At 36.0% G+C, this 144,179-nt stretch overlaps 5 protein-coding genes and 3 pseudogenes across 6 annotated transcripts; 2 read left to right on the plus strand and 6 right to left on the minus strand.

The window, feature by feature from the left end:
- Window positions 1–8,909: 8,909 nt before the first annotated feature.
- On the minus strand, window positions 8,910–10,007 carry LOC137942819 (F-box/kelch-repeat protein At1g57790-like). The gene has a single exon (XM_068788554.1). The coding sequence runs from the start codon at window positions 10,005–10,007 to the stop codon at window positions 8,910–8,912; it is 1,098 nt and encodes a 365-aa protein (XP_068644655.1).
- A 9,112-nt stretch (window positions 10,008–19,119) lies between these two features.
- On the plus strand, window positions 19,120–22,932 carry LOC137942774 (uncharacterized). The gene is made up of 3 exons (XM_068788514.1): window positions 19,120–19,352; window positions 19,964–20,077; window positions 22,582–22,932. The coding sequence occupies exons 1-3, from the start codon at window positions 19,338–19,340 to the stop codon at window positions 22,693–22,695; spliced, it is 243 nt and encodes an 80-aa protein (XP_068644615.1). The 5' UTR covers window positions 19,120–19,337; the 3' UTR covers window positions 22,696–22,932.
- Window positions 22,933–25,075: 2,143 nt separating this feature from the next.
- LOC137940682 (serine acetyltransferase 5-like) lies at window positions 25,076–40,500 on the minus strand. The gene is made up of 2 exons (XM_068785827.1): window positions 40,287–40,500; window positions 25,076–26,211 (listed from the first exon to the last, which is right to left on the minus strand). Exon 2 carries the CDS (start codon window positions 26,161–26,163, stop codon window positions 25,288–25,290), a length of 876 nt encoding a protein of 291 aa, XP_068641928.1. The 5' UTR covers window positions 26,164–26,211; window positions 40,287–40,500; the 3' UTR covers window positions 25,076–25,287.
- A 5,547-nt stretch (window positions 40,501–46,047) lies between these two features.
- Window positions 46,048–53,418, plus strand: LOC137940688 (uncharacterized). Its single transcript, XM_068785832.1, has 2 exons — window positions 46,048–47,407; window positions 52,948–53,418. Exons 1-2 carry the CDS (start codon window positions 46,640–46,642, stop codon window positions 53,152–53,154), a joined length of 975 nt encoding a protein of 324 aa, XP_068641933.1. The 5' UTR covers window positions 46,048–46,639; the 3' UTR covers window positions 53,155–53,418.
- Window positions 53,419–58,557: 5,139 nt separating this feature from the next.
- LOC137942820 (UDP-glucose 4-epimerase GEPI48-like) lies at window positions 58,558–62,258 on the minus strand (annotated as a pseudogene).
- LOC137934321 (UDP-glucose 4-epimerase GEPI48-like) lies at window positions 60,323–101,990 on the minus strand (annotated as a pseudogene).
- Window positions 101,991–120,561: 18,571 nt separating this feature from the next.
- Window positions 120,562–124,562, minus strand: LOC137942821 (UDP-glucose 4-epimerase GEPI48-like; annotated as a pseudogene).
- A 10,821-nt stretch (window positions 124,563–135,383) lies between these two features.
- On the minus strand, window positions 135,384–140,693 carry LOC137934330 (transcription initiation factor TFIID subunit 15b). Of its 2 annotated transcripts, XR_011109163.1 has the most exons (7): window positions 140,488–140,693; window positions 140,264–140,393; window positions 138,782–139,634; window positions 137,650–137,800; window positions 137,480–137,555; window positions 136,968–137,206; window positions 135,384–136,838 (listed from the first exon to the last, which is right to left on the minus strand). XR_011109163.1 is itself a non-coding variant. In XM_068778614.1 (6 exons), exons 1-6 carry the CDS (start codon window positions 140,567–140,569, stop codon window positions 137,089–137,091), a joined length of 1,410 nt encoding a protein of 469 aa, XP_068634715.1. In that variant the 5' UTR covers window positions 140,570–140,693; the 3' UTR covers window positions 136,858–137,088. The 2 variants fall into 2 exon arrangements, 1 of the variants encoding a protein (XP_068634715.1); XM_068778614.1 differs by lacking the exon at window positions 135,384–136,838 and having other exon boundaries at window positions 136,858–137,206.
- Window positions 140,694–144,179: the final 3,486 nt, after the last annotated feature.

A 144,179-nucleotide genomic window follows, 5' to 3' on the forward strand; every position in this document is an offset into this window, starting at 1 on the left:
ATCTCAGTAAATCTCCCCTCATCTAGCTCCATCATTGTTGACAACTCTCCTCATATAATGTCATCAATGATCTAGTCTAGGTCAACTCCTACTAAAGCTCTACTGTGCAATAGTACTCAAGGTGCCTTGGGAGAGGTGGTTGTCCTTGACATAACCCTTTTATGTAGCTAGATTTGGGACCATGCAACTTGCATTATTGCCATGGGTTGCACCAGGATACTAGTTGCATTCACTTATCCCATAATATCTTGTACCAAAGTCTATTGAACATAGTGCAATAGTTAATATTTAAGCTCTCTAAGATATGTCAAAGTTGTTATTACACTTAAATATGCATCCTCAGATCCAACACCCCATCTGTGTGCAGCCCCATGATAGGTTATCCAAAAGAGATGAATCTCATAATACCCTCACCTGAAAAATTTAGCATACAAGAGTTAGTTTAACAACAACAATTAAAAATAGCTCAAATACACGACATAACAACTCCTCAAGAAAGTGCACACAAAACTTTTATCTAGTAAAATGTCTAAATTATCTGTTTACTAATATCTTTAATATTCTATTGAAAAACTTTCTGTACTTTGGTATGCCACAAATTAGTATCTCTTTATATAACTAAAATTATTGTACTTAAAATCAAAATTTCTTATACTTGAAACTTCTTACTCATGAAGGTATCACAAAACCACTCCTAATCTCCATTGAAACCACATGATTGGTCGTCAACCTTCTTTCACCATGACCTCCAAGTGGGTAATACCTGTATTCACAACATGACGATAAAAAACCCAAGGATACCAATAAAAAGTCTCAATGGACTAAAAAACGCCCACGTATATAAAAGGGACCAACTAAAGCAACGCTCCAAAAGGGTTGGCCAAAGGGGTAAATGAGAGTCAAATAAAGGATGGGAGGAGAAAGGTTGCCAAATAATAAGAGGGAAATGAGAATCAAAGGAAGATAAGATGTTGGGGCCACCATGTGCTTTATATTCCAAAGTAATTCAAATTTTCATCATATGAACCAATGCCGAAAACAGTCAACAAATAATGAACCCAAGGCGAATAACCGAGGAGTTCTTCTTCAATAAATATCTCAATAAAAGAGACAATAGCAGTTGCAATAGTGAGCCAGTGCCTAAATAACACATACCAAATATGTTGTTATATAGCAGCGGATAACTTGTAAATGGTAAAAGTTCTTTACAATAATAAGGGCACATGAGATCATTTGTAGCAAGTCCATCTTTATATAAGGAAGATGTGCATGAAATAATAAATTGGAATTGAGTAATAACCTGCCAATAAGTTGAACCAAGTGTTGTTAGTCTTCTAAAAATGAATAACTGAATTGAGTGATGATGGTTCCTAGAGCAGCAGCAATCTCTTCTAAAAAACAGAGAAGGGTTAATAAAATAGAAATGGATGATGCTTCCCCACTTACTGCATCAGTAATTAATTTAGACACCAAACCAAGAGCAGTTATAAATTGAAAGGATTTCACTGAGTGATAGGCTGAGCTAGGCTACTCATTTCACGAGGGGATAAGTACACTGAGTCTTGCTCCATCATGTTGTTAATATGCCATAAGGATTTCTCATAACAAGAGAAGAAACACATGTTTTGACTCTGATCCTAGATTAGAATCTTCTTACATAGATACTTCTTCTATTTGACAAATAAATCAAGGAAAGTTTCTAAAACAAGATGATCTTCTAAAGATCTTTCTAGATATTATCAGTTAATAAACATAAACTTTCCAAGAGTAATCATGAGATACTTTTCTGATATTGTGGATCAATAATAGCAACTCAAAAATTAAAGCAAAAAATTCAGCTTAAATTCGGATCTTCGTATGCAACAGGATACTAGCATGACATTTGATTCTTCTAATGTGAATGTCTCCTTAAACATAGATCAGATTGACATAAAATTTTCTCCTTCTGAAACTAGACTTAAATACCTTTAATCCAAGTATAACTTCTTGTCATAAAACATATTTATTTTGAGATAAATAATTAGGTAGATTTTGGACTCTCTAATCTGGCCGAACTGAGTACTCTTTCTTCTTTGGCTAGGATGACCATTGACTCAAATTGAGATTTGTTGAATAGGTAAGAAAATAGATTTACAGATATTTGTTTTCATATATAATTCTCCATATAAAGTCTCATTCTTGATGGCGTAAAATGGCTTGAAAGTTGAAGCTTTCTGCTGTTGTATGAGACTTTTCTACTGCTTGACCTTTGCTGTTTCAGATGTCGATTTCTCTTTCTAGAAAAATCTGAATTCGAAAATTCTTTTATGACCTAGAAACTAGAGTCAAATATATTTCCAATGGTATATATTTGATATATGAAAAATTCGATAAAATATTTAAAAAACCAATGATAAAAATGAATTGGGAAAGAAGACTAAAGAAAAAATAAGAAACTGCTCTTGTTTCTTTTTCTTTTTCTTCTTCTTCATCCCCTTCTTCTCAATCTTCTTATCCTTTTCCATCTCAGAGGTTTCTCTGCTCTAATACCATGTTACAACTTAGGATTCCATGATATATAATCAAAGTAGAAGAGGATTAAAGGGTGAGAAGAAGAAGGTGAGTTGTCGAGAGAAGGTTTAGGAAGAGAAGAAGAAGAGTGACAAATTTGGAGAAGGAGAAAGAGGCTAGAGAATTAGGGTTGTGGAATTGTTCCTAGTCTTCCCCCTTAAGCGCTATTTATAGATCATAAAAGTATAATATTACAATTATACCTTTCACCCTAATAAAAGTGAAGAAGAGACAAGAAACATAAACTAATTACATCAATGACACTTTAATTATATCATATCTTCAAACAATTATCCCCGTCCTTTACCTTCTATTCTTCTTCCTTGTCTTTGTCCTCTGCCTCTTCATTTTCTTCCTCATCTTCATACTCTACCTGTTCTTCTCTTACCTCAACTTTGTCTTGTACCTTGTACATTCAAAAGGAACTCCCGACCTATCCAATTCCCAACATTGTCTTCCCCTTGGACAATGTCAATATTTTTAGTAGACAACTCATGTTGGTAGGCTTCTATTTCTACAATGGTTGTTATTTTTTGCGATCATAACCACCTTTTGTACGACCCCACAAAACACCATATTAGGGTCATTAATATAAAAAAAACATGCTTTGCTTGAAAGGTTAACATGAAGGGATCGTCATTATACCATGTGTGAGACATGTTGATGCACATGGACCATTGATCTATCTTGATAATTTGCCTTTTATTACTTACATTAAACCACTTGCACTTGAGCACATAAATAGAATTATCTCCCAAGTATTATTATTCTTACATTCAACTACTTGCACTTGAGCACATAAATAGAATTATCTCCCAAGTATCATTATTCAATTATCTCCATCAACATCCTATAATAACAAGAGCGTTGATTGAGTACTATGTAGTGCCTCGAGCTACACTATGTGGATTCACATGCTATTTATAATACAACTCAAGCAGTAGTTAGTTGACATGAGGCCAATACCAATGCTATATATCTCATAGTACATAACAATATGGCAATGGTTCATTAAGTTTGAACTTGTAATAGACAAGAAAACATCAAGCAACTGGCATACCCTAATGAACCCAAAATCCTCAATGAACACAACTAACTTTATATTTAAACTGATGGACAAACTCTTCTTCATATTGTTGGTTTAGATTTTTTGAATTTATGGAAAAGAGAAATCTTTCATTTACTTATTATAATTAGAGTACATGAACCTCTATTTATAATAGAGGAAGGTCGTAGAGTCCAACTACAATAAAACTACCTTTGTCCCAATCACACACAAACTCTAACACTTAAATATAAGTCCAAGCATAATTAAATAACTCAATATAAATAGAAGACAAACATAACTCAAACTAGAACTCTTCTTTGAGGACATGACCATAAGATAAAGATGTTAGCTCGTGGCTATCTTTGTGGATCTCACTTGATCTTCTAACCAGCTCGTGGCTATCTTTGTGAGACCTTCTTGATCTTCCAACCGGCTTGTGGTTATCTTTGTGAGTCATTGATCTTCCAACTTATGTGATAAGGATGCCAGCTTGTGGTAATCATAGTCGATCCTACTTCTTATGTGCATGGGCCCATCTTACAATACTCTTAGATATGTGGGTCTTCCTTTGTCATGTGGCCCATCTTACAATACTCTTACAAATGTGGGCCTTCCTAGGTCATGTGGCCCATCTTACAATACTATTAAATATGTGGGCCTTCCTTGGTCGTGTGACCCATCTTACAATACTCTTAGATATATGGGCTCTTCCAACACTCCCCCTCAATTTGAGGGTGAGAGAATATCATGAACTCCCAGCTTGTTGCAAATAATGTATAAGATCTTTTTGTACAAAATGGTAGTCCTCCATATCTTCCAACACTCCCCCTCACGCTAGTGGTTTTTCCACTCCATCATTGGTTTTTCCATGAGGCTCAGCTGACATAAGATAAGTGAGAGTAAAATCACTCCAAGCTGTATGACAGTGCTCTAGGCACACTCCTATCTTCTGTAGGTAGTCGGTCTATACGCAATGCTCATAAGTGTAATAAAACTCCTCCATCACCGTGTCCCACCACAAGACAACGACTCTCATGTGGTAGGAGTAATAAATGCCAATTCAGGGGGGTATAACATAGATGTAGTAATAAGCTTTTCCATCACGTTGATGTAACATAGATGTAGTAATAAACTCGTTCATCACGGTGTCCCAACCCGGGCACCGACTCTCACGGGTAGTAGATGTAGTAATAAACTCCTCCATCACGGTGATGCAACATAGATATTGATGCCACCTCTTCTTCAGTAATAATGTCTCATCCAAAGAGACACAATAGTTGTGGCTGAAATGGGTTTAGTCCCATATAACACGACCATCTTCCAACACATATAACATGAACCAAAATAATAAACCTTGTAAAAGGACCCATGACATAATCCTATATAAAAATTTCTTCTTAGCTGCAAAATCTTAATTTGTGCACCCCCTTTCTTTAATATTTTGGTCACATAAAACATATCCACAACATATAGAATAAAATACCACTTTCTTGTACTTCTTCTACTTCTCCCCCTCAAGCTGGGAGATAATGGCAGTAATCTCAGCTTGAACCAAATATCATAGATGTAGAAATACGCCTAAATAACATAGATGTGGTAATAAGCCCTTAAACCAGGGAAAAGTGAGATATTTTCCTGATATAGCAATTCAAAAAGTGACGCAAAATAATTTTCTTAAATTCAGAATTTTCAATGCAACAGGATACCAACGTGACCTTTGATTCCTCCAATGCAAATATATCCATAAATATAGATCAGATTGACATGAAATTTTCTCCTTATGAAACTAGACTTAAATAATCTGATAGATTTTGGTCTCTATAATCTGGCCGAACTAAGTATTGTCTCCTTTTTGCCAGCAGGACCATTGACTCTTACAAGATCAATATCTCCTTATAAAAAACTCATATCGAGAATTGGTTGAATAGGTAAGAAAATATACTTATAGATATTTCTTTTGATATATAATACTCCATATAAAGTCTCTTTATTGATAGCATAAAATACCTCGAAAGTTGAAGCTTTCTACTACTGTTCGAACCTCTTTTGCAATCTGACCTTCGTTGTTTCAAATATCGATTTTTCTTTGTAGATAACTCGGATCAAGAATTGGTTAAATAGGTAAGAAAATAAACTTATAGATATTTTTTTGATATATAAATATCCATATAAAGTCTCATTCTTGATAGCATAAAATACCTCGAAAGTTAAAGATTTCTGCTACTACTCAAACCTCTTTTTGCAATTTGACCTTTGTTGCTTCAAATATCGATTTCTCTTTGTAGATAACTCCGATTGGAAAAAAATAGGTTTTCCTTGGAAAGTAGACTCAAATATCTTTCTATAAATATATAATTTTCAATATGAAAAGCTCAGTATAGAGGTAAAAAATATAAAGCAACTAACCTGTGTAGGGACAGAAAAAAAGATAAATACAAAACCTACTCTACTTGAAATAATATATCAGAAAAGATCACATGACCTCTGTGGGTTGAGCTAGTCAACTCACAAAACCTGCTCTGATACCATGTTGAATTTATGGAAAAGATAAATACTTCATTGACTTATTATAATCAGAGTAGATGAACCTCTATTTATAATAGAGGAAGGTAGTAGAGTCCAATTACAACAAAACTACCTTTGTCCCAATTACACCCAAACTCTAACACTTAAAGATAACTCCTAGCATAATTAAAAAACTCAATATAAATAGAAGATAAACATAACTCAAACTAGAACTCTTCTTTGAAGACATGACCATAGATAAAGATGCTAGCTCGTGGCTATCTTTGTGGGTCCGACTTGATCTTTTATCCAGCTCGTGGTTATCTTTGTGAGTCTTCCTTGATCTTCCAACTGGCTTGTCGTTATATTTGTGAGTCATTCTTGATATTTCAACTTTTGTGATAAGGATGTCAGCTCGTGATAATCATGGTGGGTCCTACTTCTTATGTGCTTAGGCCCATCTTACAATACTCTTAAATATGTGGGTCTTCCTTGGTCGTGTGGCCCATCTTACAATACTCTTAGAAATGTGGGTCTTCCTTGGTCGTGTGGCCCATCTTACAATACTCTTAAATATGTGGGTCTTCCTTGGTCGTGTGGCCCATCTTACAATACTCTTAGAAATGTGGGCCTTCCTTGGTCGTGTGGCCCATCGTACAATACTCTTAGAAATGTGGGTCTTCCTTGGTCGTGTGGCCCATCTTACAATACTTTAGATGTATGAGTCTTCCTTAGTCGTGTGGCCCATCTTAAAATACTCTTAGATATGTGGACTCTTCCAACAAGATTGATTGTACCCTCACTTTCAAGAACATCTTTGTATTCACCATTTAATAATATAATTTATTAAAACACAGATTCTTAAATGAAATCTACAACAAGATCTTGATAAATATTTACAAGAGGTATGTTGGATCCTAAACCCATTGCTACGATACCATATTGGATTTAGAATCCCATGATAAAATCATCGACCAAGAGGGTGAGAGAGAGGAGAGGAAGAATAAGAGGAGAAGAACAAGAGAGGAAGAAGGAAGAGAAGAGAAGGGGGAGAGAGAAACGGCTAAGGAGAGGAGAATGAGAGAGACTTTGAGAGAAAAGTCTAATGACGAATTTGAGAGAGAAGTGGGGAGACTTGATGATCTACCCCTTGTCTTGAGCCTCTATTTATAATTTATGAAGGAAGGTTACAATGACTACAATGTCCTTAGGGTTGCAACCTCTCAAAAAGAAAAAAATAAGTAGACATACATCATCTTCTCTAATTTCACCTTTGTGTCATCCTTATGAGAAAATTATTAAATTATACTTTGTGCCACCTCCTTGACGTGGGTAAGGTATTTACCTTAATGCCACTTGAGGTGTCTTCCAACAAAAACATATGGGTAAGAGAGTGAAAAACCAATAAAAAAACATGAAGTGGGAAAGAAAACTGAAAGGAAAAACAGGAAACTCCTTTTTTTTCCTTTTTCTTCCTCCCTTTCTTCTCCATGTTCTTCTCTTTTTTTACCTCAGATATTTGCCTGATCTAGTACCACGTTGATTTCTAGGCCAACATATAAACACAAGAGATCTCAAGTGAAGGAGAGAAGAGAATAACTCTAGCTCTTGGGAAATAGGAGAGAAGAAAACAAAATAGAGAAAGAAGATGAAAAGAGAGAGGGATACAGATGAATTTGAGCTAAGTGGAAGAGGCTTTAATGCACTACCCCATGCCTTGAGGCTGTAATTATAGTTTTAGGAACGTGATTACAGTGACTACACTGCCCTCAAGGCTACTCACTTTAAAAGCTATAAGACATAAGATGACATACATCATCTTGCATAATAACAATTATATCTCATCTTTATGAAAGTTCTCCTTATTTTCTAACCATGCCACGTGGGTGTCTTTTAACAATTTGAAACTTATAATCAATTTTCCAAACCATACAAATTTTTTGAAATAAAGACTACCCACTAAAGTGATGGATTTAAAATTAAGAGGTTGGAAATTATTTCTCATCAATAGTGAATGGTTAGAAAGTAAATTGGGACAAATGCAGCCAATCATCAACCAACTATAATAAGATATTTGAAGATAAAAGTTCCATTTCACTTGGCTCCTATAAATGTAGCTCAATCAAATGATCATAAATTTGTAAAAAATTATTGTTAAGCACACGCATGATTTGGAACCCAAAGGACTCAAGTTCATTACTAAATCATTAGTCCACTTAAAGATTTAAAATGAAAATTCAATTGCACTTAGCTTTTGAAGAACGACTTAATCGCACACTAAATTTTTAAATCTATTCTCAAAGAAACTTGATGGGATATGTAGAATGATTTAACCACCAAGGAATACTACAGCTCAAATTCAAACCAAAGTGATCAATTTTTTTTTTTTAAAAAAAGAGTCGGTGTACTTAACTGTTTAGAGAATTTGGTTGCACTGAAGTTAGATGGGTTTGTTCTTACGCTTTTTTCTACTCTTATAATTAAATTAACGGATATATATTTCTACTCATATTTTATGGGACCAGACGGAAACTATGAAGACAGTAGTGGTTGTAAATATTTCACTGAGAATCTGCCATTGAAGCATTGATTGGATTACCCTGAACATAACTATTAGCTAACAATTTAAAATCTTTTTATAGTTTAAAGGGGCAAAGGGAATTGTTCTCCTTTTCTATTCTTCGGACGAACAGTAGCCATAACATGGACATAATGAGCAAGTGTTAAGATGTCTAGACAGCAGAAACACAAAGGAAACAAAGAAAAAATCTGTGTTCTTTTTTTGTTTTTTTTTTTTTTTTACAATTCAAGATTGGACGAGCTTAGCTAAAGGATCGAACTCCTCTGCCTCAATCCACAGAGGCTTCATCATATCAGAATCAAAATTTCTGCACTCAAACAACTCCCTACTGGGATGATACCTGCATGCATCAAGAGAAAAGGAGACACAACATTTCCTTGTGTATCGTCTCATCCTAGGGAAAAATATTCTATTCACGTTGTGCTCATCCGAATCTGTACCTGCTAAGAAGGATGAATTTGAATGAAGGAACAGCATTCGCTTGCCCAGTTTCTTCATCTCTGTCCACTTCATCTTGGATCTCTCTAGCCAAAACACTCTCACTTTTGCACCAGCCTCGCACGCTACAAAGAGCTCTCCACGAGATTGAATCAAATACTTAACTTCAGATTTCTTGAAATCGGTGTCTGCTCTTGGGCTACTTATCGTCCAAATGAGATCTCTGGGGTTAAACACTCCAAGTTTCCCATCCTTCCCCAGGCAGTAGAAATACCCATTGCAGAAAACTGGGTTAGTGGAAGCCTGCTTGAACGGTTTCTCGTTTCTGAAGGTGGCATCTGTCATCTTTTTGCTGTGGACACGATACATTTCAATACGAACGCGGTTAGGATATAAAGATCTGATGAAGAAAACCAAGCAATCCGGAAGAACGGGCTGAGAGGAAAAAGCACAGAGATAACGAGGCACGCGAGAAGGGAACAATTGAATCTTTTCTTTGGTGAAGGGATTCAAGAAAAATGTGAATCCATTGCCGCTTGCCAATAACCAGCCATCCCTAGAGTAAAGCATCTCGGTCTTCATAATTTCTGGAGCATGGATGAAGTGAGTTTTGCGATGCGTAACATCGAATAATTCACAGGTTCCATCGCTGTCTGGAGGGAGAAGAAGAAGCGGTGCCTTTGCCTTGGGTTGCTTGACTAGCGGTGCAACCAGTGCCCACGCCTTGCAGGTCGAACAGAACTGAACTGCGTCATTCTTGTCGAGAAAGAGCGCTATCGATACTAAAATATCGATTGGAAGTTGCGACCAGAGAGATCCGGATTCCTCGTCGTTGATAATATCCGCTAACCTACGTACGCAACCACAAGGAAGAATTTTCATCATCTGTTCGACTGGATCAACCTAAATCCATTAGATCAGATTCCTCATGGAGCGAGTTTTTTTTTTTTTTTTTTCAAGAAAAAGAAAAAAAATCTTTCAACAGATCATATGAAAAAAGAAACAATCTTGACATTGGTGGGAATATATCCGATCAATTCAATGGCTTCAACAGCGATTCATGATCTACAACATGCAATACGTAACTTCCGCATGAACAAACAAGGCAAAACAAACATGAAAAAAAAAAAAACCCTAACAATGGAATTCTAAGTAAAAAAGTCCCAGCAATAAATTGGAATGTTCACTCAAACGTGTAGAAATTACACTGTGAGAACTAGTTCAGCGAAGTAGATGAGACCGGATTGAAAGGAAAAGAACTTACAGTCGCATTCTTCGTTTTCTCTTCCTGGCCATGGAGAACTTGGTAATGGACTCGGAAACGAAAGAGGTCTAATGAAGAAGTAATTTCGTGATCTCCAAAGAGAGCAAGAAATACGAGGCAGAGGGATCGAAGCTAGGGCTTCTTCTTCTTATCCGGATCTTGATCTGGTGTATCAATTAATTGTACGGCTCAGATTTCTAGTGAGGATATATTGATGAGTTGGACCCAATTGAATTCTAATGGAAAGTTGCCAATGGCATCCAAGTCTGTCTACAATTACTCTTAATCCCAAATTATAAGACCAAGGATTTGCTTTCAAAAGCAATGAATTGGGAAGAGTCACTTACCCCGAAAGCAACTAAAACAATTTTAAAAGTCCAAATGACTGAATAAAACTAAAAGAGACTTCATGTCAAAAGTGAACGAGTTTTTCAACTACATGAGAATTGCCAAAATTGCTATAGCAAATCAAGTATATATTTTTCTTGCATAAACCAGCTATTATTGGGCAATCTGCTTAGTGAAAAAATAACAACAAATATGCAAATGAGTGTTATTTTAATGAAGTCATGTAAGCGTTTTGTCATGCTAGATTCATTAGACCCATTTGCATCTTTTTATGAGAAGTTGAACTGAACCACATCTTTGTATTGATTAAGAGTAATATTTACAAAATTTAGAACATAAAGTATAAATACAATCATGGATATCTTATCTCCTAAACCGAAGGAAAAATAAGAAATCTTATATCTTGAACTGAAGGGAAGATAATCCCTTATCATACCCCCTTAAGATAGGCCATGGTTAGAGAGGTCAATCTTGTTTCTTAGCAACTAAAATTGTGAACGTGACAATGGTTTTGTAAGGAGATCAGCAAGTTGCCCTCATGCAAAGATCCATCTCTACTGTTGCCCTTCAAACGGATTGCCCCCCATGCGAAGATCCGGTGTGAGTGATGGTGAGACCAATGTCATCGCCAATCATAACATCATCAGAGTCAGTATAGGACGCATAAAGAGATAAGTTGCTCAAGTGTGTAGTGACATGGTGAAATGCTTCACCAATAAGGATGAGTTTGAGCTAAGAGGGAGAGGCTTGAATTTGGAGAGAGATTTGTAGTGAGGGTTTATGATAGACATGGTTTGGAGCCATTAATGTACCTAATGAGATCATACCCGATAAGGACGAGTTTGAGCCAAGAGGGAGATGCTTGAATTTGGGGAGAGATTTGTTGTGAGGGTTTCCTGTGGACAGGGTTTGGAGTCATCAATGTATCTAAGGAGATTTTTAGTGAGGGTTTTCGATGGACAAGGTATGCAGCCATCAATGTACCTAAGGAGATCATGCCCAATAAGGACGAGTTTGACCTAAGAGGGAGAGACTTGAATTTGGGGAGAGATTTGTAGTGAAGGTTTTAAGTGGATAGGGTTTGGATCCATCAATGTACCCAAGGAGATCATTCCTGATTAGGACAAGGTTGAGCCAAGAGGGAGAGGCATGAATTTTGGGAGAGATTTGTAGTGAGGGTTTTTGGTGGATAGGGATTGGAGCTACCCTAGGAGATCATACCCAATAAAGACGAGTTTGAGTCAAAAGGGAGAGGCTTGAATTTGGGGAGAGATTTTTAGTGAGAGTTTTCGGTGGACAAGGTTTTAAGCCATCAATGTACCCAAGGAGATCATACCCGATAAGGACAAATTTGAGCCAAGAGGGAGAGGCTTGAATTTTGGGAGAGATTTGTAGTGAGGGTTTTTGGTGGACAGGGTTTAGAGCCGTCAATGTACCCAAGGAGATCATACCTGATAAAGACAAGTTTGAGTTAAGAGGGAGAAGCTTGAATTTGGGGAAAAATTTGTAGTGAGGGTTTTCGGTGGACAAGGTTTGGGTTTAGGAGACGAGTAGGGAGAGAGAATAAAGGAGACCAAAGGAGAGTTAGAGTGCACAAGTAGAGAGGGAGAGGAGGTGAAGTGTTTTTTTTTCATGTTATTTTTTCTCACGTACAAGTCCCACATGCGAGTCGTAGGTGCTCATTGAAGAAGAATGTGGCTCCTTCTTTATCTTATGCATTAGGGATATTTATTTATGGACTTAGGGAAATCTTCACAGGATTTCAAGGACAACGCTCTGTCTCTGGGATTTAGCAAGAGGTGACAATAATAAAGAAGACCAAAGGAGAGTTAGAGTGCACAAGTACAGAGGGAGAGGAGCTGAAGTGTTTTGTTTCTTTTTTTCATGTTATTTTTTCACACGTACAAGTCCCACGTGCGAGTCGCCAACGGGAGAGGAGTAGACTGATGTGTGGTGAGGTTGCATCTGTTTGCAACTTCTAACGAGCGATCAATTTTGGGTATGACGAGATCGTCTGTGCAGCGTGGATCAAAGGTGTCGCATGAGTAGAGGCGAAAGGAAAGAGGAAGAGACGGCGGGGATGCAATCCTTCACTAATGATGAGAGTTTCCGCCTGAGAGGGAGTAAAGGGCAGAGAGTATTTAGAACAAAAAAAATTGAAAGAAAGTTGAATTGAACTATATTTTGCATTGATTAAGAGTGATATTTATACAATTTAGAACATAAAGGATAAATATAATTATGGAGATATTATCTCTTAAACCGAAGAAGAAATCTTATCTCCTAAACCGAAGGGAAGATAATCCCAGATCACTTTCAACCGTGATAATTGAACAGGGAAGAATATGAATTCGTATTTTGAAATCTTTGAGCAGTTCCGGAACTGTCTTTTCTACCTCTTTACGGACAGTGATCTGTGACAACCGATATACAAAATATAGCCAGATCAAGCAGCATGGCCAGGGGTTCAAGGTTCATCATTCATAAGTAGATTATGCTTTAAATAAATTTGTTTACACAGCTCCGTCGCAGTCTAGTCGGTTATGATACTCGGCTCTCACCCGATAGACCCGGCAACGGAAGGGTCAAATTTTGGTGAAAGTTCATGTAAAGACACTCTAATACTATATTAAAATAGGATTTCTTTCTATCTTATAATCACATATATATTTATAGACTTTTCTTAATAGATTTTCAGATTAATACCTTCCAAACACATATGAGAGGGAATGAGTTTGCTGCGATCGTGTCACCGAAGAAGCTGCCAGGTTGCTTTAAGGAATCACGATCTGTCACCTACCTCTCACGCCGCTGCTGCGACCTGGATTTGCTGGATATCTTCTCACAACAGATGTCCCTTTATTACTGCCATCTCTCTTTGCTAGCCAGAGCTAGTTGGAAGCTTATGCTGGAGCTATTCACACTGATGGCAGACTAGTGTAATGGTTAAATCTAACTCAATCTCTTCTAGAGGAGAGAAGAAAAAAAGTTAGCAGCAGGTTGGTGTCCTTTGATATGGAGTTTGGGTTTGTAGAAATGTCTAGTTTGTCTTCTTGATGCTGCTACAAAATAGAACTGCTGTAGCTGGTCAGTTATCTGTCTTCTATCTGGTTTTTGTCATTAAGAAAGGAGGAAGTTATTGCCGTATCATCTTGGTGTTGGTCAATAACTTACAGAGAAAGGTTACATCAAGGAAAGCACACCATTAGCTGATTCATCATCATGCATGAAGCTTTAAAGCCACCAAAGTGTTAGCTGGTTTTGACCATGAAGCCTGGAATTGTTTTAAGCTGGTTACCCTCTTGAGATCAGAGGGTCACCATGAATGATTCTGGCATTAGACGAGAGAGTTTCTATTCAAAAGCCTATCTTGGTTGTTGCTCTAATTCGAGGGCTCAATGGCTGCCATCTAATCTTGTTTGTTGTTTTGTTCATTATAGCTAATAGTTTTTCAATAGAGAATTTCACCTAAATAACTATTTAAAATAATTTATTTTGAAAAACAACGACGTCATCAAATTATTTTGAAAAATAGCCAACTTTGACCAGTCCACTACACATGTGTACAATCAAAGGGGACACGTAAGCTTTGACTGCTTACATGTCACAACATCATGAGTGCTGTGAAGTTAGACGAACACGTCATCTGCCACGTCTTCTGCCATGTCAGTTGCCACATCATTAAATGATAAAAAATTGAATATTTTTTTTAAAAAACGTAAAAAAATCAAATACACTTTTTATTACCTTATATCTAAAATAATAAATTATTAAAAAAATCTAATAAACAATGAAAAAATTAACTCTTACTTATTTAACACCATTTAATATCAATAAAAAAATTTATTAATTAAAATTTTTTATCGTTATACTTTTTATTACTTTATATTTTAAAAAATAAAAAATAAAATAAGTATACTAATTAGATTTAAATATTTATAAAATTAAAATATTTAGAATTTTAAAATTTTATAAATTGAAAAAATATACAAAAAATTTATTTTAGAGTTTAAAAATACAATTTATTTGTATAATTTTTATCACATTATTTAAAAAATAATAAATTATTAAAATATATATGATTTAATTAAAAATCTTACAACACCTTTTATTATCAATTAAAAATATTTATTAACTGAAAAAATATGAAAATTTTACTTGAGTTTAAAAATAAATGTACTAGTACACTTTTTATTACCTTATATTTAAAATAATAAGTTATAAAAAATCTTACTCTTACCTATTTAACACCTTTTTATTATCGATTTAAAAAATATTTTAATTAAAATTTTTGAAAATTTTAGTTTTGAGTTTAAAAATCAAATTTATCAATACTTTTTTTTCAAATTTATCGATAGACTTTTTATTACCTTATATTTAAAATAATTAAAAATAAAATAAATATACTAATTAATTAAAAAATCTTACTCTTACTTATTTAACATATTTTATTATTAATTTAAAATATTATTTAATTTTTTAATTGAGAGGGGGGTGTCAAGACCGAGGCCAAGGCCGAGTTGTGGGGAGTAGTGACAACAAGCACTACGAGAGGGGAGAGGAGAGGGGGCGAGAGAAGAGGAGAGGAGAAAGATGAGAGGGGAAATAAAAAGTGAATTTATTTTTTTATTTAAAAAAAATTATTCAATTTTTTTATTTAATAACATGGCAGCTTACATGGCAGATAAAGTGATGAAATAATGATGTGGCAGACGACGTGTTCATCTAACTTCACTGCACTGATGATGTGGCGACATTAAACTATCAAAACTTATGTGTCACCTTTGACTGTACACATGTGCAGTGGATCGGTCAAAATTTGGTATTTTTAAAAATTAAATGGTTATTTGGGTGAAATTCCCTTTTCAATACCTGTCTGGAAGATGGTGAAGGTGATGTTGGTAGCATGAGGTAGACGACGTTGCTATTGTTCATGGCAGATGGAGCTAGGTTTTTTGTTAGATGGCCTTTTTCAAAAGCTCGTTTGCTATCTTCCTGGATTTATTCAGATACTACTACAAAGAAACGTGGTACCAAGATTAATATGAATTGTGCTTGGTATGGTGCTTCTAAATATGAAATACGTGAGATAATTAATATGAACTTTTTTTCATGATTTAGGTGTTGTTCTTGTGTCAAGAGCTATCTCAGGTGGAAGTTGCCTCCTTATTATTTGATGGTCTTCATGATTGTTGGTCACGCCTCCAAGGAGAGCAGTTCATACTTGATGGTTTAATCATCCAACACATCAAGTATGTTAGACTTTCATATAATGACCTTGATATAGGCTCCTTTTTTTGTATGTTATGTTAATCAAATTATTTTTTTGTACAAGGGGAGATCGCACGAGGCTATTTGGCTTAGCGTCTCCTCTCTAGTGTTGACTTGCTTGAATGCATCGATTGAGTCTTTTCTACATCATCTAACTCCAAAAAAAATGGTTACTGCCAATAAATTCCCTTGAGGTTGTACCTAGTTGAAATTTGTTAAGTTATTTTGTTTCTACCATTTCAATCCTTTTTTTATTACCATAGTGGTTATTTTCTCTTTGTTACATTCCCCACATACCTGTTTTTATCGGTTATATTTCACCAACCATCCATTTTTTACTCTCGCATACCCCTTTGAGCCAACCTCTTATGCATTGTTTTGGTTGATTCCTCTTTATATATATGCGTATTTTAAGTCCACTGAGATTTTTTTTATTAGTACCCTTAAGTAGGTCTTTACTGTCATCCTTTGAGTGACAGATATTACCTTATTTTAGTAGTTACTATCACTATTTTGTTCGAAATCCGATGAGGTTGGTTTCAACTTTTTTTTACTGCATACATCACCCAGCTTATTTTTGAGACTTTGTGTCCGATTGAGTTCTTATCCTCGAGACACCTTGATGGATGAGATAATAAATATAGTTATGTTTTTGTTTCAAACTGGGATTATAACGATACCTCTCAGCTTGAGGGGGAGAATAGAAGGAAAAGCATCAAGGATTCTACAAGCTGAATCAAACCTGATCACTTTTCTTACTCTATTGATTTGATAATTATGTTTGAAAGATGAGTATTGCAATGGTTGCACCTCCTTAAAAAATTGAACCATAGGTATTGCTCACTTGAGAAGAAGAAATACAACCGACCATAAAAATTCTACGTGTTGTGGTAATTAAATTTTGTGTGACCAAACTATCTAAGTCAAGGGGGTACAATATAAAGAATTCTTCTTGAAACCAAGAATCTTTTTCATTTCAAACTGAAGTTATAAACTCTAGTTTGAGAGAAGTGTTGAAGAATATGTATAAAAGAGTCTTACATAACTCTCACATGAAGAAACCTCATAGAGTCATAATTAATCTGGTGGAATATAAAAGGAGTCTCATGAGGAGGATGTCTCATAGAAGAGGTTCAATTTAAAGTTGTTTCATTTATGTTAGTATTCTATTTATATTCAGTTGTTTAATTGTGTAAGAATTTATCGTTTAGTGCTTGACTTGGGATGTAGTTAGAACATGGGTAGTTTATTTGTAATATGATTTAAACATGTTTCCTCTATTATAAATAGAAGTTCATTGTACCAATTTATAATAAAGTCAATAAATTATTTCTCTTTTCCAAAAATTAAACACATATACATGTATTGAAGTATAAGAGACCCTTACAAGTTAGGTAAAGCCTTGGCAAGGTAAATCGAGCCTTGTCTCAATTTGATTGAGAGTAACTAGTGTAGTTGTGGAGAAGTTGTTGTAAAACCTTTGTGGATCTAAGTTGTTGTTTAATTTTTTGTTGTATTCTTGAGAGAAAGGTTTTTAATTCATCCTACTACTATTGTTGAGACATAAGACCCTATGTAGTGAGGCAGTGCTAAAAATCTCGTTCTTGGGTCTAGGCCCAATGTGCCTAGTGAGCTATTGCTATAAATTCCCGTTTGGGTTAAGGCAAGTTAACTATTGGAAAATCCTTTTGTAGGTGTAGGTTGGATAACCTAGTTTTTTGTTGTATTCGTAAGTGACAGTGAGCTTTTATAAGTTAGTTGTTGTGGTACAATTGAGTGGTGTAAGTTCCTATGTGGGGAGTACTGAAATTGGCCTTGGTGACTATTTGTTGTAAGTATCATTTAGTAATCCAAACTTACTGAATATTTTAATTCCAAGGCGAAAACCTTGGGAGTGAATTGAGAATCTAAAATATGTTTATGAACCACTACAAAAACCTTATATTCTTTGTGATTTGAATATTTTGTATGCTCATTTGATTGCAAAACTAATTGTCACATTGAATTGCGATTAATATTGTGAACTTACTGAAGATCCCTCCCTCCTCTAGGTTAATTCCTCTCAAAACCTAGCAAAACTTTGGTGGACCTAGGTTAAATGGATTAGCTCCATACGCCTTTTTCATTTGCCTTAATTTTAGGTAAAGCACAAAACGAATGCAAATTGTATTAGGCATTGTAATGACAAGGCTGGTCAAATTTGGCTTACTAAACTAGGTTATGTGAAATAAATATAGTATTAGAAAGAATAATCTTACTCTGGTTTTTATGATAACAATTAATTAAAACTACATGTGTGCTTAAGAAATATTGTGAACAAATCTTCAAATCAATATATAGCCTTAAAAGCACAAGTATTCAAAGGAAGTTCATAATTTGAACAAGAAATGATAGAAGAAGGCATTGAAGACATGCTATTGGAACAAAAGTTGTTGATCAAATAAGAAATGACCCAAGAAGGCTATTGGAAAGAAGATGCTCGAACAAAGTCAGTTGTTTGAACTAGATTGGCTTCAATGGGCTAATGGAGAAGGTTGATTGAACAAAGAGTGTTGATCAATCAAAGAATTGGCAGAAAAATACACCAAAAAGGATCTATCAACCAAACAATATTGATTGATCAAACAATTGGTAGGACAAAGGTAAATGTGAAAGTTTGATTGAACAAGTTGCCTTGACTAAACAAATTTTAAATTCAAAAAGCTATTGGGGTTCAAACAAGATGCTATAGCCGAAGAAGAAAATTTCTTTTGTGAAATTTTTTTGTTATTCAAACGAAGTGTGCTTAGAACATGTAGAGACGGTCCTTCAAAATTCGATCCAGACTCATCAAGTCACCAAATCATGTAAATGACTTACCATTATGATCAATAGCTCTTTTAAGTATTTTCTTATAATTTTTAAGTATTATTTTAACAGTATTGGCTAGTAAGTAGTCTCTCTCTTTCATGCTCAAATGGCTAGTTTTTAGAACATTACAAGGTATCTATTAAATTATGCAGATTTCCCCCTCGTTGGTGTTAGACAAAACATGACACACAAGCCACGGCCATTATCAAAACATTCTTACACACACCACCAAGCCCTTGGTCAGACTTGAACCAAAGACCTCACACCAGAAACGCTCTTTGGAATTGTCAAATCAATTATATTATCCAAAAAGGGAATTTGGCCAAGAGCTTTAAAGTCACATTAATTTGCAATCGCATCAGGGAAACGCTCGATCGCTATTAGACCCTGCTTCTTTTATTCCAGTTAAGATGAGACTTCTGTAATTGTTCCTGTCTAAGATCTTGTTGAGAGAGGCCAGGCAGAATTTGGTGCAGGCGATCATGGAAGATTACGAGGTGGGTTTCTTTTTCCTCCATCTTTCAAATTTTTAGTACCTCACTCTCTATCTGCATCCTGGACAAAATATTCGGTTTTACATTCCGGATAAATTAGCGTTGCAATTAAAAGTTTCTTTTCTTTTCTTGCCTTTTCTCTGACAATAAAACGTAAGAATCACATGATAGGAACCGCCTCTGCATCGAAAGCAACAAAATGGAGACTTTTCCCCCATTGTAGACATAATAACGAAAGAATCGTTTTGGTCATGCATCATTTGAATCTTCTTCTTAGCCTTCTCCTTAAAGCTATTGTCATCAACCGGATATGGTTAATTTTCTCAATGTAGAGGTGTTGGAGTCGAGGAACTGTTTCTCTATTCCCTTGTTCGGTGGCTAGTTACGAACCCATCGTCTACAAAACCTTGGAGGTTCTTTTCCTGCGGTTCCTATCGGGTGATTGTGTAATTCGAAGCAATTCATCACCTTTTGATAAAATTAGTAACAGTTGTTACTTTGTGATTTCATTTGAACTTATGGAGTAGCTCACAGTTGTAATCTGAAAAGAGGTTGCCGGATATTCTATTATCTGCAATCGTAATTTGACCATACAAGGACGTAATCATTTTCAGATTGAAGAGAAGAAGCAAGCTGCTGCTGATGTTTTATTCCATTATTCACAGTTTGTCATGGTTTGCATTGGGGAGGGTGTTCGCCCTTGTGACTTGAGATTGCATCTAATGAAGGTAATCCTTCAATTGCTAAAGTCAGATTTATGACTATTTTGTATGGTTCATGGTTGCATGATATCTTAACACAAATTTAATGTGGACACGGCTGCTGCCAGTCTAGTCATAAATCTTCCCTCTAAGATTAAACTTGGTATCATGAGAGGGTTGATACCTGACATTCTCCATTCATCCATTACACCAGGGTTTCATGCATTCAAGGAAGCTTCAGTGTTAAAGAAACAAAAGCACTGAGGCACCCTGAAATATAGAAACCTTAGCAACAGAGTTATCTTCCATATGGTTGTGGGGAAATATTTGGAAATGTGCTAAAGTGTTTCAACTGACTTGACCTTTTTTATTTATTTGTCCATCTCACCTGTCTTAACGTTTTCGGTCCATCTGCCCAATTTGAATGTGTAAACAAAATACGTAACTTTACATTTCAAGTTACAATAAAGAATTAAGGAAACAAGTATCTCTTTGCCTGTTTAATTTTGTCAAAGAAAATTGGTTGTTTAGCATTCACATGAAAATTATATTCAATTAGAAGATAATAACATCTGCTCTGGCTTTCAGCCCTAGGCAAAAGACTGCCAATCATAATAAAGCTGAAGCTTCTAAATTCAGTAGTTCAGGAGTTCCAAAAATTCAAAATGTGCTCCTTGTGGAGGATGGGATCTTAGCAATGACAAAGAAGTTTGCCCCATTTTTTTATTGGTCTTTTTTCTTCACTCTGCAAATGATAAAAGCTGCTAGTGGACAATCTCTTCACTGTGTGGTGCTAGAAGCATCAGGCCACCCATCATATCCAACTTTCTACACTGGAAAATGGATTTTTCCAATGGCTATCAAATTTATTTAAGTTATGTTGATTACATACACACTCCCCTTACCCCTTGGTGAGACTTGAACCAAGACCTTATACTAGAAACTCTCTATGTGACCATTGAGCCAAAGTTCTAAGTCACAGAATGATTAGTTGAAGTTAAGAGGTTTCTTCACAATAAATAACTGTAGGGTTTCTTCCAAGGCAAAACCAATATGGGACTATTCTTTCATTCATTTAACAACTTACTTGAGACGTGGAGAAAAGAGAATAATATACAGAATTACAAAAGAGGGTAGAGACCAAAGAAAACTAAAGAAAGAAAATCACATAAAATCAGCCTATATCTAGTTGACAGGTCTCACCCACAATAATTTGTTGTAGATAAACTCCTTTCCTAGCAAGAGAATTGGCAATAAAATTTGGACTTCTAACACAATGCTTCTAGACAATGGAACACCATGATACAAATTACAAATCTGATCATGGAAAAAAAATAAGTTCCATAGTAATCTTCATGTGAAGAAAACCAACTATTTGCAACAGTCAAAATCCTCTCAATGAGAGACAAGGAAGACTGCCAATAGAATTGTAATCCATGCAGAAGAGCACAAAGTTCTGCCTTTGTAGAGTCACAAACACCAAAAGATATCAGAATATACATGAATAATCAATACCTGAATGGTCACCAGAGGCTGTCTCAGCTCTGGTGGGGCTTGGATTACGTCTAGAACTCCCTTTAAAGTCTAAATTAAACTCACCCTCTTGAGGAGGGAACCATTGAATAACTGAGACATTTCTTGAAGAAGAATATGATCACACTATGAAAATGCTGAAAGGATGCTTACTAACCCAAACTAAGTGTAATATATCGTATGCTCAATTACCCTATAAATTGATCTAACTTTATTCTAAAAACTCATGCTTTTTCTTCCTTGCTATAGAGCCCTGACTACTTGGACTTAGAAGTGGTATCTGAACCAACTAATGACCAAAACCAGAAAAGAGTTTGGGAGACAAAGGTGAAGGAAAATTTTCTGCAGCATGACATTCTAAACAGAATAAGCCAAAGGGCAGTGAATATATATAGAAAGAATCATCTAACTTATTTGAATTATTGCGAAATTTACAAGCAACTTTTTGGTTAACCTGACCTCTATGAATGTACCGGCCTACTACTAAAAGTTTATTCTTAGAAGCACAGAAGTGGTGATCCTTAGGTGGAACTGGTGAGTTTCACACAGCCATTAAAGCTTAATGACATTGAACTTCTACACTCTAGTTTCGAGTAATGAGAAGAAATTGTGAAATATCTAGAGGAAAAAATATGAATTGGAATTCACAAAAACAATAAATCTATATCAGTTCAAATCTTCATGGTCAAGCAGGCCCTAAGCCTACATGGCATCGTAAGAGAAATTTTACAGTTGTATTCTAGTGGACGCTTTGAAGATTAAAGAAAAAGGTTTACCAATTAAGCAACATTTCCAAAGAATTGAAATTTGACACTTGTATGTGGACGCTTTGAGAAATTTGACATTTTCAAATGAGAGTAATTTGTACACTTGGACCCTTTTAAAGGATTTAATAAGCTAAAGCTAGTTTAAAATTTTTTGTCCATTTTAGGAAGTGATGGGATAACTTCTTGCTTCTGTATTAGCTTAAAAGTTGATTGGAATGCAATTTTGTTCAGGAGCTTTCAGGCATGCCAACTTCTTTGAAGAAAGAGGCAGCTCCCACAACAGCCGAAGGATCCAGCTCAGGCTCCTTGAGAAGAGATAAAACAGACAGCTCTCAGGCACTTTAAAAGAATATGATGGGATAGAATCCAGCAAGGAGGGTCCCCCCACCCCCCCACATCAGGGGACTTTAAGCTGGTCAAACTGGTGGTCGTCCTCACCTTGCCCTCTTCGATCCTTCCTTCAAATTAAACATTGTCAGAACAAAAAAGACTTTATGAAACTAATCGTTGTGTACATTTTTGTTAGCGTCTCTTAATGAATGTGTGGATGCCAAAAGCCGCTTGATTAAATACTTTTTACAAAGTGAAAGCACACTAATTTATTGTACTCAACTAAGTATAATCAATAAGCTTCAAAGAAATGCATATGAATACTTGGGTTTATGAAATTATGCCTTCAAGCTCTAATATTATGCACAAACTCCTTCAAATGCCCAATATGCTGGAATCTATAACAAGATATGAAAATAAATGCTCAAATAAAGGACTATAACTAGTTTTAAGTGGAAGTAAATCAAATATGATTTTAATATTACTTGCCACGCATTCACTAAGCATATATGAAAATATTCAAAGATTTTTTAAAAAAAATCGTTCTGTAATGCTTGGTTTGATGGAGAAAATGAACAAATTTGATCTCCTTTTGAGCTTTGGAAGAGGCATGAATTCTCAAAATTGTGTGAGAGAGCTTACGAGAATTCGAGTTCATTGTGGCAAAAGTTCAAGGTTATTTGGGGTGATTTTGGTTGAAGTAGAAAGCTCTATAACCTTCAAAAATTAGTTGTTATGGTCCGAAAATGCTTTTTTATTATTTAACAAAACTAGGTCCAAATAAGCCTAAACATTCTATAAAAATATACATTAAATCCTATTTTTTATTGATGAGCACAACAATAGACCATTTGCCAATTTTGGAGACCTATAGCTCTCATATTTGAGCCTAAAAGGTTGAAGAGTTCAACTCCTTTCATTGTGTTCAACCCCTTCTGATGTTCTGCCTTAACAATGGTTCGAATCTTTTTACTCCTGAAAATTTTCTCTGTACAATGTTGTCGACTCCTTTTACTCCTAAAGTTTTTCTCCTTTTGCATAATGTTGTCGACTCTTTTACTAATTCAAAACTCATTATTTAAAGGGGTCAATTTCTTTGAGCTTTAACACTTCAAAACCTATATTTTCCTAATGAAGAACTAGACTCCTTTGGTCTTTGGCACTTACGGACTTCCATTTTCTTAATGATGGGGTCGACTTATTTGAACTTTGATACTTTAGACTTCAATTCTTCTACTGAAGTGAAAATAATCGACCCTATGTAGTTGACTCCTCTTGTCCATTTTACTCTTCTTACCTCTTTTTGGTTGGTTGTTTACACAAGATTTTCTCTCTTGTTTGGTTAAAATGTGTTATAAGGCCTTTTGGATGGTGTAATTTCTTACATTAGTTGCTTATTCCCTTGTGTATGAACACCATTCGAGCAGTCTTTGGCCAATTGAATAAATATGCTACTAAAAATTTCCTTTAAAACTTTTTAAGGTGTGAGGCAATCTTACTTCATACCAAATAGTAACTTACATATATTTGTTACTATCAAAACTGGATGGGATGAAATCTTGACAGCATTATCCTTCCAACAGAGGGGGTTGTGAATATGATGCAGAGGGGGCCAAGGCAGTGTGAAGAGGCATTGAGTCCACTTGTTAACTACTATGTAATTATATTTATGACTGAAATTGACAGGGAATTGGTATTTGGATCCTACCATTGAGCTAAAAGGTCTAAGATCATCAATAACAATATGTTACTCATCAAAAGTAACATGTTGTGAAATGTACAAAGGTTTGTGGGAAGTAAGGAAACATCAATATCCCTTTGAAACATTATCATAGCTAACAAAAATGCAAGTCTCTTGCCATACAGTAATTCAGATGGGGAAAGTCTTTCAGATGACAATATATTTAAAGCCTCAATTAACATACTCATAGAAATCTTTTTATTCAACAATAGAATCAAACCCATTTCAATGATAAAAAGGTGTTTGTGTTCAATAACCCTATTTTGTTTGGCACAAATTTTGATGGTGAATGCACTCTCATCACCTAAATAAAATTGAAATTCATCACTCCCTAAAATACTAATGTATGCATTAAAGAATTTTTTTCGTATATAAGTCTAGGAACTGAAATATAATATTGAAAGAAACAAAGACTGTAATTAACAGCTATGAGGATTGAAAGAAACATAGGCATATATGAAAACTCAAATACTCAGATTACGGTTTAAAACATGACTTTTGACTGGATTGTATTGTTTGCAAGATGTAGTGTGAAAGCATGGATATGAGAGGACAAAGTTTGATCATTCTCTTGATGAGAAAGGGATCAAGCATGATATGCTTTAGATCTTTTAGAACTTGACATCAATGTTACAGACTCCAACTCCCATAATGTAAGTACCAAAAGACATCATCAAATATGTCAGTTCATGCAATCACCTAAATTACATAATACTGGGATTCATCAAGTCTACTCGAATTTAAGCCAAAAAATATAAAGAGAACAAACACAATTACCGTTGCATCAGCACTGAGAGGCAAACAGACCATAGACAAACTAGACAATGAAGTTCCATTGTTCACAGTATACACACACTTTTACGTGCTCAAATAATATAATCTGACCACTCTGATATAAATGAGGTATGATCCATAGATTCCCCTGGCACATCCTCATGCCTTGCTGGCTTTTCCTTTCCTCCTACCAACCTCGCTGGATTGCCCACCGCCGTTGTCCTTGGTGGCACATCAATCAACACCACTGATCCTGCCCCAATCTTCGCCCCTTCCCCAATTTTCACATTACCCAAAATTGTTGCTCCAGCTCCAATCAAAACTCCATCTCCAATCTTAGGGTGTCGATCACCTCCGACTTTCCCAGTACCACCAAGGGTGACATGGTGGAGAATTGAGACATTGTTTCCAATAACAGCTGTCTCCCCTACAACAACACCAGTCGCATGATCAAAAAGAATGCCCTTGCCAATCCTAGCAGCGGGATGAATGTCCACAGCAAAAACATCAGCAATGCGTGAATGTAAGGCCAAAGCAAGAGGCCTACGGTTGTGCTGCCAGAGGTTGTGAGCAACACGGTGAGCTTGACATGCAAGGAAGCCCTTGTAGTTGAGGAGACAGTGGGCAAATGAAACACAAGCTGGGTCCCTAAGACGAGCAGCGCGAAGGTCAGCAACAGCAGCAGAGCAAAGGGAAGGGTCCGAAGCAAAGGAATGCAAGAAAAGGTCATAGAGTAGAGTGGAAAGAAGTGTGGAAGAGCAGAGTTTATTCCCTAGGTGGAAAGAAAGGGAGCGTTCCAAGGAGGAGTGTGACAGTATAGTAGAGTAAAGATAGCTTGCTAGTGCTGGCTCAGCTTCTGCATCACGCCTCGCCTCTACCTTTATATGATCCCACAACCAGGCACATTCTTCATTTTCAATGGTCAGCGACAATGCTGGTGTTGTATAAGAAATTTCACTTGCCGGCATCACTAACAAGTTGTGCTACTGAGGTGCTGACAATATTTAAGAGTAGATCTAGGAGCAACATGAATATGAGAAAATAGAGGAACAAAAGTCATTGGATAAAACATCAATAAACATAAAAGGTTAGAATTTCTGAGCCATCAGAAATACTGTATGGAGACCTTGAAAAAACAAAAAATAAAAAGGACAAGTAAAAGAATGTGGAAAACGAAAATGAAGATTTTTTATCCCAAAATATGCTGAAACTCTAGCGAGTTCTGTCAGAAGGAATAAGAGCTTCAGAAATCCAAATATTATGGACAAAACGTCTACATCTAATACAAGCAAACATTTTGCAAAATATCCCCAAAATCACCATGGAGATAAAACTCTCCTCAACTATCCCCATTTACCTCAACTATACAAAAAGTGGGCATTGGTCCTGGAAAAAACGACCATATGTTTTAAACCAACCTTTATACCAGCAAACAATTGTTTTTTTACCATTACTCTTTCTGTTTCATAGTATGAAGGGTCATGTCAAAAGAAAACAAGAAAAAGTAAAGATGAATCATAAACAGGCTTGATGAAAAACAATAACCAGATATGTTCCAAGTAACATCCATTACAAGAAATATTAAATTGAATTGAACTTCTTCACTACATGTTTAAACTGAAAAGATATTGTAAAAAAATCAGTAGAAGATCATTTTGGTCATTTGACCTTAGCTGTAATTTCAGGAGATAATATTATATTGTTCAGCATGTTTAAATTTATTTGTAGTAAAAATTTCATGTAATTTTGGTTAGTCTCTAAATAGGGGTAGTTTTTGTCTAACACTAAGTGAATAAGAAGAAGCAGTGGTCATGCTTGACCCCCCTCCAAAGCAGTTTCTCTCAAACGCTCCTCTCTTTCCTCTCTCTCAATCTCTCCCCAAAACTATCAATTTTCACTCATTTTTCATCATGGTATCAGAGCTTTAGGTTCTGGAATCAAGCCTTCTTGTTCTATTTTCTTCCTCTTTTGAAGCCAGCAAGTTCAGAAAAGGGTTTTTTGAGGTTTGGTCTTGACTGGTTACAAAAAAAAATAATTTTTCTCATCCTTTTCTGCCAAAACCTTACTATTAGGTACAGTCTAATGCTGGAATAGAGTCCTAGAGGATTTTTTTGCTACAGAAAACTCCCACTTTTTTCTGGTGCGCAGCCCAAGTAAGGGTTTTTTTTGCTTGCATCACCCCCTAAGAAGGTGACGTCAGCCCTATTTTCTGCATGATCTACAACAGTTGTAGATTTAAATCATATATTCTGGTTGTTTTTGGACAAATTGGGTGTTTTGTGCAAGTATACCTGTAAACCCTATTTTTTTAAGGAGTGGGGCCCACCTACCCCCTATGCATCTATCTTGTTACTGAAGCTTTATTTGGTTGATTGTGGTTGTTTATATTAGGAATTATACGCCCTAATTCCCAACTAACGAGAGTAATAATAATAAATACAGAAGAAGAGAAGAAAACAAGCACGAAGAACACAAGATTTATACAGGTTCGCCTCAAAGTAAGACTACATCATGTTTTCCACTGTTGCAGTAATCCACTATTAAGATGAAATAGTTTACAAGAAAAAATGCACACACTCGTGTTTTTCTCTAACCTCTCTCAGCCACAACTGATGATCTTACTCCAGGTGATAAAACCCTAACAACGGCACCCCCAAATATAAAGAGGAAATCAGGGCAACCGGACAATAAGTGTGAAATCCCCAAACTACCCTTAATGAAACAGCAGTCAATATATCGTGGATCTAGAGGGGGTTCCGCCCCCTTCCAACCACACGGCGACCTTACCGGGAAGGTCGATCCGCGTATCGACTCAGCGTAAGGCGTTAATTAGGCTCCACAACTTAACGGTTTAGTAACAAATATGGCAGAATATGGTGAAGTTATTACCCCCTCCAGAGAATCTGGTAGTCCCAAGGGAAATGATACAATTATAATTACTTCCGAAAGATTAATTAGTCAAAATTATCTTGCTTGGTCAAAATTTGTTCAAATATTCCTTAAAGCTAAGAAAAGACCAAGTTCATTAGAGATGATCCCCTAGACCCACTGAATGATGACTAAGAAGTTGGGGATAATTAAGTGATGACTTGGTTGCTTAATAGTATTGATTCCAAAATCAGGAATCAAACTATGAATTGTGACACAACCAATAAGATGTGGGTCTCCTTAGAGTCTATTTATGCTCAAGAGAGTAATCTATCAAGGGTATATGAGTTATATGACAAGATGTTCAGCTTCAAGCAAGGTCAACGATCTGTCACAAAGTACTATAGTGAGTTAATTGGCATACTAAAGGAGATTTCTGTTTTTCACCCCTTCACTACTGATACGAGGGAAACTAGAAAGCAACATGGATAAGTACACATTGCCAAGTTTTTGGATGGATTAGGACCAGAATTTGATGTTGTCCGAACACAACTTCTGGCTTTTGAGGATGTCCAGTCTCTCTCTACTGCATATAGCAAAGTTTTGTGCGCAAAATCTGTCGTTGTATCATAGGGGGTAAAAATGTTACAGGTGTTCCTATGTCTACACTAAACACTTTGGGATTCATAGAAGTTTTTAAAGGTAAAGGTAGTGGTACAAGGGGTAGAGGAAGAGACAGTCAAGGCAAAGGTTGAGGTCGTGGTGATAATAGGTAGGATAGAAAATGTACCCATTGTGGATGGACCAACCATTTTTCTGGTAAGTGTTGGACCAAATTTGGCAAACCTACATGGGCAAATTCTCTTAGTCATGAGACTGCAGAGAATCCCATAGTGCACATCGTACTTGGAGCAATCGAATGAGATGCAACAGCTAGTTCAACGTATGGCACAATTGACTATTGCTTCTACTTCAGCATCCGTGGCTCAGACTTCTACTCCTACAGCTACCCTGGTTATCTCAGGCACATCAGCTCTACATGTGCGTCCTTTCTCTACCTGGATTCTTGACTCAGGTGTCACTACTCACATGTCAGGTATGTCTTCATTATTCTCTGAGCTACAAGAGTCTCCTACGATTAAGCATGTCACCTTAGCTGATGGATCCATATCCTCAGTTCAAGAAATGGGTACATTAGTTCCATCATCTTTTTTGACACCCCAATCTGTACTTTTGTTCCCATATTTCCTTTAAACTTATTGTCCATTAGTCAACTCACAAAATCCATATCCTCAGTTCAAGGAATGGGTACATTAGTTCCATCATCTTTTTTGACACCCCAGTGTATACTGTTTGTTTCCAAATTTCCTTTAAACTTTGTCCATTAGTCAACTCACAAAGTCTATAAATTGTCATGTCACTTTTAATCATTCTTATTGTGTTTTTTAGGATCTCACAACGAGGAGGACGATTGGTTCCGCATGTGAGAGAGATAGGTTATACTATTTGGAGAGCCACTCACAACACTCATTATAGGTATTACATTCTAACAACACACCTTTAAAGTGGCATCTACAGCTAGGTCATCCCTCCCCTACGAAGTTGGTTCATCTTTTACTTGCATTTATCATTTCATTTCAATGCGAGTCATGTCAATTGGGCAAGAATCACCGGACACATTTTCCTCTCAGTCAATCTAGAAGCAATCGTTTATTTGACATCGTGCATTCTGATGTTTGGGGTCCTTATCCTATGTCTAGTATTTTTAGTTTTAAGTATTTTTTGTCTTTCATTAATGCCTTTAGTCGATGTTCTTGGGTGTATCTCCTACGAGAGAAATCTGAAGTATTTGATATGTTTCAACTTTTCTTTAATGAGATAAACACACAATTTGATACTTCAACCTAACAATGGTTAGGAATTTATGAACCAGAAATTTGATTTATTCTAGCAGAGTAAAGGGATTGTACATCAATCCTCATGTGTTTTTACTCCACAACAAAATGGAGCAGCCAAGTGTAAGAATAATCATCTATTGGAAGTCGCACCCACGCACTATGATGTTTCACATGAATGTCCTAAAATCTTATTGGGGAGACGCGGTTCTTACTGCCTGCTTCCTCCTAAACAGAATGCCTCCTTCGTTTTGGGAGGAAATACCCCTTTACAGTTACCATCTGACACCTTGTTTTCGTTGTTTCCTCGAGTATTTGGATATGTTTGCTTTGCACATGTTTTTGGTCCTTCTAGGGATAAATTATCTCCCGGTGCAGTAAAATATATTTTCTTGGGATATTCTTGTACTCAAAAGGGGTATAAATGTTTTTGTCCCTCTACTAGAAAGACATTATATCCGCTGATGTCACATTCTTTGAGAACACTCCATTCTATTCGTCCGTCTCTACAGATGAACCTCCATGTCTTACAATTCCAGATATTGTTGTACCTATTATGGAGGAGGATGTTCCTATTCCTCCTAATGCTACTATAGGAAAACAATCACAAGCATATTAGAGACAACTCTTGCCCACACATAAGATCTCAAATCCTCCTCTCACATTGGCTCCTGAATCCTCCTTGCCTGTTGATCCTAAGTTAAGTGACTTGCACCTTCCTATTGCTATCCGAAAATGTGTTCGTAAAGGTAAAATGTATCTATTGTCTCACCTTGTTTCTTTTAATTCCTTATCTGATCGTTACAAACACTTTGTTTTGTCATTGTCCTCTTGCACTACTCCTTCTGTGCAAGATGATAAGTTGTCTCCTCAGTGGAAGAAAGCCATGGATGTTGAGGTGCATGGGTTCTATGTAACTTGTCGTCGAGTACTACAGTGGTTGGATGTCGTTGGATATACAAGGTTAAGTACAAAGGAGATAGCTCCATAGAGAGGTACAAGGCAAGATTGGTTGCAAAGGGGTACACATAGACTTATGTTGTTGACATGTTCGAAACTTTTTCCCCAGTTGCCAGATCGTCCACTGTACAAATTTTAATTTTTGTGGTTGTAAATCAACGATGGTCATTATCCCAGTTAGACATAAAGAATACCTTCTTGCATGGAGACCTACATGAAGAGGTGTATATGGAGCAACCTCTCAGGTATGTTGCTCAGGGGATATGAGTAAATTATGCAAGCTCATGAAGGCCATATATGGTCTAAAACAAAGTCCTAGGGCGTGGTTTGAAAATTTCAGCCAGATAGGTATGTCTATTGGCTTCTCTTGAAGTTACTATGATCATTCTCTTTCCATCATGAAGCGTCAGAGTGAAATTGTGGTCTTGCTTGTATATGTTGATGATATTATCTTGTCTGGTAGTGACGAAAAAGGCATTAAAGAAGTTAAAATGCATTTAGTCAAACATTTTCAAACAATAGACCTAGGAAACCTGAAGTATTTTCTAGGTATTGAAGTGGCTAGAAGCAAAGCTGGTTTGGTACTAACTCAAAAAAAGTATGTCACAGACATGCTGCATGAATATGATTTGTTGGGTGTTAAACCAGCAAAAACTCCTATGGAAGTTGGCCATGATCTCTATAGTGAACAAAGTGAATAACTTAAGGAAAAGACAATTTATCGTCTCTTAGTTGGTAAGCTCATCTATGCTACAATAACACATCTCAATATCTCATTTGCCGTAAGTGTTGTTACCAGTTTATGGAATGCCCACAAAAGGTTCATCTGGAGGCTGCATAAAGAATATTAAGGTACTTAAAAAAGGTCATTTGGTAAAGGATTGTTCTTTAAATCTCAAGATCACCTGAAAATAGAAGCTTTTTCTAATGCTGATTATACGGGTCAAAACTTGATAGAAAATCTACCACAGGCTACTATGTATTCCCGAAAGGTAATCTTGTTAGCTAGAAAAGTAAAAAACAAAATGTTGTAGCCAGGTCAAGCGCTAAAGCTGAGTATAGAGTTATGATTCATACAGTCAATGAATTGATGTGGGTGAGATTTGTGGTCAAGGAGTTTAACCTACAGAAAGATGAACCCATGACCATGTACCACATAACCATGCAGACATATTTATTGCTAGAAGTCTGGTGTTCCATGAAAGAACCAAGCATATTGAAGTTGGACTGTCACTTTATTTAGGATGCGGTGATGAAGAGGGAAGTTGTCACTCCATACGTTAAATCCAATGATCAAGTGGCAGATATATGTACTAAATCTCTTAGAAGACGTGAATTTGAATATTTTTTTTGGGGCAAACTAGGCTCATGGATATATATATGCTCCAGCTTGAGGGGGAGTGTTAAAAAATCAACAGAAAGACATTTTGGTTATTTTACCTTAGCTGTAATTTATGGAGATGATATTATATTGTTTAGCATGTTTAAATTTATTTGAGTACAAATTTCACGTAATTTTGGTAAGTCTATTGGGAGATATAAGGGCTTATGTAAAATGTAACTAAATAGGGGTGGTTTTTTTAATTGTTTAACACTTGAGTGAATAAGAAGAAGCAAGGGTCATGCTTGACCCCCATCTAGAGCAATTTCTCTAAGGCTCTCTTCTCTCTTTCCCTCATTCTCTCTCCAAAACTATCAATTTTCACTCATTTTTTATGAGATATTTTGCCAGATCCAAGACAAAAATATGTCATTACAATTACTATTATGAAAATATCGTAAAAACAAAATCCATTACTACTGCAGAAAATACATATCAGGTATGAATTCTCAAATAGAAAAGGACAAATTTGCATTGCCATTACAATAAAACAAAAAGAAAATCAGGAAAATACAAACTCATCTCCTCTTCCGCTAGAATTATCGGATTCCCTGACCTCATTATAATCCAAAACTAAAGCAAAGAGAAGCCACAAATGCACAATCAATTGCTGCCGTTACTTTTCAGTTTTTTGTTGAGGTCTATCCCGTAGAGGTACTCAAAAGTGATCGATTTCTAGGTTTCGTCGTAAACCTAATTGGTTACTTCCTATTACGTAAATCACTAGTTCAAACCACACTCAAAGGTAGGGCATTTCCCATCGATATAAGAACCTCTGTACCAGAAACAACGGTATCTCCAATTATAGCCCCTCTGGATAAACAGGACAAACTCGCCTCACCATTACAATAAAACAAAGAGGAAATCAGGAAAATACAAACTCATCTCCTCTTTCACTAGAATTATCGGATTCCCTAACCTCATCATAATCCAAAACTATAGTAGAGAGAAGCCACAAATGCCTGAACTGGTTGACCGAATTGAGCCAAGAACAAAATCATTTGGGGTGATAATGTTTAAGGCAGAGACATCAATGCAAATGTTTGGCTCTAGATACACCTTGATGTCTCTGAAAGTAAAGTCTCCTAATAAAGAAGTTTGTGAAAGTGAATTCTCCTAAGCAATAGTCACTTGGAAATCAAAATATCCTACTAGAGCTAATCAATTACTGATTAATGTGAATTATTGATAATTTTCGAGGCAGTAATACATAACTTTTACCAATAACAAAGTTGCAATAACAAAATATTTCAAAAACCAAACGCTAACTACTAGGGATGGCCATGGGTCCATTTAAATGAGGAACCAAGTCAAATTTTGGTGGGGATGGGAGGGTAGGGATAGGGAGAGGAGAAAAACCCTGTGTAGGTTTGGAGTGACAATGGGAAAACCAACCAACAAGGTCTAATTACATAGTTGTTCCTCAAAAAATTTACAAATGATACATGGATTTAATTAAAAAATGACAATTTTTTAAAATGTTAATGGTCCAATTAATTGATTATTGATTTTGTGTAATTTTAATAATTTTATTGTTTTTATTCATTATATAATTGTTTTTATATATATTTGTAAATTTTAAAATTAGTTATATAGTTATGCAAAAGATGGAATGTGCTATGGGCTAAAGCAAGGATTGGTTGGGGATATGAAGACGGGGAGGGACAAGGACGTGATTGAATTTTCAACCCCGCCAGGGGCTTTAAGGGGATGGATTTTTGGGGTCGGGTTCAGCATGCACCGAATTGTTCAGACACCACCTGTGGACAAGGTCAGGGCAATAGCGGACAAGGCCGAGATAGTTCAGGTCGTGGTAGAGGTAGAGGTAAAGGAAGAAGTGACAGAAGGTGCACACATTGTAGGCGTACCAAACACTTTTCAAATAAATGCTGAAAATTTTGGTAAACCAGCATGGGCGAATTCTAGTGTCACTGTACTCGTGTGGGAGACATTGTATATGGTGCTTCTGAATGAGATACAGCAATTACTCTAGAGAATAGAACAATTGACTTCCTCCTCTATGTCCATACCTTCATCCACCTTGTTACCTAAAGTCACTTTGGTAAATTCAGGTGAGTCTGCTTTGCAGGTTGTGTTTAGAGTCTAGATGGGTTATTGATTCCAGTGTGCCATCACATATGTCAAGCATATCCTCGTTATTTTTTAATTTGAGTAAATCCTCACCTTATAAATAAGTCATCCTTGCATATGGCTCCTCCTTTTCTGTTAGTGGAGTAGGCTCCATCCACTTACACCCTCATTCCCATTAGCCTTAGTTATATTAGTCCCTAAATTTTCTGTAAATCTTCTATTTATAAGTCAAATTACAAAACCTTTAAATTGTTCAGTGACCTTTTATCTTACTTATTGTGTTTTTTAGGACCTCCAAATGAAAAAGGACGATTCGTTCAGGGCATGAGAGAGATGGACTTTATCACTTGCAGGGTTTACACAATATACTTTTTCATCACTCCATGTAGATGGTACACTCTTCCAGTGGCATCTTCGGCTAGCTCATCCTTCTCCTAGAAAGATCTCTCAATTATTTTCTGTTTTGCCATCTAGATCTGAGTTTCATTGTGAGTCTTGTAAATTAGGGAAGCACCGAATAGCATCTTTTCCTTCCAATCAAATTTCTAGTAGTAGTCTCTTTGAAATAATTCATTCAGATGTGTGGAGACCATATCCTGTTACTAGTAATTTTGATTACAAGTATTTTCTGTCATTTATTAATGACTTTAGTACGTTTACTTGGGTGTATCTCCTAAGAGAGAAATCTGAAGTTTTCAATGTATTCTTAACATTTTACAATGAAATAAAAACACAATATGGTGCTTCTCTGTATATTCGACGTAGAGATAATGTTGAGTTCATGAATTATAAGTTCATTTCTTTTTGTCAGTCCACCGGTATCATTCATTAGTCTTCTCGTGTATACTCCTTAGCAAAATGAAGTTACAGAAAGAAAAATGTGTGATTTGCTTGAACTTGCACGCACTATTTTGTTTCATATGCATCTTCCTACGACTTATAGAGGTGATTTAGTTCTTTTTGCTTGTTTTCACATTAACAAGATGTCTTTCTCAGTACTTGGAGGAACAGTTCTAGTCCACATTTAAAAGCCTAATATTATATTGTTTCCCATATGCCCTCGTGTTTTTGGATGTGTATACTTGTGCATGTGTTTAGTCTTATAGTTGAAGAAAAATTCTATTTCATAATTTAATGCCTAATATTAAATTATTTCCTATATGTCCTTGTGTTTTGGATGTGTGTGCTTTGTGCATGTGTTTGGTCCTATGGTTGATAAACTTTCACCCAAAGCCATTAAGTGTGTTTTCTTGGGTCACTCGCTCACACAAAAGGGGTACAATGTTATTGTCCATCTACAAGGAACACTTTTGTATTCTCTGATGTTACATTTTTTAAGACACTCTTTTCATCGTTTGTTCCCTTGCTCATTCCTCCACTTCACTCAATTCATGTTGCTCCTAATCCTATGGAGGACGCTCCTAGCCCTATGGCATTAGTTGAAGCATCCAAACCATTACAAGTTTACTAGCACAAAAAATATACTAAGACACCACAAAAGGCTCTCTCTCCACCACCTAAGTTGCCATCCTCTCAATCTGAAGATCCTGAAGAAAGTGACTTACATGTTCCTATTATTGTCGGTAAAGTTGTTCATACATGTACTCATTATCCTATTTTTCAATTTGTTTCATTTGATTTTTTATCTGGGTCTTTTAAAGAGTTCGCTATATCATTGTCTTCGTGTACTATTCTTCCTCAGTACAAAAGGAATTGTTGTTAGTATGGAAAGAGGCTATGGATGCAAAGATGATTGCTCTAATTGATAGAGGAACATGGACATTATGTGATTTGCCCCTTGGTGCTACAATTATGGGTTGTCGTTTGGTATATATGGTGAAGTATAAAGTTGACGAATCAAGTGAAAGTTATAAAACTCGCCTTGTTGCTAAAGGATATACCAAACCTAGGGGGGTGATGTTTTGAGACATTTTCTCTTGTAGCAAAATTGTCTTTTGTTAGGATTCTTGTTTCAATGGTAGTGACTAAGGCATAGCCTCTATTCAATTACACATTAAAAAATACATTCCTATATGGGGACTTGGATGAAAAGGTCTATATGGAGCAACCTCTTGGGTATGTTGCTCAAGGGGATATTAGAAAGTTGTGTAACTTGAAAAAGGTAATTTATGGCCTTAAGCAAAGTCCCAAGGCATGATTTGATAAATTCAACAAAATATTTATGTCTTTGAACTTCTCTAGAAGTTAGTGTGACCATTCATTATTTGTATTAACCAAACATACCAATATTGAGGTGCTACTTGTCTATGTGGACTATATATCTAGGAGTGATAAGCAAGAGATTGAAGAGGTAAAAGCACATCTTGCTAGACACTTCCAAAACCAAGACTTAGGGTCACTGGAGTACTTTTTGGGGATTAGGTAGCCAGAAGTAAAGCAAGAAATTTTTTTACACAAAGGAAATACATGACTGATGTGCTGCAAGAATATGGCTTAAGGTCATACTTCGAACGCCAGGTCTTCATACTTCCAAGTAAGAAGGAGGTGTTTTTAGATCAATAGATGGATAAAAAGTTACCAGGTTTGACTCAAGAAGGAGATAAAAAATAATTCCTTTATAAACATAAAAATTGAGGAAACTTAAAAAAAAAAAAAAAAACTCCAATTAGAAAGTTTTGAGATGAAACATAACAATAGAAATTTTCTAAAAATAGACTTCTTATATGAGGCAATTACTTTTTAATACAACTTGACCAATTTGGAAAAAAAAAATTGATAGAGACGTTTTGGAATAAGGGTTTTTTATCACAATAATATTTAGAATTTAGAATGAGGAAATAACACTTTCTAAATCAAAATTTTCAGACTTTGTCAAAAAGGAAACTAAACTTATATAGAGAAAGACTTCTCTTCAGGAAACTAATGTAATGTGAGATCAATGAAAGGAAAACCTTAAGGAAGGAAAGATATTCAAGTTGGTAAAATTTTGACTAGAAATTGAAAACAAATAAGAAACTTAATCAAGATTAGCAACTCAAAAAGTAAAGAAAAAATTGGCTTAAATTCAGATTTTTGCATGCAACAGGCTATCAACGTGACATTTGATTCTTCCAATGTGGATATCTCTCTCTAGAAAGATTGGATTGAGAAAAGGCTTAGTGAGATAGAAAGTAGACTCCTAGAGCTTTCTTTTGAGATAGAATTCTCTATATAAATTTTTTGTTGGTACAAAGTGTGCAGAAAGTTGAGGCTTTATGTTGCTACTCGAAACTTTTTCTACTGCTTGACCTTTGCTTGACCTTTGTTGCTGTCGATTTCTCTTTGTAAAAAAATTTCGATTGAAAAAATTCTTTTTGCATGGAAAACTAGACTCAAAGATCATTCTGATAGTATATAATTTGCTGTATGAAAAATAATGATAAGAGAGAGTGAAATCCAACGAAAAATAGGAATACGGAAAGAAGTAGACCAAAGGGAAAAACGAAACTCTTCTTTCTATCTTGTCCTTTTTCTTCTTCTTCTTCTTCTTCTTCTTCTTCTTCCTCCCTTCTTTCTTCATCTTCTTCTATTTTTCCATGTCAGATCTTTGCCCGCTCTAATACCATGTTGACTTCTAGGGCCTTCACGGAAGACTTTCAAAAGAAACATTCCTCACCAACTGACTTGAGCGATAGGGGCCTAGCACTATAGTTGTAGAAGCAATCAGCTGGACGAAGATCTCCGGTACATGCTGTCGGCACTGGAATATGAATGTTGGCTTACTTCAACCCCTCTTCAAAGGTAAGTCCTATTGTGAGTAGCAAGACTAGCACATCCACTCATTTTATTGTTCTAAGAGGGGTAAGAGCATAAGCAGAAAGAGATGACCAATCCCCCAAAGTGATTATGTCTTTTGTTATGAGGGTTTCCAGAGACAGTTTATGTGGAACAGCCTACAGGGTCTGAAGGAAATAAGAGGAACTGATATGTGTGTTGACTCAATAAATTAATATACGGGCTGAAACAATTATCTAGATCTTCATTTCAGAAATTTCATGATGTGTTTCAGAAATATGGACATCAGATTGTAGTGTTTCATCATTCTCTATATATCTGTAAACAAGGCAGCATAGTTATTCTCATATTGGTTTATGTAGATGACATAATCATGATATGAAACAACAATAAATTTATCCAACATTTAAAGATGTCACTTAGAGAACATTTCATATGACACACTTGGATCCTCTGCAATACTTCTTGGACATTGAGATCCACAAATAGATTCAGAAATTTGGCTTTCTCAACATATGTACACCATGGCTTTACAACTGCAAACCAGCCTCAACCCCTTGTGCATTGAACTGTAATTTACCAAGTTCTATGGATACACAGTAGGCTTAGTGGAAAACCATCAAACTCTAGCAGGTGCATTACAACAGTTAACCTTGAATCACCAAACATAACCTTTTTCGCCAACCAGGTAGGCCAGTTTAGGCATTCTCCTTGGTGAAAACTCTTCAAAGCCTTGAAGCGTGTATTCTGCTATGTGGAATGGACCAATTGTTATGGGATCATTCTACATATTTGCAGCCCTTCATCTGTGGATTTATAAGACAATTAGTTGGATATTTCCATTTTGATTGGGCAGGTGATATTTGAACTAGACACTTCGTAAGTGGTTATTGCATGTACTTTAGATTTAATCATTTCATAGAAAAATGTAAACAATGCACAATCGCCCTTTCAAGCACAGAAGCTGGCCACAACCACCACCAAGATGATTTGGATACATCAGTTGTGACACCATATTCTTGGGAGCTGCACTCAATCTTTACTTTAAGACCATAATTGAAGACTCTGGGCTTGGCCAGTTAATCCTCTCCACTAAGATCAACCCAAACACATTGAGCTCGATTACCACTTTGTCAAAGAGAGCTAATTCTGGTGAACTACAAACACAACACATTCCTGTGGATGATTAATTTGCTGACATTCTGACCAAGTCATTACCTACACAGAGCCATCATTGCTTGTGCACCAAACTTCAAGAAACACATCCATGTGCAGTTTCAGGAGGCATGTTAGAGATGATTCCGGGAAGGAATTGAACACGGAGACAGAAAGATTAGTAGTTTCCCATCCCCTATTATAACTGTAATTTATTGACATTATAGAAGAAAAACTGGAAATGAGAACCGTTACTCATTCAAGGAGTTTGCTCCTTATGGTGGAGTAGGATTTTGACACAAATTGCATAATTTTGCATATTTGCTAGTTTGTTTATGTGTGTGTGTGTGTGTGTGTGTGTGTGTGTGTTTTTCTTCTCACTAACTATAACAAAAAGAAGGATCGGTAATATTACATGAGACATCAGAACTATCAGATATGAAGTAGACAACAAAAAAACGAAATAGAACATAGTTGAATGTCCTTACTCTGTTCAATAACCTAAGAAGAAAATTCAAATTATTCCAAACAGCAAAAACCTCAATTCTGCAACCTCCTATCCTAAACTCACGAGTCTTATCCCAAAACCATGAAGAAAGGGTTACGGAAAGTGATCAGAAACAAATAAGAGAGAAACATTGAAAGATGACACATGCCTATAAAATAGAAGATGCCAGCACCACACATACAACATCACAAATGGATTGAAAGAACGAGGGGAGGATGAAGAGAAGAGAGCGAGAAAAGGTAGAAATTTGGGATAAGGCTTCTCCATTTTTCAAGATGAAGAATATGAGAGAATCCACAGTACCACCCCTTAGATGGGAATTTTTTTTGGGAGGTCTTGAGTTCAAGTCTCACCAGGGCTGTGCGTGTGAATGCTGAGTACATTCAAAATGAAAAGGTGTGTATGCTAAGCTGAGCAGTTCTAGTTCGAATCAATATAAAGGGAGGAGAAGAAGAGAAAAAAAAAAGCAGAGAAAATATCAATGAAGCAGAATGATACCTCTGACAGTGACAAGTTCGCCTTCCTCAGCATCACTGGAGTTGAGATGGGTATGGGAAGATGACAGGGTTGAGGATGAGTACCGAATCTTGAATGTTGACCAGTGTCTCGACCGTCCATTCTGATTTGTTGCTTTCAGTTGGGTCGACCATCAGATGGCGAATTGCCGGTGTACTCTCTCGAATCTGCTTCGGTGTTAACATCTATTTTCGAAAGTTGTAGCGTGTGCCTACGAAGTTGAGAGATCCTCATAAGTATAGACAACCTCTTAAGACAAATTTAAAACTCACATCAGGCCTTGTTAATACCCCTACCTGAAAATGTTTTTCCTACTTATAAGTTTAAAATCTTATTAAAGCCCTTCTATAAGATTTTCCTAATAGTTATTGAAATCACTTTCAAGGAAATAATAGAAAAAACATGTTTTGTATATTAGTGAATCAATGTGAACTGGGATTTGGGTGATACAAGTTATTAACCCTAGGTCAAGTAAAAAAATATGCTTAACTTGGTTGAGTCAAAAAAATTTAACCATGGTATTTTGACTTGGCAAGTAGACCGATGACTCGACCTAAACGACTCAATTTTGGGAAGGGGGTGTCGAATTGAGTCATAAAGCTCACCTTTCTATTATGGGACTCACCCAAGTTTCAGTTCGATTCAAAATTTTAAAAATCTTCTTTATTGTGCTTCCAATTCACTTATCAATTAATGTAGGTCTAATCAATATATTAAAATTTTTTTTGCTTATTCCCAACATTGGACGAAAATGCCAAGAAGGGAATATTTTAGCGACGAAACTTGAATCTTGTCACTACAAGATACTTTTTGTGATAAAACATGCATTTGTCACTAAAAGATATTATTAGTAATGAAACATGAATCTTTTTTGTTGTTTAATGTTGAAAGGCATCACTATAATTCACCAACAATGTTATATCTTATATCTAACCTTTAGCCACGAAGTTTGAGTCATCACTTAAGTCGATTTTCTTGTGCTCTAACTTACCCACTTATTTAGAATTTGATTATCAAGGATTTGTAGACATTAGAAGGTCTATTCGTGGCTAGATTCATTTTCATGCTCAAAGATGGTGCTATTTATTGGAGAGTAAGAAACATAACTTTGTATAGTAGTTAACCATGGAATTGGAATTTGTTGTACTGAACATTCCTTTAATGGAAGACTTAGTGAAATGTGTGGAGATATTTTATGATACTTCTACTATTACTATCACAAAGGATCCAAAATGTTACTTTCAAGGCTAAATATAATCCAAGAAAATTGTGTAATACTTCAAAGAAATAATAATTTAGTGCTTACCAAATGTCCATTTTGGAAGACATTGCATATCTACTTACCAAATGTTTGCTTGTAACTAGTTTGGTTGCAATGTTGGGAACATGAATTTAGTTTTATGTTGATGTATTGATTGTATATAATGATAATTGAAAGTAGTTATTAAATATTATCGCGAGGTCTAGCTTCCGTATTAGGTAGACATTTACACGTGTACATGTCACAAGAGGGAGTGATGGTTGAATTCTAAATTATTCAAATATATGGAATCGAGAGGGAACAATTTTCTTAGTGGCTAAGACTCACTCATGTGGAGTTTTATCTTGATTTTTTTAGGTTTTGAGACTTCAAGTATGGATAGTGAGTTACATTAATGTCCAATTTGTCTATTCGGTATTCATTTACGTGTTTATCTTGAAGGATCTTAACATGAATAGATATTACATACCTCGATCGATAGCCATGACCAAGCCAAAAGCATAGGACCATCTCTAAAGAAAATTTGGACTCTCAAATCACGATTTTGATCATGATCAATAGTCCAGATTATAACAAATATAAATTAGTCCCACCTTTCAAAAGAAATGACTCACTACATGTTTTGGAAAACCATTTGACTTAACAAGGGGATGCATTTGAGCTATAAGATTCTAATCAATTAATGGCTTAATACTTGGCACTATCCACATGGACTTACCTTTCAACTTGCAGGGACAAGGTTAAGCCCAAAAACATGTATATTGGATTAAGGGAGGGGGGGCAAAATCTTCTTCAAGACATTTTGTCTTGACTGAGTCAAATAATCTTATGATACTGAAATTTCTCCTTGGTTGCAACTTCTTCCCTTGAGACTCCTTTCCATGAGAGTCATGTAAAACTCCTTCATATTTATTTTTAAGAATCCCCTCAAATTCGAGTTTATAACTTTAACTTGCAAAGAAAAAAAGTTTTGGTCTTCAATTTTCTTTTGCCAGAAAAATTCTCCACCAAGGCAAATTCTACATCTTTTGTTCTCCCTCTTCCTTGGAGTATTAACTGTTTGGTCAATAATAACACCTTTGGTTTAGAATAATTTGTAACCAACATTATCATATTCTTCCACTTCTCTAACTCAAATTGGGATCAAAAGTGCACAAAGCCTCAACTTAGATAAAAAAAAAAACAAAAAACAAAAAACAAAAACACATGCATCTCCCTCCAAATGATAAACCACCTCCAAACAAGATAGACAAGAAAATAAATAAAAAACCATGACTCTAAAAAAAGCCCACTTGTAGGGTAAAACTAGGGGTGGCATCGAGTCGAGTCGAGCCTGAACTTGGCTATGTTCTAGCCGAGCTTGATTTAAATATTTTGAACTCAAACTCGAGCTCGAGCAAAGCCTAGGCTCGAGCCTAAAATTGTTATCGAGTTCGAGCCCAATAATTTTAACCGAGTTTGAGCCAAGCTCGAGCTTCGACATTCATTTAAAACATTTCAAAAAATACATGTCTCAAGTTCGAGCTCCAACATACATTTAAAATTTTTCAAAAAATACATGTCAAATAAATTTTATATAAAATTATGCATACATTTTATATAAAATTGGGCATACATTTTACATAAAATTAGGCATGACCTCTACATAAAATTGGGCATGACCTCTACTTAAAATTGGACATAATGGTGGCATCGAATCTAGCTAAGTCCGAACCTTCCTATGTTCGAGTCGAGTTTGATTTAAATATTTCGAACTCGAGCTCGAGCTGACCCTAACCTCAAGCCTAAAATTGTAATCGAGCCCGAGCCTAATAATTTTAACCGAGTTCGAGCTCGAGCTCTAGCCGAGTTCAAGCTTAACCTACATTTAATACTCTAGATAAAATATATGTCAAATAAATTATATATAAAATTATGCAAATATTTTAAAAAAATGATAGGGAGGTTCAGGATTGAATCTCGATAATGGATTAGAATGCACCAATATTAATATTTTTTACCCCAAATGTTGTTTAGCTTATTTTGTAATTTTTGAATCTGGCCATAAATTTACTATGACCTCCTTAGTGCCCTTGGTTGAAATTTTTATTCTAGGAAAAACTAGAAATATTTTTCCTATGATACATATTTCCAAAAAAGTCATTTAAATAAAATCCTATTACTATTAGTGACTTACTAGAAAATTATAAGAAATATTTTAAAATTTTCTTAGGAAAATTAAATGGACCTCTTATTGCTTCTTCTAGGAAAATAAATAAAATTAATAATCAATCTAATATATTACTATACTTATTGATAAAATTTTAATCAAATAAAATGTCAAACACAAAATTTCTATGAAAATTACCTCATGCTAAAAGTATTACAACATCAACTGTCAAATACTTATTCAAAAATTTTCTATACGGTTTTCTAGCCCATCTTGGCAAAAAAATCTTACTTAGAAAATTATATGATTTTTTTAATAAGAATTTTCAATTAGAATTTTTTTTCCAAAAAAATGAGGCACTAATAGTCCCTAGAAACGTATTTCTACTAAAAATGTATTTTCAACATTTTTTGAAAAAACCACTAATAGTCCCTAGAAATATATTTCTACTAAAATTCGCACGTGCGAATTCGTCTTCGCACGCATGGGGGGGGGGGGGGGGGGGGGGGGGGGGGGGGGGGGGGGAGGATTGTTTCCCCCTTTTAACTTAGGTCTCTGGTTTTCTCCACCGATACTACATCGAGGTAAGGGGTCTAGCGGTGCAGGACCTATCGTTGGGGATGACGACGATGAGCTTTCAAACTGATCCATGGTTCGGTCGAGCTCGACTCGTTAATACAAACAAGTTGTATATGGATCTCAAACTCGGTTCAAGATCCAGATAAATCAAATCGAACCGAGCCGAGCTCGAGCCGCTTGTGAACCGGCTTGGTTCGATGCCACCCCAAGGTAAAACCTGAGAAAAGGGCAAACAAGAAAGATGTATGACATATACAATCAAAGTCAACACTAGGACTCTAAAAATAGCTTGAATAGGGTGGGTGCCACTTGCAGCCTCTTAAACAACTTTCAAGTAAGAAAATTCTACTCAAACCAAAGAGTAGCAAACAAGTCACTAAAGGCATAATAAGGTCACTCAAGGAACTCAAATAAAATGGATTGATATACTCAATTCTCAAAACATGTGACAATTTCTCAAGATAGAGTTCGAATTGTAGATGAATACTAACCAATTGAATAAGAAAACGGAGTTCCATAAAAAAATAAGGAGTTTGATATTTAGTGAACAGAGGAGAGTCAAGTTCACAATATAAGTTGTCATAGTATACAAATAAAATATATAATTAAGTATTAAAAAACTTATGGTGAGGTAAAGAGCTAGACAAGAACCATTAACATATACCAGGAACAAATTACTCAAATTTGACCAAGATCTCGTAAATAAGGATTTTGATGTGAAATAAATAAAACACTAACAATTGTTATAAATATCAAAATAGGGAAACTTTCATGAAATAGAAAATAACATAAACTCCAAATTTAGCCAGGAAACTTTGAAAGAAAAAAACTCTTGAATAAATAAACTCATATTGGTAGAGACTTCCATTAGAGTTGTGAAACTAAAAAGGAGACTTTGGCAAAGCAAGAATAGCAACTCAAAAAGAGAAGAAAAAATTAGCTTAAAATTCGAATTTTCACATGCAACAAACTACCGACATGATCTTTGATTCTTTCAATATTGATATCCCTCTCTTAGAGATATAAGATTGAGAAATGACTTGTTGGGTTAGAAAATAGACTCATTAGATTTCTTTCGAGATATAATCATTTGTACAAATTTTATTATTAATGGCACAAAATATCTAAAAAAATGAAGCTTTCTACTTTCACTTTAATCTTTCCTATTGTTTAATTTTTGTTGCTTCAAATGTCGATTTTCTTTGTAGAAAACTTTGATTTTCAAAATTATTTTTGAGTTGAAACTAAACTCAAAGAGCAAAATATATTATGGTGCAAACTCCAAGGAAAAATAGGTATTAGGACAAAGAAACATCAATAAGAAAGAAGACTGCAGGGAAAAGACCAAAACTAAATTAATAGAGATATAGATAAGAAAAAGAACACATAGTCTCTGTGGGTTGACGTAGTCAACTCATAGATTTTTACTTTGATACCATGTTAAATTTTTTATAGAAAGAAAATAATTTATTAATTAATAAGTATTTATTTATAATAAGAGAACAAAAAAATTGAATTAAATTAAAACTACCCATATCCCATATAAGTCTTACTCGCGTCTCATCATAAAAATCTTTTCTTATATGTTCAGATACCTGAGGTGGGCTTGCTTGGATGCGTCTCATTTGCTTCTCTTGGTTAAAAATTTCACAATACAGTGAAGAAATTTTTATGTCTCTAATGCTTCTCACTGTAATAAATCGTTCTCTAGGATATGTAGACGAATTCTTTTTCCTTTATCGTTTCTCCTTCTTCCCTATCTTAGCACCTCCTTTGCCTTACTTCCCACCCTCTTCTCTTTCTCTTTCTTTCTCCTTCCTTCCCTCTTTTGCTCTGTTTTTATCTCCGCGTTCTGCCTTCGGGCGGTCTTTCTCCTTTCGCCCTTTCCCTCACCGGCCAACCATTATAGTTTTTTTGTTTAATTTCTCTTTCACACCCTTACGGCTCTCTCTTATTTTCATCTGTTTTCTTTCTTTCTTTCTTTCTTTTTTTTTTTTTTTTCAAATTTTCGTCCGGGACCAGTTTTAATCTGAAGGAAAGCAGAAGAAGCTTGGAACGGAGGAAAGCTCTTCCTTCCACCATTAAGTATAAACCTTCTCCGCTTCTATTTCGGCCCTTCATATCTCTGTTTGTCAAGACAATCTTTCTACCTCTGGGTTCCGTTGCTTTCCCTCTCTACATGTGACGAAGCGTCTTTTCCCCACCTCCAAAAAATCTCATCCCTTGTAAAATTATTATGAATGGCGATAACCTATTTTTGCCTCTTACGAAAGCGATCTCCAAAACCTAATTCTTCTACTCTTTATTTATTAAGAATCCCCACTTTGCAGTCCGTGGCTTTAAATCATGGCTGACGCCTCTCCCCAATTTCGCAGCAATCCAGATTTCCGCCAGGTCCCTCCGCCGCCGTCGCCTGACTTTGCCAAGGGCCCTACTGCCCATGATGGGCTACAGTTTTGGCAGTTCATGGTCTCCGGCTCCGTTGCAGGCTGCGTCGAGCATACCGCTATGTTTCCGGTTGACACCCTTAAGACCCGAATGCAGGCCTGCCCTGGAGTGCCGCCCCTCGGCCTCCGTCAAGCCATCCGTTCAATACTTATGTCTGAGGGTCCAGGAGCCTTCTACCGCGGTATCCCTGCTATGGCCCTTGGTGCTGCGCCAGCACATGCTGTCTACTTCTCTATCTATGAGTTCTCAAAGCAGCTGTTATCGAATCCTAATTCTAACAATTCTGCCGCCCATGCTGTATCTGGGGTTTTTGCGACTGTTGCCAGTGATGCTGTTTTCACTCCCATGGACGTAGTTAAGCAGAGGCTGCAGCTTCGAGACAGCCCATATAAAGGGCTCGTCCATTGTGTAAAGCAGATCATGCGGGATGAGGGGTTTGGAGCGTTTTACGCGTCGTATCGTACCACAGTCCTCATGAATGCACCCTTTACTGCATTGCATTTTGCGACATACGAGGCGGCCAAGCATGCGCTCATGGAGATTGATCCAGACAGCGCCGACGATGAGCAGTTGGCGGTGCATGCCACTGCAGGGGCTGCAGCGGGGGCTGTGGCTGCCGGAGTTACAACTCCATTGGATGTTGTGAAGACTCAGCTGCAGTGCCAGGTAAGGCTTGATGAAGTTTTCTTTTGCTGTTTATTTTGATTTGTGAAGTCAGTTTTGTCGCTAGAGTTTTTGGCCATGATACAGATTCCAGACTAATGCATCTTGACCTGATTGGCTACGGAAAAAAAAGTGGCAAGTCTACGTTTCTCTATCCAAATAGCCATGAACATTCGTAGAAGTCGGTCACAAAATGGAACACAAGAAAACTAAATAGCTAAAATAAAAATATCTTGCAAATTTTTACTCTGTTCAAAAGCCACTTGTTATGCTTGGGCTATAAATTATTATTATTTTTGAATGTTGATTACACTGGCATGAAGCCCCTTAACCCCAATGACACTTGAATCCAAGACCTCACAGAAAACCCCCAATGTGAGAATTGAGCCTAGGACCAAGTCACCTTTGCCTATAATGAGTGCCAGGTATACATGTTGGTTATTACTCTATGAAATTTTGGCCACATGGGAATATTACTACTGCCAGTGAATACCAGCTCACTCTTGTATAGGCAGTAACCTAGTTTGATATACTAGATTAGTATATTGATATTATTACCTGTAAGTTAGTTATGAGGTTGGACATGTCTTTTATTTTGAGGGTGAGGTATCGTATCTGTTACCCTGTGATGGAAAAAATAGTGGTGTTGTTGCTCTTTGAGCACTTGCAAGGGAATTCATGTATCATATAATTTTTTTTAATAAAATATGTAGTTTTCTGATCCTTATTGGACTTGCCAATAGTTTTACCAAAGTTTAAGCCTTGCTGACTGTGTTCTGTCTGAGGAAGGTGCTGGCCTTTTTGAGGATTTCTTGTTATAACATTTCTAAGAAATGAAGTTTTAGAGTTTGTTATTTGTTCTGTATGTTTTAATCTATGTAGAAGGAAAAAAAAACATTTAAAAAAAAAAGACAGACCTGTGGAGCTTCTTTTCTAATTTGCTTTCTTACCGTCATTAAATTAACATGAAGCTATTTACTAAACCATAAGTAACTGTGAAGTGATCTAGAAAGCAGTATTTTATCATTTGAAATCAAGTTTTTTTTAAAAAATATTATAAGCTATTCTCTTAGCTGGTTTTATCAGTTTGTCTGCATTGAATTTTCCTTTTTGACCACATTATTCCCACTTGGGGTGATCCTGTGCTATAGAGTTTTTCTTAAATCAGATTTTTTTTTTTTCTGAAAAGGCGAAATGGGGTTTTTATTAGAGAGATAAGAGAGGATACAAGCAACTCCCTGCATGAGAGGAGGTCATAATGAAAGCTATGTAATAGAGAACTACATGAATAGATTTAGTAGACGCAACATAGTATTCTCAAGAGTGGAGCTCTCCCTTGGTAGACTGTCGGCTGCTGTGTTAGCTGAACAAAGAGTGTGCTTCCAAGGTATGCATATGCAGTGCAGTTTGTAGAAAATTTCCTTCAAGAGGGGGGGGGGGGGGGGGGGTTCCCTTCAGTTGTTGTAGGGGAGCTGTCCCTTTTGGCGGCAGTATGAATCCATGCAAAAGAGTTTCTGTTTCTGCGGTTAGAATGTCTCTAATTCCAAGAACGCCAGCTTAAGAGTGTAGGAGATTATCATCATGATCCCAATAAGGTCCCTAAAGCCTGAAAGACCAGGATTACCATGAGCACTGCTATCAAAGTTGAACTTGTTAATGCCCACCCATGGGGAAGTCCAAAATGATGTGCAACTAGCCTGGGGATGACAGAAAGGGCAATCTCAGCCCAATTTTCCTTGATATAATAGCTCTGTAATTGAGAGAGCTCCTTGGGCATATGAAGCCAAGAAAGAGCACTAAAACTGAGAGAACCTTGGGTGTATGAAGCCATGAAAGACTAAGCCACTTAATCCTGTTCACCACTAGTTCTGTCTCCATGGATTTATCATTAAAGCTTGATTCTTATGCACCAATGGGTGGTTGCAATCACTGTTCTCCTAAGGGTCTTACCAATATATAAAGAGACCCTGCCAAACCTTTGTCATTTACAGGCAGCTAGGAAGGAGTTAATCCACTGCTTCATCTACATCTCCATAAAGGGGACAGATAATATATAGTGGGACAATGCCCCCTCTTAGTGAGGTTATTATACTTGAGGATTTGATTCTTCACAGCACACCAGCCAAAGAAAAGAGTCCCAGGGAGTTGAAGCTGTTTTCGTACCAGGGCAGAAGCATCATTGGCTTGAGTAGTCAAGTCAAGCCTTCTTTTAAAAGGAGGCAACAGAAAATGTGCCACTTGATGACCATTTCCTGGTAGGCAAATCTTAACTTCTGTTGCTTATGTGCTTGGATTCCAGACTACTCATTGCCTACAAGCAGATCTTCATTCCGGAGATTTTTTCTCCAATCATTAATAGTTCTAGCTTGAACAACTATTATGTTTTTAGAATATGATTCCATAGAGGGTAAACTCTGTGGCTAGGAATAGATGTAGGAAACCAGTTCATGATCATACCCATACTCTTCAGCCACTACTTTATTCACAGAGAGCGTAACATATCTTTTTCGATCTTATCCAGGGAGAACTGGACCTTTTCTGTCTCATTTGCAGATATTCTTTGCTTGAGCCTACCAGGTTGTGATGTGACTTTAAATTTTGTTGCTACCTATACAATATTGAATCTTTTTAAAAAAAAACCTATACAATATTGAATGTAACCTAAGGTTGATTTACCATCATATACTAGATTTTCTCTGCAAAATTGTACAGGCAAATTGCTGGGGGTGTTACATGAAGCACACTGTCATAAGTGCAAGCAAATGACTGGGGAAAGATAGATGCCAGAATATAATGTAGCATCTTCAGATAGGAACCGGATTTCAAAAACCAATAGTTAGCATTTCATGTTCATTCTATGTACTGATGATAGGTTGTCTTAACAGTAAAACCATGTCATCATCCTAAGCTACTTTAGATGCTAACTATCTCTTAAAAGGTATGACAATATGCTTTGCCATTTCCACTCCTGTAACACATCCCAACCTCTTCTTCTGAAAACAAGGAATTATTCCCAAAGTCAAGTCATGGTACTTTGTAACACTGTAATCATAGGAAAAGATCTCTGTGTCATGGAACACTTAGATTTCCTGCCTCTATCTTGTATTGGTCAGCCTTGACAAATAGGTGGTTTTTCAACTTTTAGTCTCCACAATGCTTGTGATTATTCTATTTCTATATATCTGGCATAATTTTCAATAAACTGATGTGTTTATTTTTTGGCCTACGTACACAAGATGTTGGTACAATCTTCTGAGTAGCATTCATTTGGTTGATTGCTCTTATGAACAATATTTAATTGGCACATATATGAACTACTGACACTTTTCATGAGCGTTATTGAAATCCAGATTTGTTAGTTGTTTAAGGATAATAAAGTGTCTGCTCATCTGGTCCCATCTCTGTACTATCTTCACAGTTTACAGCCCAGCATACATTGCTAATCATCAGATTGATTTTCTTAAAATTTATTTCAGAGAGTGGATATAGACAAGCTGCTCATTGTAAGCAAAATAGTTGGTAAAGTGTCTCCATGTGAGTGCTTGGTGCACCTCTAAATAATGTCCAGTGAACAGTTTGTTATTAAGTTATCTATACATAAGACACATTCTGTCAGATATATGAAGCTTGTAATTGGTTGTAGTTAGAAGCTCCCATTTTCTATCAAAGGAAATTTTTGATTTGTAACTCTTTTTTTTTTTCTTGGAATATTGGTACCCCTTATCCTCATGAAACTTGAATTGCCCCCACCCCAACCATGTGGTCATTGAGCCAAAGGCCTCAAACCTGTCTTTAAATTCAAACCTAGGCATATGTTTTGTGATTGCTTTGGTACACCAAAACCTCGGTTATCCCACATCTCCTGACTGAGCTTTGTCTTTTGGAATAGATCTTGCTAACTTTTAGTTGAAATTTTCTATGGCTGGGTCTGCCTACCATATGCATCCCGACCAAGCTACTATTACCTGATCTGCCACAACCTCTTACTTGGGGTGTAGAGAGTTTTATTGTTGCTGATGCGTAACATCTCTGACTTTATTGAAATGTTGCCTTCAAATTGAAGCACAGTTGGTTGGAGTGCATCCTGAAGTGATATGTTATACATTGTTTCTAACAGGATGATCGAACAATTAAAAGTCTGCCCTTTGATTCTGTTTGTTAGTGAATGATTTGTTGCTGACAGTCTAGCCTCTACATTATACAAATTTTATTCTAGATTTTAATCTTGAATCTCTTCAAGTTTGTCTTCTTATGCAACATTTGTGCCAAAATCTTGCTTTGCCTTGTGTAAAACAATTACCGATTTAAGCAACAAACTCTTTAAGCAATCAGAAAAGTCTGTTCATTATGAATCAAACTGAGGTTGGAGCAGTACTATGGTCCTGTCATAGCACTGCTCCGGTGGCTTCTAAAGTTTAACATTGACACTGTTAGAGCTTTGTCGTTACTGTCTTTTATATGAATCAATCTCTATTTTGGTCTATCATCTTCTGGTCTTATTGCTGGCCGGTGCCTCAACTCCTCTGATAATAATGGATTTCTATTAAGTTCAGAAGTTCAACAAAAGTTTTTACCCCGGCTCTGAGCTTGTTACAACCTCCTCTAACGATCTTTGGACTAGCAATTAAATATTGTGGTGCTTTTCTTGTGGACCTTTAACTTCTTTTTGTTTTTTTTTTTTTGTTTTTTCCAGAAAACCGCAGTTCAGTAATGAAAGGTCAAAATGGATAAATTAATGAGATTCACAAGTTTGTCTTGTCTTGTAAAGTGTTTTTTTTTTTCTCTTCTCCTACCATGGATGTGGTCTTTTGAGATGTTGTTTATGCTTGACAGGTTTACCTAACCAAATTATATACCCAGGTTTGTGATAATGTGTTTGTATTGGAGGAATTAACGTGGTATCTTCCTCTAAAACGTACTAAATCTTGGTCATGGACAACTATCTATGGTATCAGTCAGAAATATAGCCAATTTGTGTCCTGGAAATACTGCACATAATACCCATATGATTCAAGCTGTGCATTCTTATCAAAGCTTTCTCATACTGCAGCAATATCTCTTCTTTTATCTTATTGGTAACGTTTAAAATGAAAAACATGAGTAACAATCCATATTTGTTCATGAGTGATTTGTCTTTTCTTGCTTAATTCCTTTGGAGTTGATATGTTCAGGTGCCATAATCAACATATACTCTAGTATCTTGCTTGTAGGGTTGCAATATATATGTGAGGATGAGCTCATTCGTTGATTGCTTGATTCTTCTGATTATGACTTAGTTTTTCCTGTTTTGATTTTGATAATGGATGATTTGTCAAAATAGAACAAATACAAAGACAAAAAATTCGTCCTGGTCCTGCAAAATTAGTGTTTGCTTTTATATACTTGGAATGAATGAAGTAATGTGTTAATTAGAAAGGAGATGTTACTGTTTCTTTTGGACGTGGGGAGGCAAGTTATATGGAGTGAGTTCAATTTTCAGAGGTCTCTTCTTGCTGATAAAGTTCTAACTAGTAACCTGTGGAACTCTTCAATGATTGGTGCAGGGTATCTGTGGTTGTGATAGATTTACTAATAGTTCGATTAGAGAAGTCATTCGAAGCATAATCCGGAAGGATGGGTATGTTGGTCTGTTAAGAGGTTGGAAGCCCCGTATGCTCTTTCATGCACCTGCAGCTGCAATCTGCTGGTCAACCTATGAAGCATCCAAAACATTCTTCCACCAGCTTAATTCCAGCAAGAGTCGTCCTTGAGAAACAGCAGCAGCCAGACCATATCTTGTCTTTTTATTTTTATTTTTAATTTTTTTGACAACTACGCATTGCCTGTCCCAGTATTGATGGCGTCATTAATCTGGGCTGAGCAGAGGAAATGGTCGGTGGTGATTTGTAGTTTTCATTTGTTGTACACATTCTCAATAGTTAGTGAACATGTATCAAATCACAGGAGGAATTTCAAAATATTGAGGTAGTGAACAATCTCAAACAAGTAGTTTATAGAGATTTTAAATAAGATTAACCAAATCGGACTTCCTATTGCAAGCTTGCAAGGTGCAATTGATTTCAAATTGACTCTGAGAGCTTGAGAATATCCAAAACCATTGCAATTCGTTATGACTCTCATTGAGGTCAAATTTGTTTAAATATGAAATTCTTCAACATTTAAAGAGCTGCAGCCATTCTCACTAGAAAATCACATTTTATCTATTAGAAAAAAAGATTAAAATTATGCAAAAATTATAAAAAATGTTGATTTTTAGGACTCAGGTGGATTACATTAGGGAGAAAGAAGAAGAAAATGTTGGGGAGAAAAAGAGGAGGAAGAATGAGGTTATGGACTTAAGTCCAAACCTTCCTTTAAACTCTATTTATAACTGATAAAAGTACAATATTATAATTATGTTCTTCACCTTAATAAGAGTAAAGAAGAGATAAGAAACATAAACTAATTGTATCATTGATACTCTTAATTACAACATATCTTCCAACACTCCTCTTAAAGCTGGGAAGTAATGACAGTGATCCCAACTCAAAATAAATAACATAGAAGTAATAATAAGTTTTTCCATTGCGGTGTCCCAAGGATAAGTTTGACACCGGGCACAAACTCTCAAAGGGTAGAAATGGGTGATAAGTCGAAACCAACCTCAAATGGTTTCGAACAAATATAGTGATAATAATCACTAAAGTGGGTAATGTCTATCATTCATAAAACGACGATAAAAAACCAAGGGTACCAATAAAAAATCTTAAATGATTTAAATGACCCATATAAATAAAAGAGATCAACCAAAGAAACGTTCTAAAAGGGTTGGCTAAAGGGGCATGTGGGAGACAAATAAAGGACGGTAGGAGAAAAACTGCCAAATAATAAGAGGGTAATGATAATCAAAGGAAGATAAGATGTTAGGGCCACCATGTGCTTTATTTTTCTAAGAAATTCAAATCTTCATCAGAAGAACCAATGTTGACAACATTCAACAAATAATGAACCCAAGGCATGCAACCGAGGAGTTCTTTTTCAAAAATAATGTCTTAATAAAAAACACACAATAACAATAGCGTAAATGGGCCAATGCCCACATAATTTGTACCAAATAATGAAAGTCCTTAAAAATAATAAAGACACATAAAATAATCCTTAGCGAGTCCATCTTTGAAGTCAAGCCGAAGTCAAGTTGGTGGCAAATAGCAAATAACAACTTTGAGTTAAGTCGAGATAGTGATCAATATAGCCGAGTCAATATCCTAATTTATTCTGAGTCAAAAAATGAGTCATGCCGAGTCAAGAGACCGGGTTGAGATGGCCGAGTCAAGCTAAGTCAAGTCGGACTTGACTCGATTCGAGTTGACCCGAGTTAACCCGAACAGAATAGAATCAGTATGGTTGTTCGTTTGCTGGGTTAACACGGCAGAGTAAATTCGACCGGGTTGAGATGGCCGATATGGCTAAATCGAGTCTGACTTGACTCAATTCGAGTTGACTCTGTCCGAGTTGACCCGAGTTAAACCGAGCATAATAGAATCAGTATGGTTGTTCGTTCACTGTGTTAACTCGGTAGATTAAATTCAATCCACCACCTTTCTCTCTCGGCTTCCCTCCTATTTCTGCAACGGAGAAATAGTAACCAAAGAGATGAGCCAGAAACAGTTGGAGTCGGAAATCTGCAGCAGCTCAGCACTTCCAGAAATCAATCGGCAGAGTGCGGATAGACAGCGGAACCGGCAGAGTGAGGATAGACAGCGGAACCGGCAGAGACGAGGCAGAGTAATTAACAAAGACAGCTACGAGACTCCAGCAAGAGTTACAGAATTGCATCTAAGGATAAAGAATGCCCAAAAACCATCAATCAGCCAGCAACTCGGGAGATAAAGCTCGGAGATAATACCGGCAGAGACAATCTCAGATGATTTTCCGGAAAAAAAACTTCCGTCAACGTATAAGTCTGCCACCAGCTGGATGAGATAAAGCTCCAACGTAATCTTGGATTATTTTCCAAAGTAGACTTCCGTCCGTATGTAATGAGCTGGATGACGGCGGAGACAGCGGCAACGCAGAGATTACCAGCAATATGGTTATGCTACAACACTGTATCCTTTCTTCAAAATCCTTCCTAAGTTGGATAAAGAAAAGGCTCGAAAGTAGGAAAATAACCCGATCTTATATAAAGATCGGCCCAATTGATACAAATAAATATTCCAATATTGAAATGATTTTACGGCACTGATGTAGTTGATGTGGTTGCTGTTGAAGCAAAGGAACACATAGGGATGGGGGGGGGGGGGGGGGTTAGTACACAATGAGCTTAAAATGAAGTGAACAAGTTCATCTTAAAATGAAGAATTCAATTCATCTTAAATGAATTGATTCAACTTTAACTCATCATTGGGTGTTAGTGTGAACAAGTTCAAGAGTACTGGAAAATAGATTTCAATGTTAATACCCCCAAACAAAAAGTATGATATAAATAAAAGAATGAGTAACCTTTTATAATATACTTAAATATAACATATACCTAAACAAATAATTAACCAAAATAAACATGGTTACTACACTTATGTGATTTAACGTGTAGTATTAAAATATATTAATATCATAATTAATGAAAAACTATATTACTTAATGATTATAGTTTATTATAAATTAATATAATAATTACGTGTGACTAAAATAAATTATTAAAAATAAATCAATAAAAATAAAAAATAACATAAGTGAATATAATAAATAAATAAATTATTTTTTAATAAAATATATATTTTAACATTAAAAACCACTAATTTAATACAATAATAAAAAAATATTTATCAATAACATAATATATATTTTTATATATTATTAATTAATAATATATTATCACAAAATTTAAAACCATTGGTTTAATTAATTATAGCAATGGGATAATTAAACCAAAACAATTTATCAAATATTTATTTTAACAATATTTTAATTATGATTATGAAATCACTAATTTAATATAGTAATTATAAAAATAATATATTGAATAAATAAAAATAATTATTTTATAAATAAAAAATATAAATTATTATTTTTATGTTAGGAAAAATTAAATCATCGTCTTCCTTACACCGCGCGTCGTCTTCCTTAGTGGAGGGAGACTACGGCGGGCCAACGGGCAACGACGACGAAGGCGACGCTCCGACGGTACATTGAGAGGGAGGTCGAGAGAGAAGAGAGGCTGGGAGGCCGAGAGGCTCTGCGACAGAGGCTTGGCCTCCCGTGCTCTACGACGGAGGTCGAGAGGGAGGCCGAGAGGGAGAAGAGAAAAAAAATTGGGGGGAGGAAGACCGAGTGGGAGGAATTTTTTCGCTGGGGGGGCAAGAGGGAGAAACGCGGGTCCCGTGCGCGCTTCATGTCAATGATTCAGAAAAAATGTTCGAATCTGAATTCCCCGTTTTGTGCCTGAGTGAATGAAGTGACATGTAACACCTTAATCTAATGAATTAAGTAATGTGGGAGTAATTCATTTTGGTTCATTTTGACCGATTACATGTCTCCACATCATCATGCCACATCAGCACTCAATGACTCGAACAACACGTCATCACTCATATAGGATGCCACACCATTAAATGACACAAAAACCCTCAGTTTAAAATATAACATCGCAAACCACAACATCATCCATGTAGTACCTTTTATCATCAATTTAAAGTATTTATAAATTAAAAAAATATTTTAGTGTTTAAAAATCAAATTTATTGGTACACTTTTTATTAACTTATATTTAAAATAATAAACTATTAAAAATTTAATTAATTAAAAAATTTTACTCTTACTTATTTAACACCATTTATTATCTATTTAAAATATTTTTAAATTTTAAAAAATATAAAAAAATTATAGAGTTTAAAAATAATTTTTTTGTACACTTTTTATTACTTTATATTTAAAATAATAAAAAATAAAATAGTATACTAATTAATTAAAAAAATCTTACTCTTACCTATTTAAAACCTTTTATTATCGATTTAAAATATTAATAAATTGAAAAAAATATTATCGAGTTTAAAAATAAATTTATTGGTACACTATTTATTACCTTATATTTAAAATAATAAATTACTAAAAAAGTGTATTAATTAAGTAAATTTTTTTACTCTTAGCTATATAACACCGTTTATTATTGATTTACAATATTTATTAATTGAAAAAATTTCAAAAATATTTTTTAGTTTAAAATCAAATTTATCGGTACACTTTTTATTACCTTATATTTAAAATAATAAATTATTAAAAAATTATACTAATTAATTAAAAATCTTACTCTTACCTATTTAACACCTTTTATTATCAATTAAAATATTTATCAATTGAAAAAAATTGAAAATTTTATTTTAGAGTTTAAAAATCAAATTTATTGATACACTTTTTATTACCTTATATTTAAAATAATAACTATACTTGTTAATTAAAAATTCTTACTCTTACCTATTTAACACATTTTATTATCGATTTAAAATATTTATTAATTGAAAAAATTATTCAGAAAACTTACTTTAGAGTTAAAAATTCAAATTTATCGATATACACTTTGTTACCTTATATTTACAATAAGAGAATATAAAATGATTATATTAATTAATTAAGAAATCATACTCTTACCTATTTAATACCTTGTATTATCAATTTAAAATATTTATTAATTGAAAAAATAATTCAATATTTTATTTTAGAGTTTAAAAATCAAATTTATAGGTACACATTTTATTAAATTATATTTAAAATAATAAAAATAAAATTAGTATATTAATTAAGTAAAAATCTTACTCTTACCAATTAAACACCTTTTATTATCGATTTAAAATTTTTATTAATTGAAAAAATATTTAAAAACTTTATTGTAGAGTTTAAAAATCAAATTTATCGATACACATTTTATTATCTTATATTTAAAATAATAAAATATAAAATTAATATATTAATTAATTAAAAATCTTACTTTTACCAAAAACACCTTTTATTATCGGTTTAAAATATTTATTAATTGAAAAAATATTTGAAAATTTTATTATAGATTTTAGAGTTGAATGTTTGGTATAAAATTTAGAGCCGAGTACCATACTTAGAACTCTATTGGATAATAAGATAATCAGTAACCAAACTAGATGAGTAATTGAGGCAAGAGAAGTACATAACATCAATAATAATTAATTACCAACAACATTCTCATAAACCAGGAGGCAATAAGGAATGGGTTAATCCACAAGTGATTCACTTTGCAGAGTCAAATCCTTCATATACCCATACGGGTTCTTGCTGGCCCAGTTCCATTGATCCCGGAAAATTTCTTCTATTCCATACTTGGCACTGTAATGAACACCACCCACATAGATTATATAATATAAAACATCCACTCACTTGTGCACAAAAGGATTTTTTGAGTTTGCACTTACGTCCACTTTAGTTCACGTGTTGCTTTGTCAGTGGAAGCATAAATGATTTCAGCATCGCAAGGTCACATTGCAGCCATAACAAGAGGAATTTTCTGAGGGAGAGAAAAATCTTAGAGGAGAGAATCAAATGAAATACTTCATATAAAACACCTAAAAGTCAAAAAGATGACAAACGCCTATGCAACAACGGGTAACTTCCAAACATCCTAGCCTGAGTGTTTACAAGATTCACTAAAAAAGTTCAGTAGGAAAGCAAGAATACCTACCCAGATGCCTTCTGAAAAGCCGTCACCATTTCTAACACTGAAGTTCCTTTTCCAGTGCCCAAGTTGTAAACCTCACAACCTGCTAGAAAGAAACAGTTGTTTTACCAACATAAAATCTTAATATTTCTCTCTACTAAAATAAACTGATGAAGACAAATCAGGACAGCATGCCTTTTGGCAAATAAAAGAAATACGGATACTATGATAAATTAGTAAAGACAAAATCTAGATAAAATCCACCTGATGCCATATACAGGAAACAAGTTTGCTTCGTTCTCAATAATGGCAGCCTACTCAAACCATGAATCACGCTAGATTTTAACTGCTAACATTTTACAGCCTCCTCTATCATCGTCATCAATTAAGTTATGTCCCAAGAACACTTCATTATTTTCATCAGCAATATGACATTTTTCCTCCGTTTGAATTTGGTTATTAAGCATAAGACAATTTTTTAAATAACATTTTATAATCTTTCATTATGGAATCATCTGGTTCCCCAAAATCCTACTAACCATTAGATATTGTACTGAAATAATCAAACATGCCCATGACAAATACAGTTTCAGTCACAGCATGTAACTCCATGATATTTTCATGACGTAATATATTTTTACTTCAATCATACTAAGTACCTGTCTCAGAGCTTTCAAGCTTGCACAATGCAACAATGTGTCCATCAGACAAGTCAACGACATGGATATAATCTCGCACCTGAGGATAAAACCATAAGCATACATTATATGGAACGTGTAAACAAGTAAAAAATTCTCAATAATACTGTGATACGGCCATGGTATTCAGTTACTTTTATAGCATCAATTAAGTTACTAAAAAGTAAAATGAAATGTCAATTTGCAATTTTCGTATAAGTATGAAGCATGGAATTTGGAAAATTTTCTTCCTCAGCTGCTTATCAAAGTGATGCTTTACTTAGTGTACAGTTCTGTGAAGAAACTCCACAGCAAAGGCTTTTATCTCCTGCAGTTGCTATACCAAAATGCTTCATCTCTGATGGCTGTTGCCTTCTTCCAGAAAATGTTATTGGCTATCATAACTTGGAGCTGGATGGAATAAAAAGTAAAATACCCTAGTCCCATCCTTCGTAGAATAGTCATTTCCAAAGACTGTTAGTGCTGGTCTTCTGCCTACGGCTACTTGTATTAATGGCATCAGATTGTCTGGAATTCCACGAGGATCCTCACCAATGTAGCCGCTGAGATGAGCTCCAACTGGATTGAAGTATCCCAGCAATATTATCTTCCATCCAGAATCTAACCTGTAGATATCCCTGCAGATCTCTTCAATAAAAACCTGCAACAATTGACATTATGATTTGTTATAAACGGTGGGCAGGCAGGTTTGTCATGTTTGAAAAAGATCAAGGAGCAAACCTATCACTGGAAGTGGAAATGCTCTTTTGGCCAACCATAGACAGTAGCCGATGACGAAATCACAAACTGAAATGTTTTCCTTGTGTGAGTAAACAAACATGGTCATAAGATGAACAGGACAAAATGAGTAAGTGATACAATGGAATCTACATGTGAAAATTTGGCCAATAAGACAATCTAATAAAGGTGCATGTATCCTGCCATCCAGTTTAGTCTGGGTAAAGCCATCTCAGAATTTAGTGACTGCCAAAAAAGTGGATTTCAGAAAGATAAAGACATCATAGAATTTCCCGAAGAACAATTATTTTATTCAGACAGACTACACATTGATGATTCATGTGGCAAAGTGATGACTGCACGAGTAGGGTTTACAACACTGAGGCTGACCATTATTCATCGTGATACTCCTAATTTACTTCCAATTGAATAATGCTCCTAACACCTCCAATCTGTCGTGTCCATACAAGCCTTATAATTGTTTTCATTACCTTGAATTCCAAAAGTATCCCAGAGAACTTTTTCCAACCTTAATTTTAAAATAAATGATGAATTAAAAAAAAAAAAAAGTTCACCTCTACAAATAATAATTTCAATTACCCCTACCTCCTGCAATTTTATTGACAGAAATGATTCAACACATGCAGTACATTTTTCATCCACACTAGCATCCATTAAATAACATTTTTTCTCAGATATAATTAACACATATATAAGGAATTAAAGAGAAATTATTGAATAAAGCAAAATAGCAATGTACCTTTTTGCACCCGTGGGCACCCATGACTTCTAACAAGTTTATTGTTCCAATGATATTATTTGTTATAGTAAAGTAAAGGTTTCTGCACACTTTCACCAACAGCCTTCAATCTCATTCATGTCAAGTCCCTGAACTTCATCTATCTATTATTACCTTCGGAGAATATAAATTCGGTGTTTGAACTCTGTCATCAGTCTTTCAATGCATCATTACCCATCACTGCGAATTAGTAGTCTCTTAACTTCCTCAAAAGAGCATTCTGATCTCTTCATTTCAGAACCTTTGATTGAGTTGATTGCCTTCACCTTTCCTTCACGATTGTATCTGTAGGGGAACAGAATTCCATAACGTAATTTGGATCTACACAGACAACAAACTATGTCGTAATTCTATAACTTCATTTAGAATCATGAGCGCGGTAATAAGCTTCAATTAGGGAGCAAAAACAGAGCCCATGCAACTCCAAACCAGCTCTTACCCAACCATTACTGAAGTTCCATTTCCAGTGCCCAAGTTGTAAACCTCAAAAGCCTGTCACAGTGGTTATAATGCAAAACTTGAAGAATCACACACAAAACACAACCCACTAAATTTAATTTGCTAAGAGTAACTTTAATCTCCCTTCAACTTTTCCTGTCTAAGACAAGGAACATTTAACAGCTCTAAACATCAATCTCCCTCTCTATGTAATATGAAAAACTATCAATCTTGGACATGAGTTTACTATCTCAAAAGACAAACATATGCAAGCCAGCATCCTAAATAACATGAGAATCAATACATCAATTTGTTTTGAAAGAACTCTAACAGTTGAAAAAGAATTACAGAGGACCACTAGACAGATCCAGCCAACAAAGAGGGGTTACCTTACAAGACATGTCTCAATCGAAACGAAGATGTCTAACCCATTTCTCTGTTAGAATGCTTCATTGTTCCTCCAGTTTCCTCAGATGGGGTCCACCTGGCAGTGTACAATGCAGTTATGCAGGTGATGGCTACTCAAACCAGCCCTTCACCAACCATTACTGAAGAGTTCCTTTTCCTGTGCCAGAGTTGTAAACCTCAAAAGCATGCAGCAGTGGTTATAATGCAAAACTTGAATAATGCAAAACCTTTCACACAAAAAACACAACCCACTAAATTTAATTTGCTAAGAGTAACTTTCATCTGCCTTCAACATTTCCTTTCTAAGACGAGTAAGGAACATTTAACAGCTCTAAACATTAATCTCCCTCTCTATGTAATATGAAAAAACTATCAATTCTGAACCAGAATTTACTATCTCAAAAAACAAACATATGCGAGCCAGTATCCTGAACAACATGAGAATCAATACATCAATTTGTTTTGAAAGAACTATAACAGTTGAAAAAGAATTACAGAGGGCCACTAGACAGATCCAACCAACAAAGAGGGGTTACCTTGCAAGACATGTCTCAATCGAAACAAAGATGTCTAGCCAATTTATCTGTTAGAATGCTTCATTGTTCCTCCAGTTTCCTCAGATGGGATCCACCCGGCAATGTACAATGCAGTTACGCAGGTGATGGGTACTCAAACAAGCTCTTCCAACCATTACTGAAGTTCCTTTTCCAGTGCCCAAGTTGTAAACCTCAAAAACCTGTTGTAGTGGTTAAAATGCAAAACTTGTAGAATGCAAAACCTTTCACACACAAAACACAACCCACTAAATTTAATTTGCTACGAGTAACTTTCATCTCCCTTCAACTTTTCCTTTCTAAGACGAGTAAGGAACATTTAACAGCTCTAAAAATTAATTTCCCTCTCTATGTAATATGAAAAAACTATCAATCCAGGACCAGAATTTACTATCTCAAAAGACAAACATATGTGAGCCAGCATCCTGAACAACATGAGAATCAATACAACAATTTGTTTTGAAAGAACTCTAACAGTTGAAAAAGAATTACAGAGGGCCACTAGACAGATCCAACCAACAAAGAGGGGTTACCTTACAAGACATGTCTCAATGAAACGAAGATGTCTATCACTGGAAGTGGAAATGCTCCTGCACACTTCACATTCCCACCGAAGGAATCCATAATTGAAGAGGGTTCATGAAGCTCAGAAAACAATGCTCAAAGCGAGATCAGTCTTGACGAAGTTGCATCATAGGAAGCTTTGACTAAACCTCGACTTGCGTCTTTGATATACATTTGTATATGTTTATATGCTTCTCCTGTGTTTGAGCTATTGCATCGGGATGTATATGGATGAATTGAAATTAGAAAGACTAAAATACCTAGTCGAAGCCAATGAAAAGTAAATCAAATTTTGTCTATCTTGTTGGTATGATCATAAAACAACCCTCACTACCATATTCACTACTTCACTGAGAGTAATCTCCTACATTCACTCTTGATTAGTATTTATGTATTTGTTCAAAAGAAAATTTGTTGTCGGACGGAATCTACTATAGTATTTTGTATCTCTCAGATTTGGAATTGTTATATCATTATCGAAAATCTAATGTCAGAATTTCCATTTAACGAGAAGGCTCAATCCCATCATTGCCATTGCAACATAGGGCCAAAACCCAGTGGTCTTGAAATGTACTAGTTTTGCCCTCAAGAGCAGGACACTTCAACAACCCCGAGGAGTTTGCACCCCATTTCACAACATCGATAAAGGGATAGAACCTACCTTCAAATGGAAATTTTGATGACTCGAAAGACTTCTGTCAGGTACACTAATGCAAAGATGGTGAACTCAGCTACTAAAATTTTTGGAAATACCATTTACCAAAAAACACAAGAAAGCAGTTTGATGTGTACCATTTTAATGGGATTGCCAAGTCAGTGATGAGAGGCAGCCAACTTACAGGAGGGGAAATTCCGTTGCAGAGACCAAGACTCACAAAGCTGAGGGTTTCTGTCCCGCCAAAGCAGACTCCCGAGGATTTCATGAAAGATGTGTGTTTCAACTCGGGAAGCGACCTAAGTGGTAAGGATGGTGTTGTTGAGGTGAATCAGCCAGAACAGTCTCAGCATGCACCTTTGGTAGATTGTATCAGAGCCTGCTGGGGCCGAGCCATGTGCACTTGGGTTGGAGACCTTCCTGGCATAGTGTAACAGATGACGGTTGTTAGTACCATTTTTATGTGAAAAAGGGATACATAAGTGACACGTGATATGATTAACATTTGAAAATTCTTCAGTCAATGCCGACTTCTTGAACTTTGGCCATTCACTTCACATTTCGTTAAATGAAGCCTGGCGCATGGATACTGAAGTAATTGTTGCATTTCACTCGTGAATCAACAATAAACTTTACTTGATTTTACTTGGAACAATTAACATGTAGCAACTGACAGTGAAGCCCCCATTGAAACTTGGCCCACGAAGTACTTTGAAATTGTATTTTCTGCTGTTATATCAAATATAAAACCAGATAAAACATTTGGCTTCCGCCTTTCAGAACATACAAGTTTGGAATACAACATTAATTCATTGAACAATCGATCCACTAGCAAAATCTTAGCCAGTTTTGCTTCAGCAACTCCAAATGAAGACAAACAATGCGAAAAAATTCACAGGCAAAACGACTTGCAGAAAAGTTGACAAAATACGAGAACAATAGGTATGGAGTACTCACGTTTGAGTTCCCAACAAACTGCTTCTGCTGGATTCATGGGTTGCCATGGTGTTGGATTTTTTACCATAGCACTAGGGGCCATTTTGAACAGCTATGTCTTCCACCGCAACTACAACATATGACTAAGGAACTCTTTGATGACGTCTCTTATTCTATACTAGGAGGTCTCCAACCCAAGTGCACATGGCACGGCCCCAACGGGTTCAGATACAATCTACCAAAGGTGCATGCTGAGATATTTCTGGCTGATTCACCTCAACAACACCATCCTTACCACTTAGGTCGCTTCCCGAGCTGGAACCCACATCTTTCATGAAATCCTCGGGAGTCCACTTTGGTGGGACAAAAACCCTCAGCTTTGTGAGTCTTCGTCTCTGCAACGGAATTTCCCCTCTTGCAAGTTGGCTACCGCTCATCACTGACTTTGCAATCCCATTAAAATGGTACAGAAATCCATAATTTGGAATTTCCCTAAGGGCTTTAAGACTTGGTACATATAAATCAATGTATCATATTAGCTAATGTCCCAATAAGCTCTTAAGTTAAACTAACAAACACCTAAGGCCGTTTGGTCTAGTGGTATTCTCTTTACATCAGGTGTGTCAGGTCACGAGTTCGAATCGCGCAACACCCCTCTAAAGGCAAAAATAGTTAAACTAACAAACAACTTCTCTAACAAAATAAAAAACAACCTGAGATGAGAGAAAATGATAAAAAACCAACCCGCTCCAAGGAGCAAATACAAGTTCAGTAGGCAATCAGGAACATTTGTTATCATCTGACAGCCTCAATCTAACACCCCACATACTCTCTCAGTGAAGTTGTAGAAGTGGTTACATAGGGTTCACGTTATGACCATATCAACAAAATAGATAAGGATATATATTTCAAAGCCATAGATTTATGTTTCCTATCAATCTACCCATTCAACACTCGACATAATAGTCAACCATAGAGAGTGGCATATATACAAATACATACGTAGTCGAAGAAATAGTTGGGGCTCAACAGAAGCCTCTGAGTCAGCAACTTCGTCAAGACCGATCAATTATCAGAGAGACATACTCATGTAACGCCTCTTCGCTTATCCCAGGGAGCATAACTTCTTGAGCTTCATAGACAATTTTTTCAATCACAGACTCGTTCTTGACAATAGGTCTGCATATCTGCTTCCAATAGCATACGGATTGAGACCCCTTTCAGCTCCCTTATTGAGGAGCATGGTGGAAATACGTAGTGTGCAGAAGCATTCAACTGATAAGTTCCAGTCACAGAACTACAATAGAGTAATATCCTGCTCGGTATCAAGTGATTTTATGTAATCAAGTATTACACAACTATAAGGTTTTCGAGCCTGAGGCCAATATAGCCAATCAAACGTACAATCTTCAAACTGCAATCAAGAAAATAAAAGTTTAAAATGTGTTGGCATGCAAAATTTAACAAGTTTGTAAATCAAATTTATCAACAGAATTAAGGACAACGTACAAAATGAGCACCTCCCGAGGATCCACTAATGAGACAATAGGCTAACTATCTTTTTGAAAAAACATGTCCATAACAAATGTCTGTTTCTGTTCCAAAAAACTCATTTTATACCATAATTGTTACTAATTCATTTCTTTTGGACCATAAATAAGAATACATATAAAAAGTGAGTCATCAACAATTTCAAGCTGAATCATGATGGTGTAGAAAGAGAATGTGAGTCAAGCTATGCAAATCACGTACTTCCTTATATTTAGAATGATGTAAGGAAAACACATATTTCTTGAAAAATAAACAACAAAAAGCACATGAAGGGTATGATAAATAAATCAAAAAGGTAAAAACTAGTGATAAGAAAATGAATTGCACATGGAGAAAGTTGACGAAGTAAAACAATTATAAAACGAAACAAAACAACATCTCAAGTACAAGGACTACGAAATGCATAAAAGATTATTAGAGCAGGGTGTGTAGCAAGGGCAGAAAAAATTTTATGTGGGAAGGCTACATATGTTGTCTACAGGTTGTCAGAGGATACATATTAGGCAGGTTTCATGCTAGTTGTTCAAGTTGCACATAATCTAAAGCAAGAATAAATACTGAAAAACATAAAAGGAGAACCAATTTCTAAAGAATTGCAAGAATTGAATAAGCAAACTTACTTTTTGAACCAATTTCTAAAGAATTGCAAGAATTGAATAAGCAAACTTACTTTTTTTAGGCAAGTAGCATCCATGATCAATACGAACTAGTTTAATGTGATCTTCATCCCCCTCCTTGCAGACCAATATGTTCCCAACATGTCGGTTGGCATTTGCCAACTTGATATCCAACACAGAGATCTTACAAACCTCCTCTGTAGGAAAATCCCGAGGACCCATATCTTCACAACTACCATAATTTTTCACAAACATCTGCAGTGACCCGATCTTGACATTCCTCAATGAGAATTCAAACCCTTAAGGATGATTGAACCCTTCATGCAAACACTTAACCATCACTAGGAGGAACACCTGAAAACCAAAATTTCACCACAGGAATATTTAATTAATAAGATTGATACGAATAACATCAACCTGTACAAAATCGGCAAAATGAGATGCATATCACACTAATTTAAGTGAGAACCATCACAACAGATTGTAGGCCTCCTTAGTACAACTTCAAAGCCCCCAAAGTTTCTTGAAGTTCATTTTCAAACACTGCCTTTAATTGATGCAAGTCAACTTAAGTTTTAACCATTGCTTCAAGTATGATAAAAAACAGACATCAGCGTATACTTTGCCAATCACGATTACAGAACAGAATTTTTATTTATCTATAATGTAAAAAGTGACGTAAAAGAGCAGGTCCAGCGGCTACATCAATAGAACTTAGTAGAATACATTTGACTCGCTCAATTGACACCAAACCAACTCTTCACCAACTGAGCAGGGTATGACAACTCTGAGAAAAGTAAAGCCAAAGCTAAAACCAGGAGGCAACAAGGAATGGGTTATTCCACAAGTGCTTCACTTTGTACAGTCAGATCCTTCGTATCCATATGGGTTCTTGCTGGCTTAGTTCCATTGATCCCGACACATTTCTTCTATTCCATACTTCGCCCTATAATGAACACCACCCACATAGATTATATAATATAAAACATACACGCCACTTGTGCACAAAATGATTTTTTGAATTTGCACTTACATCCACTTTAGTTCACGTGCTGCTTTGTCAGTGGAAGCATAAACGATTTCAGCATCGCCTGGTCGCGTTGCAGCCATAACAAGAGGATTTTTTTGAGGGAGAGAAAAAATCTTATGATAAGAAAGTAGAGGAGAGAATCACAGGTAATACTTCATATAAAACACCTAAAAGTCAAAAAGATGACAAACGCCTATGCCACGAGGGATAACTTCCAAACATCTTTTTTTTTTTTTTTTTTTTTGAAAAAGGTGTGAATATATTACTGAGAGAGAGAAAAAATACAAACCATACTAAACAGGACCTTCCTCCACAACAAGCTGTTGGAGAAAAACACCTGTTTTAGCCCGACTATCTGCCAAGTGATTTGCGGATCTAGGAATATAATTCCACTTGCATCGTATGTGGGAAATTAAAGTACATATATCATAAAAAAGATCCCAATGCCGCCATGGGGGTTGGCATGTCTTCTTACACCAACTAATAACAACTTGTGAATCGCCTTCGACAAATAAAAGTCCTTCCATTCTCTGATGAAACAACTTCAGGCCATTGAACAACCCAGATAACTCGGTAGTTGTTGAGTCTGATATGCCGAGTGGCCCGCAAAAAGAGAGGAGCAATCTTCCTTGGTCATCATGGATAACCCCCCCATATCCAGCTAACCCCGGACAACCTAACACATCCATCAAAGTTTAGTTTAAAAAATCCAGCCGGAGGAAGAGACCATAGTCGGAGGGGGGGATAGGACAATTTTGCAACAAGATCCCAATTCTCACAAAGAATGATCCCTCCAAGACTTTTTAATTCTTTTCTCATCCGAATCCAAGAGGTGACTTGCCCCACAATCTGATTGCAGAGAATGTAATCAGGAAGGGATTTGTTATTAAACCTTCTGTTATTCCGTTCTTTCCAAAGGCCCCAGATAATGTGACCAACGCTGCAGGAGATTAATAACTTTCCAATTTTAGGGAGATTAACCTTTGTAATCGTGTGGATTGTAGAAACGAGATTTTGGGATGAGCAATAGTGCAAGCCAATTTTGTTGATGAGATTTGTCCATACCGAGTGGATTGTAGAAACAAGATTTCGGGATGAGCAATAGTGCAAGCCAATTTTTTTTTATGAGATTTGTCCATACCGAGTGCGCATAATTACAATGCAGAAGTACATGATCCGCAGTTTCAGTGGAGGACATGCAGAACGGGCAAAGAGGATCCAAAACGTGCGTTCCCCGACGAATTAGCGCATCCGATGTTAGGATTTTGTTTTGGCATGCAGTCCAGATAAAGAATTTTGCTCTCAGGGGTACGTGTAGGTACCATGCAATGGCTGATGGGTGACAGAATTGAGCATGGGAGGGGGTAGAAGAGCTTTATAGGCACATGAAGCAGAAAATGTACCTTTGGGACAAAGTATCCATATCAGGGTATCTGAGCCATTTTTGACACGGGCCGAAGATCGTAATGAGTTCGGCGGCTTCAACAGTATATGCTTCTGTCAGCCCTCTACGGAGATTTAGGTTCCAATCACAAGAATTTTGTCCAACAGTAGAAATATTAGCCTCCTTGTTTCTGGTGAGAGAGTAGATTTGACCATAGCAAGAGTTTAGACTAGCCTGACCTATCAACCAATCTGTCCAAAACCTTGTCCTACTTCCAGATCCAATATAACACTTGACAACGTTTTTGAAGACAGGCAACAACTTAGCTATTTTTTTCCAGATAGGAGATAATCTGTTATACCTTCCTCCTTCAGTCCACCATCCCAAGAACTTATCTGCTTTACTCACCACCATGTTTCGCCAAACTAGAGACGGGGTCATGTTGAATTTCTAGATCCACTTCAAAAGCAGAGCCGAGTTTGTTGTTGCAGTGTCACGGATTCCAAGGCCACCCTCAGCCGAAGGTTTACATATGTCAACCCATTTTACAAGACTATTTTTTTTCACCATTTTGCCCACCCCATAAAAATCTTCTTTTTTAAAAACTCTATTCTCTTCCTTATAGAGGCTGGGCAACAGTACAATGATAAAAAGTAAGATGGGTGCCAAGAAGACTTTCCTCTCCAGGAAGCGAGCCTACCTTCAAGCCGTTCAATGACTGGAGAAAGGGGAAGACCCAAATACAAGAGAAAGGGAGAGACCCAAATACATACCCGAAGAGGTGGCAACTTTACAACCCAAATAGTTTGCCATGGAGTTAAGAACCAAAGGATCAATATTGAAACCCAGAATGGAAGATTTAGCCCAACGTACCCTCTGCCTAGAAGACAACTCAAAGAGGTTTAATAGAGCTTTCAAGTGGGAGACTTGAGAACACCTTCTCCAAAAAATATAGTATCATCAGCACATTGCAATAGAGGAATGTCCTGGTCAGAATCAGTCAAGATAGGCTTAAGCCAACCAGTCCGTTTGGCAAATCTGACCATAGAAGCAAGATGTTCCCCCATGAGAGTGAACAAAAATGGGGACAGTGGGTCGCCTTGTCTTATTCCTCTAGTAGCTTTGAAATATCCGCAAGGGGACCCGTTTACTAGAACAAAATAATGTGGGGAAGAAATGCAACTCCTCATCCAGAATTTCCACCAAGTCCCAAAACCCATTCTATCTAAAAGATAATCAGTTAGCTTCCAATTTACTCTGTCAAAGGCCTTTTCAAAATCTATTTTCAGGACGAATCTTGGCTGTTTTGATTTTTTGAAAATGTCTAAGAGCTCGTGGGCAGCCATGGCAGAATCTAGAATATTTCTGTCTCGGATAAAAGCACTTTGGCAGGGGCTAATAATTTTAGGGAGGTGGGTCCGAAGGCGGTTAGCCAGCAGACGGCTATGATTTTATAGTAGCTTGTGGTCAGACTTATAGGTCTAAAATCCTGAGGAAGATTGGTAGGGGATTTTTTTGGGATAAGGGCAATAAAAGAAGCACCAATTGCCTTATGGGTGATGCCGACTTGGTGAAAATTTTGGACGAACGCATAAACATCTGATTTAATAGTATCCCAATACTTATGATAAAACTCACCATTAAACCCATCCGGGCTAGGGGCTTTATCCTTCGGGAGCCCCATAGCAGCCAGTTCAACATCTTCTATGCTGAAGGGTTTTTCTAAGTCTGCAGCTTCGGACAAGGAGATTCTCTAGTAATCAAGTTGATGCAATTTCGGCCAATTGAAACGTTCTTCAGCGTATAGTTATGAGAAAAACTTCACGAAGAGATTAGAGATAGAGGGGCTATCCGTTATCACTTGGCCTCCATGAGAGATGGAAGTGATACGGTTAACCCTCCTTCTGGCCGAGGCAATAGCATGGAAAAATTTCATATTTCCATCCCCTTTGGCCATCCAGTGAAATCTTGCTCACTGTTTCCAACTAACAGTTTTGCAACATAGCATAGTAGAAAGCTCGGAATTTAATTGAGATCTAAGAATTAAATCAGAAGAAGAAATAGACCTTTGCTCTTCGAGTAAGTCGAGCTCCTAGATGCGTCTGCGAACCGAGTCCTTCCAAGCAGCAGCAGCACAGTGGGAAGCATACCACGAACGAATCTTCAATTTCAAAGCTTTTAATTTCAGGGCGAGATTCCAACTAGGGTTAGGGTGCCGGGTCAATTCTTGCCACCAGACCAGAATGGAAGAGTTAACAAATTCCCCCACTATGAGAGCCACTTTGAATCTCATTTGAAGTCTAGAACTTCTTGAAATACCATTATCTAGGAAAACATTTACTCAATCCAACGGACAAACCGCCCCCCCCCCCCCCCCCCCCCCCCCCCCCCCCCCCTTATACTCTCCAAATTAGATCGTTTTTTGGCAAATAATGACTAGCTGCATCTCTTCCCCAACACCTCCGGCCAAGTCCTTAATAAAATTGGCTCTGACAACTGGCCAATCCAAATAAATACTCACCCCCCAGCTTGGGGACACCCTCCATTCCATTTCGAAAACTCCTGGCTTCTCAATGATTCTTTTGTTCCCTAACTGAAAGAATGGTGGGAAGAGTTCAGTCACCACCCAAACCTTGGATGGTCTTTTCCCCTGAAGCTCTAAAGTTAAAGATCTTGCACTGGGCTCGATGCCTCTATGTTGCTGCTCCATCTAGGAAAGATTCTATCCGGCGCTCTCTCTGAGCTTGATCTCCTCGAAGAGCAAAGGTAACTCTCTTCCTTTGAACTCATTCTTTGAACCCATTTAAATTTCGATCTTTCAAATCTTCTTAAGAATGAAACCACTCACTAGAAGCAACAGGCCAAATTCCGCTAGCTGACTGACGGGAATAGAAATACAAAGTTCTTCCATGTCGTTGCCTCAACTCGTCGGAGAGCTAACCGTATATCCTCTATTCATCATGAAGACGAGGACATTACGGATAGCTTCTCCATTGCTAATGTCCTTGTAAAGTTTTTTCAAATCTCTATACAGAGGAGTGTTTCAATCGTCCTACTCTTTATCATATCGAGTTCAAACGTATCTCTACCTCAGAAGCTGCTCTTCTAGAGCGCCCCTTCTCTCTAGAGGAAATTGATGTAGCTGCACTTGGTCTGCCGAAGGATCGAGCCTCTGACCCAGACGGGTTCAATGGAAAATTTTACCAAAAACCTTGGGGAGTAATCAGAAATGATGTCCATGCTTTGTAAACAACTTCCATCAAATAGGCATCACTTCCAAATCCATTGGAGCCTCTTTCCTTGCCCTAATCCCAAAAAAGCCAACTCAACCCTCCCTCAAGACTTCAGAACTATCAGCCTAACCTCCAACTCATACAAAATTTTAGGCCAAATTCTTTCCAACCGTCTAAGGGCCATCCTCCCCCGTGTTATTAGCCCATATCAAAGTGCCTTTATCCGAGGCCGCAATATCCTCGAATCAACAATGGCAACTCATGAACTACTTCACTCTTTCAAAAAATCCAATCAACCAAGAGTTGTCATCAAATTAGACTTTGAGAAAGCCTTTGACCGCGTTAACTGAAAGCTGATTGACCACTTCTTCGGTGAAATGGGCTTCACCATCTGCTAAAGATTCTAGATGAGAAGCTGCATTTCTAATGCTTCATATTCTGTTCTTGTCAACGTTAAGTCAAGTGGGTACTTCAAAGGTACAAGGGGTATCAGGCATGGAGACCCGCTCTCTCCTTTCCTCATCACCCTTATTGGGGAGCACTTGTCTGCTATGGTTCAATTGGCTAAAAGGTAAGGATGGCTCAGCCCCATCTCCCCTGATCCTGCACAAGACATTGCCCTCCTTCAATATGTGGACGACACCATCTTCTTTTGTAAAGGCTTTTTAAATCAAATTCACAACATTAAAGCCATGCTTAACCTGTTTGAAATCTCATCCAACCAGAAAGAAGTTGGCCAAAATCATCTATTACTGGATTTAACATTGAACCAATTCGGTTAAGCTCCATGGCAAGCTATCTTGGATGCAAAATTGAGATGTCTGCATGCACCTATCTGGGGCTCCCCCTGACCCCTGGATTACCATTCAAATCTTTTTGGCACCCGGTCATTGAGAGATTGGAAGGGCGCTTGGCTTCCTGGAGAGGGAAATTCCTTTCTAAAGCTGAAAAACCGGTTCTAATTAAATCCTACCTCCATGGAATACCCAACTACTATTTGTCCATGTTCCGATGTCTTGCTTCTATCAGGGACAGAATCGAGCTACTTAAAAGAAGATTTCTGTGGGGAAGGCCAAATGGTGAAAAAAATATCACTTAGTAAAATGGGAAGAGGTTTGCAAACCAAAATTCTTTGGAGAACTGGGTATTCGTGATACTGCCACTACTAATTCTGCTCTTTTCCTTAAATGGATCTAGAAATTCAACCTCTACCCTGACCTAATCTGGAGAGCTTTAGTAGCTGCAAAAGCTAACAAGCAATTGGGTTGGTGGACGGAAGGGAGAAGGTACTCTTATCTCTCCCCTGCTTGGAAAAAAAACGTCCTACTTCTCCCTGATTTCAAAAAAGCATTCAAATGCTATGTCGGCAATGGAACCTAAACAAGATTTTGGTCCGATTGGTGGACTGGCCATTCCAGCCTCAAAATCAGCCATGAATCTATCTCTATCCTTGCCAGAAATATTGATGCCTCTATCTCGAAGATGTGGTCTGAAATTGGGGGATGAAATTTAAACCTCAAAAGACGTCTTTCGGATTCTAAAGTCATTGTGGCTTCCAATTACCTATCAAGCCTACCCTTAGTCAAACCCAGTAACAAACAAGATACATTGATTTGGACACCTTGTACAAAAGGGTCATTCTCCACTACTTCAGCATACAACTTCCTTTGTAACACATGCTCAACCCAATCAAATCACCCTGCGGCCACTGCTTGGAATCTCTTTGCCCTGCCATGTACAAAAATTTTCTTCTAGATCGCCTGCGGGAATAAAATCCTCACCTCTGACTCTTTAATCCAATGGGGTACCCCAATCCCAGACCCCCTATGCGCTTTCTGTAAAAATGCTCTAGAAACAACCAATCACATTCTCCTATCTTGCCATAATACCCACTCTATCTGAACCTCTCTTTTAAACAAAATCGGGCTCCAGTACTGCGCTGCATCAAATTTGTCATCCACTATCCTCTCATTCATTGACACTAGACTCCCAAAGCTAGGAAAGATGATTCTCTCGTGTTGCATTGGGCATATCCTATGGGGACTATGGAAAGAAAGAAATAGGAGGAAATTCAAATTCAATTCTTCCCCCACTGAAATTCTGACTGATTACATTATGGGCCAAGTATCTATCTGACTTCTAAACCGAAAAGAATTCAAAAAATTTAGAGTAAATTGGTAGCTAGTTGCTGGGTTGTCTCAGCCCTCTTGCCCCCCGATCATGGCTCTCTGCGCACCCCCCCCCCCCCCCCCCCCCCCCCCCCCCCCAATTATGCCACTTCAAGCTTAACTTCGATGGGAGCGCTCTTGGTTGCCCTAGCCCTGTGGGATATGGAGGAGTTATCCATGATGCTAACGGAGATCTCCTCTTTTCTTTCACGGGTCCTCTTACTATCTCTGACTCCACAACAACAAAACTTTCAGGATTGCTGAACGGAATTCAAATTTTATCTAGCCGGCTCATGGGCCCACTCTGCATCGAAGGCAATTCAAAGGTTGTCATTAACTGATGTGCAAAATCCATCAGACCTTTGTGGCGTCACTGGTACATGTACTCAGAAATTTGTAATTGAATTTCCCTTTTGAATTGTACTTGGAAGCACATTCCTCGTTCTGCCAATCATTTGGTAGACATTTAGGCTAAGGCGGGCATTTCACTCCAACACCTTGTTATGGAGGAAGGCCCTCTCTCCTAGGTTTGATTTGTAGTTCTCTCTTCCTTTTAATAGTCTATACACACATTTTAGAAAAAGAAAAAAAAAATTGAAAACCTCACAACCTGCTAGGAACAAACAGTTGTGTTACCAACATAAAATCTTAATGTTCCTCTCTACTAAAAGAAACTGATGAGACAAACCAGCACAGCATGCCTTTTGGCAAATAAAAGAAATGCAGATACTATGACAAATTAGAAAATAAGAAATCGAGATAAAATCCACCTGATGCCATACATAGGAAAAAAGTTTGCTTTGTTCTTGATAATGGCAGCCTACTCAAACCATGCATCATGCTAGATTTTAAATGCTAATATTTTACAGCCTACTCTATCATCGTCACCAATTAAGTTATGTCCCAAGAACACTTCATTATTTTCATCAGCAATATGACATTTTTCCTTGGTTTGGATTTAGTTATTAAGCATAAGACAATATTTTCTAAATAACATTTTATAATCATTCATTATGGAATCATCTGGTTCCCCAAAATCCTACTAACCATTAGATATTGAACTGAAATATTCAAACATGCCCATGATAAATACAATTTCAATCACAGTATGTAACTCCATGATATTTTCCTGACATAATATATTTTACTTCAATCATAGTAAGTACCTATCCCAGAGCTTTCAAGCTTGCGCAATGCAACAATGTGTCCATCAGACAAGTCAACGACATGGATATAATCTCGCACATGAGGATAAAACCATAAGCATACATTATATGGAACTTGTCAACAAGTAAAAACTTCTCAATAATACTGTGATATGGCCATGGTATTCAGTTACTTTTATAGCATCAATCAAGTTACTAAAAAGTAAGAAGAAATGTCAATTTGTAATTTTGGTATAAAGTATGAAGCATGGAATTTGGATATTTTTCTTCCTCAGCTGCTTATCGAAGTGATTCTTTACTTAGGGTACAGTTCTGTGGAGAAACTCCACAGCAGAGGCTTTATCTCCTGCAGTTGCTACACCAAAATGCTTCATCTCTGATGGCTGTTGCCTTCTTCCAGAAAATGTTATTGGCTATCATAACTTGGAGCTGGATGGAATAAAAAGTAAAATACATACCCTAGTCCCATCCTTTGTAGAATAGTCATTTCCAAAGACTGTTAGTGCTGGTCTTCTGCCTACGGCTACTTGTATTAATGGCATCAGATTGTTTGGAATTCCACGAGGATCCTCACCAATGTAGCTGCTGAAATGAGCTCCAACTGGATTGAATTATCCCAGCAATATTATCTTCCATCCAGAATCTAACCTGTAGATATCCCTGCAGATCTCTTCAATAAAAACCTGCAACAATTGACATTAAAATTTGATAGAAACAGTGGGCAGGCTGGTTTGTCATGTTTAAAAAAGATCAAGGAGCAAACCTTGGTACGCCCATATGGATTTATTGCGCACAAAGGGAACTCTTCCTACAGGGAACCTCTTTTGGCCAACCATAGACAGTAGCCGATGACAAAAACACAAGCTGAAATGTTTTCCTTGTGTGAGTAAACAAACATGGTCACAAGATGAACACGACAAAATGAGTGACACAATGGAATCTACATGTGAAATTTTGGCCAAGAAGACAATCTAATATGGGTGCATGTATTCTGCCATCCAGTTTAGTCTGGGTAAAGCCATCTCAGAATTTAGTGACTGCCAAAAAAGTGGATTCAGAAAGATAAAGACATCATAGAATTTCCAGAATAACAATTATTTTATTCAGACAGACTACACATTGATGATTCATGTGGCAAAGTCACGACTGCACGAGTAGGGTTTACAACACTGAGGCTAACCATTATTCATCATGATACTCCTAATTTACTTCCAACTGAATAATGCTCCTAACACCTCCAATCTGTCGTGTCAATATGACCCTTATAATGATTTTCATTACCTTGAATTCCAAAACTGTCCCAGAGAATTTTTTCCTCCCTTGATTTTAAAATAAATGATGAATTAAAAAAAAATTCACCTCTAAAATAATAATTTCATTAACCTCTACAACCTGCAATTTTATTGACAGAAATGATTCAACACATGCAGTACAATTTTCATCCACACTAGCATCCATTAACTAAGATTTTTTCTCAGATATAATTAACACATATATAAGGAATTAAAAAGAAATTATTGAATAAAGTAAAATAGCAATGAACCTTTTTGCACCCGTTGGCACCATGACTTCTAACAAGTTTATTGTTCCAATGATATTATTTGTTATATGCACACTTTCACCAACAGCCTTCAATCCATCAAAACGAATAACCGCATAAAAGCTGCAATAAGAATGTTAGGGATGGAAGAGAATAAAGGTCAATGGTAAGTCGCAACAGAGTAAGAAATTATGTGCATTTCCATCAACAAAAATCCTGAAATTTTCTTATTTAATGTAGATGAAGGTAAAGCACGACTCATAAAACATCTGTGTTCAAGGTCCCTATATCAAAACTTAAAGTCAACATAATTAATCCCTCCACAAAAAATTCAAAGGAAAGACATTACTCCTGTTTTAGCTTCTTAGTTTCACTTATTTTCAATAGGACACTACTTCCTCTAGTTTGAAAAGCAGGCTCACAAAAAGGATCTGACATGTAATTTCACAACTGGTGCAAACATCATTATGCAGGTGAGTCCAAGAAAGACAGGATAAATTTTCTAAGAAAAAACCTACAATTAAACTCCACAGGAAAATGAAATGTGTAGCATTCTCCAAGACACATCCATAGGAAGTAAAAAGGATAACAAACAAAAAGTTCGGGCCTGTGTTAGTAAGACATACTCTACAATTATGCAGTTTTGTAGGGGTGGCATCTAGTTGAGCCGAGCTCGAACCTGCCTATGTTTGAGTTGGGCTTAATTTAAATATTTCGAACTTGAGCTCAAGCCCAGCCTAGCCTCGAGTCTAAAATTGTAATCGAGCTTGAGCCCAATAATTTTAACCGAGTTCGAGCTCGAGCTTGAGCCGAGTTCGATCTCCAACCTACATTTAAAACATTGCATAAAATACATATCAAATAAATTGTACAAAAATTTTACTTAAAATTGGGCATAAATTTTACTTAAAATTGGGCATGACCTTTGTACATAAATGCAAATACATAACCTATTCACCTGAGATGTAACAAAAACAATTCAACTTTCATAAACTTTTGCTCACGCAAATGATCAATTCCTTTACAAATTTTATAGAACTCTGCATGTGGAAAGAGAAATGTTATAGGTTCTACAGGATGCAAATAATGTAGAAACCAAAACAAAAAAAAAGAAACAAACAAAAATAAAATCAGAGAATATCCAGAACAAGTGGACAAGGCCAAGTAACGGAGTTGAAAAAAATGGTATAAAATATTGACACTTGACAACCTCAAAGTTTTTAAAATACAGCTAAAACCTGATATTGCTAAATTAAAATCTCCTAACTTTATTCCCAGAGTGGTCAATGCATTAGTATCAGCTCTGGTAATTGTTCATTATCTTTACACTGAAGTTAGGCCATGTTAAATCCTTCATTACAAGGAAATGGAGTTCAAATTTTTTCCATATGACCAATATCTATACCGCGTTTTACATCATGCAAATCATTAACCCCTTCATTACGGTGTTGCCATTCTCTTCTTTTTACAAAGACCATCAGGATTTCCTGTTTAATATATACTACCTGTGTAAATTTTATAACTTAGTATATTTCCTCAAGGTTTCTACACTCGTCAGTCAGTAACATAGCACTGTATGAAACATCAGAGAGAACTCAAAAGATCTGAAAGGTAAAAAAGTCGACCTTAAAAGCAAATTCAAGAAACATGAAACTCGAAAGAAATATAAAGATGTAAACCACGTCTGGAAGTTTGAGTGGTAAAATCTACCTCGAGCAAACAGTGATCTTAAAATACGAAGTAATCAGCAGATCACACATTAAGAAGAACAGAATAAAAGGCATAATAGCAACAGTTATGAACGACTCAGAGCAATCTTTCTTGTCGATGCAATCTTATCTGCTAACCGGTTAATTTGTTTTAAATATTTGAATTTGTTTTACCATTAAAATTGCTCCATGATTCAATTAAGAAGATGCACAAAAACAATAAAAGGCATTCAATACTTCTCAGGATCAACACAAATAAGGACAGACAGAAGTTGCAGATATTCTGTGCAGCTTTATCACGACCTGACCAGATTAAAAAACACTTACACTCAATACTAATAATAAACAAGAAAGCGAAAAAGGAAAAAGAAATGAGAAATCAAGAATGATAAAAAAAAGGAGAAAGATTTCCTTTACCTTATGAAACTCGAGGTTTTTGCCGAACTCTCTGGCAAGCTCCTTCACTATCTTGATAGCGATTTCAGAAGAATCATCAAGGTAATGACGATCGTCTTGTATCCGCCTAAGAGAAGTTGCAGCACAGTGTGGCTGCTGATGTATCCAGTTCCGCCCATGACCAAAATATTCTTAGCCATGTCCGATGAGGAATAAGCACCAAACGACCAGGAACAGCCACATACGCACCAAACTAGAGGAGGTTCTAAACCGGCTCTAGCTGAAAAAGTAAATTTTTTTCATATTTTTCTATTGGATCCAGCACTTTCGCTCCAATGGACCAAATTACCTTTTATAAATTGAAAAAAGGAAGAATACAATTTTATAAAAGGATAAGGCTGTAATTTTCCTACCTATTTACGACACCCCATTAAGAAGGATTAATTCTTAACATGTACTTAAGATACAAGCTGGAATTTTAAAAATTAACACTTTTCATCCAGGATGAAGAAGAGGCAAATAGCATACGCAGTGGTAGCAACAGCAGTTGAGGAACTTGGAGCAGAACCCATCAATATTTTCATTTTTCGGAATAAATCATGCTCATCATCAGTAAGGGTTTTCTTTTATGTTCATGTATTAGCCTGGTCCTCCTTTGTATCACTTACTAAGGCTTAATTAGCCTTCGTCCAGTCCGGTTTGCCATGGACTTTATAACATGTCTCTATAGTGTGGCAATATCTTCCACAATAGGTGCATTCCTTTTAATATCACGTATGTATAGTGTGGCCATATCTCCCACACTTAGTGCATTCCTTGCCATCTGTTCTAACAGAACCATTCCTTCCACCTCTTCCTCGTCCTCTATAATTTCTACCCCAGCCTCGGCCTCGGCCACGGTCGTATGATGTTCCCCTATTCTCGGAGTACATAGAGGATGATACTTTAGTAGTAGAAGAAGAAGCATCAGGAATACAAAGTAATGTGGCACATACATCATCAAAAGTGGGAATAGCAAGAGCGCTAAGAAGTTGACTTTTAGCAACTTTGAGATACGGTTTAATGTTTGCAAGGCATATGGCAGTGACTAAGACTTGTTTCTGTTTGTTTTGGACAGAGACTAAGACTTGTTTCTATTTTCCATTCTTGAAGATGACCTCTAAAGCGAGCCAAATATTCATGGATATTTTCTCTTTATTTTGTATTTAGCATTCTTTGGAGAATATCATATGGCCTGTGTAAGTTGTTAAAGATAGAAAACCGCTTCACACATGTCTCCCAAATTTGTCTAGCAATCTCAACATGAATAACATTGTTGGAGACAGGCTCTTCCATGCTGTTGATAAGCCAACTAATAACCAAAGTATCATTTTTTAATCACTTGTTATAAAAAATACCCTCTTCATCAATAGGTGGTCCACGGTTGGTGAGGTGACCAAAAAGGTCTTTTGTTATAAGAAACATGTTAACCGATGTGGACCATCTCATGAAATTTGATACCCCTCGCAAGGGTATAGTAGTAATTCTGAGTATATCACTCTTGTGACTCATGTTTCCTTCTGTCATAATAGGCCATTCAATTTAAAAAAAATCTCCAATCAAATACTAATAAAAAAAAAAGTAGAATTCTTCAACCAACTTGGTTGATGGAGAGGCTTAGCATAGAAGCTAAGTAATCATATTTCTGAAATTCAATGAATAACCACTCATAATAGGCTCAATACCTATCTTCTTTATTAGGGAATCTTGTTCCCATAGAATTATAACTTTTTATGCATAAATCTCAACATAAACTGGTCTCGGTCAAAAAAATTTCCAAACCAATAAAACTGCCTTGGTAACTTTTTCTAATCCGAGATGCATATATTCCATTATCTCATAAGATGAAAATAACCATAAAACATCTCTAAACCATCTTCTAATATCCAAAAACCAAGAGCACGAATCAATAATATAAAAAACAAAGAAACTTATCTCATGAGCTTCAATCTTGCTTCATAAAGAGCCTTCTATGAGCAGCTTTGATCATACCTTCTTAGAGCATTCCTTTGACGTGGGGATCCTAAATTTTATGCTCTGATACCATGTTGAATTTAGGACCCCTTTACTGATATCTCGAGTAAGGTGAGAGAAGGAAAAAAAAAAGGAATGGGAGAGAGAGCTCTTGGGTAGAGAAGAGAGAAGAAAAAAAAAAAAAAAGAGTTTAGGTAAGAGAAGAACTCTTCATGAGAAAGAAGTGGGGAACTACTTCACTTTGATGATTTATTTCCGAGTACAAGAACCTCTATTTATAGTAAAGGAAGGTAGTAGAGTCTAAATACAATTAAAATACCTTTTCCTAATTACATTCAAATTATAACTCTTAAAGATAAGCCCATCATAATAAAATAACTCAACATAATTAGAAGACAAACATAAGTCAAACTAAATCACTTCTATGAGGATACGACCATAGGATAAAGATACCAGCTTGTGGTCATCTTTGTGGGTCCCACTTGATCTTCTAGCTCATGTGATAAGGATACCAACTCGTGGTAACTTTGTGGGTCCCACTTGATCTTCAAAATCTTCCAACTCATTCTAGCTCATGCCAACTCGTGTGATGATTCCTCTTGCATCTCACGTCCTCATGGTGGGTCCCACATTGTAACTATTTTCTTGTATTTGTTTTTTATTTCTTAAAACAAAATATAAGTTCTAACAAATAAATGGATGATTATCATTTATAAAAAAAAAAGCTTTGAGTTATTCCGAAAATAAAACTCATTCATTAAATACAAGACCCCAACTCTGCCTCAACAATTATACCGTATTATTAGAGCTACAAATGTTATTGTGTAGTGTTATAACTGTTTCTTGAGTTGCATCTTAAAATGAGCAAAAAAACAGACCATTTATGAGGGGAGACTATTATTTAAATTAAGGGAGTTATATATCAACAAATTTTTAATAAACAAAATGTAAAAAAAATTATAAAATAAAGTTTAAAAATTTAAAAATCCCAAGGAAATATTTATTATGAATTCCCTAAACCAAACAATGAAGGGTCAATGGATCTATTATTATTTTTTATGTTCATAGGTATGTGTCCTTAAAAGTATGGCAGTAAACAAATGGAATAAGTTATTCCATTTAAGTTAAATCGGTGACTTTATCACACTTACCTAGGGTAACAAATGGGTCGGTTGGGTTAGGAAACTATAGGATCCATTATTGGTCGGTTTTAAAATTTTAACCCACACAATGTTGCAAATTCTATCAGGTTGGATTAATTAACAATTTATATTCACCCATAAATCTTATGAATCAGTTCAGATAATTTTGAAGTCTGCATTCAATCACTTTCTATGTGGATTGGAGTGGATTATGTTTTGGATAAGAATAATTTTATAATTTTGCTGTAATAGACAAATATAATTAAATCTAATATAAAATATTACTTTATAATATGTATTTAAGTAATGAGGGTGACTGAAGAAAAAAATAAATGATATAAACATATATAAGAGTTTGATATAGAAGAGCAAATTATTTCATTAGGTTCAATTAAATTTCATTAATTGCAACAAAGTCATCAAATTGACTAATCTAAAATGTAGTAAAAGATATTTTTTAGTATAAACATCTAGTAAAGAACAACAAGTATATTTAGACAATAGAACAAGAAGAGAGGATGAGTGAAATGATTAGGACATTGAAGGTGATTAGGTGGGAGAAAGGAAAATCGGGGATGAAGGCAAAAAAATCTTTCAGGTTCCAGTTGATTGCCCAAAAAAAGTGAATCAGGCAGAATTTTGTATCTTGGACATTGTCGATTAACTTTGGGAAAGTAAATCTTAGTCACCTCGGGGAGGCTCGACTTAGCTGACAGAATCTGTTGAAAATTATAATTAAATTCTAATATAAAATATTACTATATAACATGTATTTAAATAATGAGGGTGACTGAAGAAGAACGTAAATGATATAAACATATATAAGAGTTTGATATAGAAGAGCAAATTATTTCATTAGCTTCAATTAAATTTCATTAATTGCAACATAGTCATCAAATTGACTGTAGTTAAAGATATTAACATCTAGTAAAGAACAACAAGTATATTTAGACAATAGAACAAGAAGAGAGGATGCGTGAAATGATTAGGACATTGAAGGTGATTAGGTGGGAGAAAGGAAAATCAGGGATAAAGGCGAAAAAAGATTTGTTGTAAAAAATATCTATAGCGAAAACATTTAATCCTATTTTAGTAAGAGGACTTCGAAGTCTTTTCCTTGGGAAAAAGAGCTTTAGTTGTTGGAGTATGATTTCAAGATCCCTCAAAGTATTTTAATTTTAATGATAGCATACCCAACAATTTAACCATGACATACTAGTGTACTTATTGCAGCAAAGATATACTTTTGTAATCTAGGCAAAAAGAGTCGCTCTAAGCATAGGAGTTGAACACTTTAGTAAGAAAGATGAAATTTTGAAGTATAAATGTTAAAATTAGTTCAAGGCATGCAAATGGTTCAACCATTATAAGGATTACATCACTAAAATTCATAATAACTATTGAAATTGATACACACACACACATAAGCACATCTCTAAGATTAACCTTTTAGGACCTAATATTAATGTCATAAAAACAACTTAAAAAAAGATGAGACAACCAACTCCCACTAAATTAGCTGTTACTTTTTTTCTGTTATGTATCCCATTAAAAATCATGATGGAATCTCTCTTTAAATATATGACGAGATTTAGATCCCACCAGCCCCAAGATTACATTAAAGTATAATTAGAGAAAATTCAAGGCAACACTTGATGGATACGTGAAAATATTAAAGGCATGCAATCCACTTCAATTTATTACACAAAATTCTAATAAAATAAATTATTTACAGATCGATCGAGTATAAATATATGGGTCGGTTTCAAAATATTTGGATCCAATCCCATTCATTTTAATTTGAGGATCCAATGCGGTTGGGTTGAGTTTTTTTTACCATTTATCCACATCCTAACCTATGTTAAATGAGGATTAGTATTTTCACCCAAATTATAATTCAATTCATTTATTTGGGAATTAGATCGTGGTTTGTAGATCAAAGGCAATTTGAAATTCAGATTAGCTCAAACCATTTGTGGCCCTAGACATACTCTAAAAAATAGGGTTGTAAATGAATGGAACAAGTTGTTCCACATATTATTTTATTTATATGCTATATTTATCAATATATGATATTCTAGATATATTGAATAAGTTATTGTATATACCATTTATTTAGCTATTTGGAATAGAAGAAATGTGCCAGGATCAGTGGAACTGGGCCAGCAAGAACCCGTATGGGTACAAAGGATCCAACTTTGCAAAGTGAAGCACTTGTAGATTAACCCATTCCCTTTCACCTCCTGGTTTTAGCTTTGGTTTTACTTTCCCCAAAGCTGTCATACCTTGCTTGGTTGGTGAAGAGTTGGTTTGGTGTCGATTGAGCGAGTCAGATGTATTTTGATGAGTTCTATTGATATAGCCGCTCTTATATATGACTTTTTACATTATGGATAAATAAAAATAGCACTTTGTAATCGTGATTGGCAAAGTATAAGCTGATGTCTGTTTTTTATTGTACTTGAAGTAACGGTTAAAACATAAGTTGACTTGCATCAATTAAAGGCAGCATTTGAAAATGAACTTCTAGAAACTTGGGGGCATGAAAGTTGTACAAAGGAGGTAAAAAATCTGTGACTGTTCTCACTTAAACTAGTGCGATATGTATCTCATTTTGCTAACTTTGTACAGGCTGATGTTATTTTGTATCAATTGTATTAATTAAATATTCTAGTGGTAAAATTGGGTTTTCAAGTGTTCCTCCTAGAGTGATGGTTAAGTGCTTGCATGTAGGGTTCAATCATCCTCAAGGGTTTGAATACTCATTGAAGAATGTCAAGATTGGGTCACTGCAGATGTTTGTGAAAAATTATGGTAGTTGTGAAGATACGGGTCCTCGGGATTTTCCTACAGAAGAGGTTTATAAGATCTTTGTGTTGGATGTAAGGTTGGCAAATGGCGACCGACATGCTGGGAACATATTGGTTTGCAAGGAGGGGGATGAGGGTCACATTAAATTGGTTCCTATGTATCATCGATGTTGCTTGCCTAAAAAAGTAAGTTTGCCTATTCGATTCTTGCATTCCTTTGGAAATTGGTTCTCTTTTACTCCAATTTCCAAAGAACTGCAAGAATAGAATAAACAAACTTAATTTTTCAGGCAAGCAACATCCATAATCTATAGGAACCAGTTTAATGTGACCCTCATCCCCCTCCTTGCAAACCAATTTGTTCCCTGCATGTCGGTCGGCATTCACCAACATGACATCCAACACAGAGACCTTATGAACCTCCTTTGTAGGAAAATCCCAAGGACCCATATCTTCACAACTACCATAATTTTTCACAAACATTTGCAACAACCCAATCTTGACATTCCATAATGAGTATTCAAAACTTTGAGGATGATTGAACCCTTCATGCAAGCACTTAACCATCACTGTAGGAGGAACACTTGAAAACCCAATTTCATCACTTGAATATTTAATTAATACATCAACCTGTACAAAGTCGGTTAAATGAGATTATCGCACCAAGTTTCTTGAAGTACATTTTCAAACATTGCCTTTAATTGATGCAAGTCAATTTAACTTTTAACTGTTGCTAGGAACAAACAGTTGTTTTACCAACATAAAATCTTATTGTTCCTCTCTACAAAAAGAAATTGATGAAGACAAACCAGGACAGCATGCCTCTTGGCAAATAAAACAAATGCGGATAAATTAGTAAAGAAGAGATCGAGATAAAATCGACCTGATGCCACACACAGGAAATATGTTTGCTTCGTTCTCGATAATGGTAGCCTACTCAAACCATGCATCATGCTAGATTTTAACTGCTAGCATTTTACAGCATCCTCTGTCATCGTCATCAATTAAGTTATGTCCCAAGCACACATCATTATTTTCATCACCAATATGACATTTTTCATCAGTTTGAATTTGGTTATTATGCATAAGACAATATTCTCTAAATAACATTTTATAATTTTTCATTAAGGAATCATCTGGTTCCCCAAAAATCTACTACCCATTAGATATTGCACTGAAATAATCAAACATGCCCATGACAAATACAGTTTCAATCACAGTATGTAACTCCATGATATTTTCCTCACAAAATATATTTTACTTCAATCATAGTAAATACCTAACTCAGAGCTTTCGAGTTTGCGCAATGCAACAATGTATCCATCAGACAAGTCAACGGCATGGATATAATCTCGCACCTGAGGATAAAACCATAAGCATACATTATATGGAATGCGTAAACAAGTAAAAAATTCTCAATAATACCGTGATACGGCCATGGTATTCAGTTACTTTTATAGCATCAATCAAGTTACTAAAAAGTAAGAACAAACGTCAATTTGTAATTTTAGTATAAAGTATGAAGCATGGAATTTTGATATTTTTCTTCCTCAGCTGCTTATCAAAGTGATTCTTTACTAAGGGTACAGTTCTGTGGAGAAACTCCACAGCTGAGGCTTTATCTCCTGCAGTTGCTACACCAAAATGCTTCATCTCTGATGGCTCCTGCCTTTCCAGAAAATGTTATTGGCTATCATAACTTGGAGCTGGATGGAATAAAAAGTAAAATACATACCCTAGTCCCATCCTTAGTAGAATAGTCATTTCCAAAGATTGCTAGTGCTGGTCTTCTGCCTATGGCTACTTGTATTAATGCATCAGATCGTTTGGAATTCCACAAGGATCCTCACCAATGTAGCAGCTGAAATGAGCTCCAACTGGATTGAAGTATCTCAGCAAAATTATCTTCCATCCAGAATCTAACCTGTAGATATCCCTGCCGATCTCTTCAATAAAAAGTTGCAACAATTGACATTAAAATTTGTTAGAAACAGTGGGTAGGCTGGTTTGTCATGTTCGAAAAAGATCAAGGAGCAAACCTGGTACGCCCATATGGATTTGTTGCGTACAAAGGGAACTTTCCTAAAGGGAACCACTTTTGGCCAACCATAGACAGTAGCCGATGACGAAAACACAAGCTGAAATGTTATCCCTGTGGGAAACAAATATGGTCACAAGATGAACTCAACAAAATGAATAAGTGTCACAATGGAATCTACATGTGAAAATTTGGCCAATAAGACAATCTAATATGGGTGCATGTATTCTGCCATCCAGTTTAGTCTGGGTAAAGCCATCTCAGAATTTAGTGACTGCCAAAAAAGTGGATTCAGAAAGATAAAGACATCATAGAATTTCCAGAATAAAAAATATTTTATTCAGACAGACTACACATTGATGTTTCATGTGGCAAAGTGATGATTGCACGAGTAGGGTTTACGACACTGAGGCTGACCATTATTCATCATGATACTTCTAATTTACTTCCAACTGAATAATGCTCCTAACACCTCCAATCTGTCGTGTCAATACGAGTCTTATAATGATTTTCATTACCTTGATTTCCAAAAGTGTCCCAGAAAACTGTTTCCTCCCTTGATTTTAAAATAATTGATGAATTAAAAAAAAAAAACAAGTTCACCTCTAAAACAATAATTTCAATGACCCCTACCTCCTGCAATTTTATTGACAGAAATGATTCAACACACGCAGTACATTTTTCATCCACACTTGCATCCATTAACTAAGATTTTTTCTCAGATATAATTCACACATATATAAGGAAGTATAAAGAAATTATTGAATAAAGCAAAATAGGAATGTACCTTTTTGCACCCGTGGGCACCCATGACTTCTAATAAGTTTATTGTTCCAAAGATATTATTTGTTATAGTAAAGTAAAGGTTTCTGCACACTTTCACCAACAGCCTTCAATCCAGCAAAATGAATAACCGCATCAAAGCAGCAATAAGAATGTTAGGGATGGAAGAGAATAAAAGGTCAATGATAAGTCGCAACACAGTAAGAAATTATGTTCATTTCCATCAACAACAATCCAGAAATTTTCTTATTTCTTGTAGATGAAGGTAAAGCAAGACTCAAAAAACTTGTGTTCAAGGTCCCTATATCAAAACCTAAAGTCAACATACCTTAAAAAATCCAAACGACAGATATTACTCCTGTTTAACTTTTTAGTTTTACTTCTTTTCAAAAGGATACTACTTCCTCTAGTTTGAAAACCAGGCTCAATAAAAGGATCTGACATGTAATTTCACATCTGGTGCAAACATTATTATGCTGGCAAGTCCAAGAAAGATAGGATAGATTTTCAAAGGAAAAACCTAAAATTAAACTCCCCAGGAAAATGAAATGTGTAGCATTCTCCAAGACACATCCATAGGAAGTAAAAAGGATAACAAACAAAATCTTCAGGCCTGTGTTAGTAAGACATACTCTACAATTATGCAGTGTTTCTCTCCTAATGCATAACTCTTGGTCTAGAACTCAACACTCAGAAAAATTTCGCAATAGGTGGTATCTAGTGGTATTTGTCTATCAACCAGTAACTATATGTGCATATGCCATTTGAAAAGGACAGAAAATACGGGTAACAAATAATAAAAGGAGCATACCGCTTCAAGTTCTTAGTGATTTGTATATTTAACATAGAAAATTACACAAAGTGACCAAGATGAATTTAAAGATGATGAAAATTTAAAAGAATAGGCTGACAGAATTAGATATACCTGGATGAGGAAAATAGTTTGTTCAATGCTTCCTTGTCCCAAAGATCAATCTGCAAAAGGCAGTGGGAAGTAGAGTAAGCTTGTGTAAAGGGCAAGTGGATAAGGCCTAGTAATAGAGTTGAAAAAAATGGGATAAAAGATTCACACATGACAACCTAAAAATTTCTAAAATACTGCTAAAACCTGATCTTGCTAAATTAAAATCTCCTGACTTCATTCCCAGAGTGGTCAATGCATTAGTATCAGCTCTGGTACATGTTCATTATCTTTACACTGAAGTTAGGCCATGTTAAATCCTTCGATTGCAAGGAATTGGCAGAAGCAGTTCAATTTTTTTCCATATGCCAATATCTATACTGAGTTTTACATCATGCAAATCATTAACCCCGTCATTAGGGTGTTTCCATTCTCTTCTTTTTACAAGGACCATCCGGATTTCCAGTTTTATATACTATTTATGTAAATTTTATAACTTTAGTATATTTCCTCAAGGTTTGTACACTCGTCAGTCAGTAACATAGCACTGTATGAACCGTGAGAGAGAGCTCAAAATATCTGAAGGTATGAAAGTTGACCTGAAAAAAAATTCAAGAAACATGAAACTCGAAAGAAATATAAAGATGTAAACCACGTCTGGAAGTTTGACAGGTAAAATCTACCTCAAGCAAACAATGATCTTAAAATACGAAGTAATCAGCAGATCACTCAAGAAGAACAGAATAAAAGGCATAATATCAACAGTTATTAACGACTCAGAGCAATCTTTCTTGTCAATGCAATCTTATCTGCTAACCGGTTAATTTGTTTTAAATATTAGAATCTGTTTTACCATTAAAATTGCTCCATGATTCAATTGAAAGGCATTCAATACTTCTCAGGATCAGCACAAATAAGGACAGACAAAAGTTGCAGATATTTTGTGCAGCTTTAACACAACCTGACCAGATTAAAAAACACTTACACTCAATACTAATAATAAACAAGAATGAACAAGAAAGCGATAAAAATAAAAAATAAACAAGAAAGCGAAAAAACAAAAAGAAATGAGAAATCAAAAATGATAAAAAAAACGAGAAAGATTTCCTTTACCTTATGAAACTCGAGGTTTTTGCCGAACTCTCCGGCAAGCTCCTTCACTATCTTGATAGCGAATTCAGAAAATTATCAAGGTTATCAATGACGATCGTCTTGTATCCGCCTACGAGAAGTTACAACACAGTGTGGCTACCGATGTATCCAGTTCCGCCCATGACCCAAATATTCTTAGCCATGTCCGATGAGGAATAAGCACCAAACGACCGGGAACAGCCACATACACACCAAACTGGAGGAGGTTCTAAACCGGCTGTAGCTAAAAAAGTAAATTTTCTTTGTATTTTTCTATTGGATCCCAGCACTTTCGCTCCAATGGACCAAATTACCTTTTATAAATTGATAAAAAGGAAGAATACAATTTTATGTAAAGGATAAGGCTGTAATTTTGCTACCTATTTACGACACCCCATTAAGAAGGATTAATTTTTAACATGTACTTAAGATACAAGCTGGAATTTAAAAAATTAACACTTTTCATCCAGGATGAAGAAGAGGCAGACAGCATAAGCAGTGGTGGCAAACAGCAGTTGCGGAACTTGGAGCAGAACCCATCAATGTTTTCATTTTTCGGAATAAATCATGCTCATCATCAGTAAGGGTTTTCTTTTATGTTCATGTATTAGCCTGGTCCTCCTTTGTATCACTTACTAAGGCTTTATTAGCCTTCGTCCAGTCCGGTTTGCCATGGACTTTATAACATGTCTCTATAGTGTGGCCATATCTTCCACAATAGGTGCATTCCTTTTAATAGCACATATCTATAGTGTGGCCATATCTCCCACACTTAGTGCATTCCTTGCCATCTATTCTAACAGAACCATTCCTTCCACCTCTTCCTCGTCCTCCTCTATAATTTCTGCCACGGCCTCGGCCACGGTTGTATGATGTTTCCCTATTCTCGGAGTACATAGCGGATGATACTTCAGTAGTAGAAGAAGAAGCATCAGGAATACGAAGTAATGTGGCATATACATCATCAAAAGTGGGAATAGCAAGAGCGCTAAGAAGTTGACTTTTAGCAACTTTGAGATACGGTTTAATGTTTGCAAGGCATATGGCAGTGACTAAGACTTGTTTCTGTTTGTCTTGGACAGAGACATCTGTGGAGGTAGGCTGAGCTATTTTCCATTCTTGAAGATGACCTCTAAAGCGAGCCAAATATTCATGGATATTTTCTCTTTATTTAGTATTAAGCATTCTTTGGAGAATATTATATGGCCTGTGTAAGTTGTCAAAGCTAGAAAACAGCTTAACACATGTCTCCCAAATTTGTCTAGCAATCTCAAGATGAATAACATTGTTGGAAACGGGCTCTTCCATGTTGTTGATAAGCCAACTAATAACCAAAGTATCATTTTTTAACCACTTGCTATAAAAAATACCCTCTTCATCAATAGGTGGTCCACGGTTGGTGAGGTAACCAAAAAGGTCTTTTGTTATAAGAAACATGTTAACCGATGTGGACCAGCTCATGAAATTTGATACCCCTCGCAAGGGTATAGTAGTAATTCTGAGTATATCACTCTTGTGACTCATGTTTCCTTCTGCCATAATAGGCAATTCATTTTTTAAAAAAATCTACAATCAAATACTAATAAAAAAAAACAAGTAGAATTCTTCAACCAACTTGGTTAATGGAGAGGCTTAGCATAGAAGCTAAGTAATCATATTTCTGAAATTCAATGAATAACCACTCTTAATAGGCTCAATACCAATCTTCTTTATTAGGGAATCTTGTTCCCATAGAATTATAACTTTTTACACATAAATCTCAACATAAACTGGTCTCGGTCAAAAAAAATTCTAAACCAATAAAACTGCCTTGGTAACTTCTTCTAAACTTATCTCATGAGCTTCAATCTTGCTTCATAAAGAGCCTTCTATGAGCAGCTTTGATCATACCTTCTTAGAACATTCCTTTGACGTGGGGATCCTAAATTTTATGCTCTGATACCATGTTGAATTTAGGACCCCTTTACTAATATCTCGAGCAAGGTGAGAGAGGGAAAAAGAAAAGGAAAGGGAGAGAGAGTTCTTGGGTAGAGAAGAGAGAAGAAAAAAAAAAAAAAGTTTAGGTAAGAGAAGAACTCTTCACGAGAGAGAAGTGGAGAACTACTTCACTTTGATGATTTATTTCCGAGTACAAGAACCTCTATTTATAATAGAGGAAGGTAATAGAGTCTAAATACAATTAAACTACCTTTTCCTAATTACATTCAAACTATAACTCTTAAAGATAAGCCCATCATAATAAAATAACTCAACATAATTAGAAGACTAACATAACTCAAACTAAATATCTTCTATGAGGACGGGACCATAGGATAAAGATGTCAGCTTGTTGTCATCTTTGTAGGTCTCACTTGATCTTCTAGCTCATGTGATAAGGATACCAGCTCGTGGTAACTTTGTGGGTCCCACTTGATCTTCAAATCTTCCAACTCATTCTAGCTCATGCCAGCTCGTGTGATGACTCCTCTTGGCATCTCATGTCCTCATGGTGGGTCCCACATTGTAACTATTTTCTTGTATTTTTTTATTTCTTAAAAAAAAAAATCTAAGTTCTAACAAATAAATGGATGATTATCATTTATATATAAAAAAAAAAGCTTTCAGTTATTCCACAAATAAAACTCATTCATTAAATACATGACCCCAACTCCAAGCCTCAACAATTATACCGTATTATTAGAGCTACAGATGTTATTGTGTAGTGTTATTACTGTTTCCTGAGTTGCATCTTAAAATGAGAAAAAAATCAGACCATTTATGAGGGAGGCTATTATTTAAATTAAGGGAGTTATATATCAACAAATTTTTAATAAACAAAATGTAAAAAAAATTATAAAATAAAGTTTAAAAATTTAAAGATCCCAAGGAAATATTTATTATGAGTTCCCTAAACCAAACAATGAAGGGTCAATGGATCTATTATTATTTTTTATGGTCATAGGTATGTGCCCTTAAAAGTATGGCAGTAATCAAATGGAATAAGTTATTCCATTTAAGTTAATCGGTAACTTTATCACACTTACCTAGGGTAACAAATGGGTCAGTTGGGTTAGGAAACTATAGGATCCATTATTGGTCGGTTTTAAAATTTTAACCCACACAATGTTGCAAATTCTATCAGGTTGGATTAATTAACAATTTATATTCACCCATAAATCTTATGAATCAGTTCAGATAATTTTGAAGTCTGCATTCAATCACTTTCTATATGGATTGGAGAGGATTATGTTTTGGATAAGAATAATTTTATAATTTTGCTGTAATAGACAAATATAATTAAATCTATTATAAAATATTACTTTATAATATGTATTTAAATAATGAGGGTGACTGAAGAAAAACACAAATGATATAAACATATATAAGAGTTTGATATAGAAGAGCAAATTATTTCATTAGGTTCAATTAAATTTCATTAATTGCAACAAAGTCATCAAATTGACTAATATGAAATGTAGTAAAAGATATTTTTTAGTATAAACATCTAGTAAAGAACAACAAGTATATTTAGACAATAGAACAAGAAGAGAGGATGAGTGAAATGATTAGGAGTTGAAGGTGATTAGGTGGGAGGAAGGAAAATTGGGGATGAAGGAGAAAAAATCTTTCAGGTTCCAGTTGATTGCCCAAAAAAAGTGAATCAGGCAGAATTTTGTATCTTGGACATTGTTGATTAACTTTGGGAAAGTAAATCTTAGTCACATCGGGGAGGCTCGACTTAGCTAACCGAATCTGTTGAGAATTATAATTAAATTCTAATATAAAATATTACTTTATAATATGTATTTAAATAATGAGGGTGACTGAAGAAGAATGTAAATGATATAAACATATATAAGAGTTTGATATAGAAGAGCAAATTATTTCATTAGCTTCAATTAAATTTCATTAATTGCAACATAGTCATCAAATTGACTGTAGTTAAAGATATTAACATCTAGTAAAGAACAACAAGTATATTTAGACAATAGAACAAGAAGAGAGGATGCGTGAAATGATTAGGACATTGAAGGTGATTAGGTGGGAGAAAGGAAAATCTGGGATAAAGGCGAAAAAAATTTGTTGTAAAAAATATCTATAGCGAAAACATTTAATCCTATTTTAGTAAGAGGACTTCGAAGTCTTTTCCTTGGGAAAAAGAGCTTTAGTTGTTGGAGTATGATTTCAAGATCCCTCAAAGTATTTTAATTTTAATGATAGCATACCCAACAATTTAACCATGACATACTAGTGTACTTATTGCAACAAAGACATACTTTTGTAATCTGGGCAAAAAGAGTCACTCTAAGCATAGAAGTTGAACACTTTAGTAAGAAAGATGAAGTTTTGAAGTATAAATGTTAAAAGTAGTCCAAGGCATGGAAATGGTTCAACCATTATAAGGATTACATCACTAAAATTCATAATAACTATTGAAATTGACACACACACACATAAGCACATCTCTAAGATTAACCTTTTAGGACCTAATATTAATGTCATAAAAACAACTGGTTTTGGCGGTTCCTATTATGGTTGAATGGACCAAACCTCCTCCTGGACACTTTAAACTCAATTTTGATGGAAGTGCTCTCAGGTGTCCGGGGCCAGCTGGTTTTGGCGGAGTAATTCACAATGATCAAGCGAATCTTCTCTTCACTTATGCGGGTCCAATTGGAGTATCTGACTCTACTTGTGCGGAATTGCATGGTTTGTTTAACGGACTGAAGCTCTTCAAACAAAAAAAGGAGGGTGCTCTCTTGGTTGAAGGGGATTCTCAAGTCATTATAAACTGGTGCTCCAAGCCATCAAAACCTCCTTGGCGTCATTGGGAGATTTTTTATGAAATTTGTAATTTAACTTCTGGTTTACAATGCACTTGGAAACATGTTCCAAGATATGCTAATCACTTATCCGATGCTCAAGCGAAAAAAGGCGTTACCCTCCAACATCTTGTTGTGGAGGACATGTCTTTTTAGCTTCTAGGTATGTAATTTTTCTTTTTAAATACATTCACACATCCTCTCAAAAAAAAAAAAAGTCATAAAAACAACTTAAAAAAAGATGAAACAACCAACTCCCACTAAATTAGCTGTTACTTTTTTTCTGTTATGTATCCCATTAAAAATCATGATGGAATCTCTCTTTAAATATATGACGAGATTTAGATCCCACCAGCCCCAAGATTACATTAAAGTATAATTAGAGAAAAGTCAAGGCAACACTTGATGGATACGTGAAAATATTAAAGGTGTAAAAACCGTTTGCTTATGCTCTAAAACATGCAATCCACTTCAATTTATTACACAAAATTCTAATAAAATAAATTATTTACAGATCGATCGAGTATACATATATGAGTCGGTTTCAAAATATTTGGATCCAATCCAATTCATTTTAATTTGAGGATCCAATCGGGTTAGGTTGAGTTTTGTTTCCTATATATCCACATCCTAACCTATGTTAAATGAGGATTAGTATTTTCACCCAAATTATAATTCGATTCATTTATTTGGGAATTAGATCGTGGTTTGTAGATCAAAGGCAATTTGAAATTCAGATTAGCTCAAACCATTTGTGGCCCTAGACATACTCTTAAAAATAGGGTTGTAAATGAATGGAACAAGTTATTCCATATATTATTTTATTTATATGCTATATGTATCAATATATGATATTCTAGATATATTGAATACATTATTGTATATACCATTTATTTAGCTATTTGGAATAGAAGAAATGTGCCAGGATCAGTGGAACTGGGCCAGCAAGAATCCGTATGGGTACAAAGGATCCAACTCTGCAAAGTGAAGCACTTGTGGATTAACCCATTCCCTTTTGCCTCCTGGTTTTAGCTTTGGTTTTACTTTCCCCAAAGTTGTCATACCTTGCTCGGTTGGTGAAGAGTTGGTTTGGTGTCGATTGAGTGAGTCAGATGTATTCTGATGAGTTCTATTGATATAGCCGCTCTTATACATGACTTTTTACATTATGGATAAATAAAAATAGCACTTTGTAATCGTGATTGGCAAAGTATAAGCTGATGTGTGTTTGTTTTTGTACTTGAAATAATTGTTAAAACATAAGTTGACTTGCATCAATAAAAGGCAGCATTTGAAAATGAACTTCTAGAAACTTGGGGGCATCAAAGTTATACAAAGGAGGTAAAAAATCTGGGACTGTTCTCACTTAAACTAGTGCGATATGTATCTCATTTTGCTAACTTTGTACAGGCTGATGTTATTTCGTACCAATCGTATTAGTTAAATATTCTAGTGGTGAAATTGGGTTTTCAAGTGTTCCTCCTAGAGTGGTGGTTAAGTGCTTGCATGTAGGGTTCAATCATCCTCAAGGGTTTGAATACTCATTGAAGAATGTCAAGATCGGGTCACTGCAGATGTTTGTGAAAAATTATGGTAGTTGTGAAGATATAGGTCCTCGGAATTTTCCTACAGAAGAGGTTCATATGATCTTTGTGTTGGATGTAAGGTTGGCAAATGCCGACCGACATGTTGGGAACATATTGGTTTGCAAGGAGGGGGATGAGGGTCACATTAAATTGGTTCCTATGTATTATCGATATTGCTTGCCTGAAAAAGTAAGTTTGCCTATTCGATTCTTGCATTCCTTTGGAAATTGGTTCTCTTTTACTCCAATTTCCAAAGAACTGCAAGAAGCGAATAAACAAACTTAATTTTTCAGGCAAGTAACATCCATAATCTATAGGAACCAGTTTAATGTGACCCTCATCCCCCTCCTTGCAAACCAATTTGTTCCTTGCATGTCGGTCGGCATTCACCAACATGACATCCAACACAGAGATCTGATGAACCTCCTTTGTAGGAAAATCCCAAGGACCCATATCTTCACAACTACCATAATTTTTCACAAACATTTCCAACGACCCAATCTTGACATTCCATAATGAGTATTCAAAACTTTGAGGATGATTGAACCCTTCATGCAAGTACTTAACCATCACTGTAGGAGGAACACCTGAAAACCCAATTTCATCACTTGAATATTTAATTAATACATCAACCTGTAAATATTTAATTAATACATCAACCTGTACAAAGTCAGTTAAATGAGATTATCGCACCAAGTTTCTTGAAGTTCATTTTCAAACACTGCCTTTAATTGACGCAAGTCAATTTAAATTTAAACTGTTGCTAGGAACAAACAGCTGTTTTACCAACATAAAATCTTATTGTTCCTCTCTACAAAAAGAAATTGATGAAGACAAACAAGGACAGCATGCCTTTTGGCAAATAAAAGAAATGCAGATAAATTAGTAAAGAAGAGATCGAGATAAAATCCAACTGATGCCACACGCAGGAAATATGTTTGCTTCGTTCTCGATAATGTTAGCCTACTCAAACCATGCATCATGCTAGATTTTAACTGCTAGCATTTTACAGCCTCCCCTATCATCATCATCATCAATTAAGTTATGTCCCAAGCACACATTATTATTTTCATCAGCAATATGATATTTTTCATCAGTTTAAATTTGGTTATTATGCATAAGACAATATTTTCTAAATAACATTTTATAATTTTTCATTAAGGAATCATCTGGTTCCCCAAAAATCTACTAACCATTAGATATTGCACTGAAATAATCAAACATGCCCATGACAAATACAGTTTCAATCACAGTATGTAACTCCATGATATTTTCCTCACAAAATATATTTTACTTCAATCATAGTAAATACCTAACTCAGAGCTTTCAAGTTTGTGCAATGCAACAATGTATCCACCAGACAAGTCAACGACATGGATATAATCTCGCACCTGAGGATAAAACCATAAGCATACATTATATGGAATGTGTAAACAAGTAAAAAATTCTCAATAATACCGTGATACGGCCATGGTATTCAGTTACTTTTATAGCATCAATCAAGTTACTAAAAAGTAAGAACAAATGTCAATTTGTAATTTTCGTATAAAGTATGAAGCATGGACTTTGGATATTTTTCTTCCTCAGCTGCTTATCAATGTGATTCTTTACTTAGGGTACAGTTCTGTGGAGAAACTCCACAGCTGAGGCTTTATCTCCTGCAGTTGCTACACCAAAATGCTTCATCTCTGATGGCTCTTGCCTTCTTCCAGAAAATGTTATTGGCTATCATTGGAGCTGGATGGAATAAAAAGTAAAATACATACCCCAGCCCCATCCTTCGTAGAATAGACATATCCAAAGATTGTTAGTGCTGGTCTTCTGCCTATGGCTACTTGTATTAATGGCATCAGATCGTTTGGAATTCCACAAGGATCCTCACCAATCTAGCTGCTGAAATGAGTTCCAACTGGATTGAAGTGTCTCAGCAATATTATCTTCCATCCAGAATCAAACCTGTAGATATCCCTGCAGATCTCTTCAATAAAAAACTGCAACAATTGACATTAAAATTTGTTAGAAACAGTGGGCAGGCTGGTTTGTCGTGTTTGAAAAAGATCAAGGAGCAAACCTTGGTACGCCCATATGGATTTGTTGCGCACAAAGGGAACTCTTTCTACAGGGAACCTCTTTTGGCCAACCATAGACAGTAGCCGGTGACGAAAACACAAGCTGAAATGTTTTCCTTGTGTGAGTAAACAAACATGGTCACAAGAGGAACTCGACAAAATGAGTAAGTGACACAATGGAATCTACATGTGAAAATTTGGCCAATAAGACATTCTAATATGGGTGCATGTATTCTGCCATCCAGTTTAGTCTGGGTAAAGCCATCTCAGAATTTAGTGACTGCCAAAAAAGTGGATTCAGAAAGATAAAGACATCAAAGAATTTCCAGAATAACAATTATTTCATTCAGACCGACTACACATTGATGATTCATGTGGCAAAGTGATGACTTCACGAGTAGGGTTTACAACACTGAGGCTGACCATTATTCATCATGATACTCCTAATTTACTTCCAACTGAATAATGCTCCTAACACCTCCAATATGTCGTGTCAATACGAGCCTTATAATGATTTTCATTACCTTGAATTCCAAAAGTGTCCCAGAGAACATTTTCCTCCCTTGATTTTAAAATAAATGATCAACTAAAAAAAATAAACAAGATTACCTCTAAAATAATAATTTCAATGACCCCTACCTCCTGCAATTTTATTGACAGAAATGATTCAACACATGCAGTACATTTTTCATCCACACTAGCATCCATTAACTAAGATTTTTTCTCAGATATAATTCACACATATATAATGAAGTATAAAGAAATTATTGAATAAAGCAAAATAGCAATGTACCTTTTTGCACCCGTAGGCACCCATGACTTCTATCAAGTTTATTTTTCCAATGACATTATTTGTTATAGTAAAGTAAAGGTTTCTGCACACTTTCACCAACAGCCTTCAATCCAGCAAAATGAATAACCGCATCAAAGCTGCAATAAGAATGTTAGGGAGGGAAGAGAATAAAAGGTCAATGATAAGTCGCAACAGAGTAAGAAATTATGTGCATTTCCATCAACAAAAATCCTGAAATTTTCTTATTTCTTGTAGATGAAGGTAAAGCAAGACTCAAAAAACTTCTGTGTTCAAGGTCCCTATATCAAAACCTAAAGTCAACATACCTTAAAAATCCAAAGGACAGACATTACTCCTGTTTAACTTTTTAGTTTTACTTCTTTTCAATAGGATACTACTTCCTCTAGTTTGAAAACCAGGCTCACAAAAAGGATCTGACATGTAATTTCACATCTGGTGCAAACATTATTATGCTGGCAAGTCCAAGAAAGATAGGATAGATTTTCAAAGGAAAAACCTAAAATTAAACTCCCCAGGAAAATGAAATGTGTAGCATTCTCCAAGACACATCCATAGGAAGTAAAAAGGATAACAAACAAAACCTTCAGGCCTGTGTTAGTAAGACATACTCTACAATTATGCAGTGGTTTCTCTCCTAATGCATAACTCTTGGTCTAGAACTCAACACTCAGAAAAATTTCGCAACAGGTGGTATCTAGTGGTATTTGTCTATCAACCAGTAACTATATGTGCATATGCCATTTGACAAGGACAAAAAATACGGGTAACAAATAATAAAAGGAGCATACCGCTTCATGTTCTTAGTGATTTGTATATTTAACATAGAAAATTACACAAAGTGACCAAGATGAATTTAAAGATGATGAAAATTTAAAAGAGAAGGCTAACAGAAATTAGATATACCTGGATGAGCAAAATAGTTTGTTCAATGCTTCTTTGTCCCGAAGATCAATCTGCAAGTAAGCTTGTATAAAGAGCAAGTGGATAAGGCCTAGTAATAGAGTTGGAAAAAATGGGATAAAAAATTCACACATGACAACCTAAAAGTTTCTAAAATACAGCTAAAACCTGATCTTGCTAAATTAAAATATCCTAACTTTGTTCCCAGAGTGGTCAGTGCATTAGTATCAGCTCTGGTAAATGTTCATTATCTTTACACTGAAGTTAGGCCATGTTAAATCCTTCGATTGCAAGGAATCGGCAGAAGCAGTTCAATTTTTTTCCATATGCCAATATCTATACTGAGTTTTACATCATGCAAATCATTAACCCCGTCAATAGGGTGTTTCCATTCTCTTCTTTTTACAAAGACCATCAGGATTTCCAGTTTTATATACTACTTATGTAAATTTTATAACTTAGTATATTTCCTCAAGGTTTGTACACTCGTCATTCAGTAACATAGCACTGTATGAACCGTTAGAGAGAGCTCAAAATATCTGAAAGGTAAGAAAGTCGACCTTAAATCAAATTCAAGAAACATGAAACTCGAGAGAAATATAAAGATGTAAACCACGTCTGGAAGTTTGAGTGGTAAAATCTACCTCAAGCAAACAATGATCTTAAAATAGGAAGTAATCAGCAGATCACTCATCAAGAAGAACAGAATAAAAGGCATAATATCAACAGTTATTAACGACTCAGAGCAATCTTTCTTGTCGATGCAATCATCTGCTAACCGGTTAATTTGTTTTAAATATTAGAATCTGTTTTACCATTAAAATTGCTCCATGATTCAATTAAGAAGATGCACGAAAACAATAAAGGCATTCAACACTTCTCATGATCAGCACAAATAAGGACAGACAAAAGTTGCAGATATTCTGTGCAGCTTTATCAAGACCTGACCAGATTAAAAAAACACTTACACTCAATACTAATAATAAACAAGAATGCGAAAAAAGAAAAAAATAAACAAGAAAGCGAAAAAAGAAAAAGAAATGATAAATCAAGAATGATAAAAAAAACGAGAAAGAAATCCAGGACATGGATTTTCCTTTACCTTATAAGACTCGAGGTTTTTGCCGAACTCTCCGGCAAGCTCCTTCACTCTCTTGATAGCGATTTCGGAAGAATTATCAAGGTTATCAATGACGATCGTCTTGTATCCGCCTAAGAGAAGTTGCAGCATCGTGTGGCTGCCGATGTATCCAGTTCCGCCAGTGACCAAAATATTCTTAGCCATGTCCGAAGAGGAAAAAGCACCAAACGACCGGGAAATTCCAAATAAGCACCGAACAGGAGGAGGTTCTAAACCCGCTCTAGCTGTAAAAGTAAATTTTCTTCGTATTTTTCTATTGGATCCAGCATTTTCGCTCCAATGGACCAAATTACCTTTTATAGATTGATAAAAAAAGAAGAATACTATTTTATGTAAAGGATAAGGCTGTAATTTTGCTACCTATTTACGATACACCAATAAGAAGGATTAATTCTTAACATGTACTTCAGATTCAAGCTGGAATTTTAAAAATTAACACTTTTCATAGTATTGTATCAATATAATAAACAACCAATTTTTTCATTGATTTCTTCAATTAATTCTAACTAGGACACGTTAAAAAATATTTCAATTATTTTATGTATTCAATGTGTTAAAACTTTGTGTTGGGTTACACAAGAACGTACAAACAACAAATGATTTTTTTTTCCAATGGAAACCGAATATCGTAAGTAAAACCTTGGTGAACTTATCCAACCCCACAAAGAGACATTCGTATAAAAATAAAATTAACCAATCTTTAATAAAAAACTATTTATGGAAATGGTTTTTTTACTTATTTTTTGTTGAATTTAGGACCCCTTCACTGATATCTCGAGCAAGGTGAGCGAGGGAAAAAGAAAAGGAAAATGAGAGAGAGTTCTCGGGTAGAGAAGAGAAAAGAAACAAAGAAGAAAGAGTTTAGGCAAGAGAGTAACTGTTCACGAGAGAGAAGTGGAGAATTACTCCACTTTGATGATTTATTTCCGAGTACAAGCACCTCTATTTATAGTAGAGGAAAGTAGTAGAGTCCAAGTACAATTAAACTATCGTCTCCTAATTACATTCAAACTATAACTCTTAAAGATAAGTCTATCATAATAAAATAACTCAACATAATTAGAAGATTAACATAACTCAAATTAAACCTCTTCTATGAGGATGTGACCATAGGATAAAGATGCCAGCTCGTGGTCATCTTTGTGGGTCCCACTTGATCTTCCAGCTCATGTGATAAGGAAACTAGCTTATGGTATCTTTGTGGGTCTCACTTGATCTTCAAGTCTTCCAACTCATTCCAGCTCATGTTTCTTATCTTCCAACTCATGCCAGCTCATGTCATGACTCCTGTTAGCATCTCATGTCCTTATGGTGGGTCCCACCAGCTTGTGCAACCATGGTGGGTCCCACATTGTAATACTCCCCATCAAACTGGGGGTGAGAAAACATCGTAAATGCTCAACCCTCTGCATATGGTGGACAAGATCCTATGGGTGACTAGTTTGGTGAAAATGTCTGTAACTTAGCTTTGTGAAGATATATGTTTGAGAATAATATGTCGGTTTAAATTTTTTCTCGTAGGAAGTGGTAGTCTATTTCAATGTGCTTTGTTCTCTTATGGAAGACCAGATTTGATGTGATATGTATTGTTGCATGATTATCGCAATATAGATCCATAGGAGCTTCTGTATAAAATCCCAGTTCAATGAGAAGGGATATGATCCATAGAAGCCCACTAACTGTGTGTGACATGGCTCTATACTCTACTTTTGCACTAGACCATGCAACTACATTTTGCTTCTTGTTTCTCCATGTAACCAAGTTCCCTCCAATCATTGTACAATATCCCAAAGTAGATTTTTTGTCATCCGGGGATCCGACCTGGTCTGCATATGAGAATCTTTGGTTTCTTGGATGCCCTCGGGATCACTACCAGTTAAAATAATATCCCCAACATATATTAACAAAATTACCTTGCCTTTAGGTGTGTTTTTAATAAATACAGAGTGATCTACCAAATATCTGTGAAATCTAGCCCATATGAGGGTTGGGCTAAAATTTTCAAACCATACTCGAGAAGACTATTTCAGACCATAAGGGATTTCTTCAATCAATACCGACTCCCCCTCAACCACATAACTAGGTGGTTAGTGCATATAAATTTCTTCCTTAATATCCTCAACAAGAAAAACATTTTTCACATCAAGTTAGTACACCTCTCAGGAAGAATTAACTGCCAGAGATAATAAAATACGTACCGAGTTCATTTTAGCCATCAGAGAGGATGTTTCCTCATATTCAATTCTATAACACTGTGTATAGCCTTTAGCAATGAGGCGAACCTTAAGCCGAGCAATGGACCCATACGGATTGTGTTTCACTGTAAAAACCCACTTGAAACATACACGTTTCTTATCTAATGGAAGAGGAACTAGAGCCCATGTCTGATTTTCATATAGTGCCTGCATTTCTATGTCTATTGCTGCCTTCCTCCTTGAATTTTTGAGAGCCTCCTCTTACGACCGTGGGACTGATATGGAGGAGATAGATGAAAGAAATTGACAACATAAAGGGGATAAACGATGGTGAGACACAAAATTGGATATGGGGAGAGAAGTATGTTGAATTTATGGAAAAAATAAATACTTCATCGACTTCATTAACTTTTTTATAATCAGAGTACATGAACCTCTATTTATAATGGAGGAAGGTAGTAGATTCTAATTACAATAAAACTACCTTTGTCCCAATTACACCCAAACTCTAACACTTAAAGATAAGTCCTAGCATAATTAAATAACTCAATATAGATAAAAGACAAACATAACTCAAACTATAACTCTTCCAGGATGTGACCATAAGATAAAGATGCCTTTGTGAGTCTTTCTTGATCTTCCAATTTATGTGATAAGGATGCCAGCTTGTGGTAATCATGGTGGTCCTAATTCTTATGGGCTTGGGCCCATCTTATAATATTCTTAGATATGTGGGTCTTCCTTGGTTATATGGGTTTGGGCCCTATCTTCCAACACTCCCCCTCAAGCTGGGGGTGGGAGAAAATCAAGAACTCCCAGATTGCTGCAAATGATGTATAAATTTTTTTTTGTATAAAATGGCAGTCCTCCAATCCAACACCCCCCCCTCCCCCCCTCACGTTGGTGCTCTCTTCCATGAGGCCCAGCTGGCCAATTCAAGGAGGTATAACATAGATGTAATAATAAGTCTCTTCATCATGGTGGCCCAACCATTGACATTTGATATTTTTTACGGGGTATTAAGTTCCTCCGTCATGGAATCCCAAACATTGACATTTTTTATATTTTTGTCAGGGTATTAAGTTTCTCCGTCATGGAATCCCAACCGTTGACATTTGATATTTTTGACGGGGTATTAAGTTCATTCATCATAGAATCCCAATCGTTGATATTTTTGATATTTTTTATGGGGACAAATAAATAATGGTATGAGGCCACCTCTTCTTCAATAATAATGTCCCCAAAGAGACATAATAGCTGCAGCTGAATATAACATGACCATCTTCCAACACATACAACATGAACCAAATAATAAACTTTGTAAAAGATTCCATGAAATAATCCGACATAAAAATTTCTTCTTAGATGTACAAGTTTCAATTGTGCTCCCCCTCTCTTGAATATTTTGGTCACATAAACTTTATCCACAACATAAGGAATAAAATATTTTTTTCTTGTACTTCCTCTACTTCTCCCCCTCAAGTTGGGAGGTAATGGCAGTGATCCCATCTTGAACCAAATATCGTAGATACAACAATAAGCCCAAATAACATAGACGTAGTAATAAGCCCTTAAATCATGGAGAAGTGAGATATTTTTCTGATATAGCAACTCAAACAGTGACGCAAAATAAAAGGCATAAATTCAGATTTTTCAATACAATATAATACCAGTATGACCTTTGATTCTTCCAATGCAAATATATCTTTAAATATAGATCAAATTTACATGAAATTTTATACTTATGAAACTATACTTAAATACATTTTATCCAAGTATAACTTCTTTTCATAAAATATAATTATCAGAAGATAAATAATCTAATAGATTTAAGTCTCTGTCATCTGGCCGAACTAAGTACTGTTTCTCCTTTTTTTCTAGCATGACCATTGACTCTTCCAAGATCAATATCTCCATTTAAAAATATCATACCGAGAATTGGTTGAATAGGTAAGAAAATAGACTTACATATATTTCTTTTGATATATTATTCTCCATATAAAGTCTCTGTCTTGATAGCATAAAATACCTCGAAAGTTGAAGCTTTTTGCTACTGCTCGAACTTCTTTTGCAATCTGACCTTTGCTTCTTCAAATATCGATTTCTCTTTGTAGATAACTCAGATCAAATATTGGTTGAATATGTAAAAGAATAGACTTACATATATTTATTTTGATATATATTTCTCCACATAAAGTCTAGTTCTTGAGAGCATAAAATACATCAGAAGTTGAAGTTTTCTATTGTTGCTCAAACCTCTTTTGCAATCTGACCTTCAATCATTCAAATATCGATGTCTCTCTGTAGATAACTTCAATTGGAAAAAAATCACTTTTCCTTGGAAATTAGACCCAATATATTTCCGTCAATATATAATTTGAAATATGACAATCTCAGTATAGCAGTGAACAATGCAAACCAATCTATGGGTGTAGGGATTGAAAAAAAATATGAACCTAGACTGAGGGTTTAGGGTTGAGAGAAAGGATCTCATTATCTTTGTGGGTTAACCAAGTCAACTCACAGAACCTTCTCTGATACTATGTTGAATTTATGGAAAAGATAATTACTTCATTGACTTCATTAACTTTTTTATAATCAAAGTACATGAACCTCTATTTATAATAGAGGAAGGTAGTAGATTCTAATTACAATAAAACTACCTTTGTCCCAATTACACCCAAACTCTAACACTTAAAGATAATTCATAACATAATTAAATAACTCAATATAAATAAAATACAAACATAACTCAAACTAGAACTCTTCTAGGATGTGACCATAAGGTAAAGATGCCTTTGTGAGTCCTTCTTGATCTTCTAATTTATGTAATAAGGATGCCAGCTTGTGGTAATTATGGTGGGTCCTACTTCTTATGGGTTTGGGCCCATCTTGTGGGCCTTCCTTGGTCGTGTGACCCATCTTATAATAATCTTAGATATGTGGAACTTCCTTAGTCATGTGGGCTTGGGCCCTATTTTCCAACAAAGAAGAAGGCCTAGTGCAAGTTTTGGGTTCTTTTCGCAAGACAATAGGACAAATATCATATTGTGGGAAATAAAATAGGATAAGATGGACTTACCTTGGTGGGATCCGTAAACTTAGCAGGAGTGGTGTCAGCCAATGTGTATATAGGTTGAGCAGTTTCCGTAGCACAGGGCACAACCGGTCGAGGAGACTTTGGTACTGAAGATAGACCCGGAGGAGCATTGTCAGAATAGTATAAAGAGTCTTAAAAAAAGTGACATCACTGGACACAAGTAAACATTGGAGAGTGGGAGTAGCAAACATAACCCTTTTGTGTGCAAGAGTATCATAAAAAGATACACTTGATAGATTGGGATCAAGTTTATTGTGTTGTGGGGAGGTAATATGAACAAAACATTGACAGTCAAAAACTTTCAAGGGAAGTGAAAAAGGATCATCATGTGGCAATAATAACGAGTATGGGGATTTATTACCTAGAACTGAAGAGGGTAACCTATTTATAAGAAAACAAGCAGTAAGAATGGCATGCAACCAATAAAAGTATGTAACTTTCATGGTATATAGTAAATAACGAGCTACCTCAAGAAATTGACGGTTCTTCCGTTATGCTACACCATTTTGTTGAGGGGTGTAGGCACACGATGTTTGATGGATAATGTCATTCTATTGACAAAAGGAGTCAAGGTCTCTGGAAGTATATTCTTTGGCATTATCAAACTGAAGTACTTTTATTTTCTGACCAAACTGAGTGAGTACCATATCATGAAAGGATTTAAATATGGATGGTATTTTAGAACATTATTTAAAGAGAAATAACCAAGTGGTATGAGTAAAATCGTCAATAAATGTAATAAAGTACTTGACTCGGGAAATATTTGAAACACTCAAAGGTCCCCATACATCTGTATGAATCAATGAAAAATGAGTAATACTTTTAAGTTCTGGATGAGGTGAGTATGTAGTCCTATGGTGTTTGCTCAGTTGACATACTTCACAATTTAACTCTGACCTTTCTTTAAGAGTAAAAAAAAGACGATGAAGAGATTGTGCAGATGGATGTCCCAACAGGTTGTGCCATAGACTTGTCTTAGTTTCATTGGTTGAAACAATATTTATTTTAGGCACGTCCAGGTAGTCAAGCTCCCCTTGTTCATAGCCTCCACCAATCACTTGCTTCGTTATAAAATCCTGAAACACACAAGAAGTGGGTGAAAAGTTGATGGAGCAATTAAAATATTTTGTGAGTTGACTAACAGATAAAAAATTCAAGGGAAAAGTAAGAACAAAATGAATATATGTGAGTGGAAGTGATGGTGTAACAAAAGTGGATATTTTCCTTAGAACTTTAGTTTGAGAGCCATCAGCTATGGTAACAAATTTATGAGAGAGACAAAGAGAAACTGAGTGTAGTAGATTTTTTTTACCAGTGAGATACTCGGAGGCCCTTGAGTCAATTATCCAGGATGAAGAGGAGGCATATAGCATACTTGAAGTAGTGGTGGCAACAGCAGTTGAGGAGGAACTTAGAGTAAAACCCAACAATGTTTTCATTTTTTGGAATAAATCATACTCATCATCAGTAAGGGTTTTCTTTTTTGTTGATGTAGTAACCTGGTCCTCATTTGTATCACTTACTAAGGCTTGATTAGCCTTCGTCCAATCCGATTTGTTATGGACTATGTCTCTATAGTGTGGCCATATCTTCCACAATAGGTGCATTCCTTTTAATAACATGTATCTATAGTGTGGCCATATCTCCCACACTTAATGCATTCCTTGCTATTTATTCTAACAGAACCATTCCTTTCACCTCTTCCTCTTCCTCCTCTATAATTTCTGCCACGGCCTTGGCAATGGTCGTATGATGTTTCCCTATTCTCGGAGTACATAGCGGATGATACTTCAGTAGTAGAAGAAGAAGCATATGGAATACGAAGTAATGTGGCACATACATCGTCAAAAGTGAAAATAGCAGAAGCGCTAAGAAGTTGACTTTTAGCAACTTCGAGATACGGTTTAATGTTTGCAAGGCATATGGCAGTGACTAAAGCTTCTTTTTGTTTGTCTTGGACATAATCATCCGTGGAGGTAGGCTGAGCTATTTTCCATTCTTGAAGAAGGCCTCTAATGCGAGCCAAATATTCATGGATATTTTCTCTTTGTTTAGTGTTAAGCATTCTTTGGAGAATATCATATGGCCTATGCAAGTTTTCAGAGCTAGAATACAGCTTAACACATGTCTCCCAAATTTGTTTAGCAGTATCAAGATGAATAACATTGTTGGAGACATGCTCTTCCATGCTATTGATAAGCCAACTAATAACCAAAGTATCATTTTTAACCACTTGTTATAAAAAATATCTTCTTCATAAACAGGTGTTCCACGGTTGGTGAAGAGACCAAAAAGGTCTTTTGTAATGAGAAACCTGTGAATCGATGTGGACACATGAAATTTGATACCCCTAGTAAGGGTATAGTAGTAATTCTAAGTATATCACTCTTGTGACTCATATTTTCTTTTGCCAAGCAATTCAATTTTAAAAAAATCTCCAATCAAATACTCATAAAAAAACCAAGTAGAATTTTTCAACTAACTTGGTTAATGGAGAGGTTTAGCATAGAAGCTACGTAATCATATTTATGAAATTTAAGGAATAACCACTCATAATAGGCTCAATACCAATCTTCTTTATTAGGTAATCTTGTTCCCATAGAATTATAACTTTTTATGGATAAATCTCAACATAAATTGGTCTCGGTAAAAACAAATTCATAACCGATAAAACTGCCTTGGTAACTTCTTCTAATCTGAGATGTATATATTCCGTAATCTCATAAGATGAATACAAGCATAAAAACATCTCTAAACCATCTTCTAATATCCGAAAACCAAGAGCATGAATCAATAATATAAAAAACAAAGAAACTTATCTTATGAGCTTCAATTTTGCTTCATAAAGAGCCTTCTATGAGCAGCTTTGTTCATACCTTCTTAGAGCATTCCTTTGACGTGGGTATCCTAAATTTTTTGCTTTGATACCATGTTGAATTTAGGACCCCTTTACTGATATCTCGAGTAAGGTGAGAGAGGGAAAAAGCAAAGGAAAGAGAGAGAGAGAGAGCTCTTGGGTAGAGAAGAGAGAAGAGAAAAAAAAGAAAGAGTTTAGGTAAGAGAAGAACTCTGGGCATCTCACGTCCCCATGGTGGGTCCCACTTGCTCATGCAATCATAGTGGGTCCCACATTGTAACAATTTTCTTGTATTTATTTTTTATTTCTTGAAAAAGAAATTCTAAGTTCTAACAAATAAATGGATGAATATCATTTATAAAAAAAACTTTTAGTTATTCCACAAATAAAGCTCGTTCATTAAATACAAGACCCCAACTCCAAGCCTCAACATTTATACCGTATTATTAGAGCTACAAATGTTATTGTGTAGTGTTATTACAATTTCTTGAGTGGTTTCTTAAAATGAGAAAACATAAGATCATTTATGAGGGGAGGCTATTATTCAAATTAAGGGAGTTATATATCAACAAAATTTTAATATACAAAACGTACAAAAATTATTTTTTATAAAATAAAGTTTAAAAATTTAAAGATCCCAAGGAAATATTTATTATTAGTTCCATAAACCAAATAATGAAGGCTCAATGGGGCCCTCTTGTAGCCCTTGTTGCGTCTGCTCACTATTGATGATAACCCATGCGATTCACTATTGTAACTTTTCTCATTTGGCATAGGTCTATCACTAATATTGTGGGCTTTAGATCTAGGGAAGAAAAACAAAATCACATGAAAAGTTATAAGCTTCATTTTTAACTCAAATTTAGGAATCAGCTCAATCACTGGGATATTTTGAGTAACACTTGTCTAAGTCAAGTAGAGGTAGAATACCTTAAAACAAAATAGGAATTCTACCACCCAAATCCGGCTAAACAACCTCCTAATCAAGGTCAACTTCACGAAGTTGTAAAATTATTTGTATAAGTAGACCCTAGGTTAGATTGGTCCCTGATAGATGTGAACAAATTTTAGGTCAATTTATAGATTTTATATTAGTTATACTAAATCTACAATTTGTATATCAATTATATTATATTTACGATACATATTATTTAAAAACAAGAATACCCCTCTTTTCAACTCACAACTATCTCAAAACCATAGGAATATAACAGTGCATAGTATAATATTTCACCATAATGTAACATAATTAATGTTTATTGTTTAACATAGTCTTATAGTATTGCATAAAATAGTATTCTATTACATAGTAATAAAGTTATTTTCTAGAAAAAAATATTTTAAGTTAGACCGAAAACACTTAGATATTTTTTTTTTTTGTGGTAAACTATTGGTTATGTATTGTCATAATTCTACTTTATATAGATTGTTGTAAGTTAGAAGTAGAGACATTTTTTGTCATAAAGAATATAAATTGAAAATATAATAGTGGATAAATATGGATTTAATACCATTGAAAATATAACATATTTGATAATTAATCGTGGGTTTAATATCGTTGAACATAAAATCCATAACTTTTCCTAAATTTTTTATTCAAACCACAGTCATTGACCCTCTCTAAGTTAAAATACATGGTCCTTATCCGTTCAAGTAAGGTTCTTTTCCCATCTCCGACTTTCATCTTCCAGGTCACTATCTTAGCAGCTCGTCTTTGATGGACATCGTCTTAATGTTTATTCTTTATTTCCACGAATCAAAGCAATCAAATCGAAATCACAAAAAGTTTGATGGCTTCGAGCCTCGGCTGTCTCGGGATTTCCAGACTATCGCACTTTTCTACAACTTTATCTAGAGTTCCCACAACTATCCCAAGCAGCAACAACAACAACATGATTCAACTCTTTCTCGTCAGCAACCTCTGCTTTCAAACACTTATTCATATTCTCCCTTCATAAAGAGACTACGAATCACAACTTCATTAAGTCACAACAAGAATGTGGAAAAATCAAAATCTTCTCTGGTCGATGAAGAGTTGTTGAGGCGGGTGTCAGGGGCTAATGACGTAGATGAAGTGTTGGATATTATCAGTGAGAAAACTAGAAAAAATGGGAGAGTGGTACAATGATTAGATTGTAATCAAATATTAGGGCGGCTCTGAAAAGGAATAATGTTGATCTGGCATTTTAGATTCTGTCAGCTAAGTGTTCTTTTGTCGTTCAAGGTGAGTATTTGTATCGCTTCTTTTGATCATTGTTAAAAACACTAGTGAAGGAAGGGAAATAAGAGGAACTTCTCAAGTTTGACTATGTATTTCATGGCATGTTGAACAAGTATTTATAGGCTAGATTCAATGAACAGATCACCATGAATCTGGGAAGTTCTTATCTTTCCCGTATATGATATAAGTTTGAATAGGGCTGAACAAAGAAGGAAACATAGCCCCCTCATGGTTTCTGAACACTCCACCAATTCCTGCCTATCCAGGGTTTATTGGTCAAAGATTGTTTATTGTACTCTCATTTACTGTTAAAGAAATGATTTATTAATGGAAGTTTGTACTAAAGAGGTCTTATTTTAGATTTTGTTGGTATATGTGGGAGAAAATTATGTAGTTCATTAAAGAGATTTGCCACATGCATGTGGCACAAAGTGTTAACTATTTGTTGAGTTGTGTTGCACTTTGAGTGACTTGGATTTGCCCATTTAAAGGTGCTTACTGTGTCTAATTTTTCATTTATAAGTTTTAAGGTTAGAAAAAAACATTAACTATTGATTGAAGTCTAAGTTGCATTTTTCAGAGGCTTTTCGGCTGCAGTCAATGTTTGGTTGACAGCACTTTGAAATTGTTTCCCACCTTCCAGAAAAAGAAACAGATTGTTTTAGCATATAACTTTTTTAACGATTAAAGTGAGATTTTTAAGTGTATTTAAGGTAATTTTCAAGAAGACTGAAATTTCCAACTTCTATGATAGCCATTGTCGTTGCACAACTGCAAAATGGGACTCAAGTAAGCATTTACATATTTGAGAGTTCTTAATTGATAGCCAAATTGATCTCTTTGTTTGTTATAGCTGTCTACAATACCATATCAATAGCATAAAATTAGAAAGGGAAATTCTCTGAATCAGTCAAAACCACAAGCCCACTTCTATTTCTAAGAAGCCAATCTGTACGTTAATAGTGCTCTCTTGATTTCCTAAGTGTTTTCCCTTATTATAGATTACCAGGTTCCTGTATATAGCACTTGTTCCAAATGACGCTATTATTATGAGCTTGTTTCTGGGGATGTAATAACTATCGAATTAGGAGAAAACATGTCAATTCAACACTCCATTTATGATCGAAACTAAAAAAAGATGTATTACTATCATACCACAAAAAAATTCATTGATGTTTGGATATTTTCCTTCATAAAAAAATTGCTTCCATTTATCCGAGAAGCAACTCAAAATCTTTTAAAAACAAAAGCAACTACTTGAGCTGGCCTTGGCTTTTTAAGTATTTTGCTTTTCTGTTCAATGTTAAGTATGCCATCAAGTGAGTCAAAAGTCAAATTTTCCTGGCTCTACATTGCAAAGATCCCTTTTTGATAGACCTGGTCCTAGCGTCTAAGAAGTTGAAACAATCTAGAATGCAAATGAATTGTTTCTTCCCATGTGTTAAGTAAATATATATCACTCATTCTTTTTATGTCATTCATAGTCAATACGTACTTAGGGTTTTTTGAATGTAAAGATTTAGGAGCAGTTGTGCATCTATAGTATGTGCATGAATAGTGGGGTTTTAAGTGCAAGGTCTTGAGTTTCCAACTCACAATTCAAAAAATAAAAAAACTGAAGTTGATAAACTATAGTACCATGAATTGGCCACAAATGGTTCTCTCTCTCTCTCTCTTATCTCAACACCTTCATTGTAGACTATCTTCAGAAACCCTCCATTGTCATAATTCAATTTTCACAAATTCCAAAATTAACTTATTTTCAGTTTGACATTTGATAGAAAATTTTAACTACCAAGAAAAAATAGCCATGGTGTTCCTTTAACACAAAAAGGTTCTGGATTGTTTTTCACACCTTTTAATTAGAGTAATAAATATTTTTTGTTCACTAATAATTTTTTAAAATTAATTCCATGTAAGGAACTATTTGAAGAAAAAAAATCTATTTGAGGAGCTACAATACTGTTGGAGAGACTTAACTGGCTTCTAATATGTTATAAATGCCATTCACTTTGTAAAAAACCATTTGAGGAGCTACAATACTATTGGAGAGACTTAATTTCAAAGGGGTTGGGGTTGCTTCAAATCATGAAGCAGTTCATCCCTTCAGCTCCTCATTCCAATGTGGTAATATGTTCTAAATTCCATTCTCTTTGTTACTGTTCATTGTAGATGAAGATGTTAACTATGGAATCGGGTTGAGTAATTTTTATGGTATCATCACATTTATAATGATACTAATTACTGAAACATGCAACTTCTCTATGTTGCACGGGTCGGTGTATCTTACTGATGGAGAACCTTTAGATATTGTCGGTATTGGTGATGTCAGTTTGGGGAAGTCAAACGGGCAGTGTGGAAAATTCACAAGGTGAGAAATGTCCCAAAACCTATTTGTAATATGATCTCAGTAGGGCAGCTTGATGATGAATGTCATAATGTGACTTTTAATGATGTTGCCTGGAAAGTCACTAAGGGAGCTATGGTTGTTGCACAATAAGTTAAAATTGGAACTCTTTATGTCACTTTCAGTTGCAAAGACACAGTTGCAGTTGTTGATGTTGTTACTGCTACTGATTTGTGGTATTACAGGCTTGGACACATGAGTGAGAAGAGAATGAAAGTGCTTCAGTCCAAAGGGAAGCTACCAGGGTTGAAATCTGTAAACAACAGTTTGTGTGAAGGCTGTATTTTCTGCAAGCAAAAAAAGGTTAGCTTTTCAAAGGCTGGAAAAAATCAAAAACAAAAAAATTGGAGTTGGTTCATTTAGATGTGTGGGGACCTTCAACTGTTACCTTCCTTGGTGGTTCTAATTACTATGCGACAATTATTGATGATGCAAGTAGAAAGATATCGGTTTATTTCCTAAAAAAATAAATCTGATGTTTATGATACATTCGAGAGATAGAGAGCAATGGTTGAGAATGAGACAAATTTGAAGGTAAAGTACTTGCAGTTAGATAATGGGGGATAATACATTGACGATGATTTCAAGCGGTATTGTGCTGGTAATGGAATCAAAATGAAGAAGACCATTCCTGAAAAACCTCAATAGAATGGTGTGGCTAAGAGGATGAACATGACCTTGAAAGAGCATGATATTGCATGCGGGATTGCCAAAGATGTTCTGGTTTGAGGCTATTAACACAACTGCCTATTTGATCAACAAAGGTCCTTCAACACCATTGGATTGCAAAATACCAGAAGAGGTTTGGAGCGGTAAAGAGGTAAAACTTTCTTTCTTGAAAGCGTTTGGTTGTGTTTCTTATATTCACATTGATTATTAGAATAAACTTGATGTTAAATCTAAGATATGTTTCTTTATTGGCTATAGTGGTATCGAGTTTGGTTATCGTTTCTGGGGTGACCAAACTCATAACATTATTAGGAGCAATGATGTGATATTTAATTGAAGGTGTTCTTTAGAAAGACAGAATGAGAACACATTATGAGAGCACAAGCAATTAAGCTAAGAAGTCTGAAGTGATTCAGTTGAGAGATCTTCAAGTTATTAAGATGGAGAATATTGCTCAAGAAGACTAGGAAAGCAAACCCCCATAAGTAAATTAAAACATTCTTATGATTGAACTGAGGAGATCATCCAAAACTAGTAGACCAATATAGAGATACTCCCCTACATTGAATTATATTCTTTTGACTGATAAATGTGAGCCAAAGAGTTATGAAGAAGTTGTACAAGTTGATAAATCAACCAAGTGGGAGTTGGTCATGAGGGATGAGATGGATTCATTGTTATCCAATCAGACATGGTGGTTAACTAAGTTACCAAAAAGGAAGAAGATTTTGCAGAATAAATGGGTTTACTGAAGCAAAGATGAACATGATGGCAACAAGCGATACAAAGAAAATTACTTGATGTAGTTACAGGGTTTCAAAACACAAGGAAAGGAGAAAATGATGTGCAAACTTCAAAAGAGTTTGTATGGTATTAAACAAGCTCCAAGACAGTTGTATAAGAAGTTTGACATCTTCATGAGTAGCATTGGTTTCCTGAGGTGTCAGACAAATCATTGCTATTTTGTGAAGAACCTGGGTGACCCCTACATCATTCTACTGCTATATGTTGATGACATGTTGATAGCAGGAGCTTGCAAACAGGAAATAGATAAGTTAAAAAGGGAGTTGTCCAAAAATTTTGCAATGAAGGATTTGGATACTGCAAAACAAATCCTTGGGATGAGGATTACTTGGGATACTGATGTATTGAAACTATCACAAGAAGAATATGTGAAGAAAGTGTTGAGCAGATTCAACATGAATGATGCAAAACCAGTGAGTACTCCTTTGGCTAGTCACTTTAGGTTATCTAAGGAGCAGGACAGCACCTACATGGCCAATGTGCCTTATGTTTCTACTATTGGCAGTCTCATGTCTGCTATGGTGTGCACTAGACTAGACATAGCTCATGCAGTGGGAGTTGTGAGTAGATATATGAGTAATCCGGGTAAACAACATTGGGAAGTAGTGAAGTGGATTCTCAGGTATTTGAGAGGCACTGTAGACTTAGCCTTATATTTTAAAAAGTCTGACTTGGGATTACTGGGTTATGTAGATGTTGACATGATTGGAGACATAGATGGCAGGAAGAGTACAACTAGATATGTATACACATTGGGTGGTACAACAGTTAGTTGGGTCTCTAAGTTGCATAACAATTTTTTTGTTCTTCAAGAAACTCTCTAAGTTAATATGATTTACCCATGTGTCCTTGGTCCTAAAATTTATGCAAAATGGTTGGTCCTATGCCGGTCAACGTGTTTCAGATTACTTGTTGGCACAACCTCTTTGCATGAATAATCGGTTGTCGCTTGGGTCTAACTAATCCAAACGGTACTATTCCTGATAAGCAATCTTGTTGTTGAATGTATTTAATATGGCTTTAAATTTAAACCTTGGTTACAATGCATTTTCTTCAAGTTTTAGCCATTAACACCTCAATTGAAAGGCTTTTACTAACACATTTTCAATGTGTAAAAACCTAGATGGTAGTGATTTCCAATTGATGAGGCTTTACCTAACAAGTATAAGTCTTGAAAATAAATGATACATTATTCTCTTATAGTCATATTCTTGTTTTATTGCAGCTTCCACAAAAGCTGATGCAAGTTATTGCCTTCAAGCAACAATCTTTTGTTGTAGTTGCTTGGCTAAGAAAAGATAAGCACTTTGTTTCCTCCTTGTTTAAATGTAATTTTAATTTTGTATCTAGTTGTCAGTTCCTATTTGTCACAATTTTTGTAGAAACATATATGAACTAAACCAAGCGTTTAATCTCCGAAAGATGCAATCAATAGTATAATATAAATACTATTATTTATTTCGTTGAATCTAAAATAATATATTATCTTAATTTTATTATTAAAAATTGGTAAAAATAAGAAAAAAGTCTCGAAAAATAATCTACTTGAACGGAACAGATAATAAATAAACAAAAAAAAAAGTCGATTTCAAGTCATTCAATTCAATTTTAATGATAAAAATAAAGATAATGAACACTTGAGTTTGTGTAGGCTCGAGTTTATACTCTTTTTTTCCATATATTTAATACTTTTTGTATCATTATTTTTATTTTGAATGATTAATTTGTTGAGATATATAGCATTGTATCAGATGTAGGCGTAGAGAAACAATTTCAATTCAACTGATACCACTTGACATTTTAAAAAAGTAGATTCTTGTATGGGGGTGGTGGTTTGACTCACCTCAATTTCTAGATCATGGATACAAAAAATTTCAAGTTCCAGTTGATTGCCCAAAAAAGTGAATCAAGCAGAATTTTGTATCTTAGACTATGTTGATTAACTTTGGGAAAGTAAATCTTGAGGCTCGACTCAGCTGATCGAATCTGTTGAGAATTATAATTAAATTCTAATATAAAATATTACTTTCTAATATGTATTTAAATAATGAGGTGACTGAAGAAGAATGTAAATGATATAAACATATATAAGAGTTTGATATAGAAGAGCAAATTATTTCATTAGCTTCAATTAAATTTCATTAATTGCAACCAAGTCATCTAATTGACTGGATTAAAGATATTTTTAAATATAAACATCTAGTAAAGAACAACAAGTATATTTAGACAATAGAACAAGAAGAGAGGATGAGTGAATTGATTAGGACATTGAAGGTGATTAGGTGGGAGGAAGGAAAATCGGGGATGAAGGCAAAAAAACTTTTGTTGTAGAAAATATCTATAGCAAAAACATTTAATCCTATTTTAGTAAGAGGACTTCAGTCTTTTCCTTGGGAACAAGAGTTTTAGTTGTTGGAGTATGATTTTAAGATCCCTAAGTATTTTAATTTTAATGATAGCATACCCAACAATTTAACCATGACATACAAGTGTACTTATTGCAGCAAAGATATACTTTTGTAATATGGGCAAAAAGAGTCGCTCCAAGCATAGGAGTTGAACACTTTAGTAAGAAAGAAGAAGTTTTGAAGTATAAATGTTAAAAGTAGTCCATTGCAAATGGTTCAACCATTATAAGGATTACATCACTAAAATTCGTAATAACTATTGAAATTGATACACACACACATATGCACATCTCTAAGACTAACCTTTTAGGACCTAATATTAATGTCATAAAAACAACTAAAAAAATATGAGACACAACCAACTCCCACTAAATTAGCTGTTACTTTTTTTCTATTATGTATCCCATTAAAAATCATGATGAAATCTCTCTTTAAATATATGACGAGATTTTGATCCCACCAGTCCCAAGATTACATTAAAGTATAATTAGAGAAAATTCAAGGCAACACTTGATGGATACGTGAAAATATTAAAGGTGTAAAAACCTTTTGCTTGTGCTCTAAAACATGCAATCCACTGCAAATTATTACACAAAATTCTAATAAAATAAATTATTTACAGATCGATCAAGTATGGATCGGGTTTAAAACATGCAATCCACTGCTTATGGGTCGGGTTTAAAATTTTTGGATCCAATCCAATTCATTTTAATTTGAGAATCCATATATTATTTTATTTATATGCTATATGTATCAATATATGATATTCTAGATATATTGAATAAGTTATTGTATATACCATTTATTTAGCTATTTGGAATAGAAGAAATATGCCAGGATAAGTGGCATTGGGCCAACAAGAACCCGTAAGGGTACAAAGGATCCAACTCTGCAAAGCGAAGCACTTGTGGATTAACCCATTCCTTTTTGCCTCCTGGTTTTAGCTTTGATTTTACTTTCCCCAATGTTGTCATACCTTGCTCAGTTGGTGAAGAGTTGGTTTGGTGTCGATTGATCGAGTCAGATGTATTCTGATGAGTTCTATTGATATAGCCAGTGGACTTGCTCTCATACGTGACTTTTTACATAATGGATAAATAAAAATAGCACTTTGTAATCATGATTGGCAAAGTATAAGCTAATGTCTATTTTTAATCGTACTTGAAGTAACGTTTAAAACATAATTTGACTTGCATCAATTAAAGGCAACATTTGAAAATGAACTTCTAGAAACTTGGGGGCATCGAAGTTGTACAAAGGAGGTAAAAAATCTGCGACTGTTCTCACTTAAACTAGTGCCGATATGTATCTCATTTTGCTAACTTTGTATTGGCTGATGTTATTTCGTATCAATCGTATTAGTTAAATATTCTAGTGGTGAAATTGGATTTTCAAGTATTCCTCCTAGAGTGATGGTTAAGTGCTTGCATGTAGGGTTCAATCATCCTCAAGGGTTTGAATACTCATTGAGGAATGTCAAGATCGGGTCACTGCAGATGTTTGGGAAAAATTACGGTAGTTGTGAAGATATGGGTCCACGGGATTTTCCTACATAAGAGGTTCATAAGATCTGTGTTGGATGTAAGGTTGGCAAATGCCGACCGCCATGCTGGGAACATATTGGTTTCCAAGGAGGGGGATGAGGGTCACATTAAATTGGTTCCTATGTATCATCAATGTTGGTTACTGAAAAAGTAAGTTTGCTTATTCGATTCTTGCATTCCTTTGGAAATTGGTTCTCCTTTACTCCAATTTCCAAATAACTGCTCAAACTATGGTCATAGGAAATATGTTTGCTTCGTTCTCGATAATGGTAGCCTACTCAAACCATGCATTAGGCAAGATTTTAATTGCTAACATTTTATAGCCTCCTCTATCATCGTCATCAATTAAGTTATGTCCCAAGCACACTTCATTATTTTCATCAGCAATATGACATTTTTCATCAGTTTGAATTTGGTTATTAAGCATAAGACAATATTTTCTAAATAACATTTTATAATCTTTCATTAAGGAATCATCTAGTTCCCCAAAAATCTACTAACCATTAGATATTGCACTGAAATAATCAAACATGCCGATGACAAATACAGTTTCAATCACAGTATGTAACTCCATGATATTTTCCTCACAAAATATATTTTACTTCAATCATAGTAAATACCTAACTCAGAGCTTTCAAGTTTGCGCAATGCAACAATGTATCCATCAGACAAGTCAACGACATGGATATAATCTCGCACCTGAGGATAAAACCATAAGCATACATTATATGGAATGTGTAAACAAGTAAAAAATTCTCAATAATACCGTGATACGGCCATGGTATTCAGTTACTTTTATAGCATCAATCAAGTTACTAAAAAGTAAGAACAAACATCAACTTGTAATTTTCGTATAAAGTATGAAGCATGGAATTTGGATGTTTTTCGTCCTCGGCTGCTTATCAAAGTGATTCTTTACTTGGGGTACAGTTCTGTGGAGAAACTTCACAGCAGAAGCTTACTCTCCTGCAGTTGCTACACCAAAATGCTTCATCTCTGATGGCTATTGCCTTCTTCCAGAAAATGTTATTGGCTATTGATAGATGTCATATTCTGACATGAGAACTAGGTTAATTATAATAGAATAACCTTTATAATTGTGTTATAGGTGGTTATTTATCGGTTTTCAAATGAAATGAGCATTTATTGAATTTGGCATTAATCACTGTCGATATTGCATATTTCTCTCTCCTGAATTATATTTCATTATTTTTTAGTTTTATTTCTTCCTGAAATGCTTTTTATAGATTCAATTATGGAATTTCAGGAGAATTTGGGTGGAGAAGATATTTACCAAAATGCCCTTAGTGAAATGGAGGTAATTTCTAGGGCAAATCGTTTTAAAATAAGAAAAATCATATTTAAAGCAAAGAAGGAGACCTGAGAGGAGAGACCCGGGAGGGAAAACCCGAGAGGGGAGACCCGAGAGGGGGAAGCGTGAAGAGAAAACAGAGACGAAGACCAAAATAGAGGACTTTGACCGGAAACAGGGGAGGACCCGAGAGGAGTTCCCCACCGTCGTTCGCCGGGCCAATACCTTATGTTGCGCCACCATCGTCCACCGCCGTCCACTGCCGTCCAGCAACCGAGAACAAACCCGAGGAGAGCTCGAGAGAGTCTCCGTCGAGGTGAGTTCGACAGTCGTCGCTCGCTAGGGCGAGAAGTGATCCGAGAGGGTTTCTTCGGTGCCAACTCCACTTTCCGACCATCCTCCGGCGTCGGTTACGTATTTCCGACCATTCTCGGAGCGATTCCGACTCCGACCGAGACTCGAGTGAGCCAATTAGAGAACTTCATCTCTGTTTCGTTCTTCGCCGGACGTTACCTCCGTCCGTCGGCTTCCAACCTTCGTCGCCGGCGTCGTCTCTACCTCCGACCACTCACTATTGCTACCCGACACCACCAATTTCGAGAAATTGCAGCACCCGTGAGAACGAGTTGCTGCCCGAGCGAGAGGAAGAAAAAGGGGAGTAATTCGTCATTATTGAATTTAATTTTTTATATGGTTTGAACTTAGGTTTTGAATGTTAATTGAATCTGATTTGATAATTAATATTTATTTAAGATTTTTTTCTGGATATTTGATTAAATTAACTAATTAGGGTAGGATTATAATTGAGGTTGGATTTTGGTATTTTAATCCGATTTCTGTCTTTCACTCTATGCGCCCGAGAGGGGCTAGACGCAAGGATTGAGAAATCGGATTCGTGATTACGTGGCGCTCGAGAGAGGCATGAATCACGGTAAAATCCAGAGTTGATAATTTTAGCATCATCACAATAGGAAATTGATTCTCTGCATTCTATTGTAATCCGCTCTTTGTCATTAACTCTAAGCGCCCAAGAGGGGCTAGACGCAAGGATTGAAAATCCGGATTCGTGGTTACGTGGCGCTCGAGAGAAGCACGAATCACGGTAAAATCCAGAGTTGACGTTTCCTGTTGTGCAAGTAGTTAATTAGATTATTGCTTGATAATTTAGGATATAGTTAGTGTTTAGTTCAGATTAATTCATCATATTTGGTTAGGCTAGTTGACTGAAGAATACACAGAATTCAGTCCTCCTTGTGGATATGACCCTCGCTTCCCGCTAAATTACATGAACGATTCGTACGCTTGCGATGTAACTAAAATTCTGCATCAGCTATCATAACTTGGAGCTGGATGGAATAAAAAGTAAAACACATACCCTAGTCCCATCCTTAGTAGAATAGTCATTTCCAAAGATTGTTAGTGCTGGTCTTCTGCCTATGGCTACTTGTATTAATGGCATCAGATCGTTTGGAATTCCACAAGGATCCTCACCAATGTAGCCGCTGAAAATGAGCTCCAACTGGATTGAAGTATCTCAGCAAAATTATCTTCCATCCAGAATCTAACATGTAGATATCCCTGCAGATCTCTTCAATAAAAAGCTGCAACAATTGACATTAAAAATTGTTACAAAGAGTGAGCAGGCTGGTTTGTCATGTTTGAAAAAGATGAAGGAGCAAACCTTGGTATGCCCATATGGATTTGTTGCGCACAAAGGGAACTCTTCCTACAAGGAACCTCTTTTGGTCAACCATAGACAGTAGCCGATGACAAAAAAACAAGTTGAAATGTTTTCCTTGTGTGAGTAAACAAACATGGTCACTAGAGAACTCGACAAAATAAGTTAGTGACACAATGGAATCTACATGTGAAAATTTGGCCAATCAGACATTATAATACGGGTGCATGTATTCTGCCATCCAGTTTAGTCTGGGTAAAGCCATCTCAGAATTTGGTGACTGCCAAAAAAGTGGATTCAGAAAGATAAAGACATCAAAGAATTTCCAGAATAGCAATTATTTCATTCAGACAGACTACACATTGATGATTCATGTGGCGAAGTGATAACTGCATGAGTAGGGTTTACAACACTCAGGCTAACCATTATTCATCAAAATACTCCAAATTTACTTCCAACTGAATAACGCTCCTAACACGTCCAATCTGTCGTGTGAATACGAGCCTTATAATGATTTTCATTACCTTGATTTCCAAAAGTGTTCCAGAGAACTTTTTCCTCCCTTGATTTTAAAATAATTGATGAATTAAAAAAAAAAAAAACAAGTTCACCTCTAAAACAATAATTTCAATGACCCCTACCTCTTGCAATTTTATTGACAGAAATGATTCAACATACGCAGTACATTTTTCATCCACACTAGCATCCATTAACTAAGATTTTTTCTCAGATATAATTCACACATATATAAGGAAGTATAAAGAAATTATTGAATAAAGCAAAATAGGAATGTACCTTTTTGCACCCGTGGGCACCCATGACTTCTAATAAGTTTATTGTTCCAAAGATATTATTTGTTATAGTAAAGTAAAGGTTTCTGCACACTTTCACCAACAGCCTTCAATCCAGCAAAATGAATAACCGCATCAAAGCTGCAATAAGAATGTTAGGGATGGAAGAGAATAAAAGGTCAATGATAAGTCGCAACAGAGTAAGAAATTATGTGCATTTCCATCAACAAAAATCCTGAAATTTTCTTATTTCTTCTAGATGAAGTAAAGCAAGACTCAAAAAACTTCTGTGTTCAAGGTCCCCTATATCAAAACCTACCTTAAAAAATCCAAAGGACAGACATTACTCCTGTTTAACTTTTTAGTTTTACTTCTTTTCAATAGGATACTACTTCCTCTAGTTTGAAAACCAGGCTCAAAAAAAGGATCTGACATGTAATTTCACAACTGGTGCAAACATTATTATGCTGCCAAGTCCAAGAAAGATAGGATAAATTTTCAAAGGAAAAACCTAAAATTAAACTCCCCAGGAAAATGAAATGTGTAGCATTCTCCAAGACACATCCATAGGAAGTAAAAAGGATAACAAACAAAACCTTCAGGCCTGTGTTAGTAAGACATACTCTACAATTATGCAGTGGTCTCTCTCCTAATGCATAACTCTTGGTCTAGAACTCAACACTCAGAAAAATTTCGCAATAGGTGGTATCTAGTGGTATTTGTCTATCAAACAGTAACTATATGTGCAAATGCCATTTGAAAAGGACTGAACATACGGGTAACAAATAATAAAAGGAGCATACCGCTTCATGTTCTTAGTCATTTGTATATCTAACACAGAAAATTACACAAAGTGACCACGATGAATTTTAAAAATGATGAAAATTTAAAAGAATAGGCTAACATAAATTAGATATAGCTGGATGAGGAAAATAGTTTGTTCAATGCTCCTTTGTCCCGAAGATCAATCTGAAAAAGGCAGTGGGAAGTTTAGTAAGCCTATGTAAAGAGCAAGTGGATAAGGACTAGTAATGGAGTTGAAAAAAATAGTATAAAAGATTGACACTTGACAACCTAAAAGTTTCTAAAATACACCTAAAACCTGATCTTGCTAAATTAAAATCTCCTAACTTTGTTCCCAGAGTGGTCAATGCATTAGTATCGGCTCTGGTAATTGTTCATTATCTTTACGCTAAAGTTAGGCCATGTTAAATCCTTCGATTGCAAGGAAATGGAGTTTAAATTTTTTCCATATGCCAATATCTATACCATGTTTTACATCAAATCACTAACCCCATCATTACGGTGTTTCCATTCTCTTCTTTTCACAAAGACCATCAGGATTTCCTGTTTTATATACTACTTATGTAAATTTTATAACTTGGTATACTTCCTCAAGGTTTGTACACTCGTTAGTCAGTAACATAGCACTGTATGAAGCATGAGAGAGAGCTCAAAAGATCTGAAAGATAAGAAAGTTGACTTTAAAGCAAATTCAAGAAACATGAAACTCGAAAGAAATATAAAGATGTAAACCACGTCTGGAAGTTTGAGTGGTAAAATCTACCTCAAACATACAATGATCTTAAAATACGAATTAATCAGCAGATCACTAATTAAGAAGAACATAATAAAAGACATAATATCAACAGTTATGAACGACTCATAGCAATCTTTCTCTTCAATTCAATCTTATCTGCTAACCAGTTAATTTGTTTTAAATATTTGAATCTGTTTTACCATTAAAATTGCTCCATGATTCAATTCAGAAGATGCACAAAAACAATAAAGGCATTCAATACTTCTCAGGATCAGCACAAATAAGGACAGATAAAAGTTGCAAATATTCCATTCAGCTTTATCACGACCTGACCAGATAAAAAAACACTTACACTCAATACTAATAATAAAGAAGAATGATCAAGAAAGCCAAAAAATATAATAATAAACAAGAAAGCGAAAAAAAAAGAGAAATCAAGAATGATAAAAAATAATATCATTTGACACATCAGTTATCACCTGACCCACTTCTCATGCTTTGCTTCCTAAAAGTACCTGTTTTGATTTTTCATGTCTTGTTTGTGAATTTTCTGTCAATATGTTTTTCCACGGCACAAATATCAAAGTTCGGTACTCTCCTGATTAATCTCACCGTCAAGTTCAAATATCACATTACAAGGTCAGTACAATATAATTCAGCTTGAACAACTTCTGCGTCCAGATTTAGTCACATGACAAAAACAAATGCCAACTACAAAACAAAATCTAGCATTGAGGAATAGCACTCAGCATCTGTATCCCTGTCCCTTGTGAAGAGCTTTGTGGCCTTAGACAAAGAATATCTTGTAGTAGAAAAGTTTTTGGTGATTCTAAGAGGACAAACCTGACCAGTCCAGACATCAAAATATCCGGCCAACAAAACCTCAGAGGCCGAATTGGGCCAAACAATGCATGCAGTCCTTGGTAGACCTAAAGCCTTTTAAGCACAAGTTGCCTTTTGAACTTCTAAACTTGCTGCTAGAGTGCTGTTTGCAGCCTGGGTCAACCTAATTTGCTCCTTATAAAAAACACTCCTGAAAATGACAAGTAATGTTATCGTATATAAGGGACAAGATTGTAAATATCTATTTTTCTAAGGGTATTAGTGTAATTTCTGTTTTAAATCTCTATACCTATGTATCGAACAGAAAATCGAGGGGCTTCTTCGATTCTTCGTTTCGGAAAATAAACATGGATTTCGGAAAATTTGTCAAGTAAAACATTCAAAAAAATTTAAAGTAAAGAAAACAATCCTTGAGGACTTACAACTTGGCGACAAAAAATCTTACTAGTGGATGGCATCATGAATCATCTTCTCAAGGGAGGCTTTATATGAAGATCAAGCCTTTGCCAATCTCCTGCATTTCTCATATCTTCTCCTATGTTTTATAAGTGCCAGTTGTAACTCTTGAAGAGTAAGCCTTTCCACTTCATTTCTTTGCTTTAGTTATCCCAATTCATTTTCCAGTTTCTCTATCTCTAATAGCCTCTTTTCCTTCTCTTCTCTTCATGTTAATGAATATCTAGCCAATGCAATGGCCAGATATTTGTTACTACATTTGTCAGAATTTTCATTTTCCTTTGACATGCTTGGCCTAAACTGCTAAATTGCCTTACAGGGAGTACCATCTTCTTCAGTAGTGAGTTTTTCTTTAAACCTAGTTGACTTTTTATATATCAACAATAATATTCTTCAACAAGGTTCAAGAATTTCTGAATGTAGAATAAATTCCTTCTACTAACTGAAGGACGGAGAATTTGTCTTAGGTTTCTATTAAAATCAATCAACCTAAGGGCTATTAAATCCATATCGCCTCGAGTATACACAATGGCAGCTGGAACAGAACCCAACTTTTGTTTTGTCTCAATGAAATGTTGAGGAAAAGTATGAGACTTCAATACTTGTGAGCTACTCAGCTCTTCATTCTCGCCTTCTAAGATCAACCATGAAAAAGCTCCATTTGTGCACAGTATCCCAAAGACCAATTTACAATTCACCTCTTTTGAGAATTGTAGAATTTAGGATCTCATGAAAGGAACTTTAGATCAACAAGAAAGAAGAAGAAGAAGAAGAGAGAAGGAGAACAGAAGAAGAAGAACGTGGAAGAAGAGAGTTTGGATTAAGGGAGAAGAGGGTTGCGTCAAAAAGAAAAATGAGGGCTGGACGAATTTGTGGAAAGAGAGGAGAGTGCTTCAATGCCCTACCTCTTAGCCAATGCCTTTATTTATAGTTTTACAATACCCTTAGGGCTACAACTTGATAAAACAAAAGACATAAAAGGAACACATATTTACACTTCTATGCCATCTTTATGGAAAGTACCATATTTTACACATATGCTACTCCTTTGACGTGTGGGCTTCTTGTCTTGAGCTTGTGGGCTTGGGCCCATCTTCCAACACTCCCCCTCAAGCTAGAGGAGAAAAGACATCATAAATACCCAGCTTGCCACATATAAACGATAGGATTTTAGATGTAACAGGTTTAGTGAGAATATCAACCACTTGCTCTTGAGATGACACATGTTTGAGAGAGATTATTCCTGCTTGAAACTTCTCCCATATAAAATGACAATCCACCTCAATGTGTTTAGTTCTTTCATGAAAAACTGGATTTGAAGTGATAAGAATGGCTGCTTGATTATCACAATGCAGATTCATGGACCCCTTTTTATAAAAACCTAGTTCGGTAAGAAGAGTCCTAATCCATAAAAGTTCACTAACGGTATGGGCCATAGCTCTGTATTCTGCTTCAGCGCTAGATCTTGCAACCACATTTTGCTTCTTACTTTTCCATGTAACCAAGTTTCCCCCAACCAAAGTACAATATCCTGATGTAAATTTTCTATCATCAGGAGATCCAGCCCAATCTGCATCTGAGAAGCCTTCTATGTTGAAGTGCCCATGTTTTTTATACAACAATCCTCTTCCTGAAGCTCCTTTTAGATAACGTAATATTCTCACTAAAGCTTGCCAGTTGGTAATTTGTGGTTTCTGCATGAATTGACTCACCACACTTACAGCATATGATATGTCTGGCCTAGTTACCGTGAGATAAATCAGTTTTCCCACGAGTCTTTGGTATTTGCCAATATCAATATGTTCTTCATTTGTGGCACATAATTTTACATTTGTATCCATAGGTGTGTCAACTGGTCTACAACCCTTCATTCCTGTTTCTTTAAGGAGATCCAAGACATATTTCCTTTGAGACAATATTATCCCATGTTTGGATTGAAGAACTTCTATACCCAAAAAATATTTAAGCATACCAAGGTCTTTAGTCTTGAATTCCTGACATATCATCTGTTTCACCTATTGTATGCTCAAAGCATCATCACTGGTTAAGATAATATCATCCACATATACGGCCAATAATATTTTCCCTTTGACCGTATCTTTATAATATACGGAATGATCAACTAAGCACCGATGAAAACCAAACCATAGGAGTGTTTGACTAAATTTATCAAACCATGCCCGAGGGGACTGCTTAAGCCCATATAAAGACTTTTTTAACCAACATACTGACTCCCCCTCAACCACATAACCAGGTGGTTGAACCATATAAATTTCCTCACTGATATCACCACTTAAAAAAGCATTTTTAACATCCAACTGATAGACGGGCCATGAGGAGTTAGCAGCAATAGATAAGATGATGCGTACCGAATTCAATTTTGCAACAGGAGAGAAGGTCTCCTCATAATCTATCCCATAGCACTGCGTATAACCCTTAGCAACCAGTCGAGCTTTAAGAGGAGCAACCGATCCATCTGGATTATGTTTCACTGAAAAAACCCATCGACAAACAACAGGTCTTTTACCTTTCGGGAGTGATGTTAAGTACCAGGTTTGGTTTTCGTATAAGACATGCATTTCTTCATCCATAGCCGCCTTCCATCCTGGAAGGCCTCCTGATACGACTGCGGAACGGAAGTAGAAGAAAGGGACGCAAGAAATTGAAAACACTCAGAAGACAAACGATGGTGAGACATAAAATTTGAGATAAGATGCGAAGTAGTACAGGAGCGACGTTCTTTTCTTAAAGCAATAGGCCGAATATCAAATTCAGGCCCATACATAGGAGGAGAAGGACTTACCTCGGGTGGATCCGACAACTCCACAGGTGAAGGTACGGCCGGTGTATCAGGGGATGGATCCACTTCAAGTTTGAAAGGCACAAGCGGACAAGGAGTAGAAGAAGGACAAGTCCATCCTGGAGGAGCATCATGGGAGGAGTAGAAGGGAGTGTCCTCAAAGAAAGTCACATCCCTAGAGATAAACATCCTCCGAAGGGTAGGATTGTAACAGACATAACCTTTCTGGGTGCGAGAGTATCCCAAAAAAATGCACTTCATAGACCGAGGATCAAGTTTATTTTTATGTGGAGATGTAACATGAACAAAACATGTACATCCAAACACTTTCAAAGGAAGAGAAAAAGAATCTTCACCATTAAATAACACAGAGTAAGGAGTTTTATGATGAAGGACTGATGAAGGTAACCTATTAATGAGAAAGCATGCTGTAAGTATAGCATGAGGCCAATAGAAATAGGGTACCTTCATGGAGTAGAGGAGGCCCCGAGCAACTTCAAGAAGATGACGATTCTTCCTTTCAGCAATGCCATTTTGTTGAGGAGTATAGGCACATAATGTTTGATGAATAAGCCCATTACTCTCACAAAATGATTTGAAGTCATGAGACATGTATTCCTTAGCATTATCAGATCTAAGAGTTTGAATTTTCTTCCCAAATTGTGTCAAGACCATAGCATGAAAATTTTTAAACAAAGGAAGAATTTCGGAACGCTCTTTAAATAGATATAACCAAGTCAGTCGAGTAAAATCATCAACAAAAATGACAAAATATTTAACTTGGGAAATATTTGAGACACATAAAGGGCCCCATACATCAGAATGTATTAGCTCAAATGGAGCAGTACTTGTAGTTGTAAGACGAGGAGAATATGTACTCCTGACATGTTTACTTAATTGACAAACCTCACAACTGATATTAGAAAGTCCTTTTAAAGATGGAACTAAAGAACGAAGTGAAGGGGTAGACGGATGACCAAGTCGGTTGTGCCAAAGTTGGGCCTCAGATGTAGTGGAAGATAATGCAGCTAATAGTGGAAGAGTGAAGTAGTACAAACCCCCCTTTTCATGGCCGCCACCAATCACCCGCTTCGTAGTGAGATCCTGAAAGACACAAGAAGACGGTGAGAAGGTGATTGAGCAATTTAATTGTTTGGTCAATTGGCTAACCGAGAGCAAATTTAAAGGAAATTGAGGAACAAACAAAATATCTTGAAGGGGAATAGATGAAGTAAGAGAGGAGGAACCTTTGCCAAGGACCTTGGTTTGGGTACCATCAGCAATATGAATTTATGAGGATAACAAGGAGATAAGGACTGCAACAAGTGTTTGTTACCTGATAGATGTTCGGAGGCCCCGGAGTCTATGATCCAAGAGGAAGAGGAAGACGAGGAAGAAAGCATATTTGAGGCAATAGTAGTGGCAGCAGTAGATGATTCCATGAAGGACTTCATTTTCTGAAATGCAGCATAGTCCTCAGCCGTAAGAGTCACATTTCCGGATGATGATTCAGCCTTATCTTCATTTTTCTCAACGTTAACTGAAACTGAGTTAGTTGTGGCCCAATCAGGCTTGCCATGAAGTTTCCAGCATGATGCCACAAGGTGGTTCTGACGGCCACAATAAGTGCAAAGTTGAGGCTCAGTACGGAAAGAATTCTGACCTGTTCTACCACCTCTATTTTCAGCCCCTCTCATAGTTCGACCCCCTCTCATATTTCTGCCCCATCCTCGGAATGAGGAAGATGTTCCCCGATTGCCAGAGAACATCGCCGATGGAGCATCAATAGGAGAAGGAGGGGATGGATCTGGTATCCTAAGTAATGTAGCACTAATATCATCAAATGATGGAAGAGCAGAAGAACATAGAAGTTGAGTTTTGGCCACCTCGAGGTATGGTTTAATATTCGATAAGCAAATGGCTGCTGCCAAAGCTTCTCTTTGTCGTTCTTGAACGGCAATATCAATGGAATATGGCTGAGCTAGTTTCCATTCTTGAAGAAGACCGCGAAACCATGCCAAATATTCATGAATATTATCTCCATGTTTCGTATGCAACATGTTTTGTAAGACATCATATATTTTTTGTAATGAAGCAGTGCTTGAGTAAAGTTTGGCACAAGTGTCCCATATGTTCTTGGCGGTTTCCAAGTGGACCACATTGTTGGCCACGTGCTCGTCCTTGCTATTAATGAGCCAACTTATCACCATGTTATCATCCTTAACCCATTTGTGGTAGGACACATCTTCTTCATCAATCGAAGGAAAGTTAACAACGTGGCTCAAGAGGTCACGAGTAATAAGAACCCTCCGACCGATTGTGACCAACTCATGTAATTGGAGAGACCTTTAAGTGGAATTGTAGTAATACGGAGTATATCACTCTTATTACTATTGTATCCAATCTCCATAATGAGGCAAGTAAAATATGGAGGTCAAGGGAAAAAGGCCTTTTTCAAAGAACAATCACTCTATGTAATTTGAAGAACCCGTAGACCAAATCAATCACCAACAAAAGAGAACAAGAACCAATTTCTTTCACACGGGCAAGCACCAAATTATCAAAAAAATTGTGCCTTTAGAAAGTGATAATAACATCCAACCATCACTCAACTTCTCTTGTATTCATAAGAACAAAGAGAAGAAAGTAAATGCAACCGATTAGGCCTTAATCCAAACTCCAACACCAACGAGCAATAGACAAAAATTTAGAGAAGATTTAACGACAAACCAAGACACTTGGAAGAGATTTATCTTCAGCTCATGGGAGACTTCAACGTAAGAAAAAATTCAATTGTTGAAGTTAAAAAAAAAGGGAACTACAAAGGGTAAATGGCTGTTGGCATTTCATCAAACATATAATGGGCATCCAACAACATAACACAAGCCCATGAGCAACCTTAAGTAGGAGAAGATACAACAACATGTGCTAGAATTCTACCTCAAATGAGATGGATCCAAATTACATAAAGGTAATTGAATTTCACCCATCAATCTTAATAAGATGCAAACAGCAAATGATCTTGATCACTCTTGTAATTGATTTACAAGGAGTCAAGATTATAACATCAATTTAGTCATAGAAATAAATCTTTACAACATATAAAGATTTATCTTGACTTGATGTGACTCAAAATTCAAGAAGTAAAGAAAAACAGTAAAAGGAGTATGTAAATAAGAAAAGGAAGCAAAAAAAAAAACAAAAGTAAGAAGATGATGAACTTATCTCTTTATGACTGAACTCCTTTTACAACTTCTTGAACAGATTTCATAATAACTCCATGAAGAGATCCTAAACTCCTTGCTTTGATACCATGTAGAATTTAGGATCTCATGAAAGGAACTTTAGATCAATAAGAAAGAAGAAGAAGAAGAAGAGAGAAGGAGAAGAGAAGAAGAAGAATGTGGAAGAAGAGAATTTGGATTAAGGGAGAAGAGGGTTGCATCAAAAAGAAAAATGAGGGCTGGACGAATTTGTGGAAAGAGAGGAGAGTGCTTCAATGCCCTACCTCTTAGCTAATGCCTTTATTTATAGTTTTACAATACCCTTAGGGCTACAACTTGATAAAACAAAAGACATAAAAGGAACACATATTTACACTTCTATACCATCTTTATGGAAAGTACCATATTTTACACATATGCCACTCCTTTGACGTGTGGGCTTCTTGTCTTGAGCTTGTGGGCTTGAGCCCATCTTCCAACAAGAATTCGTGTACTAAAAATAATCTTCAGTTTTTGAGTTGAACTAACCAACCTAAAATCTGAATTTGTGGATGAAAATATTGAATTGAATAGGTTTACTGATCTACCCAATTGCAGATCCCACCATGGAACAAGAAACTCCAGCTTGTCATACGTTTTTTTGATTGACTTGCTACTGCAGTATCCTGAGATGGTTGGGAACTGTTCTTCGTCCTCTTGTATCAAGGGAAGATTGAGTTTTTTTTTTTGAAAAAAAAGGGAAGATTGAGTTCATCGGAATATGAGGCCATAACTAAGAAAGACAAGTAGAGGAATATCTAATGGGAGTTTGATCATTACTCGAGCGATGAAACCAGTGGTGAATATCCCAAGCAAGGGGAGAACCATATCTACATGGAAATAAAGCACATTTCCATATGGATCTTCTTGAAATTTTTAGGATCCAAGTCAGTATTCCTGAAATTTGTATGAGCAAAAACACAAAACAAATGTCAAAATAAAGCATCTATGCAGAATTTGATGACCGATGTAAGCGCTCACACTAGATGGTTGAGTTGCCACCACAAAAGGTTGACATAATGTTTGGGATTCATCGAGGGTTGTTTTTTATGATCAATAATGGGGAATAGCTCATTCAAATCCGATGTCATCCAACTCTGAGGTAAAAACCACAATGACAAACATCAAACTTCGAACTTAAGAGATCCCTTAGAATTGTTAAACACATCATTCATCTCCGTAACCATTTCTTATGTTAGTGGCATTTGGTCAAAACTATAAACTGAGATTCTGAAAGAACATTTTTTTACGAGACCCTCTCTTCTCCAGAAACATTAAGTGAACCTATCTAATTCAGCAAATAAGTTCAACAACAATTGGAAAAGTGAAAAGAAGGGTGATGATGGTAGGAGGATTAGGAATTCGGCTGCAAATCCAATTCAACTAGTACCGGCAATCAATGAGAAGAAAAGGGGAAAACACAAAGTTCTTGAATTTAAAGAAATTTTCCTTTACTTCCCACCGAACTCTAATACATAAATACGATTCCTCCGAGTTTAGATTCGTAGATGATATTTACCCAAAAGGAGACGAATAAATCAAAATTAGCCAAAGACATGGGTGAGAAAAATCTTATCAACATCCTTATGGAACCCCAATTTTGAAGAAAATCCAAGTTCAAAAACAATTGATAGAGTTCAATTCTCATTTAATCCAATGGCATCATAAACAAAATGCACGAAGACAAAAAAAAACCTAGAAGAGAAAACAGTTCACAACATTTCTCTCAAACCAAACCCACCAAAGAAATTAATCGTCGTAATGCAAAATATTTCCCCTACAGGAACTAGCATTTTGCCCTAAGGGAACAAGGAAGCAAAAGAAGAAAATTAAAAAAAAAAAAAAAGATGAAAAGACGATAAACGGATCTTACATTTTGAGGATGCAAATTGCACGAAGTGTAAGAGAAAGGAAGGCCTTGTACAACAAGTAAAATCCACATCTAACCCTAAGTGAAACATTTTTCCCCACTGACAGCACAAATTAGTGAAATTGATAATTCATTCTAATTAATAAACATCAATACATAAATTCCCATGAAGAATCAGAGAAATAATATTGATCCACAAATTAAAAATAAAACAACATTTGACCTGTCCACCCACCCACAAGCCTTCAACCTCAAGATCTAAGCCTTTAAGAACATTTCCCTTCTCAGATTATCCAACATCAAAGCCATAAGGCTGTAAATTTACCAATACAGATCCTCCAAAACCAATCCAGCCATAGGATTTGATGAATGATCTGCTTCACTTAATTTTCAGCAAGTTAGTGTCCGAGTGAAAAGATTGCCGAGGGCCAATGTCTAAGTGAAAGCAGAGGTGGGCGGGAAAGACAACAAAAGAGAAGAATGAGAAGAAGAGGTGATTTAGAGAAAGGTATTTTCTTTTTCGAGGAAGAAGTGAGGTCCAATGAATAGCAACCGCGATGGAAACACTGCACAGGAGGGAATGAGAAATTCGAATAAGAGGCAGTGAAGGTCAGTGAAGGTTAAGAAGAGACATATTTATTCGGTATCCGGCGTGTATATTTAAGCAGTGAATGCTGGGAAGAGGCTCTCCTATCGCTAATTTATACCCTTGGTCTCTCCGATCGCACATTTATAAGTGTATCCAGCGTTAGGCTATTGTGACATTAACTCGACGAAGAATTGTTTTTCCTTGTTAAGTTACATGACTAAAATTAGAGCGCGCAGATTGACTTGTGCTTTGTAAAGTACGATGACTAAAATCTCATACAGAATGTCGTCTAAGAATTTGCACGGGGAATTCCCTGCAGTATATTACAAAATTTTCGTGCTTAAAAATACACAATATGGCAGCTGCTTAATCTCATGCTCCTCATCCTGGTTTCACCGTCTTCAAAATTTTGCCAGCAAGATGGAGCAATCACAGACGCCAAAGACTTGAGATTAGATATATAATGCCAAGTAGGTAAAACAAGCCGCACTCATTCCGTAATCCCGTCTTACCGCAATTCTTGCCAAGCTAGAAACCTAACCGGCACTTTTCCTGACTACCCAGGGTCAAACTACGAAACATACCCTACACACTCATTTCAGCAGCACTTGGGCTAATCAATATTTTGCAGCCACTCTACTTCCTGCCAAGGTGACTTACAAAAAAAACAAAAAAAAAAATCCCGGGGAACTTCTGGACTTGTTTGTACAATGCAAGTGACACACTATCATGTTCTTCAACATCGGTCCACTGGAAGGAGTCCCAAGGAAAAAAATCAGTAGAAAACCGTATACTTTTTTGCCACTGGGTGGAGAGTGATTTAATTTCTCAATCCAACAAACAAACACAGCTTAACATTAAACTCTATAATAAGAAACTGTACGATGGTCAGCAAGTTCAACTAGAACACCAGGAAGCCAATGAAATACCATTAACAAATAAGTTCACACAACTAGGCACGCCAACTCCCTACACTTAAGATGTTTAATCACTCCAAATCAAGAACCGTTTTCAAAAGCAGGCTAACAAGGTGGCAGAACAATGACAAGAACGGCACTGAAGTACAATTATAAGCTGAAAACTAGAGATTCATAAGCGCACAGCCAGAGTAACAGTTATCTTACCTTGTTGATGACTCACTACTCACCTTAACACATGGTAAGATGACCAAGATATATCATTTCCAAGGACAGGCCAAGAACTAGGCAACTGACTTAAAAGAGGAAAAGAGATGCAATGAAACATTATCACAAGAATGAAACCACAGCAAGAGCCATTCATGTACGTAGACATGATGAAGATGATGACGATGACTTGTCTTTACATTCTAGTCTTGCCCGTCCCAGTCCCCCCTGCTAATACAAGCACCCATCCCAAAAAAATTCATGGACCAAAAGCTAAGCATCAACAAGTGTATCACAAACATGATATGAAAGCCAAAAGACGCCCAAAAAAAAAAAAAAAAAACGAAAAACAAAATTTAAAGAAACAAAACAAAACAAAATACTTCAGCCCTTTATTTTGAAAGCCAGAGCCAAAATGCACTAAAGCAAACATGCCTGAACACACACACATTGAAGTGCACGCAAGATCATGCCCATGCCCATGTTACATGGTACATGAATGCATGCTGAAACCATGTGTGGGTAGACAGAGAAGATGAAAATTATAAAGAGTAGCACTCACCTGAAAAATTTCAACCTACCAGCATTTTGGAGATTATATCCTCTTTGCCTCTCTAGAAAAAGACATTCACATAATAGTTTAAATTAATCTCAAATTGAAAACCAGAAAAAATTTCTCCAACTTGTCGAACAAAAGACAAATGGAGTTAAGGGGGTTTTGGCTCAGAAAAAGCACAACCTACCTTAAGTCTCCAGTTTTGAGTAAAACTTTTCCAAATAGGAACAGAACAATTTTCTCAGACCACTCGTTAAGTACATATAATGCTCGTCATGATAAAGCAGACAGCTATGATGCCCTGCCCTTCAATATGGACGCGAACGATGACCACCATAACTACTGTGCCTATCAGGGCCAGAATTTCCACCATCTCTAAAATTACGCCTATCACCACCTCCTCCATAGCCACCGCCTCTCCCACCCCTGTCAGAGTAAAAAATAAATATATAACTGACAGCAAACAAAGTAGAACACTCTATTTCTGTGGGTGGTACATAAACAAATAGAAAAACATAAATAAGAACACTACAGTTCCAGTGAATCACCTTGGCTTAAAAAAATACTGGTCACTTGCACCAATCTAGATAGGAAAGACACTAACAAAAGGTAGTAGAGATCCATTCCTAGAGATATGTATAAGCACAATCTAACTGTTCTACTTTATCCTCTATTGCAGATGAAAGAAGATGCACATACCCATAGGCAGGTGGAGCTCTAGGTGCTGATTTCTCTGCCATTGCTACGCCAATTTTATAACCCCGTAAGTCATGATCTGACAAAACAAGTTCATTCAAGAAAAGTATAGTAGCAGTAATATAGCAGTCACTCCCAATGCTCCCAATAAAAATCTTCCAAATGGAACTTACTGTTATAAAACCCTCCAGCAGAATGCGCTGCAGATGGATCCTCATATGAAAGGACTGCATCCCCTTTATTTTTGCCACTTTCATCAGTGTATATCTTTACATTCCAAGGCCACTGGTCTTTGTAACCTCGCTTTTGTTTGATCCTTCCAACCTAAAGAGTACCATGAACCAGAGATTAAATCACAAGCCAATAGATACTTATTGTAAAGAGGAGCTAACCCTAATTATGAAACAACTAAAAGAGAAAAAACAAATAGAATTACAAGAGGGTCCATTAGGGCTTGCAAATATTACAATGGTTCTGCACACATTTTCAGACTTCCCAGATACAAGTTTGACCATGCCTAGCAAAGAAGTTGCAAAGAAGTATATGAAAATAAGCAATGTTTCTACAGAATAAGAAGCCAGAAGAAGGTAGCCGATGTCATCTTCACCAGCATGATGAATAGAAACATCAATAAAGGAAGGATCAATCGTTTATTATACCAAAAAGGTTTATAACTTTATCAATTCCAAATGATGGATCAACTCCACACTAACTATTCTAATATCTAGAGCAAAGTCCTAATGGAAAATCCAAAGCCAAATTATTGAAGCCTCTTTTATTGGGCAGCTTAGTCGATTAGAAACCAACCACATCATTTAGTAAAATTACATACTTCAGATAACTAACCCAGATAAAGGAAACTAAGCCATATTTAGAGACACTGCGAAGTGTGGTTGCCCAACTTGGTACACTGTCACATCTCGAACAGCCTAAAATCCAATATAACTCACCCAAGATATTTCAACTCATCTGTATATCAGCAAATTAAATAATATACCTCCACCCAGAAATCCTTAAGATACAAGACGATATGCTGAAAACACAAGTCTAACTCGTTCACGTGGAACCATACTCTGGGGCAACACAAAATGGATTCAAGGCCACATGGAAAGCTATCAAACTGAAGTCATCACACACTCACATAGACAGAATAAAGAGGCTCTTTCACAACTTCTACATGCTCATTCTCCAGCATGCCAGTGCCAATGATTAAGATTCACACAAGCAAGCAGAAAATTCCTAATTAATGAAGCAATGCTTACATAATCAATATGGAAAACTCAACAAGAGCAAAGAAAGCCATACCGTGCCAATCCCACCAAAAAGTTCTCGCAATTCATCAACAGTCACATCTGGAGGCAGATTAGATATATAAATCCTTGAGTTGTCACAATCATCTCCACAGTTCTCATCACATTGCTTCACTTTCACAGGCTCCTCGCTAGCCACACTGCCATATCCACTGTTAGAGTGCCTAGGAGGGCCACCAGCATCCCGTCCAGCACCATAACCACCTTCATATCCACCAGAGGGTGGACCACTTCTCCCACCACCACGCACATCCGCAGAGACATCAGTACCTCCAAAACTACTGGGAGGTGGAGCACCATAACTACTTGGAGGACCATAATTATTTGGAGGAGCACCATATGTTGGAGGGTAGGAATTGGGGCCACCACCTCCATAACTGCCGGGTGGGACAGTCTCGGACCCATAATTATTGTTTCCACCATAAGAATTAGGAGGCTGATTGATGTTTCCAGCAGGTCCACCATAAGATGGGGGTGCAGGGGGGGGAACCTGAGCATAACCCGAATCATCTCTGCCTTGGTTACCAGTATAAGAACCTCCTCTGCCGCCACCACCACCACCACCTCTTCCACCTCGGTTGCCACCATAACCACCACCACTGCCACCTCTATTATAGTCACCTACAGCACCACTCCTGTTATAATCACCACCACTGGAGCCCTTGTTATAGTTACCACCACCACCGCCACCGCCACCGCTTCTGCCGTAGTCACCACCTGCACTGCCTTTGTTGTAGTCACCACCTCCTCTGCTATAACCACCACTACTACGGTCACCAGCCCCACCAGGGTTTGGGGTCCCGCACTTGTTACATTCTGTTCTTCTAGCAAAGTTCAGATTTCCACAGCTGTTGAAAAATTAAAAAAAAAAAGAGAATTAATCAAGACTTCCACGATTTTTAACTTGCGAATTTCGATCTCAATAATATAATTTTAGGGAGAAAATAGCCACAGTAACAGGATATGAACGTCTTAAGCTGAAAATACTAAGGATTATACTGTACGAATAATGAGAAAAAGCCTCGTACGAAGTCCTCAATTAGTCAAGACACTAAAACTGATGCAGTGAGATAAAGAGGCCGAACTTCAGAATGCAATCATGAAATTCCAAAAACTCAATTCTACCACTATACTGAAAGGAATTACAAGTTTAAAAAAAAAAAAAAAACCGTGGCTAGGAAACTAACACTATTCTCAGCACCTCGTAACAGCTGATAATTAGCTTAAGATTTCTGAAAACCGTAGCTGATGGAATGAAGGGTAAAAAGTGATTAAAGAAGGGAAGTGACAGAAGAAGGTGTTATGCTAATCACGACAAAAATAAGTTCAAAAAATAAGGAAAAATTCAGAACAAGGGAGGTTTTAAAAGATAAGACGCCTCCCATATCAGATAGCGTGAAATAAAGAAGCGTGGGAACTTCAGATCCCAAAACACCAAATAACAACGTCAGTGCTTAAAGAAAAATAATAAGCGTACCCCGCGTTAGGGCAGTGCCAATCCCCCTCTCGACCACTACCGCCACCTCGACCTCCGCCTCGATGACCGCCGCCACCACCTCGGCCCCGATCGCCTCCCTGGTATCCCCCACCAGGACCACCACCTCCTCCTGCAAGAAGAAAACCATAAATGCGAACCCAAAATCTAACCCCAAAACAAGCCGACCAGTCCGTCAACTAAAAAAAGATAAACATCAATCATACCTCGACTTTGAGTGTTTCCGCCATAGCCACCTCTGCCATAGCCACCGCCCCCTCGGTCGTCAGATCCGCCTGAACCGTACATCTTATTCGGGTACAATCAGCAAAACACAGCGACAAGATTTGTTCCTCTCCTCTATCAGAGGAAATCCTCGGCCGACTTAGGAATTAGGGCAGACGCGTAGCACCGCCTGAATGATAAAAATATCCGTCCGCTGCCTTGTTGTGTTGGGGGCTTTGTAAGGGCTTTACAATCGCGACTACCACACGAAACAAACAACCAAATTCCCGTGCCTGCCCCTACCGGGTTCCGGTTCCGGTTCGGGTCCTGTTGCTAAAACGGTCCACGGGTACTCTTTAGAGGAAATTTATTTTCATCCAATGGAGTAAATGACAAACCCATACTCTTATAGGCTTCCATTGTAGCTCCATGATCTGAAAGAACACCTGTTTTTTTCACCTCTTGTAATATAATTTAAAGTAAAATACTACTTATTTATGCTTAGAATAAGATCAACCCCATATTCAGCTTGTCCTCACATTCAGGGGAAATCGATTCTCATCCAACACTTCATATTTTCCATAGTAGCAATAGAATGACCAAAAACTTTGGGTAAGCCCTTGAATTGAATATAACATTGAAATTTTTTATAGAAAGATCACAAACACAATTAAAATTGAAGATACAATAAATTTTTTTTGAATAATTAATTAAAAGTAATAGTTTAAAACAAAACAAAATGTAGTAAAGAAAGGTGAGGAGCCATGGATTGTTAAGTAGACATAAATGCTAAATAGCCGATCAGGATGGCTGACAGGATGGAGGGTTTTGTGTGGTATCAATTTCAGTGTTGGCATAGATTCCATCAACTACATAATTCTTCTATTCACGTTTTGTCTATTGAGATGTCATCATGGCTGCTCCCATAGAACCAATCTTCCTCCCAGTGACAAAACAAAGCAAAGTATATCCTCAATTAGAAAGAATATAAATGAAAAGGTAAAAAAAAAAACTCATCAATGAAAAAAGTTGTTGAATTTCTAGAAAAGAGATATATTTCGTTGACTTATTGTAATTTGAGTACAATGACCCTCTATTTATAGTAAAGGAAACAAGTAGACTCCAATTACAATTACACCACCCAAAGTCAAACACTAAAAGATAAGTCCTAAAATAATTGAATAACTGAACATATACAGAAGACTAACATAATTAATACACCTTTAACTATGACTCTTCTATGAGACCTCCTCCTGTGAGACTCCTATAAGGCTCTACCATATTAATTTAACTCTACGAGATTTATTGCTGTGAGAGTAATGTATGACTCTTCCATGCTTATTATTCAAAACTTTCCCTCAAACTAGAGTTTATAACTTTAGCTTGTAATGAAAAAGTTTTTTTGTCTTCAATTTTCTTTTGCTAAAAGAAAATTCTTCATAGATACAAAAACTTCATATTTTTGGTATCCCCCTTTCTTGAATGTTTTAATCACATAAAAATACCAAAATATATGGAATAAAATGCCTCTTTCATGTACTTCTTCCTCTACTTCTCCCCCTCAAGTTGGGGATTGTTGAGTTTAGGACCCCATGAATAATAAATCAAGCAAGGGGAGAGAGAAAAGAAAAATAGAAGAGGGAAAAAGAGCTCTCAGGTAGAGAGAGGAGAAGAAGAAAAAACTAAAGAGAAGAGAAGAGGAGAGGAGTTGCACGTGAATGAGAAAAGAGGAGAGAACTCCTTGCTTTTTGATTGATTTGAATACAAGCTCCTCTATTTATAGTGGAGGAGTGATATAATTTATTTACACTTTCCAACTATAATTCAACTCAATTTAGAACTTGCTAAAATTCTAACTTACCCAAAAACTAACTTTCCTAATTCCTTCTTCACGAGTTGGCTAGACTGAGGATGCCAGCTCGTGGTATCTTTTGGGGGTCCCACTAAATCTTCAATTATGCCAACTTATTCCAGCTCGTCATCCAACTCATGCTAGCTTGTGTGTTGACTCATCTTGGCTTCTCATGTCCTTATGGTGGGTCCCACCAGCTCATGCAACCATGGTGGGTCCCACATTGTAACACTCCCCCTCAAGTTGGGGGTGAAAAAACATCGTAAATGCCCAACTTGCTACAGATGGTGGACAAAATTTTCTAAGTGACAGGTTTGGTGAGAATGTCTGCAACTTGGCTCTGTGTAGATATATACTTGAGAGATAATATGCCAGATTGGAAATTTTCTCATATGAAGTGGCAGTCTACTTCAATATGATTTGTCCTTAGGGGTGGCATTGAGCCGAGCCGAGCCCGAACCTGCCTATGTTTGAGCAGAGCTTGATTTAAATATTTTGAACTCGAGCTCGAGCCGAGCCTAGGTTTGAACCTAAAATTGTTATCGAGCTCGAGCCGAGCCTAGGTTTGAACCTAAAATTGTTATCGAGCTCGAGCCTAATAATTTTAACCAAGTTTGAGCCGAGCTCGACCTTCAACATTCATTTAAAATTTTTCAAAAAATACATGTCTCGAGTTCGTGCTCCAACATACATTTAAATTTTTTCAAAAAATACATGTCAAATAAATTGTGTATAAAATTATGCATACATTTTACATAAAAATTGGGAAGACCTTTACTTAAAATTGGGCAAAGGGTAGCATCGAATTCAACTGAGTCTGAACTTGTTCAAGCGGAGCTTGATGTAAATATTTTGAACTCGAGCCTAATAATTTTAACTGAGTTCGAGCTCGAGCTCTAGCCGAGTTCGAGCTTAACCTACATTTAATACTCTATATAAAATATATGTCAAATAAATTATATATAAAATTATTAATATATTTTAAAAAAAGAATGATAGGGGAGGTTCAGGATTGAATTTCAATAATGGATTAAAATGCACCAATATTAATCTTTTTTACTTCAAATGTTGTCTAGCTTTTTTTTAATTTTTGAATTTGGCCATGAATTTACTATGGCCTCCTTAGTGCCCCTAGTTGAAAATTTATATTATAGGAAAAACTAGAAATATTTTTCCTATGATACATATTTCCAAAAAAATATTTAAATAAAATCCTATTACTATTAGTAACTTATTAGAAAATTACAAGAAATATTTTAAAATTTTCTTAGGAAAGTTAAATGGACCTCTTATTGCCTCTTCTAGGGAAATAAATACAAAATAATAATCAATCTAATATATTACTATACTTATCAATAAATTTTTAATCAAATAAAATGTCAAACACAAAATTGCAATGAAAATTGCCTCATGCTAAAAGTATTACACCATCAACTGTCAAATACTTATTAAAAAAATTTCTATATGGTTTTCTAACCCATCTTGGTAGGAAAATCTTACTTAGAAAATTATATGATTTTTTTAATAAGAATTTTCAATTAGAAAAATGTTTACAAAAAACTTGACACAGTAATAGTCCCTAGAAACTTATTTCTACTAAAATTTATTTTCAATTTCTTCAAGAGCCATGAGGAAGGAGATTTTAAGGAATTTTTTTTTTTTACTTTAAGATCTCGCATGTGCGAAATAGATGACAGGAGGGGAGGACGAATTCCCCCCCCCCCCCCCCCCCCCCGTTCTCGCTCCCGATTTTGACTCGGCCCGTTTACGAGCCGAACCTGGATTCGATCGAGCTCGGCTCATTAATTTAAACAAGTCGATCCCGGATCTCAAACTCGGCTC

This window comes from Aristolochia californica, unplaced genomic scaffold, assembly GCF_029961685.1.
Source record: "Aristolochia californica isolate CCGP_79_NKW_82.1479 unplaced genomic scaffold, dmAriCali1.0.hap1 SCAF_10, whole genome shotgun sequence".
NCBI lineage: Eukaryota > Viridiplantae > Streptophyta > Magnoliopsida > Piperales > Aristolochiaceae > Aristolochia > Aristolochia californica.

What these genes read in the sequence shown, in the direction of transcription:
- LOC137942819 (XM_068788554.1), bottom strand. Translation starts at nt 10,007, where the DNA reads ATGATGAAAATTCTTCCTTGTGGTTGCGTACGTAGGTTAGCGGATATT.
- LOC137942774 (XM_068788514.1), top strand. An exon ending in TGAGATTGCATCTAATGAAG is followed by an intron (nt 20,078 to 22,581) that starts GTAATCCTTCAA and finishes AATTTTGTTCAG; the next exon opens with GAGCTTTCAGGCATGCCAAC.
- LOC137940682 (XM_068785827.1), bottom strand. Translation starts at nt 26,163, where the DNA reads ATGCCGGCAAGTGAAATTTCTTATACAACACCAGCATTGTCGCTGACC.
- LOC137940688 (XM_068785832.1), top strand. Translation starts at nt 46,640, where the DNA reads ATGGCTGACGCCTCTCCCCAATTTCGCAGCAATCCAGATTTCCGCCAG. An exon ending in AGACTCAGCTGCAGTGCCAG is followed by an intron (nt 47,408 to 52,947) that starts GTAAGGCTTGAT and finishes TGATTGGTGCAG; the next exon opens with GGTATCTGTGGTTGTGATAG.
- LOC137934330 (XM_068778614.1), bottom strand. Translation starts at nt 140,569, where the DNA reads ATGTACGGTTCAGGCGGATCTGACGACCGAGGGGGCGGTGGCTATGGC. An exon ending in CGGAAACACTCAAAGTCGAG is followed by an intron (nt 140,394 to 140,487) that starts GTATGATTGATG and finishes TTCTTCTTGCAG; the next exon opens with GAGGAGGTGGTGGTCCTGGT. An exon ending in TGGCACTGCCCTAACGCGGG is followed by an intron (nt 139,635 to 140,263) that starts GTACGCTTATTA and finishes ATTTTTCAACAG; the next exon opens with CTGTGGAAATCTGAACTTTG.